The 144,179-nt window shown below is 32.3% G+C and overlaps 2 protein-coding genes and 1 long non-coding RNA gene across 5 annotated transcripts in view; all 3 read left to right on the top strand.

The window, feature by feature from the left end:
- Positions 1-3,968: 3,968 nt before the first annotated feature.
- LOC127714440 (toll-like receptor 13) lies at positions 3,969-9,232 on the top strand. The gene is made up of 2 exons (XM_052220495.1): positions 3,969-4,009; positions 5,822-9,232. The coding sequence occupies exon 2, from the start codon at positions 5,844-5,846 to the stop codon at positions 7,989-7,991; it is 2,148 nt and encodes a 715-aa protein (XP_052076455.1). The 5' UTR covers positions 3,969-4,009; positions 5,822-5,843; the 3' UTR covers positions 7,992-9,232.
- A 78,282-nt stretch (positions 9,233-87,514) lies between these two features.
- LOC127714904 (deleted in malignant brain tumors 1 protein-like) lies at positions 87,515-133,127 on the top strand. Of its 3 annotated transcripts, none has more exons than XM_052220929.1 (7): positions 87,515-87,720; positions 92,054-92,153; positions 93,503-93,630; positions 96,632-96,829; positions 105,456-105,492; positions 131,978-132,072; positions 132,299-133,127. In XM_052220929.1, the coding sequence occupies exons 1-7, from the start codon at positions 87,648-87,650 to the stop codon at positions 132,316-132,318; spliced, it is 651 nt and encodes a 216-aa protein (XP_052076889.1). In that variant the 5' UTR covers positions 87,515-87,647; the 3' UTR covers positions 132,319-133,127. The 3 variants fall into 3 exon arrangements, 2 of the variants coding, with proteins under 2 accessions (XP_052076889.1, XP_052076890.1); XM_052220930.1 differs by lacking the exons at positions 131,978-132,072; positions 132,299-133,127 and adding exons at positions 107,178-107,272; positions 107,835-107,910; XR_007987993.1 differs by lacking the exons at positions 105,456-105,492; positions 131,978-132,072; positions 132,299-133,127 and adding exons at positions 107,178-107,272; positions 107,835-107,910.
- A 9,169-nt stretch (positions 133,128-142,296) lies between these two features.
- LOC127714541 (uncharacterized) overlaps positions 142,297-144,179 on the top strand; it is a 3,330-nt gene continuing 1,447 nt past the window's right edge. The window contains exon 1 of the long non-coding RNA XR_007987776.1: positions 142,297-142,346. This is a non-coding gene — a long non-coding RNA (uncharacterized LOC127714541). The remainder of the gene's footprint in view (positions 142,347-144,179) is intronic.

Below are 144,179 nucleotides of genomic sequence, written 5' to 3'. Positions count from 1 at the left end.
AGGTGAGCGACACAGGCTCTTGAGAGCCTCTAGTTTGTACATAAATTAGGCCGATAGATTTCTCGTTTGAATTGTTTTACTATTGTCATTTCGGGGCCTTTTATAACAGACTATGCGGTATGGGCTTTGCTTATTGTTGTTAATTTCTGTGTCATTCGGTCTCTTGTGAAGTGTTGTCTCATTTGCAATTATACCACATCTTCTTTATTATAAATGAATTTAAAAAACAAGAACATTTGTCCATGATGATTTGCTCGCACAATCATTTTCCATATTCAGTCAAACTTGTGTCAAAATGCTAATTTTGGCATATAATTTAGAAAGATCACATTATTATGAACATGTATACTAAGTTTCAAATTGATCTTAATACAACTTCATCTTCAACTACAATCACCAATCACCAATAACGTTAATATTATGCAGTATGAATGGACGAACGGACGGATAAAGGAACGGACGAAAGAATGAACGAACGGAGAAACGAACATACAGACCAGATAATATCATGCGCTTTACTATCGTACCAGAAAAATATAGATATTCAATGAGTTAAACTGGTTCCTTAGTACAATGTATATGCTTTTTAATAAACGAAATAAGAAAAATACTATGTGCGATAGAATTACTATATACATGTACTGACATTCCATACACTCGGTATCCTCAAATATCATGTATTTTTTAGAAAAGGAACTTTCAATATCTATTTCTTATACTAAAAATGAAAACATATGGAAGAACAAGCTGTACGAGTGTATTTAATGCGATAATAAGTACTTTCAAGTAAAATTATACGTGCACTATTTTATACGGCATGCACCCTTACTTGAAAGAAATGTATCGACAGCAAAACAGACTTCTGATTTAAAAAACCAATACCGTACACTTTGAACAGCAAATTTTTAACACCTACAATATTAATTCCCGAAAGGGCCTAACTCCTGAAAACATTTCAGTGGCCATGCCCTTAGTTATTACCTTTCATTTGAGCCATGTCCGGTAAAGAACTTTGCCGTACGGAGCTGGCGGGGCTTACCGAAAGAGGGTTAGGTGGACACGTAATATTTGATTTTAACGGCAACTTTGAACTCCAACAATTCCTTAAAAGGCCGACCCCCCCCCCCCCCCCCCCCCCCCCCCCAAAAAAAAAAAAAAACCTTTTCAGTGAGCCCTACCCTAAGTTATTACCTTTCATTTGAGCCAATTCATTTCATTTGAAATCCACGCATCTGAAATCCTACAACTGGCGCCATATTCTGTACTATCGAAACGCAATCCTATCACAGTCTGTTGTACCGCATTGCAAAAAAGTAAAATAACATAAAATAAATACCGAACTCCGAGGAAAATCAAAAACGAAAAGTCCCTAATCAAATAGCAAAATTAAAAGCTCAAACACATCAAGCGAATGGACAACAACTGTCATATTCCTGACTTGATACAGGCATTTTCTTATGTAGCAAAAGATGGATTAACCCTGATTTTTATAGCTAGCTTAACCTCTCACTTGTATAACAGTCGCATAAATGGCCACACCTACGATCCTAAGTCCTGTATCCAAAAGATCCAAATTATTATATTGACTCCCTCGACACAAACAAAATATAGATCAGGATTTGCGTCCAAAGTAAATTATATCATTTTGAAAATGTTAAAATTAGGGGAAAAAATGGACCAGAATCGATGGGACAAATAAATAATGCATAATTAAGTGGTCTTTTCTAAGGTATTTTTATATGTGATGTGGCAAAAAGAAGTTATTTGTATTGATAGTTTTATCACAACTACTTCTATGCAAAATTTGTAGTAATTTAAAACGTTAAAATATTAAGGCCAATTTAAGCCCTGCATGAACTTACTCTTTTCTTTTTCTTGATTCTAAAACTTAATAGAAGTGAAATATTTACCACTTAACGCATTATGGAAATCTTCCATTTATTCAATGCATTTATATGTCCATGGAACTAATTCGTATTTGAACAGTAGCAAACGTATGTATTCGTGTAAGGATTGCTTTTATGTAACAGTTGTGACTGAACCAAACACACTTATAAAGACAATACTTTTACTAATGATTTCAATTGTTTCTTTAATGCTAAGTTAAGATTTCGTTATAGTTGGCAATTCTTTTCTGAATCTATTGTGAGCTTAGTATTACAATACATTTGCCTTTAATTTGTTGATTATATGCAGTTCGATTTTTGTATATTTTTGTATAATTTTTATTTCCACTGAACGACTGTCATTTGTTTGAGATGTTTTATGCACCTTTTATTAGTATGAATTAAAAAGAATTGGCATAGGCCCTGATAAAGAAGAGAACACAAACGATAGAAGAATATACAATATACATTATACTTAATTAGAAATGTTCCGGACCATATTAGTATTTGAACCATTTGCGTATGGTCATGACCATATGTGTATATACTCATATGGTCCAACCATACGCGTATGGTCCGGGTAATTAAAAGATCAGTGTCAACGTTGAAAAAGTGTCGCAAAATTATGAGTTCCTTAAAATGAAATTTCGACGTATTCAATCAAATGGTAATCAGTGTTACATGATTAATCAAGCAAAGTGAATTTTACTTTAAAGTAAGAATTATGGTGTTTATTAAAAGTAAAAATTATGGTGTTTATTAAATTAAAATTTCTTGATTATTTTTGAATAACATTGAGATCGTATATATATAGCTGCAACAAGACATGATCGTACAAGTGAAATAAAGTCGAAATTGAAATAAATATGTTTCTGGAATAATTTAATAAAAAAAAAAAAAAAAAAAAAAACGGTACATGTCTCAAACGCTGTGGTTTTACTTACGGACGAAAAAGTCGACAGCCAGGAGAAAGTCACATTCAATTGACGCTAGCGAAGATAAAATAACAAATATACAAACATTCCGATAATATATGAAAAGAAATAAAGTAATTCGATGAGTAACTTGAGCCGTTTTTTGTTCGGGCATGAGCTGTGTGTTCCTACGAAAGCTAGAATTTATTCGAAAAATACCTTTATGGTATAAATACTCATATAGTCCGACCCGTTAATATCCAAACGAGTATAATACTTATAAGGTCCGAGCATACGCGTATGGTCGGACCATATGAGTATACAGATATGGTTATGACCATACGCGTACGGTTCAAATACTCATATGTTCCGAAACAGAAATATTATAATGCAAGTCATACGTATAAAACGTTAGTTGAAACCGTCAGTTTAACATATATGGAAAACGACGTTATGTTGAATAACAGTAGAAATTAAATTGACCTTTTACCTTTCCACCAATGGCTCATTAAAGAATTGGTGCAAGGGTTTTTTTTAGAGACTCCAAACCATCAGCTGTAGCTACTGCAGGCAGTCTACTGCATTTAATGTCATTGTTCAAATAAGTGGGTTTCCTGTTGGCAGTTTTCGACTGGCCAAAAATAGTGAAGGAGCTATACAGGTTTTTATTCTCATCTAAAAATCAATCGACGGTTCTTGGTTTATAATTTAGCACGGCAAATCGATCAACTCGAATTTCGCATACCGAAGGCCCAACAGTGGTTCTAGAATCAAAACTGTGACAATTGAATGGTCGAATCAATTTTGTAGATGAATGTATTGAATGTATTGAAAACCAAACAATTAAAAAAGTTTTGAATGAGGCCATATATAATAAACTCTTGGTGGTGGAAAAACCCGAGTGTTTCGAATAATTTTAACATTTTAAGAATGGGCATTTACAGGAAATCTGTTGATTTAATGAAAAAAAAGTGATCAACAAATCAATCGTTTTCTATCTTTCACAAAAAGTTATAAGTGTTTTATTTTTAAACAAATGTTATATCATTTAAATGAGGAAGTATTTCTCTAAATTTTAAGCGTTTTTTTTTATTTCCTATTGCCTTTAGTTAAAATGTATATTAAGTCCGTGAATTCGTCAGAACACTATTCAGTTTTGATTTCAGTTTTTAACAGATAAAAAGAGGAACGTTATATTAAGAACCAACCGTACGTATTTTCAACTTTTTATCATATCAGAAAAAAACAACCATCTAAGTTGTTAGTTGTAAAAATATCTTTTTGTAATATTATCAAAAGATTTTCCACATTCTCTGTGATGCTTAGGGCATAAATCAATCAGTAATTTCTTTGGCTATTTTCACGAAAGCTGTAACAGCAATGCGTTTGTGTCATTGGATGTCAAATAAACAACAATTAATTAATTGGGTTACCAGAATTTGATTATGATAAGAAGACGATCTCTGCATCAACAAATTGCCCTAATAATTTGGCATTGTTCTTATCACGGGAAAAGGGGTTTGATTCAGACCGCTGGTAGTCTCTGTACTCGATACAAACATTTGATTTAAGGTAGGAAAACCTTTTACCTCGACCAGTCTCCAAAATCAGTTCATAGTTACGGAAAATGTGTTATATATATAAAATTATAAAAAAAAACGGGACCATGTGTACAGCTAACAAAAAAAAACCACGAACTTTTGCTGCCGATTTTAATTATTTATCTGTGTTATATTGTGAAAACCGCACATTTTCAGTAACATGAATATTATTTGAGAAATATTTAAAAAACAAGTTCTGAGAATTCTCACTTGAAGACAATATATATATATAAATGAACAATTCATTTTGCACACGTTAAAATTATGCATTGTCAATATAAAAATACAAAGATGTATTATTGCCAATGAGACAACTCTCTACTAGACTAAATAACGTAAACGTTAACAACTATAGATCATCGTACAGCCTTTGACAATGAGCAAAACCCATATTGCATAGTAAGCTATAAAAGGACCCCGAATGATGTATGTAAATTATTTCACACAAGAAATTAACGGCCTGATTTATGTACAAACCAATGAAAAATATTATATACAGCAACAAACGACATATGGGAATAACAGTATATTTTCAGGCTCCAGACTTGGGACAGTCACATACATAATGTGGTGGGGTTAATCATTGAAATCAGAAACGCCGCTACAGACACGGGCATAGCAAACAAGTTGGGATACATAAACGCAGTAAGACGGTGCTTCGTTTTATCTCCGTTTATTCATAATCTATATAAAAAATAAGTGAAAATACTATCTTCTTTGATCACTGGCATTATTTTGTCTTCTAAATTATTTAAATGTCAGTGATGCATAAATATAAATAATAAAAGAAAACTTATTTTATATCGTCTTCATGTTAATCCTATACTGCTATTTTAACTTTATTTTTCACTCCATGATGTATACCAATAAATAAATTCAATTACCTTATAATGTGAATCATTATTTAAACGAAAATATTCAATAAATGTAGTTTTCAAACAAGATTATTTCGCTAATTGTTCGTGAAATTGCAGTTGAAAGTGCAATTATAGAATATCTATCGTATTTTTACGTGCATTCTATTTATTTATGCATAAATAAAAAAAAAAGGATTTTATTTCTCTGGGAGTAAATGTATAAATCGCCCAAATTTTTTCGATTTTCAAATGCAGTTCAACTAGTCATAAATGCATACAAAATTCTATAAAATCACATACCATCTACTAATGTTTAGTCCAGTTCCGTCTTGGCACTTTCATCAATTATTCATTTCAAAAACAATTTGTTCAGTTATTTCAGGTACATGTGGAATAGCTGCGCGCACAGGGCACTAGGTTTCTAATGAATTACTAATATACTATGATGTGTGTGATTGTTTTCTTACTTTGTAAAATCTTTTTTGCCTTTGATTTGATGGCAACAGCTTAACATACTTTAGATATCAATTGGTACAGATATTTATGAACATGTTTGTTTTCAGATTGTTATGAGAACACGTGAACATGAGGCAAATTCATTTGATGTGTTTGTTTGGATCAGTTCTGCAGACAGTGAATACACGAATTCACAAAACAGAAAACTTTTGTTTCAAACCGCACTGTACGTGTAACAAGAAACAGCAAAGTGCGATTTGTACAGGACTCGATTATGTTCCACACGTCCCAAAATTTGTTAAAAAATTAGAATTAAGCCATAACAATTTCAGTGATGTCAATATTTCTAGATGGTTTTTATCAAATATTACTAAAAATGATATCCAAGAATTCCAATTGATCGGAAATTCTATAAAAGATGTTGAAAATGACGTCTTTGTGGATTTTGTTTCTTTAAAATCACTGACAATTTCAGATGAAAAACAGTTGAATGTTACTAGTTTGTGTAGTGCATTGGTCTTCGTAAATACAACACATCTCAAGCGAATTCATTTGTTTAGCAACTATTGGAAAGATATTCCCTTTAATATTTTTAAGGCAAACAGCCTACGACAATTGACTTCCATATCGCTTGAAGAAAATCAGCTGGCTACATTCGTGTTTTCTAATTGGTATACTGAATTAAAAAACCTAAAAACGATCAACCTATCAGAAAATAATATCATATATTTAATTCTTGAGGATAATGTGAAATTATTGGTTGAAAAACTTGATCTCTCAAGGAATGATTTCGTTCGCATTCCAACTTTTTGTGATCCAATGAACAAAAGCAAAGTTCCGAAGCTTCGAAATCTGATTTTGAACGGCAATGCTATACGTTATTTATATCCAAAATGTTTCAGCTGTATGCCATCATTGCAGAACATAAGTCTACATGCCAATAGGTTAATGGTTTTAAGGAATAATACCTTTTCAGAACTACCTCAATTAAAACATGTTTTCTTTCAACTTAATTATCAGCTGAAATCAATAGAGCCTACAGCTTTCAACAGCACGTCGTTGATCAGTATACATTTTGGATACAACAATTTCCGATTCGACAAGACTAATAACAATAATTCTAGGTTTAATGCAGAACAAATATTTAAACACTCGCCGTCATTACAATTTTTAGATTTAACGAATAACTATCTTCCGTCTGACAAGAATACACTGGGTCTGATGTTTGGTCATTTGGATGAGTTGAAATATTTGATTCTACAATCGGTCGGTTTAAAAGAACTTCATCCTACCTTTTTTAGAAATTTGACATCCTTAGAGAAAATAATTCTTCAAGGAAATTATATAAATTCTTGGCCGACAGAAACTTTTGATAATATGCGCAGCATAAAGTATATAAACTTCAGAAGTAATTTGATACATGCACTGAACAAATCATCTTTATCTAAAAACATTTTGCACCAACTAGAAAAATTGGACCTTGCAAAGAATCCATTTACTTGTACATGTGACCTCATGTGGTTTCGAAACTGGGTTCGAACAACAAAAGTAAACTTGTCTTTAGATTTTCCACGAGGGTACATATGTAATTTTCCTGCTGAAATGCGAGGTCGTTTAGTTATTAAATACAACCCAACGCCAGAGAGTTGCGAACCAACTAATCCGATTATAGTAATCGCAATAATTTTGTCTTCATTTGCAATGACGGTAATAATTGTAATATTAGTAGCTTACAAATGTCACACCTATATAAAGAACTATTGCTATATTATGAGACTGCATCGACTTCGTAAACAGGGATATTTACGTCTAAACAATAGTGATGATTTTGAATTCCATGCATTTGTAGTGTACTGCGATGCTGATAGGGAATGGGTTCATAATGAGTTCATCAAACGACTGGAAAATGAACAAATTAAGTTATGTGTTCATCATCGTGAATTTGATCTAGGTGTCCCAATTACAGAAAATATAGACAAGTATATGAACAAATCGTGGAAAGTTGTGATCATAATGAGTAATGATTTTGCTAGAAGCGATTGGTGCCAATGGGAATGTGATTATGTTCAAGAAAGAAGACGTCGGCAAGGAAAAGATGCATGTGTTCTAATCATGCTGAAGGCGATTGATGCATATCATATGACCAGTGGTATAAGGTCCTTGTTACATACAACACCGTACCTACGCTATAAGAAAGGCATAGGGGAAGCCTTGTTTTGGCAGGCAGTGTTAAATACTCTTAGAAGACCACTAAGTGTTCCACCCATGGCCATCTAAAATGTATATGGAAAATGTGAGGACTCAATTTTCCTATTATGTTGGTGATTGCCATTTCCTTGAATGTGATGTTCCGTTGACTCCTTAAAGCAGTGTACATTTTCTAAATTATTCAATATTCGGATGTTTGCAGTGACTTGTCAGATTTCAATGAACGTAATATTGTTTTTTGTAAAACAGTTTATCCAGGGAAAATTGTATCATAAATTGCTCAAAACGTTTACTAGATTTTTAAACAAATGTAGGGTTTTATGGTTAAAGTATGATTTCACAATGTTCAGGATGTTAATAGAATTTGATAGAAGTATTAAAAAGTAGAATTCCACAAATAGTAAAATACGGTTGACAGCAAGCTTTGCAACTAATTTTTAAGTTCGTGTTTTTCACATAATTATTTAATTGATACAGTTTATAATTATACTGTTGTCATTCAGTATTGAGTCTGGTATTTTGTAGGCTAAATACCAACTCATTGATTTTTTTTACAGTTTAAAATAAAACTACAATGTTTCATTTAAATTTAACATTTGAATTCGGGAAAAAATAATTGTTGGCATTGAATAAGATTCTGTCAACCATCACGAGTACTGTTTACGAAATTTCGGTATGAAATAAACCCCGAGGCGCAGCTTAACGGATATTACGGTGTAGGTGTCAGACCACCAATTCACTCACTGCGATTAAGAACATAGAACTAGCAATACTCTGACAAAAAATAGTGCTTTTGGTGTCATTGTTTGTGTGAACTAACTAACAAATTTGCAAAATGAAAATTTTGGTGAAAAGAATATATTTAGACAATTTTAAACCAAAATTTACTCGGCTATGATTTTGCACTAAAAATTGAGAACTAATGCAATTCATAGTGTACTTATTAAACATGTTAAAGATTTCCATGAAACCAGGGATTATTTTAGTAGTAGTTGTACTCATAACGGTTGTTTTTTACTACAAGACTTTAAACATTAGTTGCTATAGTAAGGCAATACATGTACAATTTAGAATATACCTGATTTCTATGAGGTTAAACTTACTATAAAGGTAAAATATTAGAAAGCTTTGAAAATTGAAGAAACAATAAGCATGTTTCCGAAACTATGAGCATTCTTTGATATATATGCTATTATTTATTGATTTTGTGTTTATACTTTGTGTTTTATTGTCTGTTATACCGGTATCGTATAGATAAAGAGCAAAGTTTGTTTCCTGTATTGATTTTCATTATAATTGTATAACATTTATCCGTGTATCTTTTGTTTTCCAACTGATCAATATTCAGAAAATGAGAGGGGGTTGTTCGATCTATATAAATAAAAACATAGTTTTACCCCGCCACATGTTCATTTTTCGTGTGCTTCTCGCAAGTCAGAAACAGTATCTGTGATTGTTTTTTTTATATATATCTTAATGTTGTTTCGTGATTTGTTAATTTGGTATTAGTGTCAGGTCTTTGATAGTTTCTGTTAATATAAAAAAAGAAGATGTGGTATGATTGCCAATGAGACAACTCTTCACAAGAGACCAAAAAATGACACAAAAATTAACAACTATAGATCACCGTACGGCCTTCAACAATGAGCAAAGCCCATACCGCATAGTCAGCTATAAAAGGTCCTGAAATGAAAAATGTAAAACAATTCAAACGAGAAAACTAACGGCCTAATTTATGTACAAAATAATAAACATAAATCAAATATGTAACACAACAACAGACGTCAACCACTGAATGACAGGCTCCGTACTTGGGACAGGCACACCTAGAATGTGGCTGGGTTGAACATGTTAGCTGGAGCCCAACCCTGAATAAAATTTATGTACGAATGTTTATAACTCGGTTGGATTTAGATCTTGAAACTTTGTATAGGTAAGTACATGTTTATTGTTGAAGATAGTTTGTTGACATATGGAAGGCTTTTGGCTTTTTGTGTTTTGTGTTGCGGTCTTATATATTGTATTTGTGTACCCCACAGCGTCTTCTTTTTAATGTATCGATGTTTGAAAGACCTACGTTATTAATCAACTTTTTTAAAATTCAAAATAAAAGTGTTTACATGTATATTAACAAGATAATACTATATATTAACTCACTACTGTGATTGAACGTCCAAATTGAAAAATTCAAATCCCTATTTTTCAGGGAAATTGAAAGAGATTTTGGTGTAAACTCAGTTTGCTGATTTGATTGCTTCCTCGAGCTCTTTACCCATGTAATGCGTAATACTAGGTGCAGGTCTGGTTTTCTCCCAATCACTTGCTGATGTACTAGTCTTAATTAAAAAAAATTAGGAGATGTTGTATGATTGCCAATAAGACAACGTCTATCTACCAGAGTTTAAATAAAGTCGATGTTAGCAATTATAGCCATCTGTACAACCTTCAACAATGAGAAAATCCCACAATGTATAGTCGGCTTTAAATGGCCCCGATATGAAAAATGTCAAACAATTCAAACAAGAAAACCAACAGCCTAATTTATAAACATTTTACGAAAAACAAATTTAACAGACATGAACCAACCAAAATTATAGAACTACAGGCTCCTGACTTGGGACACCCACATAAAAAATGGTGGGAAGGGGTGGGGGTAAACATGTTTGTGAGTGCTCAACCCTTTCCTAACATGGGGCAGTGGTGTAACAGCACAACATAAGAACAAACTATAAAAATCAGTAGCAATTGGATTAACTCAAACGATCGGTACGATGCATCAAAACAACCATCATAAAACAATAGAAACAAAGCACAGAAACAAAAGTAATCGCAATAAATGAAAGCTAGTTCAAAGCCAATTACAACTGATAGATAAATCATGTTCTTCCATACAAAAGTATCAATAAGTACATACATAACGGATTTAGTGTAAAAAAGTCATGAAAAATCTGAGAAATGCATGATCTTGTGCAAGACTAAATATAAGTGGACAATATTGACAGGATGAAGGATAATGAGTTCTCATAACTGTACATATATAGCAATATATATTTAGTATGTTTTAATTTTTCAAAAATAAAATCAATGTAAGTACCAATAAAACAATATTTCAAGAGTATACAACGGTGTTGAATGGATAACCTTTAGGAATACGTTTATTCGAATGATCAATTAGTTTACATGGATCGTATCTACATTTACGGGCTTTATAAACAACATCACCGTAAAATTCCTTTTTGATAAGAATTCTACAGGTACAGCCAAAATTTCTAACCAAATTTTTGTATCTATGAAAGAATTTGGTAAAGGTTTTAATAAATGTGTTGTAACGAATTCAGTTATACTTTAATTACGATCAGTGAATCTAATAATAACTAAAGATTCGGACATAGCTAACAAAATGTAAAATATACAAACAGTAATAAGTGGACAAAGGTACATCACCGTCCAAAAAGTGAAAATTATTCATCGGGAACGAAAAATCGGCCCTTTTGTCGTACATTTTTGTATAGCGTTTTCATGTGAAACTGAAATATCTAAATCTAGAAAAAGACACTATTATTGCTGTCTGAATTAGATTTATTCAAATTAGTTCCATTGAGTAAATTTCCAGAGTAAAATTCGAAAACTCTTGTTTATCTAAAGCAGAAATGTCACCAAGGTAACGGGACGGTCTTTAAAGTTAATCATTAAATGTAATTTAGGCGGACCTTTACTGAGTTATGCCATAAACTGTGATTCATAACAATACAGAAACAAGTCTGCTAATAAAGCGGCGCAATTGGTGCCCATAGAGGAATACCTACAACCTGTCGATTAACTTTATTGCCCTAATGTACATAAATGTTGTCAAGAAGAAACTTTCAAATTTTAATCATCTCATCACAGTTCCAGTAAGGATATCGATCATAATACCCTTTCAGGACAGAGGAAGGCTTTATATAAGTTACAGCAAATAAATCTACATGTATATGTTTCAAAGGACAATTTTATTAAACTTCTGTTTGCTAAGTTAGTGTGGTAGTTTAGTGTACAGAGTCGAAAAATCATAGCTGTCAACTGAATCAATTGAACGGACAATCATGCAATTTATCCAAAACATCAAAAAAGTTTTGACACTCTAAAAACTATTTTATTCCATTATTTCATATTCTTTATTTCAAATATTAATAACTAATAGAAAAACAAACTTTAAGGTTATGTGAGGTATCCATCAATGACACAAAACCAGTACATGTACAGGAAAAAACAAACAAAAAGCTGAAGAACAACGATTTAATTGCTGTGATTTATCTCAAAGTCACAGTGAGGTCTTCAACTCGGAGCCAAAAAACTCTAACCTCACTGCAAGTTAAAAGCGGCCCCTAGCACCGGATTGAGTGGAATTCTTTGCAAACTAAAATAATTCGGGAAGATTTTGAAAGATGTTACTAAAATCGGGCCCGGTCAAAAAGATGAATAAGAGAAGTGCAGTGAGGGAACTAGTTAAAAGTACAAAAAGATTAGTCGTAGAACACTTAATAGAAGCTGAGATGAAACGAAATTTAAACAGGTTTTTAAATTTGAAGAGTTCATTTTTATTGGTGGAAATATAAACAAAATTATTCACATTCGAAATCAACCCTTTTACTATTTTTAGAAGAAAAAAATAGTTTCATATTTGACATCTTATACTTGTGTCAGAATCTCGGTTCTGTATGGTACCGGGAGTCGGACCCCCCTTTTCCCCTTTTTTTTTAATTCTAAAATTTAAAATGTGAGTTTGTTTGTTGGATACAATGTATGTGAACGTTTAATTGTGTTTCGTGTGTTGGAACCCCCCTTTTCAAAATGGTTGAATCCGCGCATAGGTACTGTATGATAATGACATATCCTTTTTAACATATTGGACCAGCCACAGATTATTTCTGTCCCTTTCAATAGATGCGAAAACTTTGTAGAATTTTGAATTTTTTAGCAACACTGAAGAGTATTGCAGATTTTCAATCACGGCCTGGTATCAATAATATGGATAAGCGCTACACATTTGAATTTTAAGCTTGAATCATTCAATTTGAAATCTCGCCTGCCTCACAGGTTGTTCGGAGAAATCTTTCATTCAAGAAACACAATCTTTGGAAAGAAAACAAATACTTTAATAAAGTGCATGATGCGAGTTCGTCTTTACAGGAAGCAAACCGAGTTTTTTGGACTACATGTATGTCTAGAAAAAAAGTTTCGACACAATTTATTTTTACTTTTTCGAAAAACTTTCACTGAAATGTTTTTAGTCCGATTATCAAACTGTTTTTACTCAACAACTTTTTTAAAAGTCTTCGACGTTGCATTATCAAACAATTTAAGCCACGTAATTTTATAAAAAAACTATCTTTGTATTATTTACTACTAGTACTCTAGTACTCTATATTTGTCACTTGGGAAACCAATTAAAACAATGATATAAGTACTCATCTATGGGGAACAAAAAACAAATTATGATATATTTTCATATAAGGTTAGTTAGCATTTTGATTGATAGCAAAGACTTCGGTTGATTTAAAACATACATAAGAAGTTCAGAAATAGTATAAAAGAAACAATGATGGCAATCTAATTTTTAAGTCACACAGTACAAAAGGTATTCATCAAAAACGGTTTTTTCTCTCTATATATATTTTAAAATTAAATTGCAAATATGTTAACAACTTTTCATTTTATCTGTGGTTATACATTATAACAGCTCGCCTAACTGTCCCAAATTGTTAGTTAAATTTTTACTTATTGAAAGCATTAGGAGTTTCAATAGTTAATATAATGTCAAAAAGTCGAATTTGTTGAATATAACAACCTGTTAACTTTCCACCTTATATGTCATTTATTGAATACTAATCACCATATACAGAGGAAGCTATTATAATATATCAATTTTAAAATTCTTTGAACGTGGTTAAAATAAATTAACTGATCATTGACTTTAACTGCGATTTCATCATAAAAGAAAATATTTCTTGCTCTTTATTGGCAGATATTTGCAATGCAAATTTGTTACTGTATATTTTTTTAGTGTATAACGGTAATAACCTTCATGCTTGTATTTAAATTTATAAAATTGCTAATAGCCAAAACCAAACTTTCATCACGTCGTTCTTTGGTTTAGCTATGATTCAAGGTTAATATTTTTGACGAACTTCACGGCTCGCGAAGTAATCTTTGTAAGTGATGAAAATTAAGGATATCTGTAATGGCGGTACATATAAAGAGCAGAAAGGTAACTTGTGCGTCAGATACTTGTTGCTGAAATGTCCATATTTGATGCATACTTTTTTCTCCTTTCATAACAATTAACATGCACAGCTTAAAAAGGAGTTAGCCGACAAATTCATATTTGCCGATTTGACTCAAATGATTATATTTGATTTATAACATCCTTAACCATATAACCAAATAGCAAAAAGTCTAAAAGCAACATTTATGCATGAACTCGTTATAATTATATATCATTCATTTGCATCTTATCATCAAAGACATATTCCTTGTTTTGTTAATTTGTTCATGTATATAGGATATAATTTACCACTCAAAGAATGATACAGGACTCATCCGCAAAATGTCTTCGCAGAATAAGACTTCAACGTACAATTTCATCTCGTTTCATCATGTTTCTTTATGAATGCCTGATGGATTTTTTTAATCTTTTACATGTAAAATGATCACTTACCCTAGTAAAATAGAAAAACAAAGAATATGGGGTTTCCTTCGATGACACAAAATCAGTACACGCACAGCAAAAAAAAAAAAAAAAAAAAAAAAAACACACAAAACTCTATGTTCTTGAACGAAGTGTCAGACAGTTTTACATGTGCAAAATAATTTATTAAAGGATGAATAATCTGAATTTTTATGAGTGTTCAGCTATAATTTAAGTCTAAAAATTTGCTACATTTAATATATAATTATAATAGGTAAATGATATTCATGTTAGATCACTATTATTTGTAGACTCTATTTTCTTGCGCGAAGTGTCTGACAATGTTTTTCTTAAATTTGCAAATAATTATATAACTGAACAATTTATTTAGTGATGAGGATTTTTATTTTTTATAAGTGCTCAGCTATATCTAAATATATTATATTAAAGCCGGAAAATTTAGAATTAAAAAGTTAATCACATAAGTGCTCAGCTATATTTAAATATATTATATTAAAGCCGGAAAGATTTGAAATAAAAAGTTAATTATACTGATAGTAGATATACAGTAATGTAAGATTAATTGTTTTTTTTTTATTATTTCATCGCAAGCGAAATCTAGGAATCAGTATATTAAAAACTAAATGTATGAAACCCTTTCCTTTACACAAAGCAATGGGTTAATCAGATTTTTTTTTAATTTTATTACAAAAATAAAAATTACTGCGTAAACAAACATTTAGAAGTATTTTATGCACAGTTTTAATTCAACAAAACACAAGATAACTCAGTTAAAACGAAGAAGTTTGGATGATGCTGCTGCGTAATTTATTGCATTGATGAGTACTTGTTTGTAACTTTCTTTCATTAGCTGAAGCATGGTTTCTGCCACTTTGTATTTGAGCTCTTTAACTGGGAAAGCTCGTCAGGCAACGTACTGGATGATGGTGATTTATAGTTTCATATAGTCGATGAAAATTGTACTGGGGACAGTAGCAGCTTCTCCGAAGTCAAGAACATAGTCCGCATTTCTTTGTCTTTTGCCAAATATATCGTGTAAAATAGAAAAATCAACATTAAAAACGGTAATCCAAGAGAAGACATTACATGATGCATTGTTGTTTTCTGTCTCGTATTCGAAAATGTTGCTCGGTGTTAACTTCAGATGGTGTTGTTGACAGATGTACCGGATCTTGCTTATAGTATTATCAAATATCTTAAAACTTAAATATGAAGGTTAACCATTATAAGTTTGTTGTTTTTGTTACAAAATGAATAAAGAAAAGAATATGTGGTGTACACTATGATACTGCGATACAAACAACAAAAAATAACCAAAAGGACATCCAGAACAAATTAGGTTTCAAAACTTGAAAAAATCATATTTGTATTTCATTGATTTCTTTTATAAAAAAATAACAAGATGTGGTATTATTGCCACGAGACAGCTCCCCATCAGATACTGAATAACGTCTTCATTTAGATGTGTTATCATTTATCGTTTGAACATACATAATATAGATTAGACCGTTGGTTTTCCTGTTTGAATTGGTTTGCACTAGTCATTTTGGGGCCCTTTATATTTCGCTGTTCGGTGTGAGCCAAGGCTCCGTGTTGAAGGCCGTACTTTGACCTTAAATTGTTTACTTTTTATATACATTGTGACTTGGATAGAGAGTTGTCTCATTGGCACTCTCATACCACATCTTCTTATTTATATTGTATTCCATTGCGAAGATACTGTTTTATGAATTATAGCATCATTTATTGTTCCCTGTACTTAAAAGTTACTGTATATTTGTTCGCTTATCTCGTTGCATTTAATCTGTCTCGTATGTTTTGTACCTGTTTTTCTCTTTCTCTTTTGATTTTTGATTATTCTTTCTTTTTTATAGAAAGGTTTTCCCCGTTAGAAGTCTTCATATTTGGTCTTGGTTTTGTTTGATGGAGTATTTGGTATCTTTACCCTTGATTAAGATGTTAAGTACTTTGTCACTTTAAACTGTCCTCATTTTTGCTTAATATTGCCAAATTCCATTGCTACGAAAGGGATACAAGGAGTTCCATTCCCAACGATATATCTTTAGGTGTTTCATATCACGGGGACACTATACACAACATTTAGACACCCCATGGTTCTTATGCTACTTATAAGACCTTTGCACTTAAAGATCGATGTCGATTCATGTAATAAGCCCTCTTCACTTCGAGATTGATATCGATTTATGTTAGAAGCCCTCTGCATTGAGTTTTATTTTTTGTAGTGATGGAATGCAAGGTTTTCTACAACAACATTTCAGTTGAACGATCTTAAATTAATACCACAAAACTCTTCAAGATGAGATTGAAAAAAAAAGTTTTAGAAGAGACTTTCGTATGATCCTTTTCTCAATTAAATTCACAAAAAATATATTTTAAATGAATATTTATGTATGAAAAAGAATTTTCATCTTTCGTTGATTTTTTTTTGCCAAAAGACATTACCAGTGACAGTGCAGAAACTGTTTCTACACAAACATACACCTTCTATTAAATTATGGCATTACAATTGATGGATGTTTTTATTTGCAGTATTTGTATGAAATGATTTTTAAAAATGTACCTTCGTTTTATATGTAATAATGACGACTCGGCGTTGCTATTGAATATTAGGTACGCAGTTCGAATAGAATAAATTATAACGGTAAAGCATATAATTAACTGAATCGTATAATAAAATTGAGAAGGGAAATGGGGAATGTGTCAAAGAGAACAACCCGACCAAAGAGCAGAAAACAGCCGTATAATGTTTGCAGCGGTCGGATAGAAATACACGTTTTTTTAATGTTAAATATCTTAGAATAAACGTTTTTAGAGACAAGGAATTTATTTTATAAAAAACAGTACCGACATTTCTCTCTATATATACTTGCAGGAAAAAAAATTACCAGCCGTATCAATTCTTGTTAATATACGCCCGATCTTGCTCATTAAAGCACAAAACATAAGCCGCCTAATAAATCGCTTCGTCTTCCTCACAAATTTTGATTGGACACTATAAAAAAAAATAATATCACGCATGGAAGAGCAGTCACCATGAAAGCTAATGGTTGGATTGAAATTTCCTACTATATAAGTATAGTTATTATTTGTTAAAATACAGGCTCAGTGTTCAAAGTTGGGATGTAGTACATATTTTATTTTGCTTTATTTTCATTGTTTTATATAATTGATGGAAGCCCGGGACCGGGTAAGATTTTTTACATAATTAAGAAAAGAATATTTACTTTTTAAATTAGCATTTCTTAATTATTTGCACAAGACGCATGAAAAACAAAGAAACAGTTACAATAAAATTGAGAATGTAAATGGGGAATATGTCAAAGAGTCAACAACTCGGCCAAAGAGCAGATAACAGCCGAAGGCCACCAATGGGTCTTCAACGCAGCGAGAAAATCCCGCACCCGGAGGTGGTCCTCAGCTGGCCCCTAAATAAATATGTGTTGTAGTTCAGTGAAAATGGACGTCATACTAAACTCCAAAACATATAAATAAACTAAAATTAAAAAACATACAAGACTAACAAAGGACAGGGGCAAAAATGCGGCGGGGTTAAACATGTTTTGTGAGATCTCAACCCTCCCCCTATACCTCTAGCCAATGTAGAATAAAGAAACACACAGCGATACGCACAATAAAACTCAGATTAAAAGAAGTCCGAGTCCAATGTCAGAATAGGTAACAAAAGAAACTAAGCAAAAAGACAATGATCCATAAATTAACAAAGGACTACTAGCAGTTACTGATATGCCAGCTCCAGACCTCAATTAAACTGATTGAAAGATTTTGTCTTCATCATATGAAAATCAAGTACAATCCCTCCCGTTAGGGGTTTAGTATCATACTATCATAAAATATATGAGAAGAACATAACCCGTATCATGCCAACAACTGGTTTTAGAATAAATGTGTTTATTTCCGATGCAAAGACCCTATGAGTGAATCAATATTAATACCAAAATATGTAATCCTTAATGACTTGAAAACAGTATCGTAACTATATCCCTTCCGAATAAGTCTGTTTAAAGGTTTGGTTAGCTTTTGAGGTGTATTCCGACATTTTTGTGCTTTGTAAAGAATATTACCATAAACGATTTGATGTGAAATACCTGAACGTATAAGATGTCTGCATGTTAATTTATAATTACGAATGATGTCCGTGTACCGATGATAAAATTTAGTAAATGTTTTGACTAGTTTGTGATATCGAAACCCCTGGTGTAATAATTTTTCAGTAAGACAGGGATTTCTTTCGTTAAAATCAAATACGTTGTTACATACACGAGCGAATCGAACAAGTTAAGATATATAAACACCATAAGATGGTGACAAGGGAACGTCACCATCTAAAAATGGATAATTAACAATAGGAAATGAAAAATCATCTCTTTTGTCATAAATTTTGGTATTAAGCTTCCCGTTAAAGATATAGATATCAAGATCCAGGAAAGGGCAGTGTTCATTGTTAATATTAGCTTTATTTAAGGTCAGTTCGGCAGGATAACTCTCTTTAGTGTACATATTAAAGTCGTCATTATTGAGAGCCAATATATCATCTAAATATCTTAAAGTGTTAATAAATTTTTGAATCAGATGTTGTTTCGATGGGTCTTTGCTGATTTTAGTCATAAATTGTAACTCATAACAATACAGAAACAGGTCCGCAATAAATGGTGCACAGTTAGTCCCCATGGGAATTCCAATAACTTGACGATATACAGAATCTCCATAGCGAACAAAAATGTTATCTAGTAAAAATTCAAGGGCAGTTATAGTATCAAAGCAGGTCCAATTGACATAGTGCTTTTGTTTGTTGTTACTAAAAAATAACCTAAAAGAGTTTGAACATACATATTTGCATTCTGACTGTTTAAATGCCCATTTAATCAGGTGTGTGAATTTTTTCTTAATAAGATTATGAGGCAAAGTGGTATTTTGGGTAGAAAAATTTAAACTTTGAACAGATTCGAAATCACCAATATAAGCATGCAATTTATCAAGTACTTCCAACGAATTTTTGACACTCCAAAAGTAACTAATTCCACTATTTTCAAAGGCCTTATTTGAACAATTTATTACCAGGTTTTTGATTGTATCAAGTGTACTAGGAAGTATAATAGATAGTTTAGTAGTGGAACAATGGCTTGAAGACGAAATAAATCTATATTTGTAAGGAGTTTTGTGCAGCTTCGGAAGCCAGTACATAGTTGGAACTTTCATTGTATTTGGTTCTGCTTGTAAAGAGGTAGCTAAAAGTTTATGTTTGTTACAGATGTCATTTTTTGAAAATGAAGTCAGTTGGAATGTTGGTAAATTCGTGATTTCGTTTTTCAGAACCTCAATGTAAAATTTACGTCAAACAATAATGATATTGTTAGCAGCCTTATCAGCCGGGACAAAAACAAATTCCTTGGCTAGTTCTTTTAGTTTATGTTTGATACGAGAAATAGGGCTATTATGGTTGTTGTTAGGGGTCAAATGTTCTTTAAAATGTTGAATACGTATATCAACTATGTTCATTATCGAATTAAAAAAAGAATCTAATGATTTCTTGTCAGCTTTTTCGTATATTTCGGAATTTTAATTCACATATTTTAAATTTTACTTGTCTAATCACTATTTGTCTACATTCCTTGCAATAATACAAGTCTTAATATCTTTTCTGAGAACATTTCCTTTTTTTATCATACGTATTGTTCTAAAACGAATGTATGTTCAAGTAATAGATAATTAGCATGAATAAACGCTGTGAATGCTTATGAATCATGTAATCTGTTGTACTGTCCAGTATTTTGCTTTATGAATTCTGGTATTTTTTAAAATGTTTTATTGTTTTATCAAAGCTCCAATGTGTATTATATCGATGGCTGTGTAAAACGCTTCCCTTTTATTATAAATTTGAAATAGAATTGAATCCAATGACTTTCAAGACGTTTACAAAAACACTCGCATTTAGTTAAGCGCACAGATGTGTCAAATGAGCTTCAAATTCTAGAGCACCTGAGATCACCCCCGGTTTTTGATGGGGGTCGTGTTGCTTAGTCTTTAACTTTCTATAAAGAGTTTTGTAAATTGTGTTTTGTCCCTTCGTCGTTTTTGTTTTTTTATATATGTTTTTTTTTTTCGGAATCTCTTTGACTTTTGAGTTTTGATTCATCCTATAAAGTTTCCGCCTTTTTTGCAAAAGTGCCAAGCCAAAGGTTTTAATTTTGTTTTTAAAGACAATGACGTTTCGCAAAATTCATAACATTCACGCTACCAATTTAACTGCTTCAAATGTGCATTTCGACAATTAATATCTCACATTATGATACACGAAGCCAAATATTTGAGATTCAGAAACCTAATACAAGCTAAGAAAAGCTGATAAAACCAAAATGTTTTCTGGATATTCATTAAATAAATTCATTTCGTTATTTAGCAAATCAACACTAACAGATTAAATATTTTTCAATAAAGCAATCCGCAATTAGATATAAGAAGATGTAGTATGAGTGCCAATGAGACAACTCTCCATCCAAGTCACAATTTGTAAAAGTAAACCAACAAGTCAATCAATTAATTATAAATACTACAAAATTTCGATCACAATCGGGTTTTATATTTTAATTACAATAAATACGTTCCCATCATCAATTTAGATAACAGGAAAACCTCCCCATAGACAACCTTAACCCTATGTGGCGCATGCGTGCCCTTTACCTTCATCACTTTTGCGGTTGGTGTTTCAGCAATCACACGGGAAACAAAAAGGGGGAAATTTTGAATTCGAATCGTGGAAAGATTAACAGAATTTTGTACAATTGCATAAGTATTATGATAAGGCAATACATTTAAAGTTATTATGGAATTGGAAGAGAAGAAGACTTAGGTCTTTCTTCCTGGCGTTCAGCCACAACTTCAGATGAGTTTTGGGATAGGGGTTTAATTGACAATTATCCATATCTGTTGCTGCGGCAGCAGATGAAACTGAATGGTTCCGGACAGTTCCTGGCACCTGCTGTTACCAGTCAAATTAATCTCCCCCTCACTGGCTCCAAAAACTCATTTGGGTCTCAACTGAGATTAGATCGTCTCCGGACCACTCAAATCTTTAGTAGCCATGTAGACAGCATTGTGGCAAGTAGTTGTGCAGCCCCTTCAGGTTTGGGGAGCGATGCGTTTAACAGGCCTAGGTGACCGTATACATGTAACTATTCCTATCCACCTAACCAAGTCATGTCTCCTGTTTACCCTTATAGCACACCACCTTATTGCGAAAGGGGACAAGGCTTTTTCAGTCAAGTAAATCCTTTAAAATCTTATATTAATTTCAGGCAACTGATAAATCACAATACCTGGAATTGAGTAATTGTCGTTCTCTGATTGAAAAGAAAGACCATCATCCCATTGTAAGCACCAGAACATGTGAAGTTTGCAATAATAGGGAAACTGAAGATGAGGATGATATCCCTCTTGCACCTAGAAGCCAAGAGGTTATTTATTTTTTATCTCATGACGAAGATTGCTCTCCAGCTTCAATTAAAAGGCGCATTCCTTCTAGTGCTTTGGTTGTTCCATCCTCTTTTTTGAATGTTAGATCTTCTGTTCAGGGAGATAACGATGGCTCTATGTTGAGCTATCGGGAGTAGGGTTTACTTTATTATACGTGAATCTCTGAAGTTCCTATGTCCTTTCATAGGCCACCTCGCAATGTACTTGCCCCTTCTGACTTTATGGCTAGGTGAGGTTTGGAAAAGGAGAAATCCAAAGGGTATAAATCCTTTCCAGAGTCTGGTCATACCAAATCAGCCCTTGATTTTGTGGATGATAGCATTTGTGAGTTCCATTCCACTATGGGAACAAGTACAATGGTTTTGGTCCTACCACGTTCCCATCTAAGATTAAGTCTATGGATTATCATATTCACGAGTCTTCTCTAGGGAAAGGGTACCCGTTCTGTGATAAGGTTTATTCTACCTTATAAGGGACAAAACCTGTAGACCTGGGCTAAATCCGACAGTTATCTTCGACTTGTGTCTGGAGTACTTGGTACAGCAGAGCATTTTTTAGCTGGATCTTTATTAAAAGACGAAGGAGAGGAGTTCAATGAACTCAATTCATTCAATTTACTGCAAGGTGGGCCACAGTCTTGGGGTTTCACAACTTCTGTTTTGGGCACCTTGGTAAACCTTACTCAAAGCGACAGGAGTTGTTGGATAAGGCACTCATTTCAGAGCCTCTTAAGTTTTCGCCATGAGTGAATGATAAGTAATTTAGCTTTCCTTTGGGAAAACTTCAAGAAGAAGTTAGTAAAATTCTTCCTGTTGTGAAGTTAGCAGTATCCTTTAACTTCACTTTCCGCTATAAAGATGATGTTCTCTCTCTAAATAATTCAAAATTTGGTGACTATGTTGAACGCATCTATCCCATCGAACTTGAGATAAAGGATACAAAAGTTACAGTTAATTCAGCCTTATATCTTGACTTACATCTAAAAATTGACAACGAGGGTCGGTTGAAAACAAAACTTTACGACAAAAGAGATGATTTCAGCTTTCCAAATCGTGAACATTCCATTTCTATGTAGCAACATTCCAGAAGCGCCTGCATACGGAGTATATATCTCCCAGTTGATATGATATGCCAGGGCTTGTGTTTCCTATCATGATTTCCTTGATAGAGGGTTGCTGCTCACAAGGAAACTATTAAACCAAGAGTTCCAAGTGGTGAAGTTAAAATCATCCGTTCGTAAATTTTATAGACGCCATCACGAGTTGGTTGACTGTTATGGAATATCTGTTTCACAGATGACGATGGATATGGTCCAATTGTCGTAACTACAATTTCGTCCCCTTTCCCCGAATGTGACCTACCGAAATAGACATATCACCGGGTTTGTACATGAGCAACACGACGGGTGCAACATGTGAAACAAGATCTGCTTACCCTTCCGGAGCAGCTGAGATCACCCCCAGTTTTTGGTTGGGTCCGTGTTGCTCAGTCTTTGGTTTTCTATGTTGTTATGTGTACTTTTGTTTTTCTGTTTGTCTTTGTCTTTTTTTTTTAGCCGTGGCGTTGTAAGTTTTGAATTTATTTTCGACTTATGAGTTTGAATGTCCCTTCGGTTTCCTTCGCCTCTCTTTTTCATTCAAATGAATCAGTGTTTTCAGGTATCAGCAGTACCAGCTCGCCAATTTTTATGAACTGATTTCCTTAATTGACGTTATTTCCCTGGGTCAACTTCATATTCGTCCAATTCAGTGTTACCTCATGGAATTCTGGCAACCAGTGTCACAAATGCAGGATGCATCTATACCAGTTCTTCCTAGATTATAACCTCACTATGCTACAGTGGTGGTCACACAGGAAGAATCTTCAAAAGGGTGTCTCTAGATCCTCTAAAATATACAATGACGATTTACACAGACGCCTCCACTGGATGGGGGCTTTCTTTGAGGGAAGGACAGTGTGGAAACCTTCACAGTTGCAAGAACACATAAATCTCCTAGAAAATGGGGCAGTGCTTCTGTCATTGAGACACTTCAAACAGGTGATTCAAGGACAGGGACTGCTGATAGCTACAGACAACTCAACAGTAGTAGCTTATCTTTAGAATCAAGGTGAGACCCTTTCCTTTTCGTTTTATCTCCTGTGCAGATAAATTATTTTGTTCTGCAACAGTCTCCAGATCATTAGGTCAATGAGACATGGCCAAGGCAATCAGAACATAATAGCGGATGCCTCACCTCGATCCCGTGTTCCAGTGAAATTGGGAGTGGGAGTTACATTCTGTAGTTTCTCAGGCTATCACTCTGATTGCTCCCTGATAGATCTGTTTGCAACCAAATTGAATCACAAACTGGACACGTACGTATCACAATCCCAGATCAAAAGGCATTGGCTGTGGATGAATTGACTCTCTCTTGGAAAAGGATGCTCAATAACATCTCCCATTCATTTCTTTTTCTCAACAAGATTATGTACAAGATAAGAGAGGATTGTTACAAGACCATTCTTATTGTTCCGGCTTGCCCAAGACTAGCTTGGTTTCCGGATCTTATTCAATTGTCGACCGCACGACCGCTTCATCTCCCCTTGCGAGAAGTCATATTGACTCAATGCAAGGTAAATAAGCTGCATCTGGGGTTGTAGAAACTACATCTCCACACTAGGTTGCTGCCAGGTCTTTCTTTAGACAGAAAAGATTTTCTGAAAAAGCAACCAAGCGTATCACAGAAGCAGGCCGGATATCTATTCCTGCTTTACCCAGTTCAGGTATTCAGGCCGGCACTCCTGGGTCCTGTCAGAAAATTAGACTTTTATTTGTTTAAGTCATCTGCTTTCAGGAAGCAAGGGTCGAATAGGCTTTTTGTTCCTTTAAAAAAGGGTTTTAAAGATCTGTCGGCAAAAACGATTTCTACTTGGATTTGCAATACAGTTATCATGGCTTATAGCTATGCCGATTTGACATTAACTAAGAATCAAGTTAAAGCTCGTAAATTCAGAGCAATAGCTTCTTCTTGGATATTTTCAATACAGCTTCCATTTCTGATATTTTATCAGCTGGATTTTGGAGGTCAGAGTATACTTTTTATTCTCACTACCTTCGTTCTTTGCCTGTCCATTCAGATAGCATCTATTCACTGGGGCCTGTAGTGTCAGCGCAAAAAATAATTTTCCCTCCGAATTTTCAAGGGGATTCAACGCTACACTAAATTCTGTTATTTAAATTCATGACAGTAACGTATTCATTATAATAAAAACTTAATTTTTAGTTTAAAATTTAATTTTGTAAAATAAATATCTACCATCATAAATCAGAGGTCCCACCGACCTCCCCTTTATCCCCTTTTTATTCTATTTTGTCGTAAAAATGATGAAGGTAAAAGGCATGCATGGGCCACATAGGGTTGGGGTGGTCTATGGGGAGGTTTTCTTTGTGTTGTGTCTCTTTCCGGTTAATTTGAGCGGCAAATGACTGTTATTTACATGTACATTTTTGATGGTAAATATTTATTTTACAAAACCAACTTTGAACACCAAAAATTTAGTTTTACTGCCAATTATTGGTGAAGAAAACACTTGTCGTTTGCTTTTAATCTAGGTTAAAGAATGAAACTGACATCGATTGAGAATTTTTCCACAACCAGACATTGACTGGAAACCATTTTAATCTCGTTGATTTTTATAAATTGAATAAGAAAACATATTTTCTCCAGGTCACAGTGGCTTTAAAAGACTTAATGTTTTTTCGATGACATTGTTTATATGTTACCTTGTTTAAATGTGTTTACATGTTTTTGTTTAACTGTACTTCAATCACTATTATCATTCTAATCATTTACCTTATTTTTCTGTGAAATTATTCATTTGATTGTATTGCTCAAAAATTTTGGCACCATGATTGGTTCTGAAAAAGAAATTATCTTATCGTTGATTAAATTAGTTGAAAAATAATCAAATTAAATACAAATTGAAAAAAAGACAATTTTACAGTTTTACAATTTTTCTTAGAAGAACGAATCAATACATGTACAATGTACTTCTATCAATATGTTTTTTGACGATATTTATAGAACTTATGACTTTTGGACAGTTCCAAAAATATTTATGAAATTAAATCAAACTTTCTTACTTAAAACGAGCTAATTTCAGCAATACAGTCATATAAAAAATTTCTCAATAGTTCCAGGTCCATGTTTTGGCATGCCATGCACAAACGGTGGCTGTTGTTCGAACCGACATCATCGACATACACGTGTTCATGTGCTTCATATACCGGTACCAATTGTGAAACAGGTAAGATAATATATACTTTTATTATTTTGCTTGAAAAGTACCTTTAGTAATTTTCTTCATGTATCATGATTACTGGTTGTTTCCGTTGTTGAAATGACATGTTAAGTTTTGCAAAAGAATTTAAGATACAAAAATTGACGGAGGAAAATTAGGAATAACATCTAGTCTGAGTTCCTGACACAAAATTTAAATGCCGTAAGCGGACTTCCGGCTCGAATGAAGTGAAGTGAAGCTTGTGAAATCGAAAATGTTTTACTATTTAGAATACCACTGTAAAATATATTGGAAAACTAAAGGATGATCTCTTGTCGTGAAGTTTTGTTGTCAAATGGCGTTTACTTTCAGTTTTATGTTTAAATAGACGTTGTTGTATTCTTTCAAGCTGACAGAGTTTGATGCAGTTAAACTGTCAATTATTGAATAAAAAGAAGTTCTCAATAGCGAAATGGGATGAAATTTTGCTATTTAAGAAACAAAAGCATTTGATTAATTGAGTGTTGTTTGTTTAACGTCTAGTTGCAAGTATCTAAAGCATTTGAAAATCGTATACAATAAATACTATGACTGGTTTAGAACTTCCTAAACAAACTCTAGATAGTTCTTGATAAATACAACAAAGGCTACTATTTTGTGCAGAAACAGCCAAATGATTTAAGAGTGCTTGATTGATTGTTGTTTGCTTTACGTCTAGAGAAAAAAGTATTATGCATGTTCAGGACAAGATCAATTTAACAATTAATACAACTGGTGGGTCCGGAAAGGTAGGGTTCGACCGGGCTGAATTGCAGGTAGATTTGAACTGCCACTGGAAAATGAGGATGATTTATGGTGGACCGGCACAAAAATTTTGCCTTCCAACAGGTCAACTACGGACCCCTCTGAGAGTTGTTAATGGTTATTGCTAAACGTGCAGACGAACGCCTCACTACAGCAAAGGTTTTACTGCGGAACGGGAGAGTTCCAAGGGATGGCAATATTTCTATACCCTAGTTAACCCTTTGGGTGTAAATAATTTTTGGTCAAAGAACAGTAAATGAGCTATGTCACAGTCTTTGGTAAAATTTTGAATACAACTTTGGCACGTTGATGTCTTAATAAGACATATCATCGAATTTGTACTAATGTGATCAACACGACGGGTGCAACATGCAGAGCAGGATCTGACCACCTCTCCACAGCACCTTAAATCGTGTTGATCAGTATTTAGTTTTCTATGTTGTGTTTTGTGTACTGTTGTTTGTATTTGGTTTTTGCTAGGAAATGACCAGCATACGAGTGGTATATATTGACAAGCCTTTAGTTTCCATTTGAAGAGAAATAGCTGGAATTGTCGTTGGATGTATTGCTGGCGTTGCTTTAATTGCAGTTGTCAGTGTTATAGTTATTTGGAAATGCTATTCCAAAAATGAAGGTATAAACAATTTCTGCATAAATGATAGAACAAATTATTTTACTTTTACTTTTTCAGAATTTTTTCAAGTGGTCTGAGAAAAAAACCTTTGTAAAATTCGTTTTTATCTAACAAAGCACACAGTCACGTAAATTTAGTTTAAACATATTTTATTTGTTCAAGTACAAATTGGATAAGACACAAGTCAAACAGACTTATGAAGTCTTCTCCATTCAACATTTATAGCAACATAATACAAAATATATGTATGAGCATGCATGTATAGAATGGTATATCTATTTAATATATATATATATATGGATTTATGTCAAAAGACAGAAAAGTGAAGACAGAAAGAAAACAATAATACAGAAAAAATAAATATATAAAATAAATAAATGAATATTTAGAAAACAAAAACAAAAAATAAAATACAAATTAAACAAACAAAAATCCCCTCCCTCCCCCCAAAAAAAGGAAGACTTTTACTTAGATGATGATGTGTGTGCGATCATGGTTTGCTATCTAGACAATTAGAAATCTTTCCGAACTTTTAATAAACTCGAAGACATTTTTGAAAATGGTTTGGTTTTGCTCTAGAGAAAGAAGACAACTACCCGAGGTTAGTAGTTCTATGTCACGAAGAATAATAAATCGGCTAAATGTTATCCATACTTGCAAAGTAACGACGCAGTACCCAAGTAACACAAGTCACCACGATCGGAAATATTTTAAAACTGTCAAAATACTTTAGCATCAACACATGTTTATGCATTTGTGAAAAACAGTGCACAAATGCATTACAAAGAGCAAAACAATAAACATCAACTTTAAACAGTGAGTAAAGTTAAACTATTTTTATTTCTTTTCTTCAGCAACAAAAGAACCAGCTTAAAAAGTTTATGATGCATGTTACACAGCAATCAACTAAAGAGAACAAAGATCGACAGAGGAAATAAAATTACAACTTGTAAAAATTGTTTTGGTTTAATTATTCATACGTTTATTAATTGACCTTTATTATTAAAATCAGTACGATGATAACAAGTAAAACGATCCAAATTTAAACTTTACCATAACACAGCCTTCATTTTGAAATTTACAGTAGACTAATCAACGTGGATTAGTTATACATGTAGTTATAGGTCGTTGCAGTGTACTAAAGTACTGATTATTTTTAACTTTAAAATATTACACTTCTTATGCAATCGTTAACATGTTAAAGTACTATAATATATATTACTGTATCAGTTTGTAGAAAATGTTTTAATAAAACTGGTATATTTGATGTCTTACTTTTGAGTTGTTGGGCTGCTGTCTCTTTATTGACATATACCTCGAATCTCACGTTTTACTATACAGGAAACATATCAGATCCAGAGTAACAGCAAAATATTTCTACAGCTAGCGTTACATGTATCCTTTAACTTCACTTTCACTTTTTACATACACTACTCAAAAGGTAAAGCTACAACTTCTGAAAATTAAATTAAAATAAAATCTCGATTTGTCTTTCAAGTTTGTGTTTTCTTTATTTTCAATCATTTTATGTATTCAAAAGTACAAAAATCTCACTACTTGCTTTGAAGTTATTGCCCCTGAAATATAGTTTTCCCATTTTTAGCAGCTGTTTGCTGTTATCGTTCAAACTGTAGGAGCTAGTTTAAAAGTTAAAATTGCAAAACGGATCAGCACAACAAGATGTGTCTACCCTTAAACTTGAAATACGAATATGTCATCCTGTTTTGGAGTTATTGTACCTTTAGTATCAATTTTTTTCGCAGTTTTGGGCTGTTATTTTGAAAACTATAGGAGCTAGGTTAAAAGTGTAAAATGCAGAAATGATCCGCATGACAAGATTTGTCCACTCCGAAAATTTTACGACCTGTTTTGGAGTTATAGCAAATTATCGCTGATTTTTATCTCAAGTTGCACAAGGCGCTAGTGTTAACTTTTCTCCTCACTCTGTCATCTGTCGTCGTCCTCGTCAATTAACTTTCCCCACATAATGGGAAAATGTTATAAATGATGAGATCTACCTACTGTTTATTTATAGAAAAAATGTCAGACGACTTCTTATTGGAGTTGTTGTCCTTAAATTCCCCCCTTGAAAATAATAATAGATAGACCGAAACTTCAAACAGCAAAAATGACCAGCAAGACAAGATCTACAATTTAATTGATATTGCAAAAATTGTCGATTGACGCCTTATAGGAGTTATTGCCATTAAATGACTAGTTTTACCCCCACCCCTAATTTTGCCTATTATCTTGAACATTATAAAAGATACATAGAAAATTTTAAAAAGCAAAACAGATCAGCAAGACAATATCCGAAAATAGCTCAGCATAGATGAAATTGTCAGTTGTCTTCTTATAGGAGTTATATACTATGTATTAAAAAGTAAAACAACAAAAATACCGAACAGCATTCGTCGGCATTGGAAAACAGTTGAAAAGAATTCCAAACTATCAAAGATTTTTCCCGAGCCCCCCATGATAGCTTTTAGGCAACCCAATAGTAACAATAATAATAGTAAATAATAAAATTCTTTATTTAACGAAGGCTTAAAATTTGAATAAGTACATATGCATTCAATAGATAAAAAAATACATTAGATTCAGGTATCTTCATTCTGTACAGTTAAAAAATAGTTTGAACATTTGATCTTAAATGTATTTAATTATTTATTTCTTTAATATTATTTGGCAAATTATTCCAGGTAATAAGACCAGAATATTTAAATGTTCTTTTAAAAAATTCAGAATTAGGTCTTGGTACATGAAGAAGTCCTGATGTTATCGACCTGAGACATTAATTATAAAGATCAGTACAAGCAGTAAATTCAATAGATAGATAATCAGGTGATAGACCATTCATACATTTAAACATTAACACAGCTTGAAAATATTGTATCCTCATAAATACAGTCATCCATTCAAGCTTTTTAAACATTAAAGTTGATGGAAAATCAAAAGAAACAGATAAAACTAATCTTGCAGCACGTTTTTGGAGCTTATGTATCCTTTCCAGATTACAGTTTGTGGTAAAACCCCATACTGTACAACAGTAGTCAATAATGGGTTATATATAGTATTGTAAAAAAGAATAAGACCCTTTAATGGTAAATAACGTTTCAACCTTTTTAACAGGTATATTCTGGTTGAGATAGTTTCACATATTTAATCAATTTGATTTGACCATGATAGATTTGTATCAATATGAATTCCAAGAAGTTTTTCAACTTCAACATTATCTAAAGCGATATTATCTTGTGATAAAACACATAAGCATTCATTGCAGCTTTCCAGTATTCTGTCTGATCCAACAAGCATACATTTTGATTTCTTGCTATTTATCGTCATATCATTTTCTTTACACCATTTTATAACATTTTCTAAGTCTTTATTCAAACATATATTTAAATTTACTATAGATTTAGATGACAAATGCAAAGTTGTATCATCAGCATATAGATCAGATTCTGTATATTCTAAAGTTAATGGTAAGTCATTGATATAAACAAGGAACAATAAAGGTCCAAGTATAGAACCTTGGGGAACTCCAAAAGTTACAATTATATATTCCGATTCAGTGGTTCCTAACTTAACTTTTTGCATTCTCTGCGAGAGGTATGATGAAAACCATTTTACAGAGTGGTCATTACATTTGTATAATTTCAGTTTTGATAAAAGGATATTGTGATTTACTGTATCAAATGCCTTCTTAAAATCTAAAAAAAGAATAGCGGTAAAATTTCCATTGTCCAATTCTTCTAACAATTTATCAATTATTTTAATGAGTGCTGTATGACAAGAATGTTTTTCTCTAAATCCAGACTGCTGTGTATTAATAATTTGTGTGTGGTTAAGAATAAATATAGTTGTTTAAAGACAGTTTTTTCAAATAACGTGGAAACAGTGGGTAAAATTGAAATGGGTCGAAAATTGTTTGGATCTGTTTTATCCCCTCCTTTAAATATGGGAGCAACTTTAGCAAATTTTAATATATTAGGAAATATTCCTGTACATAAACTAAGGTTTATTATGTGAGTAAGGGGGCCTGCTACAATCGATCTTGATAATTTTAAAATTCTTGGTCCAACTCCATCAGTTCCAGTTGATTTAGTTATGTCTAGATTTTTTTTAGACCTTGTAAAATCTCATCATTTGTGACAGTATATAATTCATTTATTTTTGATTTGACATAGTTATTAATTTGCATCCATAAAATATTTAGCTTTTGCTGAACGAATTAATTGAATAGTTTTATTCCTATATTCTTTTATAATTCTCAGTGTCTTTCTTTTTGTGAAAATAATCTCTTTGGAATTTTGATTTACCAATTTCATTAGTATACCATTCTGGTTGATATTTATTTTTTACACGTCTAGTAACAACAGGTGCACGTTTGTCTAAAACTTTGACAAGTAAGTAATACCACATGTTCATTGCTTCGTTTGGATCATTTATTTTATGTGTTATATCGAATGGTCGATTGGACAAATCTTGTAAAAACATTAAATTTTCATCATTAAATGTTTTGAAGTTTCTGTATTTGATCTCAAAATGCAAATCTAATTTGACTTTAATAAGCTTTGCAAATTTGTTACAGTACAGGTAACAGGATATTGATCACCTGGGGCGTATGTTGGTACTGTCACATTGATAAGACTTGTAAGATTAGTACTGTTATATGATCAGTTAAAGTGACACTAGTAGAAGTTACTCTAGTAGGGTCAACTACAATTTGATGAAGACCATATGTTGTTATAAAAGTTGACGAGTTTGAAGGTAGAGGCTTCAAAAAATCAATATTAAAGTCGCCCATCAACAAAATATTATCATTTATAGATAAGCCATTTACAACTTCATTTTCAAAATTATTATACCAGGAGGTCCGTATACAAAACATAATAAAAATGATTCTTTGTGTTTTGGAAAAATCTTAAACCAGATAGTTGCAATGTTTTCACTCTCTAATAATGCCATCTTTTCATATTTAATATTATTATCAAAGTAAACTATCCATCCCCCACCTTTTTTATTTTTCCAACTTTTCTTTCATTGCTATACCCTGGGATATTAATCTCATTAGAATCCCGCTTACATTTTTTAGTATTCAAAAATGTTTCACGCATGCCATAGTCTGCAGAACCTGCTGGTGCGGGCTGAAGTGTCTGATCCGAGAAGGACTTCTGGAGAATGTCGTTCGTGTGATGAAAAACGCTGCAAATGCTGCCTACAGATGCATCACTCATCAACCGAAATTACTATAGGATATTTTGCAATGTGACCTGCAAAAGTATGAATGTTATTTACATTCTAGAATGTTCGGTTAGTAGCCTCCAATATGTTGGTGAGTCAAAGCAGCCTTTCCACAAATGCCTCAATGGCCATAGGAGTGATATCTCTAAGAAGCCACTTCTCCCAGTTAGTCAGCATTTCAGACAGTCGGGTCATAAACTTGATGACTTTAACCGCATGAAAATCCTAGTGATTGAACAGAACATTCACTGGAGTGATGCCATGCGACAGGTTCGGGAAAGCTTTTGGATAAAGGAACTAAATGTACATCATCCAAACGGCATAAATAAGAAATACTAGCAGTTTTATTTTACACTCATTTTGGGATGTATATATACACAGTCATAAAATTGAGAATGGAAATGGGGAATATGTCAAAGAGACAACAACCCGACCAAAGAGCAGATAACAGCCGAAGGCCACCAATGGGTCTTCAACGCAGCGAGAAAATCCCGCACCCGGAGGTGGTCCTCAGCTGGCCCCCAAATAAAATTGTGTGTTGGTTCAGTAAAAATGGACGTCACACTAAACTCCAAAACATATAAAGGAACTAAAATTAAAAAAACATACAAGACTAACAAAGGCCACAGGCTCCACAGTCATGTCTATTAAGTATCGAGTTTTGTTTTATATTATGATGTTCAGGATTTGGAATTAAATCAATAGACCAAAACTTACCTGTATTATTGAGCTATTATACACATACAATAAGTATTGTTAAAATTATTGACACTAACGAAGGATATTTGTTAAGCCGAAATATTTGTCAACGAGATTTCATAACATCATCTTCGTTTCTTACCATCTTATATATTAGTATCGTTGTACAAATCTTATGGCTACTACTGTATATTTACAGCGCTATTTAAGTTTAATCTATATGTCAACGATTTTGGACAATCAATCACAGTCTCGTGCATTCATATACGTTGTTACAACATCTGGCCTGTTAACGGGCAACATCGCTCAGATGTTCTCTGAACTCTAGTAATAGTGAATTATACAATGCAAATATGAAATTCTTAAAAGATACAAAAATTATCAGCAAGCACAAAATTAAAATTGAAAACTTTTATTATATATGGGACAATCAAATTTATAATGGCAATTGTGACTTTCCTTTATACCCAATATGGATCTTATGTTTATTTAGGTTATGCTATCTTAATATCTGGATACTACAATTGTATAACCGTTTTTCTATTTATGACGTATATATTTGTAAACATTATATTAAATGTACTAGCTTTCTATATACACTTTTATGATCTGTAATGCAGTACGACACATATCGGTTTACTTTAAGTTTACATCCAGTGCAAGGGCTCCTCTTGTCCAGGGAAAACATTAGTGCGTTAAACATGTAGAAACAAAAGAAATCTTAAAGATGATTTTTGTCATTCCATCAATATAACATTTGACTATTTTTACAGTTTTTCAAGAATATACAAATATTACAACACTCCCGCGAACTACCCAGCCACGAAAAACTTATATTTTTGATCGAAGTAACTCAATTTTAGAGAAGCAAATTCCAGAATAATTTTCTACCTACATTGTTTATAGAATTTTTTAGGGTTAAAATAAAAAAAATAAGAATATGCTAAAAATAAAATTAACAAATGCAAAACCCCACTAGTATCGTGCGTTACCGTATACCAAAAGTACATTGTTTTTATTGCGCGATTTTGTCAGTTATGGTGTGTTTTGTGATAAGTTAATTTAGTTATAGAATCATCGAAAGGTATTTATTCCGGTCGAATAGGTTCACCTGCCACTAACCTTATTTCATAGATCTGGATTAAATTTACGTTTTCTTGATTAAGATACAAGATCAAGTATATTTAATGAATGAAATCATTGTTTGTTGCATATGTCTGTCTTGTCATCTGACCTTGACCTCATTGTCATGGTTCATTAATCAACATTATGTTTTCGTGGTTAGGTAAGTTTCACCGATATTATTATCAAAAGCTATGTATAGGCCAATTAAAGTTGGATTTTTGAATGATTATGAGCTATACATGTAATTACTTTGTCTCATATCGTTCAGGACCTAGAGGTTGTAAACTTTTTGAAAATAGGACCAAAGTATCCCCTTGCATCCAAAATAAATTGAAAGGATGGTCGTCATGTCAATAAAGACGCTCTTGTGAAATATGGCGTAAACGGTGAAAATCTGACAAAAAACCTAGATTTCTATTTGAATAAATGTTTTAATATTGGGGATAATCGCATTTGGCATTTCGATAATAATTCAAAAAGTAAAAGAAAGTCATTTAATACTCTCATTTCAAGAAAAATAAACAAAGTTCAACAACATACACAGCACTGTGTCATCATAAATTTTACTACATTCAGGGCCGTGTGCTCTACAGAGAGTCACATAGTAAGCAACAATCATGTCACTACCACATCTTAGCTTAAGATGTAACTGTATATTTTCAATTTGATAACATTAATGTATGTTTCTTAAGTAAAGTTTATCGATAGGTTGTAGGTTTCCCTATAAACACCAATTGCACTCCTTTAAAAGAAACCTTGTATCTAAATTTTTATGAATCACATTTTATAGCAAAAATCAACAAGATTCGATTAACTCCATATAGTTGAATAATCTAATAACAACTACTATTACCCTGATGATTGTTTTGCTCTAAATAATCATGAATTCTATAATTATACTGCAGATATTCACCCAAGTAAACTTAGTTTCACATGGAAAAAAACCAAATCGTTCCCTAATGTTAATTTTCCTTTTTTTGGACGATGATGTTCTTTTGGCCACTTCTTACGGTTTGTATATTTTCATTACTTGTTCGTTATGCTAGTACATGACGATTAGATTGCAATGAACGTATTCTACCTATATCTGGTAAGTCATGATTTCGTTCCATAAAGCACTTTCATAAATACAAAAAAATCATTTGAACTTTGACTGTACCTGTAGAATGTTTTAAAAGGGGATATCAAATCTTTATTTCTACGGTAATTTTGTTAATAATCCCTTAAATATAAATACGATCCATGTAAACTCATTGGTCCTTTGAATAAACGTTTTCTTAAAGGTTATAAATCTAACACCGTAGTAAGATATTTAAATACAGTTTAAATCGGTACTAATATTGATTTTATATTTGATGAATTAAAACATTACTACATATGTAAATATGTATTGCTATACATTTATGAAACCTTTTGGCCGATATTATTTATTTATGTGTTGGCATTGTATAAGGTCATGCTTTTCGTAGACCGTTAATGAAGTCTTTACAATAAATCCGATGGATATGTACTGATTGATTCTTTAGTCTGTAGAACACGATTTATTCATTAGTTATTAGTTTTTTGATTGAATTCTTAACTATCTTTCAATGACTGCATGTACTCTTATATTGGTGCTTTCGGTGTATTGTTTGTAGTCGTTTTTTTGCTTTGTTTTTACCGATCTTTTGAGTAAAATCATTTTCAACTGATTATTTACAATTTGTTCTTATGATTTCCAACAACACTTCTGTCATAGGTTAGGGATGGGTTGAGCCTTACAAAGATGTGTTACCCCGCCTTATTTTTTTTGTCTGTCCCAAGTAAGTAGCATGAATTAAATCGTTTTGACGATTTGCTCTCCCGTAATGAAAAGTATAATTATTGACTAAATGAAGACAGATAAATACGATTTACGATTTGTTAAAGAACAATATATATTGAAAAATTATTTGAATTTAATTTGAACTTGTCATTACATATACGTGTTTGATAACGTCTTTTGAATGGTTAACAGAATCGGAAAGATTAGGTTACAAAGCAAAAACATACGACAAAACGAATGTGTTTTTGTGAAATGTTGAGACGTTAAGGACAATTAAATCTTTTATACTGTTAAATTTTGTACAATAATTAAATTTTGATGAGAGGAAAAGACAAGGTTACGTATTACATATAATTTATAGAAAAGACTGGTATCACTAGATTTATATCTCTATAATATATTAAACAAATTACCTGATAGAAATTGGTAGGATTCATCCAAAGCTTAGGGAGGTAGCTCTAAAGTACAGAACACAAAAAGTTTGAAGTTTGAAAAAAACTTTGCAAAAACATAATTATTGATTAAAAAAAATAAGGTGTACTGTTTCCGTACTGTGAGTGGAACACCGTTAGCTCGTCTTGGTTTCTGGGGTATTCAATCGTACAGGATCGTTTTCTTATAGCTCAGGGTATGCTGAACTACGTACAAGCTAAATTAAAGCAAAATGATTACTTATGTAATTCTTTATTAATATTCTTGTAATTGTTAGAAAATACATCAAATAACACCATTACAAACTTAATCCCGATTTTTTTACCTGTGACGTCACTTTATGTGGCGTTGATGCATTCGTGTGACGCACAAATCATAATTCTATTATGCTGTATTTGTGTACAGTCGTAAATTAATTTTAGGTGTTCGTTGTTATTCTGTAGTTTACATGTCGAAATGTACTATTATATTATTTATTTATGTATTTCTCTGTCCTGACTGTTCTTGCATTTATTTGTACTGTATTCCTGTCACGTAATGTTGTCATTTTAACGGTATTTTTAACATTGCCATATAAGCGGGAGGTTTGGCTAGTCATAAAATCAGGTTCAACCTTTCATTTTTTCTTAAAATGTCCTGTACCAAGTCAGGGAAGTTGTTATCAAATATTTCGTTTCTATGTATGTTGAATTGGCGTTTGTTTTTGTTGCACTTCAGTGTTCCTGTTGTTCCGTTGTTTTCTTCTTATAGTTGATGTGTTTCCCTCGGTTTTAGTTTGTAACCCGGATTTGTTTTCTCTAAATCGATTTAGGGCTTTTGAATAGCGATATACTACTGTTGCCTTTATATACTTACATCAGCTAAAGAATATAATGACAGATTGACTGAATGCCTTCTTAGATAAAGATACATTGAAATTGCTAATAGAGTTAAATATTGAAAATATGTAGTTTTGGAGAAGGAAACCAATAATATGGTGTCCATAGATCAATTTGTTCCAATGGTGAGTAGACCCTTAATCAATAACACCGATTTTTCAAAAGTATCTTCTACTTTCAAAGTCAATATCATATGGAAATTCGGGAATATTGTGTATATAATGCACACGTTACATACTCACAAAAAGATAGGGATAAGTGTTGATTGTAAAAAGGGTCTGTAGAATAAACTTGCATAATGTTTAAAATCATCTTTTCAAAATTTCAGACGGTTAAATTGCACAGAATTTCGTGACTTTGAAGGTACAAAGACGGTTATGTGGCAGCATATATTTGAAGTCAATAAACGATATATTGATACATAAAAGGTCATGTTTAAGTATTGAAGGAGTGCTCAACAAAAAAAAAAAAACATTATTTGGGATTTGCCCTAATTTTAACATGTTAATTTCCTTTTCACAGTCAATAACATACCTTCATAGACAGGGTTGGATGCTGGATATTCATTTTTCATAACCAAATTTTAAACATTACACTGGCCATTGAACTAATTTTCACAGTATTAAAAATACTTCTTTTGGTGTGCCTTGTCGTTTGTTGTTATATATATTATATTTGTTTTTTCTTTATTGTTCTATGCCCAAATCAGGGCTGTTATTAGGTTTTTCGTTTGAATTGTTTTCCATTTGTCGTTTTAGGGCCATTAGTAGCTTGCTAAGCGGTATGGGTTTTGTTCCTTGTTGAAGACCTATAGTTGCTCATTTCTACGTCACTTGGGCTCTAGTGGAGATCTGTCACATTGGCAATCATACTACATCTTATTGTTATCTATAATATTGACTAATATGTGTAATGTTGTTTAAAAGGTAATTTTTTAAAGCCTAACGGATACATAAAATCGTTTGAAAGGAATGAATAATGAATCCTTCATTTTTTAAATAATAGGTTTGTATTGTGACTGATCTACTAATGAAACTTGAAATACAACCGATCTGAACATGTAAACATTTAATAATTTAAAAACAAACATTCTGTTTACCTAATAAAGTGTAGTGAGACATAAATGAAAATTAAAGGTAATACATGATCAACAGTTCAACAATACAAAAAATCTTCAGTAAATCTTCAAAATTCTTTGTAGGTGTAAGTTAATTTGTCGATTGTGAAGATAGCTTACTGTGCAAAGCTGGGATGTATTACATGTACATATTATATTTTGCCTTATGTTCAGTGCCTTTGATAATTGATGGAGGCGGTGCACCCGGTAAGATTTTTATTCATTTGGAAAACAAAATATTTTTTTAAATCATTTGCACATATAAAATGGTGTACAAGTGAAGAATAAATGTACGGAATTACAAAGGTTTAGAATTTAAATACACATTTGTTTTTAATAATTTGACTTGTCCATTCTATTTGTCAAGTTTTGTTTTACAAATTTTCCTAACAATAGTACAAGGTAAATGTATGTTCTGAGAACTCGTTTCTTGATTTGGTTCATGATCATACGCTATTGATACAGTATTGAAACACACGTGTAAAGAGCGAGAAATTACAGTATAAATTATAAAATCGTTATAAAATAAATCAAAATGTCCCAAAGGAGCACAAATCAGTCATCTTGAAAACAGTATTTTATACTGATCTACGTATGAATAAATTTCCAATGGTCATTTAGCCCAGTTCTAATCAGGCATACAAATTATAATGGTCAATACCTTGATTTGTAAATCTCAATTTTGCTGTTGACTATATCTGTCGATCCCTGATTATGTGTTAGAGAATTTAGAAGAAGTAGTGGATGTTGTTTTTCATTCGTTTGATGTGTTTGAGCTTTTGATTTTGCCATTTGATAAGGGACTTTCCGATTTGAATTTTCCTTGGAGTTCGTCATCTTTGTTATTTTACTTTTTTCGTAAAAGATTACCAATGCGCATCGAAATGAGTTAATTAACAAGATAACATCCGAAAACACAAGAATAAAAAAATCATCTTTTATAAATCCAATAAATTTCCAACTTTCCTTGCATTTTCCATATCAATACATAAGACAATTATTTGCTTTTTCTCTTTGATTTATGTCAGTATGATTGTTATGCTGGTTGACAAATCATTATGCAATAAACAAACTAAATGATAATTCATATCAAGTTCGACTAAAATTGGTTAAGTAGTCAATATCTTTGAGACAAAAATTAAAAAAACCCAGAAAAATATTGTCAATTTAGGACATAAACACCAATAAAACAGTCAGTTGATAGTTGTTGAATGGAAGACGATATGATTAATAGGCAGCCCAAGTCCTTTCAGTTGCTTTCGGTAATAGCGATTATTCTATTCTACGAACTAATGTTTTTTCTACCTGTTATATTGTTTTTAAGAGCTTAGTTACTTCATTGTAAGTTCTTTTATGTACGTTTTGTTAGTCCCTCAAAAATATGAAAAAGGAGAGAGTTACGATCTCAAAAGACAAGTTTAGCTCCGACCCCATAATCATACGCCTTGTTCAAGCGAACAATTTTCCACTTGGGAGTCATCTCTCCGTGTTCAGTTTTTCTTCTTATTGCTACTTGTTTTTCATACATAACAAGATCGTTAAATTTATGTTTGACAAACTGGTTACCCAGAGTGCGTATCATTATTCAAAGTACACTGAGAAAAGTACACGAGTGCTTATTTTTTTCCAAAATAGGATATTTAGAAACCACCAGCGATAATAAACGCCACGGAAAAACTATCCAAAATAAGCCTGACAAAACTGAATCCATAATATATCCATTACGAATGATTGTACTTTGTAAATAAATGCAATAGTAGTATACCGGTGTTCAATAGTCATAATTCGATTAAGCAAAAAAAAAAAAACCCGGGTAACAAACTAAAACCGAGGGAAACACATCAACTATAAGAGGGGAACAACAGAAACATATAACTACAACTAAAGCAAACGCCAACATACATAGAAACGTAAAACATACCATACATTTCTAATTTTTGAAGCCTTACAGATTTTTAATTTCAGTAATATGTCTAAATCTATACCTTTATATTGGTTAGATGCTTATATCGACAGTGACTAATATACGTGTTTTCGTGCATCGTTCGTATAAAATATCTATTCAGGAAAGACTAGTAGACTGTTATTTTGTATCAAATACGTAAAGCAAACATCCGAATGTATGCCGTGTTTCGTTTATATCACCGTGTTATTACTATTATAGATTGCGTGACAAGTCTAAGTAATAGATTATCTGTAAACACTACCACTGGAACGACAATTAGGCATTGTTAGCTGACTATTTATATGATATTTTCCATTTTATTACACTTCAAGTACAATACAAAAATGATTTTGATAAAGAGTGAAACTGGTGTAAACAGTATGTAGATCTTATTACTTCTTGTTATCATAAAACATGGTTCGGTTGATAGCGTTTTCATATGTTCAAGTGTCATTTCTTAACAATAAAATTATACAAGTAATAGCTTTTCTGATGAAAGTAGAAAATGTTTTCGCTTTGTAGTTTAATTCATTCAGAATAGCCTTGTATATAAATTGTAGTGGATTACAAAACTTATAAAGGGCTTATACAATTTTTTAGATTTACCAACATCTTTTTCGGGGGAATGTATTAACACTGGAAACGGAGGGGTAATGTCTTAATCATCTGCGTTTGTAGCAAACTTTTGAAAATATTTTTTTTTTATTTTCAGTTTTTTCTGACAGTTGGACTTAGTTTGTTACAGTTAATATTTTACAGACAGTATTAAACATTTTTTTGACATGTTTAAACCTTCATGGATTGTTATGAAACTTGGACATAAGCTAATCTTCAACCAGGAAAAAGCATCTAAAGAAAAAGTTTGAATTTTTTTTTAAATTCTTTATACTGATAAATGGATTCACTTTTTAAGTCAACATTACACTTTACACTGATAGCAGCAATCTCAGGCGAGACTCAGGGTTTCGTGGAACCCCTTACGAATTTTTTGCTATTAAGATATTTTTTTACATGTAGTCACAACTATGCTACATATTATAGCTAGACTTGGGAGGATAAAGAACTTAAAATATCATAATGACATGTCCATTGTAAAACGATATAAGAAGATGTGGTATGAGTGCCAATGAGACAACTCTCCATCCAAGTTACAATTTGTAAAAATAAACCATTATAGATCAAAGTAAAAGACCGTATGTTGAACTTTAGAAGTAAATTGTTTTGTTTGTTGTTTAATTGGGTTGCTTTCTAAATACATTATATATACTTCACATCTCCTTTTAAATCATGCATACATATAAAATATTGCTTAAAATATGCTAGCATACATGTATATTTGCTTTTATCGTCTGAGAGTAGTTTTGTTTTATTCTACTTATATTCCCCTTTGGTGTTTTTTTTAGTCTTCTGTTCTTCAACGTCTGCTATCTTGATAGGAAGAGCTAGGGAGATCTAGACAAAGTCCAACCCAGCCCACACCTGGATCCCCTAAAGATCTTGGGGGTATGTGGAAGGGAGCACTTAATTTTATTATAACGAGTGGAAGGGATTAGCCGCTGGTCGAGAAATTTAGGTGAAATTTATAACAAGGTGGATGATTGTGAATCTGAAACTAATCAGCTGTCGATATATTTTTACAGATGCAATTAAAATTACTGTCGTAAATGCTTAAGACATTTGCCAAAACTATTCATCTCCCTTTGAAATAGCGAAACAATGATAGCTATATGTAGGTATAATTATCGTAAAAAAAATATGATAGCTAGTAGGGTATGTTCTTTTGTTATTCAAGATATATGAATGGGTGGAGTATTGGATGTCTCAGCTAGTCGGCCCTACCATTACAAGGTCGAAGTGCCGCCGCCCCCCTGAGATGAGATAAAGATTCCACTGTAAACTAATATTAATTAAAAATAAATGATTTGGATATCTCCGTTTTCAATGTTTTTTCTGCTTTTTGATTATTTTACGAAGAAGTAATATCTATAACCTAAGAAAAAAGCATGCGCGGTGTTTTCCTATGTTTTCATGTATAAAATGTACGTTACTTGGCTGTGAGCGACAGGATTGAATGTGAAATAATCACGTGTGTGTTTACAAAATTTTAGGAGTTTCGGCTATTTAAAGATAAGTGTTACCTGTGTACCGATATGCATGATTGATAACCAGGCAAAATCTAATTGCTAAAATAAAGAGTTCAAATCCGACACTCTACGGGATTAACAGACATTTACTAGGTTATGATTGTCAACCAATCAACGAACTTCATTATTATAGAGTCAGTAATTATCTTCCAATCAGATAGTTAGAAGCATTCAGCCCGCAGACTGTGCATCGTTCAACTCTTAATTATTGTATTGGAGCGTTAGTGAAGTTCATATTTCGATCATCAGAATTTTAAAGACACATTTCATTAATATTCAGGCAATACGAGCTTGTCAATCGCTTAAACAAATGCCAATGGATTAAGAGATAACAAAACAAAGACTCGTGAATTAATATTGAACTGAATTATTTCACAACATACATGTATAAATCTACATAAAACAAAATAAGCCTTTAAAAAACATAGTTCAAATAAAATGGGAAATGTGAAAGCTTTTGATATTTTGGGCCAAGCGATTAGAGAAGTGTTCACGTTGTATATTCAGAACGCTTGCTTTCCGATTTAAGTGACGGTAACGCTTGCTTTCCGATTCCGGAAACGCTTACTTTCCGATTTTGTAAAAGAAAATTACAGAGAGGGTAGAAAGGTAGGTTGCTACAATATTAAAAAAAATAAAGAAATACAAATTTTCTTGAATGAAATTGAAGTTTACGGAACAAAACAAATAATCAGGTATCCAGTTTCATAATTTATTGTTTCTTCGAATGATAAATGAATGTGACTTCATTTACAACAGAACTGCTTTGTCTTGTAAAATAGACTTTACAGCCAAATATATCCAAATTTTAAAACTTTCATCTACATTTACTAAACTTTCTCAACGAAGTATTATTTCAATAGGGTTGATATATCATTTTTATACAAACTATAAGATTGCAAATGATGTTATTGGGTTTATTCACCTTTTTTGTGAAAATCAATGTGTAACGCTTACTTTGGGATTCAGGAAACGCTTCTTTAAGATTTGAGAGGTGCAAGTTCAGTCAAATATAGTACTAGTAATTCAACATGCCCAAACATGTTTCATTGTAGAAAATCTTCCCATTACCATGGTTACTTAATGTTTCTAGCTATGGAACCATAACTCTAATTATCCTTATTATATTTTCTGATTTGTGCGGACCATCTACGGTCCACAAATTGTCAAAAAAATATCACAAGGACATAAGAGCTACGGTTCCGTAGCTAGTAATGTTTCATAACTACCGACATATCTGTGTTATCTAAGGCGAGAGGAGGGCGCTTCAATACTTTTGTAGACGAAACGCGCGTCTGGCTCAAATACAAAATTTCAATCCTGATATCTATGATGAGTTTATTCACGGTAAGGGTGTCATATTTTTCATATGAATTTCTCGACCTTAACATGTCATGATTATATCAGGGAGCTAGAAATAGTGATCTATTTCAACGGCTCATTCCTATCACTAGTTAATAGTAAGTGTCCTCCCTCCCCGAGATGTAAGGACCTGTTTATCTATATATATATAAAGAAGATGTGGTATGATTGCCAATGAGACTACTCTCCACAAGAGACCTAATGACACAGAAATTAACAACTATAGGTCACCGTACGGCCTTCAACGATGAGCAAAGCCCATACCGCATAGTCAGCTATAAAAGGCCCCGAAATGACAAATGTAAAACAATTCAAACGAGAAAACTAACGGCCTAATTTATGTACAAAATAATGAACGAAAATCAAGTATGTTACACAGCAACAAACCACAACCACTGAATTACAGGCTCTTGACTTGGGACAGGCACATACAGATGTTGCGGGGTTGAAATAGTTAGATGGCGCCAAACCCTCCCCTATAGTCTATATAATATTCTTAGTTTTTTTCTCTATTAAATCAACATGTTATTCAGCGCTACATGTTGCCGTTACCAGCATTTTCAAAACAAATTTGAAAGCTTTACATGTTTTTTGTCGAATTTTGCATCGATTGATTGATTGATTGTTGGTTGCTTAACGTCCAATGGCAAATAGTTCATGCATGTCCATGACGCAATTGTGCATCAAAAACGTCGATAACCAGAAAGTGTCAAAAAGAGAATACATAGCTTTACGTTCAATATAATTGAGGTTATGGTTAACCTTCTTATATGTTTTTGGTATAGATACTCAAAACTTCTGGATTATATCCCCTGGTTTATAATTAGGTAATCTCTTTATGAAATAAGCAAGTACACACATAAGCTGTGATACTGTGATTAAACCATTACAGGTTGATTTTTTCAAAGCTTTGGTCAGATCACAGTTATTTAGTGTTTTAATCCATTAATCTTTTGCGGATATATTTAATATCTTTTTTCGTGTACTCTTATGTGGATAGAGCCATAGTCCTTTCTTTTCCTTTTATGTTTTTATCTTTCTTTCTTTCGGCAGGCAAAAGTATTAATTAAATCTTGTAATTCAAACACGGAAGTAGCAGAAATTATTTACCCTTTCGGAAAGGGTGCCGATTTGAACATTTTAATCTTTACGATATACTTTATTGGAGTGAAATATCCGGTTACCGATCAAGTCAGGCGCCAAAGTCAATAGAGAATTTGAAACCTGTTAAATTTGGCATATGTTTTAAACAGTTTCAAACGAAAGAAATGCATTTTTGTGTTCAATCGTTTACAGTGTTGCGTTTGTGGGACCGTTTACGACTTGATTACAAACTTTTATGATGACATGCATTTCATTTTTATCAAGAAAATATCTCTAGTGTTCCTCCGTGAGATACAAGAGAGAACACCACATACCATCTAATTGAAGTATCGTCCATCCTCATTTCGTGTTTCCTGCTTCTTCGTCAACAAAAATCTGAAAGCAAGCGTTACGCGTATCGGAAAGGAAACGTTCTGAATATACACTGTGGTGTTGGTATTCTTTTATACCGAAAAGCATGACAGAAAGTATTATATTGTGAATAGAAAAAAAACCTACAAACGATGTACAATAAATATTATATGGCAGAGACGACATTTCACGTAAGATGTGACGTAAGCACGGCTTTCGTTCGGTATATCGAGAGAAATGATAGTGAAGGAATAAGTAACGTTGGTCAAGTATTGCGATTGGATCGTGAAAGATCTGGTATAGGATTGTGAAGGAAATCTTATCGAGAAGACACATGCAACGTCAGTAAGCAATCTACAATGTAATTTAATCCTATTTAAAATAAAGTGTTGTTGTTGTTGTTATTGTTAATCAATTATACTGAAAAATATTGGAAAAATAAAACTGTCTGAAAAATATTGGAAAAATAAAACTGTCTGTCAAAATGGTTCAACATTATGATATGTATCCAAAACAAATCAAGGCTTAAAAGTACACCGCTTTTACAAAATTGCAAAAGGCAGAATGCTCCTCGAAGTTTCAGAGAAGTAAAAATGTAAACAAACATGACTTTTTTCAAGTTTTTAATGCATAAACTACTTTTCTCTTAAAAATATCGTTCAATATTACTAATTAAAATAGTTCTCACAGTTATTTTTTATTAAGTTTAATCAGAAACTGCAAAAATGGTAATATTTGTAAACATTTGATATTTCGGATCGTGAAAGATCATGTACCGCATTTTGATGATCGTGAAAATGATCGTGAAAGATCTGTGATGATAATGAGAAATGATAATTTATATGTGTAATTGGTACAACAAAAGATTGGATTTGCATGACTTATTCGGCTTCACATTTGTTTGTAAATAGGGCTATGATGGTTCAATGCTATTGGATCTGATTATTTGATACTAGTAATACCACACCGACTAGTTCGCTCATAACAATATAAGATGTCTGTCCGTTCTGCATATGTTTTATGTCGTTTGAAAAGTTAAGATGGTCTCATCTGATTACCATTAATTTTGTGCACAGTCATATGTATAAAACAAAGATTCTTGTTGAGTTTGGTAAAAGTTGGGGGGAAAAAACTTCAAAATGATGCGCACAACTTTCAAACACGTGCTCACGACTTTCAAAAATGGTGCGCACGGCATTTAAAATGGCCTTTTAAATAGTTTCAGGGCCTTTTAAATAGTTTCATATTTGACATCTTATACTTGTGTCAGAATTTCGGGCCTGTATGGTACCAGGGGAGGGGTTCGGGGACGGGAACCCCCATTTTCCGTTTTTTTTATATTAAAATTTAAAATATGTGTTTGTTTGTTGGCTACAATGTATGTGAACGTTTCATTGTGTTTAAAGAGATGCTAAAATTTTGTAGAATTTTGAAATTTTTAGCAACATTGAAGAGTTATGCATATTTTCAATCACGGCTTGATATCAATAATATGGATAAGTCCTACACATTTGAATTTTGAGCTTGAATAATTCAATTTGAAAACTCTTCTGCCTCACAAGCTGTTCGGAGAAATCTCTCATTCAGGAAACACACTCTTTGGAAAGAAAACAAATACTTTAATAATATGCATGATGTAAGTTTTTTTCTTTACAGGAAGCAAACCGAGTTCTTTGGATTACATGTATATCTAGAAAAAAGTTTCGACACAATCTATTTTTACTTTTTCGAAAAAGTTTTACTGAAATGTTTTTAGTCCAGTTCTACTCAATGTTTTTTTTTCAAAGTCTGGTCTGTTGCTTTATCAATCAATTTTAACCATGTAAGTTTATAAAAAAAATTATTATGTATAATTTACAACTAGTACTCTATATATCAGGCATGGGGCGAATTACATTGCAATGTAATGCATTATATTACAATTACTTTGACAAAACCATGCATTAAATTACAATTACAATTACATTTATTTATCAAAGTAATGCATTACATTACAATTACTTTTGCAAAGTAATGCATTGAATTACACATCACATTTGTAAATTTCATTATTAGGTGAATAGAAAAATCAAACATTTTGAAAAACAACACGAAGTCACAAAAGATTCTAGCATATGCAGTAACTGTTCCATGCATTGAATTTAAGTATACATGTAAACAGACTATTTAATTCGGCTATTACTTTTTTGATTATTTAAACTTAATGTTGACTTTACTTTTAAAAATATATTTTTTGTTTTTTTTAATTTCAATCAAAATATTTAATTACTTAGAATTTCTTTCCTAATTATATAATAAACATAGAGCTTAATTAATGAACAATTGTCCAAATAATGTAAATATTGATTGTAAAACAAACTTATTAGTGTTTTATAACAAACTTCAATAATCTTTTATTTAATCAAGACAAGGTATTCTTTGATCTTATGACAACAATATAGTAATGCTTTTCAAATATCAATCTTTTTATGCAGGAAAATGTATGAAATAAAATGAAATAAAGAATATATTCAAATAATTAATATATTCTTAGTTAATCAAGAAATCTTAAATTCTGCTTTAGTTAAATCTCCAACAATATTTTAAAGATGTAGTATGTGAAAAAAGTAATGTCATGTAATGCAATGTAATGCATGAAATTACACAATTTTTTGCTAAAGTAATGCATTATATTACAATCACATGTAATGCAAAAATTGCTGCATTACACATTACATGCAATTACTTGGAAAAGTGTAATGCATTACCATGCATTACAATTACAAATTTGCATTACCCAATGGCTGTTATATATGTCACAACCGAATAAAACAATGATATAATTACTCTTCTATGGGGAACAAAAAACAAATTATGATATATTTTCATATAAGGTTAGTTAGCATTTTGATTGTTAGCAAAGACTTCGGTTGATTGAAAACATACATAGTAATTCAGAAGAGAATAAAGGAAACAAGTGGGCAATCAAAATTTTAAGTCATACAGTATAAAATATAAGGTATTCACCAAAAACAGTTTTTCCTCTCTCGATATATACTTTAAAATTGAATTACATATATTTTAATAACTTTTTGATATGTCAATTAAATAGTGGCGTGGAAATGCCAAATTTTATTCGATGTTTATTTGCCCTCAAATCCGAAAAAAAACGTGTAGTTTCAAAGGACGTTGTGATAAAAAGGAAACATTTCCTAATACCAATTATGAAGGTAATTGAAATCTTCTTTCATTCCCAAGAACTGGGAAAAGGTCGGTTAATTGATTGCAATGGTAGTGTGTTGCATGCGTGTTAGGTCCAGGGACAAATGTTTGAAGCATGAGCAATACACGGAAATAGACCTTTATAAAATAAAGAACATTACTAAACATAAAGTGCCATATATTTTAGACAATAATTAATTTCGACACAATAAAACAGGTATCCCAGCAAAATAACTGTAGGAAAATGTATAGTCATTTCTATTTCATTTTGCTTTAATCTTTCATTAATTACTACCTCAAAGAGGCGGAGCCAGGATATGCATTAACAACTTTTGAGATTGAAGTTAATGCACTGGTTTAAGCTCCATCCATTCTTTGCTATTCAAACGAGAAGCCATCAACGGCGGGATTGGACAGTGAAATAACTAAAAAATTATTCAGTTTACGCACTTCTCTAGAAATAACTGAAGTTAACTCGCTAGAAGATCAAATGAAAAATTACCATTCATGTAACAATTAATTTATAACTGCTCGCACAACTGTCCCATATTGTTATTTAAATTTTTACTTACTATTGAAAGCAGTAGGTGTTTCAATAGTTAATATAATGTCGAAAGGTCGAATTTAAGGAATGTAAAATCATGTAAAATTTTCACCTTATATGTCATTTATTGAATACTTATCACCATATACAGAGGGAACTATATCAATTTTAAAATTCATTCAACGTGGTTAAAATGAATTAATTGTTCATTGACTTTAAGAATGTTGGCTCCTCTTGTGTTTGAATTTTTTGCCAGATATTCGGAATCCTCTGATTTTATCCATGTAGTGCCATTAAAAAAATTTCCCACTAACCCCTAGTTTTCTTTTCATAATTTGATAACATATATTTTAAATTGTCATCTTTGAAAATCTTATAAAATCATTGTTATTTCTTCATCGTTTTTGAAAGAAAAAAGGTGCCAATGTTAAATGTATGAAAAATCTAGAGAGAATTATTTCCCGCCAAATTTTCAATGGCTTATATCTCGAAAACAAGCACACTGACCCTTATTTTTTTTCTGCTTTTTTAGTTTCTTTATTTATATACTATCAATTTATAACAGTCTTTTAAAAAGCTTGTTATTTTGAAACAGAGTAGCGAACATCCTTAACTGCCATTTTAAAAAATGTATATGTATTATATTTGTTCCACTGGTATTAGGAACTTATCTTATATGTTGATTAGTATAACACATGTTCCTATTATGCTGATGATTTGTTTACACCTGATTGATTATAATCTAAATCAAAACAGCGTTTTACATGCTGATTATATAATTATTATGTAATTTGAAAAGTGTAAATGAGTTAGATATATTCACCTATACACAATACATGTATTTACAAACAAATATGGAGGCTAATGAATATGAAAAAATATTTATGTTCCTTAATGAAGGATCATATGTTGAAAGTAAGTAAACATGTTAACAAGTTCAGCTGTGAAATATAAATGTAAATTCTAATGAGACAAATATCATTATATGAAAAATATGCATGCCAGTAATTGTGGATAATTTGAAATGATTATATTTAATGTCAACACTATTGGCAACAATTATTTCCCATATTCACGATACCTGTTCTTTTACTAGTATTCTTTCTACTAGTTATATCAGAAAAATAATTGTACATACCAACTTACCATTCCGGCATTCGTAATAGATAGAACATAATAATATTTTCGGGTCGGAATAGATATTACATAATACTTTTTCCATTCGGAATAGATATTTCATAATATTTATTCCTTTTGAAATAGATATTACATAATATTTTTTCCATTCGGAATAGATATTACATACTACTTTTTCCTTTTGGAATAGATATTACATAATACTTTTTCCTTTTGGAATGAATGACATGTCAAATTGTCAAAAGGATGAAAGTCAAAATGTTATACCAGTTATAAAGATACTTTATTATGTAACAAAACTTCCTATTGGAATTTATTTTATGTGATAAAAATTCTGAGGCATCGGTCATTGTATTATGCTTATGGAATATGTATCACATACCATTAATTCCAATTGGAATTTTTGTTACATAATAAATTATCTTTGGAATAAATGTTATAGTGGAACTTCTATCCTGTGACAGTTGACAGATGTACCGGATCTTGCTTAAATACTATTATTAAACATCTTAAAATTTAGAAATTAAGGTTTAGAAATACAAACTTTTTGTTTTTGTTACGAAATGAATAAAGAAAAGGAAATATGGTGTCACGAAGACACTATACACCACATTTAGACGGTCAATTTTCTTATGTCAATCATAAGCTTTGCACTTAAAGATCTCGATTTATGTGATAGGCCTTCTGCACTAGGAGATCGATATCGATATCATATTTTTTAGTGATGGAATTCAAGGTTTTCTGCAACAACATTTCAGTTGAACGAACTTAAATTCAATACAATACCACAGACCACTTCAAGATGAGATTTTTTAAAAAAATTTAAAAGAGACTTTCGTATCATCCTCTGTTCAATTAAATTCACAAAAAATGTTTGTATGAATATTTTTGTATAAAAAAGAATTTTATTCTTTCGTTGTTTTTTTTTTGCCAAAAGACATTGTCAATGACAAAGTAGAACACTGTTTCTATACAAACATACACCTTTTATCAAAATGTTGCATTACAACTGATCGATGTTTGATTTGTAGTATTTGTATGAAATGATTATAAAATATGTACCTTCTTTTTATATGTGATAGTGACGACGCGTCATTGCTATTGAATCTTAGGTACGCAGTTCGAATAGAATAAATTAGTATTGTAAAACATATAACTAACTAAAATTACTAAATCGTACGATGTATGCAGCGTTCGGATAAAAATAAACGTTTTTTAATGTTCAAAAATTAGAATAAACGTTTTAGAGACAATGAATATATTTCATAAAAAATTGTACTGACATTTCCCTCATGACAATAAAATACCAGTCATATCAATTCTTGTCAATAAGCGCACGATCTTGCTCTTTAAAGCTCATAACATAACCCGCTTAATAGAAGATCGCTTCGTCTACCTCACAGATTTTGGTTGGACATTATAAAAAAACTAATATCACGCATGGAAGACCAGTTACCATAAAAGCTAATGGTTGGAATGACATATCCTACTTTATAAGTCTATGTGTTAAGTGCTTAAATACAGACCCAGTGTTCAAAGTTGGGATGCAGTACATATTTTATTTTGCTTTATTTTCATTGTTTTATATAATTGATGGAGGCATAGTATCGGGTAAGATTTTTACATAAGTAAGAGAAGAATATTTACTTTTCGAATTACCACTTCTTAATTATTTCATATGATACACGACTAACAAAGAAATATCGTACTTGTCTAATCACTATTTGTCTACATTCCTTGCAGTAATAAGAGTCTTAATATCCTTTCCGAGACATTTCAGCGTGTGCACTATTGATATTACAATACATATATATTCAAAAGTATCATTTATCAACACCTTAATGAAGCACAATCATCCTATCAAATATTTAGCAGTTCAACCTTTAGAAGTAGTAAATAAGCAGCCTGGTGAATCTCATTCAAAATTTGTACGATCGCGGAAAATAATTGAATTAAATTGGATTAAAAAATTACAGACAGTCTACCCTCTCGGTCTTAATGATAATATCATGGGAATTGGTAATATATCAAGAACCGATTCTGTTAACATTTTGGATATAGTTTCTAAAACTGTTCGTAAAAACCGTTCTCATGGTCGTAGAAAAAATCGCAATCAAAGAAAATTTCGGACCAATCATACCAATATTTCGGACCTAATTTCTATTTCAAAAAACAACGGCAGACATTATCTGTTAACAAAGCTCTGTTCATTACCGGTTAATAAGTTAAATAAAATTTTAGAGGATTGCAACACAATTTCATATAGCAGTCCTAAGTATGAAATCGTTCAAATTATAATGGCATATTGTTATTCTAAACTGTTTCCCAAAATTGATCGCCCTGAAGATCATAAAAAACAGTTTATTAAAATAAAGTATGTCAATAAAGGTTTTGATTTTGTAAATATTGCCGGTATTTTTAACGACCATTCTGTTAAAGAACAAATTCCGGGATATTTTGATAATACTGAGCTCCCTCTTATTTGTTATATTTACAAGAAATCTACCCGGCAATTTGTGTTTAATTATAGCCAATTGTGTAAAGATGTTAATATCAGTGAAAATACACCTACTTTATGTAATTGCATTAATTCCGAATACATTTATGGACCCATTTCCCATGTTATAACAGGAGATCTTAACATCGTTCAAGACCGAGAGTTAAAATCATTCCTCAGTAAAGGACCTAAATATCGTCCCCCGTCAATTATTAATTGGAATGAGTGTCGTAATATCATCCACGACTCACTCCATACTTACTGTTTGAAATGGATAAAACGGGAAAACGCTGACAAAAAATCTTTGGACTCTTTTTTTAAATCAGTAGTGAACATATACGTATTCAACATTTCAAAGAACATTTTACTCTAAACAATAACCACAATAAACCTATTTCTCGTATCAAACATAAACTAAAAGAACTAGCCAAGGAATTTGTTTTTGTCCTGGCCGATAAAGCTGCTAATAATATTATTATTGTTTGACGTAAATTTTACATTGAGGTTCTGAAAAAAGAAATCACCAATTCACCAACATTCCAACTGACTCCATTTTCAGAAAACGACATCTGTAACAAGCATAAACTTTAAGCTACCGCTCTACAAGCAGAACCAAATACAATGAAAGTCCCAACTATGTATTGGCTTCCTAAGCTACACAAAACACCTTACAAATATAGATTCATTTCGTCTTCAAGCCATTGTTCCACTACTAAATTGTCTATTCTTCTTACCAGTACACTTGGTACAATCAAAAACCTGATAATAAATTGTTCAAATAAGGCCTTCGAAAATAGTGCAATTAATTACTTTTGGAGTGTCAAGAACTCGTTGGAAGTACTTGATAAATTGCATGCATATATTGGTGATTTTGAATCTGTTCAAAGTTTTGATTTTTCTACCCTATATACCACATTGCCTCACATTCTCATTAAGAAAAAATTCACACACCTAATTAAATGGGCATTTAAAAAGTCAGAATGTGAATATACATGTTCAAACTCTTTTAGGTCATTTTTTAGTAGCAATAAACAAAAAAACTATGTCAATTGGACATGCTTTGATACTATATATGCCCTTGAATTTTTACTAGATAACATTTTTGTTCGCTTTGGAGATTCCGTATATCGTCAGGTTATCGGAATTCCAATGGGGACTAACTGTGCACCACTTATTGCGGACCTTTTTTTGTATTGCTATGAGTTACAATTTATGACAAAAATCAGCAAAGACCCATCGAAACAACATCTGATACACAAATTTAATAATACTTTTAGATATTTGGATGATATTTTGGCTCTCAATAATGACGACTTCAGTATGTATACTAAAGAAATTTATCCTGTTGAACTTACTTTAAATAAAGCTAATACTAACAATGACCACTGCCCTTTCCTCGATCTTAATATCTATATCATTAACGGAAAGCCTTATACTAAAATATATGATAAAAGAGATGATTTTTCATTTCCTATCGTTAATTATCCATTTTTAGATGGTGACGTTCCCATGTCACCATCTTACGGTGTTTATATATCTCAACTTGTACGATTCGCTCGTGTATGTAACAATGTTTTAGATTTTAACGAGAGAAATTTATGTATTACTGAAAAAATATTACACCAGGGTTTTCGATATCACAAACTAGTCAAAACATTTACTAAATTTTATCATCGGTATAAGGACATCATTCGTTAATATAGCTCAACATGCAGACTTCTTATACGTTCAGGTATTTCACATCCAATTTTTTATGGAAATATTCTTTATAAAGCACAAAAATGTCAGTATTCACCTCTGAAGCTAACAAAACCTTTAAATAGACTTATCAAGAAGGGATATAGTTACGATACTGTTGTCAGGTCATTAAAGATTGCATATTGTGGCGTTAATATTGATTCACTTATAGGGTCTTTGCATCGGCACTAAACACATTTATTTAAAAACCAGTTGTTGGCATGACATGGGTTATGTTCTTCTCATATATGTTATGATGGTATGATACTAAACCCCTAACGGGAAGGATTGTGCCTGATATTCATATGATGAAGACATAATCTTTCAATCAGTTTAATTGAAGTCTGGATCTGGCATGTCAGTTAACTTCTAGTAGTCTGTTGTTATTTATGTATTATTGTCATTTTGTTTATTTTCTTTGGTTACATCTTTTGACATCAGACTCGGACTTCTCTTGAACTGAATTTTAATGTGCATATTGTTATGCGTTTACTTTTCTACATTGGCTAGAGGTATAGGGGGAGGGTTGAGATCTCATAAACATGTTTAACCCCGCCGCATTTTTGCGCCTGTCCCAAGTCAGGAGCCTCTAGCCTTTGTTAGTCTTGTATTATTTTTAATTTTAGTTTCTTGTGTACAATTTGGAGTTTAGTATGGCGTTCATTATCACTGAACTAGTATATATATTTGTTTAGGGGCCAGCTGAAGGACGCCTCCGGGTGTGGGAATTTCTCGCTGCATTGAAGACCTGTTGGTGACCTTCTGCTGTTGTCTGTTCTATGGTCGGGTTGTTGTCTCTTTGACACATTCCCCATTTCCATTCTCAATTTTATTTTTTACAGAGTTTGTCTTTAGTGCCGTGTGGAGACAGTAGAGTGCCTCCCCGTGCTTCAGGTTTATGCTCTTATAATATACTAGAGTATGGAGTGTGTGTCCGAGCGAGAACTTCTCTAGTTCATTACTTTAGGAATATTTATCAAAAAGTAGTATTTCAATATTCAGCCCCATTCTACTATTTAGTCAGACGTCAGTCGCTACCCTGATATACATAATTTAATTCATTGTATGCTGGTTCATATTCTGGACGCCAGTCTTTGCTCCTTTCTAATATAATTCACAAACAAAAAACAAATATGAAGCTTAGAAATGGAAAAATATTAAATACTAAACTCGTTCAAAGGGTATCTACACGTCTCAATCTTCAAAATCGCTTATCTAAGAATACTACCATCGCTAACATTTTTAACAATAAAAATCGTGGTTACCCTTCTATCGATAAGTGTCATGCCAAAAAATGACTTACATGTCCCCGTCTTTCCACCAACAATACGGTAAGGTCCACGTTTAATGGTCGCACATTTTCTTTAAATTTTGAAACTGATATAACTTGAAAAACAAACAGTATAATTTATTTACTCTCATGAAACAAACCGGGATGCGGTATTCAGTACGTAGGTGAAACTGGACGATATTTATCTAAACGCACTCAAGAACATCTGTATCGTTTTAAAAGACCCAATAAATTCAAAAGTATCATTTATCAACACCTTAAGAAGCACAATCATCCTATTAAATATTTAGCAGTTCAACCTTTAGAAGTAGTAAATAAGCAGCCTGGTGAATCTCATTCAAAGTTTGTACGATCGCGGAAAATAATTGAATTAAATTGGATTAAAAAATTACAGACAGTCTACCCTCTCGTTCTTAATGATAATATCATGGGAATTGGTAATGTATCAAGAACCGATTCTGTTAACATTTTGGATATAGTTTCTAAAACTGTTCGTAAAAACCGTTCTCATGGTCGTAGAAAAAATCGCAATCAAAGAAAATTTCGGACCAATCATACCAATATTTCGGACCTAATTTCTATTTCAAAAAACAACGGCAGACATTATCTGTTAACAAAGCTCTGTTCATTACCGGGTAATAAGTTAAATAAAATTTTAGAGGATTGCAACACAATTTCATATAGCAGTCCTAAGTATGAAATCGTTCAAATTATAATGGCATATTGTTATTCTAAACTGTTTCCCAAAATTGATCGCCCTGAAGATCATAAAAAACAGTTTATTAAAATAAAGTATGTCAATAAAGGTTTTGATTTTGTAAATATTGCCGGTATTTTTAACGACCATTCTGTTAAAGAACAAATTCCGGGATATTTTGATAATACTGAGCTCCCTCTTATTTGTTATATTTACAAGAATTCTACCCGGAAATGTGTGTTTAATTATAGCCAATTGTGTAAAGATGTTGATATCAGTGAAAATACACCTACTTTATGTAATTGCAGTAATTCCGAATACATTTATGGACCCATTTCCCATGTTATAACAGGAGATCTTAACATCGTTCAAGACCGAGAGTTAAAATCATTCCTCAGTAAAGGACCTAAATATCGTCCCCCGTCAATTATTAATTGGAATGAGTGTCGTAATATCATCCACGACTCACTCCATACTTGCTGTTTGAAATGGATAAAACGGGAAAAAGCTGACAAACAATCTTTGGACTCTTTTTTTTAAATCAGTAATGAACATAGTTGATATACGTATTCAACATTTTAAAGAACATTTTACTCTTAACAATAACCACAATAAATCTATTTCTCGTATCAAACATTAACTAAAAGAACTAGCCAGGGAATTTGTTTTTGTCCTGGCCGATAAAGCTGCTAATAATATTATTATTGTTTTAGGTAAATTTTACATTGAGGTTCTGAAAAAAGAAATGACCAATTCACCAACATTCCAACTGACTCCATTTTCAGAAAACGACATCTGTAACAAACATAAACTTTTAGCTACCGCTCTACAAGCAGAACCAAATACAATGAAAGTCCCAACTATGTATTGGCTTCCTAAGCTACACAAAACACCTTACAAATATAGATTCATTTCGTCTTCAAGCCATTGTTCCACTACTAAATTGTCTATTCTTCTTACCAGTACACTTGGTACAATCAAAAACCTGATAATAAATTGTTCAAATAAGGCCTTCGAAAATAGTGGATTTCATTACTTTTGGAGTGTCAAGAACTCGTTGGAAGTACTTGATAAATTGCATGCATATATTGGTGATTTTGAATCTGTTCAAAGTTTTGATTTTCTACCCTATATACCACATTGCCTCACATTCTCATTAAGAAAAAATTCACACACCTAATTAAATGGGCATTTAAAAAGTCAGAATGTGAATATATATGTTCAAACTGTTTTAGGTCATTTTTTAGTAGCAATAAACAAAAAAACTATGTCAATTGGACATGCTTTGATACTATTTATGCCCTTGAATTTTTACTAGATAACATTTTTGTTCGCTTTGGAGATTCCGTATATCGTCAGGTTATCGGAATTCCAATGGGGACTAACTGTGCACCACTTATTGCGGACCTTTTTTGTATTGCTATGAGTTACAATTTATGACAAAAATCAGCAAAGACCCATCGAAACAACATCTGATACACAAATTTAATAATACTTTTAGATATTTGGATGATATTTTGGCTCTCAATAATGACGACTTCAGTATGTATACTAAAGAAATTTATCCTGTTGAACTTACTTTAAATAAAGCTAATACTAACAATGACCACTGCCCTTTCCTCGATCTTGATATCTATATCATTAACGGAAAGCTTAATACTAAAATATATGATAAAAGAGATGATTTTTCATTTCCTATCGTTAATTATCCATTTTTAGATGGTGACGTTCCCTTGTCACCATCTTACGGTGTTTATATATCTCAACTTGTACGATTCGCTCGTGTATGTAACAATGTTTTAGATTATAACGAGAGAAATTTATGTATTACTGAAAAATTATTACACCAGGGTTTTCGATATCACAAACTAGTCAAAACATTTACTAAATTTTATCATCGGTATAAGGACATCATTCGTAAATATAGCTCAGCATGCAGACTTCTTATACGTTCAGGTATTTCACATCCAATTTTTTATGGAAATATTCTTTATAAAGCACAAAAATGTCAGTATTCACCTCTGAAGCTAATAAAACCTTTAAATAGACTTATTAAGAAGGGATATAGTTACGATACTGTTGTCAGGTCATTAAAGATTGTATATTTTGGCGTTAATATTGATTCACTTATAGGGTCTTTGCATCGGCACTAAACACATTTATTTAAAAACCAGTTGTTGGCATGACACGGGTTATGTTCTTCTCATATATGTTATGATGGTATGATACTAAACCCCTAACGGGAAGGATTGTGCCTGATATTCATATGATGAAGACATAATCTTTCAATCAGTTTAATTGAAGTCTGGAGCTGGCATGTCAGTTAACTGCTAGTAGTCTGTTGTTATTTATGTATTATTGTCATTTTGTTTATTTTCTTTGGTTACATCTTCTGACATCAGACTCGGACTTCTCTTGAACTGAATTTTAATGTGCGTATTGTTATGCGTTTACTTTTCTACATTGGCTAGAGGTATAGGGGGAGGGTTGAGATCTCATAAACATGTTTAACCTCGCCGCATTTTTGCGCCTGTCCCAAGTCAGGAGCCTCTAGCCTTTGTTAGTCTTGTATTATTTTTAATTTTAGTTTCTTGTGTACAATTTGGAGTTTAGTATGGCGTTCATTATCACTGAACTAGTTTATATATTTGTTTAGGGGCCAGCTGAAGGACGCCTCCGGGTGTGGGAATTTCTCGCTGCATTGAAGACCTGTTGGTGACCTTCTGCTGTTGTCTGTTCTATGGTCGGGTTGTTGTCTCTTTGACACATTCCCCATTTCCATTCTCAATTTTATATGTTCCCATCATCAATTTAGATAACAAGAACAAGAGCTAAAATAGTATAGTAATAGTTTTATTCAAAAGAGACTTTTGATAATAACTTTAAAACACAGTTTTTGATTGCATAATAAAAACATATTCCTCCGATATCAGTCATCGTAACCAAAATGAAAGCACTATACACTATACAAGTTCTCAATAAGAGACTTTTCATTATAATGTTGAATATAAACATACGAGATCATAAAACATAAAAGAAAGTACTATACACTGAAGTAAAACCAAAAGTTTGTTCTGACACATGACTTGTAAGCAACGCCTGGGATGTACTCATGTACACAAACAAAATCTTATTCACGATGTAGCAATGAGTATTTTAAACTTTTCCGTTTTATGTTACCTGTAAAATGGTGCAAATGTACTTTTATTTTTATTGCGCAAATGAAATATAACCTTGTGGCGCATATGAAAAATTGTATTTTGCAAAAATTGGCGAAAATGCAATGCGCCCCAGCCAACCATTGACTGGAAACCCTGTTGAATCTCGTTGATTTTTACAAATGAATAAGAAAAACCCTTTCTTTTTCTAGGTCACAGTGGTAATAACAGTTTTGTCGATGACATTGTTCATATATATATGTTACTTTGTTTAAATGTGTTTTTCTATTTTTGTTTAAATGTACTTTAATCAAATCATTTTAATCATTTACCTTATTTTTCTGTAAAATTATTCATATGATTGAATTGGTCAAATTTTGGGCACCATAATTAGTTTATACAGATTCAGATTCAGTATTTTATCAAAGTCTCACCACTTGTATAACATAACACATTCAAATACACATATAAAACATAGCGTATAACATAAAACATTCCAATACATATATATATAAAACATATTGTATATTAAAAATAACAGTAACAAGTATACATGTAATATTAAAAAAATATTAAAAAAATCTTATCATTGAATAAACGAGTTGAAAAATAATCAAATTGAATACATATTGAAAAAACTGGAATTTTCCAGAATTTACAATTTCTTAGAAGAACCAATCAATACATGTACAATGTTTTTCTATTAATATGTTATTTGACGATTGACTTTTGGACAGTTAAAACATATTTATAAAATTAAATCTAACTTAACACCGGGTAATTTCAGTAATACAGGCATATTAAAAATCTCTCAATTGGTCAAGGCCCATGTTTCGCCTGGCCCTGCCAAAACGGTGGCTTGTTTTCCGAACCGACACCAACGACATACACGTGTTTATGTGCTTCAGGGTATACCGGTACAGATTGTGAAACGGGTAAGCTATATATATTTTCAATTTTTTTTTTTTCATGTATCGTGATTACTTGTTGTTTCCGTTGTTGAAATGACATGTTTTGCAACCGAATTTAAGATACAAAAATTGACGTAAGAAAATTCTGAATAGCCCAACACAATATTCTCAATACCGTATGCGGACTTTCAGTTCGAATGTAGTGAAGTGAAGCTGGTGAAATCGAAAATGTTTTATCATTTAGAATACCACTGTCAAATATATTAAAACTAAAGAATGTTTTCTCTTGTCGTGAAATTTTGTCGTCAAATGGCGTTTACTATAACTTTTTTTTTAAATAGACAATGCTTTATTCTTTCAAGCTGACAGATTGTGATGCAGTTCAAGTATCAATCATTGAATAAATAGAATTCTATATATATCTTTATTCTGTCAAACCCACAGGCACTTGTTTCTATCCATAGGAAAGTCGACTATCCGTATTCTATTACATATGGATAGTCGACCTTCCCATGGATAGAAACAAGTGCCTTTTGTCAAACCTTTGCAATTAAAATGGTATACAGCCACTACATGACATCAATAAATACAGATATAAATTCATGAATACACAGAAAAAAATATGTACACTATTTATAATTATACTGATTGTATTTAGCCAATAGCGGAATGTTGTGAAATGTCGCTATTTAAGAAACAAAAACATTTGATTGATTAAGTGTTGTTTGCTTTTAAAACGTGTAGTTGCAAAATCTAAAGCATATGAAAATCGTATACAATAAGTACTATATGGCTGCATGGTTAAGAACTTCCTATACAAACAAAATAAAGTCCGGGCGGAGCACATTTTTTTTTTATTTTACTATGCAAACAATGAAATAAAATGTACCGATAGTTATTAAGATTCTCAAACGGTGAAAAAACGAATCGATGTATTTTAATCCAAGAAGACATTTTAACAAAAACATGATGTAAATAAGGATCATTTAATTAAAGGATTGTGTGATGTACGTCAAGTAAGAAAACAACAAATAAAACTTAGAGAAATCTAAAGAAAAATATACGTTGTTCAATACAAAAAAAAGTTTTTTTAACTAGTCAGACTAAGTTAACAATCTTTAAATCCCCAAACTCTAGATAAGTTGTTGATAAAGACATCAAAGACTACTAACACATAGTAAAATACTTTGTCCTGAAACGGCCAAATAATCTAAGAGTTCTTGATTGATTGTTGTTTGCTTTACGCCCATAGGCAAAAGTATTATGCATGTTCAGGACTGTCATCGGAAAATGAGGATAACTTATAGGGGACAGAGACAGATATTTTGCCGTGTAACAGGTCGCGTTCAGACCTCTCTGAGAGTTGTTCAATGTTATTTTCAAATGTTTAGAGGGCGTGGAACTCTCTCTATACGACAGTTTGGAACGGAACGTGGCTGCGTATTTATGCATCTAGCACGCCCCACTTCAGCAAGGGTTTTACTGCCGGAACGGGAGAGGTCAAAGGGATGGCAATATTTCTATACCCTAGTCAACTATTAGGGTGTAAATGATTTATGGTCAAAGAACTGTTGATTGTTTTTTTTATCGTTTTTCGTTTTTTGCCATGACATTGTCAGTTTAATTTGTTTTCGACTTATGAGTTTGAATATCCCTTTGGTATCTTTCGACTGTCTTTTACTTTAACTTGACCTTAAGAAGTACCATATAGGTATTCAAACTAAGTAAAAAAAAAAAAGCAGAAAAGAGTAGCAATATGGTGTTTAATAATAGCTATCATCATCAACAATACAAAATACCTATTCAAACCGTATCATTCCTTCCCTTTAATGAGATTTTGAAAATGTAATGTCATTCTTTGTTGTTATTTTTTTTCTATTTTAGTTTCCAGTATAAAAGAACACAGCGACGATAGTCGTAAACAATACCTATTCAACGCCATGGCTAAAAAAGTAAAAGACCAACAGACAAGCAACAGTACACAAAACACAACACAAAAACTAAAGACAGCACCAAGAACCCACCAAAAGCTAGGGCAGATCTCTGCAGGTGCTCTGGAAGGGTAAGCAGATCCTGCTCTACATGTTTTAAATACCTCATACTGATAAAAACACACACAAATATAAAATTATCGTCGCCTGAACCTGCCTAAATATATACATTGTTTGCTACATAATGCAAGATTAAACATTGGGACTGCTTCTTTTTGTGAGCCGTAACGAAAAATGCTTAGAATTTATACCAAACACAGTCACGCACATCTCAAAGAAATTAGATACACATATTATAGATGCTTTAATTAGACATTATCGTTTTCCAAGAAAGCTGAAAAATTAACGTGGTTTGTATCACATCACATCTGGCTAAATGTAAAATAGTTTTGTTTACTATATAACTATTTGACGTATGTCGATAATTGTCAATGCAACATCAACCACGGCTTTCAAAAATGATCCTTCAAACCCCATACCTTATAGTAAACTTTAAACGACATAGGGGTAACTAAATGTCAAACAAATCAAAAGTGGAAGAGCATCAAACTAAATTAAATAATGAAATTAAAAAATTATAACAATTATGACTGACGACAACGAACGATAACTATTTTTTCTGATAGACGGGAGATAATCCAATTTGATTCATTGTCCAACTCAGGTTGCAACTCCCTCAGGCAATGTTAACCTTAGATGGATTTAACTATTATTTTAGGTCTTTTTTTAATATAAAACTTTTCACATGTTTTGGGTCTTATACATCCTTGGCTTTGAGCCTTCCTTTTGAGGGAAATTCCAGAAAAGCGTTTCGGACACTTACAATTTATAGTTTTATTGTCATTTTCCTTACAAATGATTTATATATGTATATATGAGTATGCCTACTAGGCATGATCCGTTTGAAAAGTATGACATATTGTCGAATGCACAAACACCTTTTATAAGAAAGAAGAATTCTGATGCTCGATACGAGGCGCACTAAAGAGGTAGAAGACACTAAAGAACAATCACATTTCATAAGTTAAAGAAACCTCTACAATAAAAAATGACGAAAAGAAACAACAGCTCACAAAACACAGCAGAGAAAGACTGATCAACCCCACCCCCCCTAAAAAAACGGAGGTTATTTCATGTTTTTCGGAAAGGGTAGGAAGATCGAACTGCGCATATGCACAAATTCTGTAAAAAAATCTTATTCACGGGAGATATCTCAATTGAGCGGGATTATGGCTAAGACAATTGAAAGTTATAAGTTGTCATCTATGACACATCTTTTTCCATAACGGTCAACCTTATCCTGGTGTCGTCCTCAAAACTTTAACACTAGTCTATGTTTAAAAGGGCGCATAAAATTTGCACGCTTTTGGGAATTACTTTTTTTATATTTACGCGCATTCATTATGTCGATAGTTATTATCTTGAACATATTTATCATTTTAAATTATATATTTTTCATTTTGAATTCTCAAAATATACATATATTATTTAGTGATCATGAAAAATCACCTTATCATTTAAGGCTCAAGGTTCATCATAACCTTTTGGCTAATATAGCCGTATTTACACCACAAATTTGACTCTGAGTACAGACAAACCTGTGCTAGTGGGAAAAATTTTAAGGCATGACAGGAATTAGATAATTAAATTTTAAATGTATTTTATGTTTCAGAAAATTATAAACTTTTCTGGATTTTGCTATTCGTTTTTTTTCATTCCTGCATGCAGAGGGTGCCAAAATAAACTAAGTTTGGAAAGAGATTTGAGAAGCTCTCCTCATAGAATACATGTTGTGAGTAGTTTTGATTTAAATGAACAATATATTGACAATAGACATCTGCAAACAATAGGTGATTTAAACTGTGTAACAGAGTGGATCGTATCAAATGAAACTCATGTGTTTGTTAATTTTGCTATCTTCTGCAGACTGGAAAAAAATGCACATCAAAATCCAGGTAAGTTTTTAATTTTCTTAAACATAGACTACTTATAACTTAGGTCCTGCCATGCCTTAAAACTTTCCTATGTAAATATCAGTTTGTCTGTACTGATAGTAGATGTTGTGGTGTAAAAGCGGCCATATTTTTCAATTCCTTATGATGAACCTTAAATAAAACTTCTCCTTGATGAGAAAGGGACTTAGACTAACGGAAAGGGATATTTTATAAGTATACCTTACCATGTTTTTACCTTTCAAATACATACGTGCAAATGTATTCAAAAGCTGCACGCATACGGAACGATTTTCACGCGAACATGGTATTGTGCGCAAATGTCATGCACCGGTTAAAAAGAGACAAAGATGGAACTAAGAATAAATAGACTCGGACTTAAATCAGGTGTGTCGATAGTTAAGCGTCTCTCGATATGCATGCATTACCTGTCCCACTTTCCGAAGTCACATATAGCAGTGCAAGGAACATGAAAAATGCGGTACCAAAATAAAGCCAACAATAGATAACCGGTGTTCAAATGTGAGAATGCCATTTTGAATATACGAGGAAAGACAAAAAAAACCTTCAAGGGAATAACGTGAAGTCCTAACGATTCGAGATTTCTGTATTTTAACCTTAAATCAAAGAACATGTGTGCTTTCTTAATCTTCTATCATTTATGTATTCAAAAGTACGACAGTTGTGTCGGTCAAATTTTAGACAGCTACACTGTTTGCAAACTTTGAGGGAAAGTGTAAAAATTGAAAGTCACAATTTTAACAATTTTTTTGCACATGGTCTAGTAAAACAATGCATATAACGCACAATAGTGTCCGAAGTGGTGAATCTGACGACACAATTGATTTTATATGACAAGGAACTGTAAGATGTTGTTTTGTGTGTGCTTTAAGATGATCAGCCATTTGTTAACTGATTTTTATAGTTTGTTCTAATATCTGCTGTCACATAACTGTCCCAGGTTAGGGGGAGGGTTTGGTGCTCTCAAACATGTTTAAGTCCGATTGAATTGTTTTACATTAGTCATGTCGGGGCCTTTTATAGCTGGCTATGCGATATGGTTTTTGTTCTTTGCTGAAGTATTGTCAGCCCTACAACACAAAAACCATAAAACATCAAATGTATCCGTTTTATTAATACAATTTCTACAAACTGATACAGTGATACATATCATAGTATTATTACATGTTTTCTATTGCATAAGAAGTGTAATCTATTAAAGTATTAGCACTTTAGTAAAATTCACTACAATGATCTACAACTAATATACAGTAAAATTTCAAAATCAGGACTGTGTTATGGTTAATTCTGAATTTGTATCGTTTTACTTGATAGAATCGTACTGATTTTAATAATAAATGTCAATTAGTAAACTTATAAATAAGCAAACCAATACAGTTTTAACAATTTGTGATTTTTCTACTTTTTTCGATCTTTGGTGTACTCTTCAATTGATTGCTGTGTAACGTACATCATGAATTATTTTAAGCCGGTTCTTTTGTTGCTGGAGAAAAGAAATCAAATTAATTTTAAATTTGATTTTTATTGTTTTGGTATTTGTAATGCATGTGTGCACTGGTTCTCACAAATAATATGTAATATATAGTATGTTTTTAATTAACTGATAACAAAATGAATACTTATACCAATAAAAACAATATTTTAAAGGTAAAATGGAAATTAATTTTGCAATTGTATACCGTTTTTGATTTTAGTGCAGTATTTGCAGAAATTGTTCATACCTTCAATTTTTGGAAGAGCATTTCCAAATAACTATAACGCTGACAACTGCAATCAGAGCAACGCCAGGAACACATTCAACGACAATTCCAGCTTATTCTCTACAAATAGAAGCTAAAGGCTTATGAATGTAAATCACTCTCATACTTATCATGTCCTAACAAGTGAGACACGTACTAGTATTGCAGGAGACATTTTGAAACAGTAAAAACTGATATCGTTTAAGTTGACAGTATAAAAAAAAACTAAGAAACTAAACAAAAAATGCCTGTTAATGTCTATCTTTTAGCGAATGAGTTGGCATCTGGATTTCAATTTTCTTATTTATTGTCGGTCTTGTAGATCTGTAAAACATTCCAGAACAATTTAGAGGTGTGTTATGTAGTCTTACAAACCATACGAACCCCAAACAGAGTTGTTGCTTTCTTGTGTGATTTTAATTCCCTTTCCATGTATCTATACATTTCACACAAACAGCCAGATGCCAGATCGCATGAATCGTGCTTCCATGGAAGAGGTTCCTACCCAGGTTTACCTTTAGATTCTAGACTTGTACTATAATATGTTTTCCTCGTGAATTTAATTTGTCGACAAGTTGTTTTGAACCTATAGGGTATATTTGATGGGTACCATATACAAAGATTTCATTAAAAAACTATAATTCTTTCTTAAAATTACCTTATAAACACTGATTATAAAATTATTTACGTCTATATCAATTATTCTTACCCTTTTGACAGACCTTGGTCTTTCTCTTCAACTTTAACTGTTAATGATTTAATAAATGTAATTGAACATTTTATAAAGCTATCATAGTAGACTTACAAATTCATGATTTTTTGGTTTCAATAAACAGTGTTATTTGAATTAATAAACAAGTACAATTAACCGCTCAAAATATCACCTACAAAATATGATAGCAGAGGCTGGAAATAAACGGAGCGCGATCGGGTGCGTCAAGAAGGTAAGCGCCTCAGGCTATGCATTCATCCCTAATCACGTGAATCACTTGCAATGACACCATTAGAAATAGGACACAATCGGTAAACAGGTCAGATAACTATTCTGGTATATATAGACCTAATACCACGAAAACATGTGTCTTATATTTTGTGTTAAATACAGAAATCTCGAATCGTTTGGACTTCACGTTATCCCCCTGAAGGTTGTTTTTTGTATTTGCTCGTATATTCAAAATGGCATTCTAACATTTGAACACCGGTTATCTACTGTTGGCTTTATTTTGGTACCGCATTTTTCATGTTCCTGGCACTGCAATATGTGACTTTGGAAAGACGGACAGGTAATGCATGCATATCGAGAGACGCTTAACTATCGACACACCTGATTTAAGTCCGATTCTGGTTATTCTTAGTTCCATCGTTGTCTCTTTTCAACCGGTGCATGACATTTGCGCACAATACCATAACATGTTCGCGTGAAAATCTTTGCGTTTGCGCGCAGCTTTTGAATACATTTGCACATTGTATTTGAAAGGTAGAATCTGGTAAGGAACATTTATAAAATATCCCTTTCTCATCAAGGAGAAGTTTTATTTAAGGTTCATCATAAGGAATTGAAAAAAATGGCGTTTACACCACAACATCTACTATCAGTACAGACAAACTGATATATACCTAGGAAAGTTTTAAGGCATGGCAGGACCTAGACATCTAAAAGTTATATGTAGTCTATGTTTGAGAAAATTCAAAAATTTACCTCGATTTTGATGTGCATTTTTTTCCAGTTTGCAGAAGATAGCAAAATGAACAAACACATGAGTTTCATTTGATACGCTCCACTCAGTTACACAGTCACAATAAATCACCTATTGTTTGCAGATGTCTATTGTCCATCTATTGTCCATTTAAATCAAAACTACTCACAACATGTATTCTATGAGGGGAGCTTCTCAAACCTCTTTCCCAACTTAGTTTATTTTGGCACCTTCTTCATGCAGGAATGAAAAAAAAAAAACGAAAAGCAAAATCCAGAAAAGTTAATTTTCTGAAACATAAAAGACATTTAATTATCTAATTCCTGCTATGCCTTAAAACTTTTCCAGGTGCACAGGTTTGTCTGTACTCAGAGTAAAATTTGTGGTGGAAATACAGCCATATAAGCCAAAAAGTTATGATGGACCTTAAGCCTTAAATGATTAGGTGATTTCTCATGATCACTAAATAATATATGTATAATTTGAGAATTCAAAATGAAAAATATATACTTTAAAATGATAAATATGTTCAAGATAATAACTATCGACATAATGAATGCGCGTAAATATAAAGAACGTACTTCCCAAAAGCGTGCAAATTTTATGCGCCCTTTTAAACATAGACTAGTGTTAAAGTTTTCGGACACCTCCCGGATATGGTTGATCGTTATGGAAAAAGATGTTTGACAGATGACAACTTATAACTTTCTATTGTCTTAGCCATAATCCCGCTCAATTGAGATATCTCCCGTGAATAAGATTTTTTTCACAGAATTTGTGCATATGCGCAGTTGGATCTTCCTACCCTTTCCGAAAAGCATGAAATAAAATCCGTTTTTTTTTAGGGGGGTGGGGGGGTTGATCAGTCTTTAGTTTTCTCTGCTGTGTTTTGTCAGCTGTTGTTCTTTTCATCATTTTTCTTTTCTTCCGGATTTATTGTAGAGGTTTCTTTAACTTATGAAATGTGATTGTTCTTTAGTGTCTTCTACCTCTTTAGTGCGCCTCGTATCGAGCATCACAATTCTTCTTTCTTATAAGCGATGTCAGTGCATTCGACAATATGCCATACTTTTCAAACGGATCGTGCCTAGTAGGCATACTTATATATACATATATAAATCATTTGTAAGGAAAATGACAATAAAACTATAAATTGTAAGTGTCCGAAACGCTTTTCTGGAATTTCCCTCAACAGGAAGGCTCAAAGCCAAAGATGTATAAGACCCGAAACATGTGAAAAGTTTTATATTAAAAAAAGACCTAAAATAATAGTTAAATCCATCTAAGGTTAACATTGCCTGAGGGAGTTGCAACCTGAGTTTGATGATGAATCAAATTAGATTATCTTCCGTCTATCAGAAAAAATAGTTATCAATCGTTGTCGTCAGTCATAATTGTTATAATTATTTAATTTCATTATTTAATTAAGTTTGATGGTCTTCCGCTTTTGATTTGTTTGACATTTAGTTACCCCTATGTCTTTTAAAGTTTACTATGAGGTATGGGGTTTGAAGGATCATTTTTGAAGGCCGTGTTTGTTGTTGCATTGACAATTATCGACATACGTCAAATAGTTATATAGTAAACAAAACTATTTTGCATTTAGCCAAATGTGATGTGATACAAACCACGTTAATTTTTTCAGCTTTCTTGGAAAATTGATAATGCCCAATTAAAGCATCTATGATATGTGTATCTATCTTCTTTGAGATGTGCGTGACTGTGTTTGGTATAAATTCTAAATATTTTTCATTGCTGCTCACTAAAAGAAGCAGTCCCAATGTTTAATCTTGCATTATGTAGCAAACAACTTATATATTTAGGCAGTTTGAGGCGACGAAAATTTTATATTTGTGTGTGTTTTTATCAGCATGAGGTATTTAAAACATGTAGAGCAGGATCTGCTTACCCTTCCGGAGCACCTGAGATCAGCCCTAGCTTATGGTGGCTTCTTGTTGCTAAGTCTTTAGTTTTTTGTGTTGTGTTTTGTGTACTGTTGCTTGTCTGTTGGCCTTTTACTTTTTTAGCCATGGCGTTGTCAATATAAATAAGAAGATGTGGTATGAATGCTAATGAGACAACTCTCCATCCAAGTCACAATGTGTAAAAAGTAAACAATTATAGGTCAAGTTACGGCCTTCAACACGGAGCCTTGGCTCACACCGAACAGCAAGCTATAAAGAGTCCCAAAATGACTAGTGTAAAACAATTCAAACAGGAACACCAACGGTCTTATCTGTATAAAAAACGAGAAACGAGAAACACTTATGAACCACACAAACAAACGACAACCACTGAACAACAGGCTCCTGATCAGTTTGTTTTCGACTTATAAGTTTTAATGTCCTTGTGGTATCTTTTGCCTCTCTTTTAATGTTTGTTGGACAGAGTTGCACAGCCTGGACGATAGTTAGTAAACACTGTTTGTTTACGACTATCGTCGCTGTGTTCTTTTATACTGGAAACTAAAATAGAAAAAAAATAACAACAAAGAATGACATTACATTTTCAAAATCTCATTAAAGGGAAGGAATGATACGGTTTGAATAGGTATTTTGTATTGTTGATGATGATAGCTGTTATTAAACACCATATTGCTATTCTTTTCTGAATTTTTTTGACTTAGTTGGAATACCTATATGGTACTTCTTAAGGTCAAGTTAAAGTAAAAGACAGTCGAAAGATACCAAAGGGATATTCAAACTCATAAGTCGAAAACAAATTAAACTGACAATGTCATGGCAAAAAACGAAAAACGATCAAAAAACAATCAACAGTTCTTTGACCATAAATCATTTACACCCTAATAGTTGACTAGGGTACAGAAGTATTGCCATTCCTTTGACCTCTCCCGTTTCGGCAGTAAAACCCTTGCTGAAGTGGGCGGTGCTAGATGCATAAATACGCAGCCACGTTCCGTTCCAAACTGTCGTATAGAGAGAATTCCACGCCCTCTGTACATTTGAAAATAACTCTCAGAGAGGTCTGAAGGTGACCTGTCAAGGCAAAATATCTGTCTCTGTCCCTAATAAGTAATCCTCATTTTCCAATGACAGTCCTGAACATGCATAATACTTGTGCCTATGGGCGTAAAGCAAACAACAATCAATCAAGAACTCTTAGATTATTTGTCCGTTTCAGGACAAAGTATTTTACTATGTGTTAGTAGTCTTTGATGTCTTTATCAACAACTTATCTAGAGTTTGGGGATTTAAAGATTGTTAACTTAGTCTGACTAGTTAAAAAAAACTTTTTTTGGTATTGAACAACGTATATTTTCCTTTAGATTTCTCTAAGTTTTATTTGTTGTTTTCTTACTTGACGTACACCACACAATCCTTTAATTAAATGATCCTTATTTACATCATGTTTTTGTTTAAATGTCTTCTTGGATTAAAATACATCGATTCGTTTTTTCACCGTTTGAGAATCTTAATAACTATCGGTACATTTTATTTCATTGTTTGCATAGTAAAATAAAAAAAAAAATGTGCTCCACGCGGACTTTATTTTGTTTGTATAGGAAGTTCTTAACCATGCAGCCATATAGTACTTATTGTATACGATTTTCATATGCTTTAGATTTTACAACTAGACGTTTTAAAAGCAAACAGCACTCAATCAATTAAATGCTTTTGTTTCTTAAATAGCGACATTTCACAACGCTGTTTACTAAATACAATCAGTATAATTATAAATAGTGTACATACTTTTTCTGTGTATTCATGTATTTATGTCTGTATCTATTGATGTCATGTAGTGTCTGTATACCATTTTAATTGTAAAGGTGTGACCAAAGGCACTTGTTTCTATCCATAGGAAGGTCGACTATCCATATGTAATAGAATATGGATAGTCGACCTTCCTATGGATAGAAACAAGTGCCTGTGGGTTTGACAGAATAAAGATATAAATAGAATTCTATTTATTCAATAATTGACAGTTGAACTGCATCACAATCTGTCAGCTTGAAAGAATATAGCATCGTCTATTTAAATAAAAAAGTAAAAGTAAACGCCATTTGACGACAAATTTTCACGACAAGAGAAAACATCCTTTAGTTGTTAATATATTTGACAGTGGATTTTCTAAATGGTAAAGCATTTTCGATTTCACCAGCTTCATTTCACTACATTCGAACTGAAAGTCCGCTTACGGTATTGAGGATATTGTGTCGGGGGTATTCAGAATTTTCTTACGCCAATTTTCGTATCTTAAATTCTGTTGCAAAACATGTCATTTCAACAACAAAGTCAACAAGTAATTACGATACATGAAAAAAAAAAGCAAAATAATGAAAATATATTTAGCTAACCCGTTTCACAATCTGTACTGGTATACCCCGAAGCACATAAACACGTGTATGTCGTTGGTGTCGGTTCGGAAAACAAGCCACCGTTTTGGCAGGGCCAGGCGAAATATGGGTCTTGACATATTGAGAGATTTTTAATATGACTGTATTACTGAAATTACGCGGTGTTAAGTTAGAAAGTTAGACTTAATTTTATAAATATTTTTTAACTGTCCAAAAGTCAATCGTCAAATAACAAATTAATAGAATTACATTGTACATGTATTGATTCGTTCTTCTAAAAAATTGTAAATTCTGTAAAATTCGAGTTTTTTTTTCAAAAACGTCTAATCTAATTTTTTAACATTAAAAAACGTTTATTTTTATCCGAACGTTGCATACATCGTACGATTTAGTAAGTTTAGTTGGTTATATGTTTTACAATACTAATTTATTCTACTCGAACTGCGTACCTAAGATTCAATAGCAATGACGCGTCGTCACTATCACATATAAAAAGAAGGTACATATGTTATAATCATTTCATACAAACATCGATCAATTGTAATGCAACATTTTGATAAAAGGTGTATGTTTGTATAGAAACAGTGCTCTACTTTGTCATTGGCAATGTTTTTTGGCAAAAAAAAAAATCAACGAAAGAATAAAGTTCCTTTTCATACAAAAATATTCATAAAAACATTTTTTTGTGAATTTAATTGAACAGAGGATCATTAGAAAGTCTCTTTTAAACTATTTTTTAAAAATCTCATCTTGAAGTGGTCTGTGGTATTGTATTGAATTTAAGTTTGTTGAACTGAAATGTTGTTGAAGAAAACCTTGTATTCCATCACTAAAAAATATGATATCGATATCGATCTCCAAGTGCAGAAGGCCTATCACATGAATCGAGATCTTTAAGTGCAAAGCTTATGATTAACATAAGAACATTGACCGTCTAAATGTGGTGTATAGTGTCTTTGTGACACCTAATGATATATCAATTGGAAATGGAACTCCTTGTACCCCTGTCGTAGCAATGCAATATAACGCAAAAATTAGTATCAAAGGGTTTACACCATATTTTCTTTTCTTTATTCATTTCGTAACAAAAACAAAAAACTTATATTTGTAAACCTTTATTTCTAAATTTTAAGATGTTTAATAATACTATTTAAGCAAGATCCGGTACATCTGTCAACAACACCATCTACAGTTGCCATCAGACAACACATTTTGATAACGAGACAGAAAACAGCAATGCATCATGTAAATTTCTTCTCTTGGATTTCCGTTTTTAAATGTTTTTTTTTTTCCATTTTACACGGCCTATTTGGCAAAAGACAAATAAATGCGGACTAGGATCTTGAAGACTCATGAGAAGATACTATTGTCCTCGGTACAATTTCATCGAATATCTGAAACTAAAAACCATCATCATCCAGTACGCTGCCTGGAGAGCTTGCACGGCTAAAAAGCTCGAATTCAAAGTGTCAGAAACCATGTTTCAACTTATGAAAGTCCGTTGTAAGCACTCTGTTAGGTTTAATTTTGTCAAAATAACCTCATCAACATCGATTATGTTTTATGTCTTGCAAGTTAGTAACTCAACATCATTTAAGTCCGTATCCATGCGACCTTTTATTTGACCCTTAGCTGGAGATGGGTTAACGCGTGTGCTTAGCATGATGAGTTATCAAAAAGAAAAGAATGTTTCAACCTTGAAAAGTGAGACAAGTAGGCCAACTGGAAGAAATATTTTGTTGACTGATTCGTCCCCCAAAAAATCATTATTATATAGGTAAAAAGGGGATTTTCTTTTTTTTTAAACTATGAAATGAAATCAAACAGACCTAGATTGCACGTGCTTGTCTGTCTATTTATATTTATATTTATGTTAGATATCGGATCATTTGACCATTGACAGTCTTCTTCTTCTTTTAGGTCAACAAGGCTTCAATACTGAAGAATACATGTTGTTGCGCATGCATGATTGACAAAAAATTTATATAAATTAATAAAAATATTTACTAACAATTGAAGTGTTTGTATATACAGATTTATGTACATGTTTTGGTATGGATTTGTTTATTTGAGGCTAGAGAGAACAGCTGGTGTTAGCTGATCTCTAAAGCTGTCAACAGTGGCGGTTTCAATAACAGTTTGTGGTAGCAAGTTCCATTGAATAATTGTTCGCGGGAATACGACCATTTGTATGTGTCCTTGGAAGTTTGGATGTGTCTGTATGTCTGAGTATAGTTTTGTCTTCTTCTGCTGTCTGTTTGTTCAAGGATATGCAATGGAATGGCTACAAGACAGTGTATTACTTTATAAAATAAAATAAGTCTGGTTTTTAGGCGTCTCTCAGCTAGTGGAGGCCATTTCAACTGATTTAGCATGTTTGTGACACTGCTCGTGTAATCGTAGTTGTTGTGTACATAACGAGCAGCTCGTCTCTGGACATTTTCTAATTTTATTTGTTGTTCTTTCATATGGGGGTCCCAGACACTACAACTATATTCTAGTTTGGGTCTTACTAGTGCCTGGTATGCCCTTGATTTTATCCTGTGTTTGTAACTTTTAAATTTCTTTTTAAAAAACCAAGTGATCTGTTCCCATTTGATACTATACTGTCTATGTGCTTGTTCTACTTAAGATTGGATTGTAAGGTGATGCCGAGGTATTTTGCAGATGTTACTGATTCGAGAATGTGATTGTGGAGGATGTAATTATGCCGGTAGTTATTTTTCTTTTGTGAGATGGTAAGGTTGGTACATTTATCAGGGTGAATTGCCATGAGCCAATCTGACTCCCATCGTGCTGCTGAGTCTAGATCTAGTTGCAGTTTTTGACAATCATCCTGTGTTTCATTCTGATGTCATCTCAGTTAAAATTATAAGTCAAAAGAGCATTAGTTAAGAAACAAAACAAGCTAAAAAAATATAGATAGTAATTTTAAAAAAAATGGCAGTTAAAGTCAATGAACAGTTAATTTATTTTAAAATTGATACTAGTGAGTAGATTTACAAATATGGTGATTAGTATTCAATAAATGACATATAAGGTGAAAATTTTACAGGTTTTTACATTTCATAAATTCGACCTTTCGACATTATATTAACTATTGAAACACCTACTGCTTTCAATAAGTAAAAAATTTAAATAACAACAGGGACAGTTATGCGAGCAGTTATAAATTAATTGTTACATGAATGGTAATTTTTCCTTTCATCTTCTAGTGAGTAAACTTCAGTTATTTCTAGAGAAGTGCGTAAACTGAATATTTTTTTAGTTATTTCACTCTCCAATCCCGCCGTTGATGGCTTCTCGTTTGAATAGCAAAGAATGGGAGGAGCTTAAACCAGTGCATTAACTTCAATCTCAAAAGTTGTTAATGCATAATCTGGCTCCGCCTCCTTGGGGTAGTAATTAATGAAAGATTAGAGCAAAGTGAAATAGAAATGACTATACATTTTCCTACAGTTATTTTGCTTGGATACCTGTTTTATCGTGTCGAAATTAATAATAGTCTAACAAAATATATGGCACTTAATGTTTAGTAATTTTCTTTGTTTTATAAAGGTCTATTTCCGTGTATTGATCATGCTTCAAATATTTGTCCCTGGACCTTACATGCATGCAACACGCTACCATTGCAATCAATTAACCGATCTTTTCCCAGTATTTGGGAATGAAAGAAGATTTTAATTACCTTCATAATTGGTATTAGGAAATATTTCTTTTTTATCACAACGTCCTCTGAAACTACACGTCTTTTTCCGGATTTGAGGGCAAATAAACATCGAAAAAAATTGGGCATTACCACGCCACTATTTAATTGACATATCAAAAAGTTATTAAAATATATGTAATTCAATTTTAAAGTATATATCGAGAGAGGAATACCGTTTTTGGTGAATACCTTATATTTTATACTGTATGACTTGAAATTTTGATTGCCCACTTGTTTCCTTTATTCTCCTCTGAATTACTATGTATGTTTTTAATCAACCGAAGTCTTTGCTAACAATCAAAATGCCAACTAACCTTTTATGAAAATATATCATAATTTGTTTTTTGTTCCCCATAGAAGAGTAATTAAATCATTGTTTTATTCGGTTTCCCAAGTGACATATATAGAGTACTAGTAGTAATAAATACATAATATTTTTTTTATAAACTAACATGGTTAAAATTGTTTGAAAAAGCAACAGACCAGACTTTAAAAAAAAACATTGAGTAGACTTGGACTAAAAACATTTCAGTGAAACTTTTTCGAAAAAGTAAAAATAAATTGTGTCGAAACTTTTTTCTAGATATACATGTAATCCAAAGAACTCGGTTTGCTTCAGGTAAAGAAAAAAAACTTGCATCATGCATTTTATTAAAGCATTTTGTTTCTTTCCAAAGAGTGTGTTTCCTGAATGAGAGATTTCTCCGAACAGCTTGTGAGACAGAAGAGCTTTCAAAATGAATTATTCAAGCTCAAAATTCAAATGTGTAGGACTTATCCATATTATTGATATCAAGCCGTGATTGAAAATATGCATAACTCTTCAATGTTGCTAAAAATTTCAAAATTCTACGAAAGTTTAGCATCTTTTTAAAGAAACAGAAATTAAGTTACTTATTGTAACACATTTTCCGTTAATCTGTGGCTTGTCCAATATGTTAGAAATGATATTGTCATATCAGCTCCATTATCATACAGCACCCATGCGCATATTCAGCCATTTTGAAATGGGATTCTGCCACCCGAAACACAATGAAACGTTCACATACATTGTAGCCAACAAACAAACAAATATTTTAAACTTTAATATAAAAAACGGAAAACGGGGGTGTCCGTCCCCGGTACCCCTCCCCTGGTACCATATAGGCCCGAAATTCTGACACAAGTATAAAATGTCAAATATGAAACTTTTTTTTTCTTCTAAAAATAGTTAAAGAGTTGATTTCGAATGTGAATAAATTTGTTTATATTTCAACCAATAAACACGAACTCTTCCAATTAAAAAAACCGGTTTTAATTTCGTTTCATCTCAGCTTCAATTTAGAATTCTACGACTAATATTTCAGAAATTAACAACTATAGGTCACCGTACGTCATTCAACAATGAGCAAACCCGTACTGCAGAGTCAGCTATAAAAGGCCCCGAAATGACAAATTTAAAACATTTCAAACGAGAAAAACTAACGGCCAAATTTATGTACAAAATAGTGAACGAAAAACAAATATGTAACACATCAACAAACGACAACCACTGAATAACTGGCGCCTGACTTGGGACAGGCACATATATAATGTGGCGGGGCTAAACATGTTAGCAGGTACCAACCCCCCTTTCCCAACCTGGGACAGTGGTGTAACAGTACAACATAAGAACAAACTATAAACAAATCTGTTGAAAAAGGCTTAACTCATCAGATGGATACAAATAGAAATACATCTAACAAAAACACAGAGTGGACGTGGCCAGGTACTTGTAGATCCCAACAACAAAAAGACACTAAGTATAGATCTGAGAGTACTTGCAGTTACTGACAGCTAGTTCAAAGCCAAAAACAACTAATAAAGAAACCATGCATCTAAGACTAAATTATCAATCAGTACACATCCAAAATCCAATGGACTGATTCTTTTAAACGGTGATGTTCCTTTGTCCACTTATTACGATTTGTATATTTTACATCTTGTTAGCTATGTCCGTGTCTTTAGTTGCGTTCTAGATTTCACTGATCGTAATTAATGTATAACTGATGAAGTATATATTAAGTCAGGGACTTCGTTACAACAAATTAATTAAAACCTTTACCAAATTCTTCCAAGATACAAAAATTTGGTTAGAAACTTTGGATTTACCTGTAGAATTCGTATCAAAAAAGAATTTTACGGTGATATTGTTTATAAAGTCCGTAAATGTAGATAATATCCATGTAAACTAATTGATCATTCTAATACACGTATTGCTAAAGGTTATCTATCTAAAACAGTTGTATACTTTTTAAAATATTGTTTTATTAGTACTTACATTGATTTTGTTTTTGAAAAATTGAAACATACTAAATATATATTGCTATATATGTACAGGTATGAGAACTCATTATCCTTCATCATGTCAATAGTGTCCACTTATATTTAGCCTTGCACAAGATCATGCATTTATCAGATTGTTTATGACTTCTTTACACTAAATCCTTTAGGTCTGTACTGATTGATACTTTGGGAGAACATTATTTATTTATTAATTGTAATTGGCTTTGAACTAACTTTTATTTATTGCGAGTACTGTTATTTCTATGCTTTGTTTCTATTGTTTTATTTTGTTTGTTTTGATGCATTGTACCGATATTTTGAGTTAATCCAATTGCAACTGATTCTCAAAGTTTATTCTTGTTGGGCTGTTACACCACGGCCCCGGCCATGCTAGATAAGGGTTGGGCACTCACTAACATGACACGAAGTCAACTACAGGTAAATATAATCCCTGGTTTTCTGAAACTCAGAAATAAGTGTACTATGGAGTACATTTATTCTCAATTTTAATGCAAAATCAGAGACAAAAAAATTTGTGTTCAAAATGGTCTAAATAATTTTGTTCTCCAAATGTTTTATTTCTGCAAACTTGTTTGTTAGTTCAAGTAAATAATGACATAAAAAGCTATAATTTTTGCCAGACTAGGGCTACTTTTATGTTCTTAATCGGAGTGAGTCTGACACCTATACCGTAATATCTGTTGTTGCACCTCGGTGTTTATATTATACAGAAATTTCATGAACAGCACCAGTGCTGGTAGACAGAATCTTGTTCAATGCTTACAGTTATTTTGTTCTCGAAATTTAAATGTAAAAGTTAAATAAAACATTGTACTTTTATTATGAACTGTAAAATCAGACAATTGGTATTAAGCCTACAAAATACCAGTTTCAATACTGAATGACAACAGTATGATAATTATAAACATTATCAATAAAACTATTATGTTTAAAAAACGAATTTATAGAATGTTTCAATGCTTGATTTGTACCGTATTTTACTATAAGTTAATAAGTAAGTATTTATTTGCTATAGTAACATGTGTAATAACAGTTTAACAAAATACAAATAAATGACATAAACAATAAAATACACCCGACTGATTGGGTCTAAAAGTCAATTTTTAAATCATAAAATGTATTTCATTAATCCATGATTTCAAACTTTTAGCTAAACTATATGTGGAATTCTACTTTTAAATACCTCTATCAAATTCAATTAAAATCATGAACATTGTGAAATCATACTTTCACCATAAAGACCCTATATTTGTATAAAGATCTGGTAAACTTTTTGAGCAATTAATGATATCTTTTTCCCTGGATAAACTTTTAATAAAAAAAAATATTACGTTCATTGAAATCAGAGAAGTCACTGCAAACATGCGAATGTCGTATAATTTAGAAAATATACACTGCTTTAAGGAGTTAACGGAACATCGCATTCAAGGAAATGACAATTACCAGCATAATAGGAAAATTAAGTCGTCATATTTTCCATGGACATTTTTTAGATGGCTAGTGGTCTTCTAAGAGTATGCTAGTAATATTACAACTATCACCAAAAATGTAAATGAAGACAAAATTATTACGATTACTATAAACGGATTAGCTGGTTTGCAACTCTCTTGGGTTGGATTGTATTTAATAACTAATCGACCTCGCATTTCAGCAGGAAAATTACATTAGTACTCTCGTGGAAAATCTACAGACAAGTTACCTTTTGTTGTTCGAAACCAGTTTAGGAACCACACGAGGTCACATGTACAAGTAAATGGATTCTTTGCAAGATCCAATTTTTCTAGTTGGTGCAAAATATTTTCAGATGAAGATGATTTGTTCAGTGCATGTATTAAATTATTTCTTAAGTTTATACACTTTATGCTGCTCATATTATCAAAAGTTTCTGGTGCCCAAGAATTTATAAAATTTCCTTGAAGAATTATTTTTTCTAAGGATATCAAATTTCTAAAAAAGTTAGGATGAAGTTCTTTCAAACCTACCGTTTGTAGAATCAAATATTTCATCTCATCCAAGTGGGCAAACATCAGACCTAGTGTAGTTTTGTCAGACGGCAGATAGTTATTCGTTAAATCTAAAAATTGTAATGACGGCGAGTGATTAAATACATTTTCTGCATTAAACCTAGAATTATTGTTATTGGTCTTGTCAAATCGAAAATTGTTGTATCCAAAATGTATACTGATCAATGACGTGCTGTTGAAAGCAGTAGGCTCTATTGTTTTCAGCTGATAATTAAGTTGAAAAAAAAACATTTTTTACTTATGGTAGTTCTGAAAAGGTATTATTCCTTAAAACTGTTTATCTATTGGCATGTAGACGTATGTTCAGTCAGTCAGCTGATTTTCTTCAAGCGATATGGATGTCACTTTTCGTAGGCTGATTGCCTGAAAAAGACATCATTTTCAACATCTTTTATAGAATTACCGATCAATTGGAATTCTTGGATATTTTTTTGGTAATATTTGATAAAAACCATCGAGAAAAATTGACATCACTGAAATTGTTATGGCTTAATTCTAATTTTTTAACAAATCTTGGGACGTGTGGAACATAGTCAAGTCCTGTGCAGGTCGCGCTTTTCTGTTTCTTGTTACACGTGCAGTGTGATTTGAAACAATTTTCGTCCGTTGTGGTAATTCGTGTATTCACTGTCTGCAGAACCGATCCAAACAAACACATCAAATGAATTTGCCCCATGATCACGTGTTCTCATAACAATCTGAAAGCAAACATGTTCATATATATCTGTAGCAATTGAAATCTAAATAATGTTAAGCTGTTGCCATCAAATCAAAAACAAAAAAGGTTTTACAGAGTTATAAGACAATCACACACATCATAGTATAATTCATTAGAAACCTAGTGTGCTGTGCGCACAGCAATTGCACATGTATCTGGAATAACTGAACGAACTGTTTTTGAAATTAATAATTGATGAAAGTGCCAAGACGGAACTGGACTATACGTTAGTCGATGGTATATGTGATTTAATGAAATTTTGTATGAATTGAAGACTGTTGAACTGCATTTGAAAATCGAAAAAATGTAGCCGATTACTGTAATCCAACTTATTTTCGAGATCGATTTATTTTCGAGACTTTGGCGAGTTGAAATATAACGCATATATAAATCTTCACGAATTTGTTAAACTTTTATCTTCCTTTATATAAATACGTCAAAATAATTTAAAAATCGCGAAAATAAATCGCGGCAAAGTCGGCTAAAAAGGGCTAAACACGAAATAAAGTATCCTCGAAAATAAGTTGGTTTACAGTATTACATTTACATCCAGAGAAATAAAATCCATTTTTTTTTAATTAATGCATAAATAAATAGAATGCACGTAAAAATACGATAGATATTCTATAATTGCACTTTCAATTGCAATTTCTCGAAAAATTATCGAAATAATCTTGTTTGAAAATGAAATTTTCTAAAATTTTCGTTTTAATGATGATAAACATTATAAAGGTAATTAAATTTATTTATTAGTATACATCATGTTGTGTCGATATATGGAATGAAAAAAACAGTTAAAAAGACGATGTCACGGTATAAATTAGTTTCTTGTATTATTTGTATTCATCAGTACTGAAATTTAAATAATTTAGAAAAACAAAAACAATGCCAGTGATCAAAGAAAATAGCATTTTCACTTATTTATTATGTTATGATATTGTAACTATCATATTTATTTAGTTGGCCTTATTTGTTTTGTGTGGCCTTATAATATGTTTACATAATATAAATCATATTGTAACTGTGCAGTTTAGAAATGACTTGAACAATCATAGATACTGATGGAATGATTAGAACTTTCTATTTGACTTGCATAACGATTCCAGAATGATCATAATAAACGATGTGTAATTTAAACTTCTTACTTTGTTCTAGAAATTTCCGTTCTACAGTTTTCTAGGAGTTTCCTTTCTACACTGTTCTAGAGATTTCCGTGACAACTATATATATATACCGACACTAATCCTAAACTTTCAGACATAGACATCGATAGACATTATAATTCTCAGCAGTAGAATTGACACTTTTATTTACGAACAACATCATGCTAGATTGTGACCTATTGGACGTAATATCCTGGTTGGATTCCCGAGAAGATTTCCGGATTTCCGGATTTGACACTTTTGAGAAGAACTCACTGACCTGTACTTATTGTAAGAAGAATTGTCACCTTATGGCTGATTGCTTTAGACTCCAGAAGAAGAATGAAAGAGATAATAAGCACAAGACCAGTGCTTGTACGACACCCCTGGTTACCAATACGTTGGAATGTGCTGTAAGTCAGTCTTTTAAGTCCAGTGTTTGTGATTACATGGCGGATTATAAACCCTTTATGTCTGATGGGTTTGTTTCTATTGTTGATAATACCACTCCTCAGCCTATGCAGATTTTACGGGACACTGAAGCTTCTCAGACTTTATTGTTAGAAGGTGTGTTGCCTTTGTCCGAGGAGACTTCTGTTGGTGCCTCCGTTTTGTTACAAGGTGTGGAATTAGGTTGTATAGATGTTCCCCTCCATCGTATATATCTGAAGTCAGATTTGATAACTTGACCAGTTGTTGTGGGTGTTCGTCCTAATCTCCCTGTTGAGGGTGTTTCATAGGAACAAAGTGGTTGCTGAACCAATTGTTACCAGTGAACCGGTTGTGGATGTTAAATCACCGGAAGATGATGCTGAACTGTATGCAGCTTGTGTTGTTACTAGGGGGATGGCAATAAAACAACAAAATAGGATTTGCAATAAGACCAGTTTGATTACATGGACCTTTCTGACACTTTCTTTGCCGACATTGAAGGTCCCAGTAGCTTAGAGAAGGCCGTAGTAAGACCATCCATTACTAACAAGAATGTAATTATGCCATGGTCAGATGTGAACAGCCATTCATTAGACCGAAGTAAATTTATTAAAGAACAAAATAAAGACCAGGTTCTTCAGCTCCGCAAGAGGGCTCAACCACAGGAAGAAGTAGTCAAAGTGACCGAACGCTATTACCATCAAGACAGCATTTTAATGAGGAATTGGAGGCCCCTTGATGCTATCCAAGAGGAGGAATGGAGAGTGGTATACCAAGTGGTGGTGCCTAAAGTCTATAGGCAAATACTTATCGGTCTTGCACATGACACCCCATTGGCTGGACACTTAGGTATAAGGAAGACTTGCCTTAAGATCTTGCAGCATTTCTACTGGCCCAGACTTAGAAATGATGTCGCAGAATACTGAAAATCATGCCATATATGCCAGGTTGTTGGTAAGCCTAACCAGAAAATACCACCAGCACCACTTCTGCCAATTCCAGCCTTTGAAGAACCTGTCAGTCGAGTACTCGTTGATTGCGTTGGACCTTTACCGAAGACCAAGACTGGAAATGCGTATTTATTGACGATCATGTGTACATCCACTCGATTTCCTGATGCTTTTCCGTTAAGGAATATCAAGACACCAACTATTGTCAAAGCTCTTATCAAATTTTTCACGTTAGTAGGACTTCCGAAGTCTATACAGTCCGACCAGGGTTCAAATTTCATGTCAGGTTTATTTCAGCAGGTTGTTTACCAGTTAGGGATTGCTCAGTATAGGTCAAGTGCTAATCAATCAGAATCTCAAGGTGCCTTAGAACGTTTTTATCAAACATTGAAGAACATGATTATAACTTTTTGTCTTCAATTTGACAGAGACTGGGATGATGATGTTCACTTTCTACTTTTTGCGGTCCGAAAGGCTGTTCAAGAATATCTTGTTTTAGTCCCTTTGAGTTGGTATTTGGTTATACTGTAAGGGGACCTTTAAAATTGATTAAGGAAAAATGGCTTAATGAATACACTGACTTGAATCTTCTAGACTATACATCTAGATTTAAAGAAAAGTTGTATACTGCTTGTCAAATGGCTCAGAACAATTTAAAAACTGTTCAGAATAAGATGAAAATATGGTATGATAAAGATGCCAGGGACAGAATTTTTTAGCCTGGTGATAAAGTACATGTATTTTTCCAGTCCCTGGACATCCTTTACAGGCTAAATAGTGTGTTCCTTATACCATAGAGAGTAAAATTAATGATTTAAATTATATTGTAAAAAGACCAGGTCGGCGTAAACAAAATAGAGTGTGTCCCGTTGCCCCTTTAGCCATGGTTAAATTGGAGAAAAATCATGAGCATTTGATTTTGCCATTTGATTAGGGACTTTCCTTTTAAATTTTCGTCGGAGTTCAGTATTTTTGTGATTTTACTTTTTTCATTTAAGCGAAATGTTGTCCAACATGCTCATAATCAAACACTAAAGAAATAAAGTTTTATTACTGTTATTAATTCAACTCCGTTTACAATTTTCAGGACATCTTAGATTTTTTCAAATAAAAAAGACGTGTTATGAGTGCGTTTTGAGTTGTTCATAATGCCGATACTCTAAGAATCAAATATTTTACATATGTATAGGTTTGAATTATAGTTGAATCGTTTTCTTGTATACAAAACACAGCACAACCTGCAGAAATCTTTTACGTTCAGGTATTTCACATCCAATGTTCTATGGTAATATTCTATACAAAGCACAAAAATGTCGTCATTCACCTCAAAAGTTAATCATACATTTAAACAGACTTATTAAGATGGGATTTAGTTACGATACTGTTGTCAGGTCATTAAAGATGGCATAATTTGGAATTAATATTGATTGACTCATAGGGTCTTTGCATCGGAAATAAACACATTAATTATAATCTAAAACCACTTGTTGGCATGATACAGGTTATGCTGTTCCCATATATTTTATGATGGTATGATACTTAACCCCTAACGGGAGAGATTGTGCTTGAATTTCATATGATGAAGACATAATCTTTTAATCAGTTTTATTGAGGTCTGGAGCAGGCATGCTAGTGACTGCTGGTAGTCCTTTGTTAATTTATGTATCATTGTCAGTTTTTTCAGTTTCTTCTGCTATCTATTCTGGCATCAGACCCGGACTTCATTTTAACTGAGTTTTACTGTGCGTATTGCTGTGTGTTTGTTTATTCTACATTGACTAGAGGTATAGTGGGCGGGTTGAGATCTCACAGAACATGTTTAAACAATTCATTTACATATGTGTCTGCAGAAATTAAATTTTCATGATTGTTGAAGCCAAAACGTTATGTTACTACGGTACAGCTTATAAAAGACAGCTTTACGAACACAGGTCTAAATAATTTTGACAAAATGATTTACTGACTTTGTCCGGTCGCTTCATGCCAAATTATTTATAAGAAATGAACAACTGATTTTTATAGATTGTTTTCATGTTGTGATGTTATATTGTTTTTATTTTGTGTTGTTATACCACTGGCCTAATGACGAGGTAGGGCGCCCGCAGTCATGTTAAACCCCGCCACAGTCTACATTTGAATGTCCAAACTGACAAGACTGATGAAGGACTTTCCGTTTTGAATTTTACTCGTTGTTCGGTATTTTTGTTATCTAACTTTTCATTCATTGCTATTTTGTCTTGAGTTGAAATGAAGTGATATGCATATCAGGTCAACACTATACCTTAACCTGACTGGTGATGACAAAATCAATATACCTATAATTGTATAATTATAAGAGTGCAGAGGTTACCGGTTGTTGGGTAGTACAAACACAGGTACTGCTGATCTGGGCAACAAGGCAAATCTGTCCTTTTATTCTAATTTCAATTTTTTTTATTATTATTTAAAAAAATCTTTAAACAAGGGTTCTATAGTAATCTAAAGACATTAAGCTTTCATTTGATACCAACCGTGCCAAAATATATAGTTATTGACAAAGTTACAATTATGCAGAGGAAATAACCCCGCAACTTTATGAACGTGCTTGTCCCAAGTCAGAAGCCTGTAATTCAATGGTTGTCCTTTGTTACTGTATGTCATATTTGTTTTTCGTTTATTGTATTTAATCAGGCCGTTAGTTTTCTCTCGTTTGAATTGTTTGATATTTAACATTTCATGGTCTTTTATAGCTGACTATGCGGTGTGGGTTTTGTTCATTGTTGACGGCTGTACGGTGACTATAGTTGTAAACTTCTATGTCATTTTGTTCTCCGGCAGAGAGTTGTCTAATTGTCAATCATACCACATGTTATTTAAAATATCTTCTTCTTTCTTGGATGTTCTCTCTGACCGGACCGAATTAGTAGTGATATACCTTGATAGCTTGCTATAGGTATACGGTTTGCTCATTGTTGAAGAACGTATCATTTCCTATAGTTCTACGCCATTTGGTCACATTGGCAATCATACATTGTACCACATCTTCTTATTCTTTTTTTTAATATTTCTTTTATAATTGATCCCTATTACGTGTAAATATGTTTACATCCGACTATCTTTACCAATTGTACGCTATTCAAAATGTTTTAACATTAACATATAAATATAATCGTTTGTATGGAAAGAACAATGAATACTTTATTTTTGAAATATGAATGACTATTTGATATGTGGAATCGAATTGCGAATAAATCTAAATACATTTACACAATTTATCTTTTAAAATCGGTTTTCTTTTCTCACAGAATGTAGTATACACCTTTGAAAATTAAAGGTTATGCGTGAGTAGTCAATTCCAAAATACCTAGCAGAGTGTACTTAAATATCTAGTTAGTTGTAAACGTGAAAGTAAATTTGTCAATGGTTCAAAGAGATAACTGTGCAAAGTTGGGATGTCTTATGTGTACATATATGTGTTTGCCTTTTGTTCAGTGCCTTTTATAATAGATGGAGCTAATTTTCCCGGTAAGTTTGTTACGTTATTATAAAAAAAAATGTTAACTATTGCGAAGAATTTGTTAAATTATTCGGATATCATGATATACAAGTGAAGAATATGTGAAAGTACAACAGAAGTTTTAAATTTGAATATTATATTGTTTTTAATAGTTCGACTTGCCCAAATTATTTGTCAAGTTTTTTTTTACAAATTTTCTTGACAGTGGTTCTAGGTTTAATGCATGTTATAAGAACACGTTTAATTATTTCGTTGATGATCATATACTATTGATATACACTTTTAAAAGTAATGTATAATACAGTTAACGGCTAGAAGCGAAAAGAAATGACTGAATTCTAACTCGTCATAAAATAATTCAAAATGTCTTTTTAGATAGCAAACACAACTATAAATAACAGATTCAATAGTCTTATTGAAACTCGCCATGTTAAAAACATACTTCACAGTCCAAAAGAAGCCTGAATCGGTCATTTTGAAAGAATATTAAAGTCATGATTGTAATGTTGGTTGACGAATCCTTTTTCAATACGCAAAGTAGAGGATAATTGATATCAAGTTCAGTTAAAACTGGTTAAGTTGCGAAAATGTATGAAACAAAAAACCAAATAATCAGAAAAAAATATTAAATATTGAAAGTTTATGTCTTTAACACCAAACAGTCAATTGATAGTTTATGGATTGAGAAAGGCATGATTTATCATTAGGTTAATTCTTTTGTGTTGTTGCTTTAGTAATAGCGCGCATTCTATGTAAGTTAGTAAGTTTAGACACAGACATATCGTATAAATCAACCAAAAGAGTATATAAAAATACAAACAATAAAAAGATAAGCTCTTCAATAACAATATAACAAACTTGAATTTATTCTACCTGTTATATTGTTATTGAAGAGCTTATCTTTTTATTGTTTGTATTTTTATATACTCTTTTGGTTGATTTATACGATATGTCTGTGTCTAAACTTACTAACGACATGTTTACCACGTCTTAGATTGTGGTTTACCATCTACGTCGTCTAGTCTGCTAAGTACCGAACGTGACCTATTTCCGAATATGGCTGGGAGGTTTGGCTAGCCATACAACCAGGTTCAACCAACATTTTTTTTTAAATGTCCTGTACCAAATCAGGAATATGGCAGTTGTTATCAAATAGTCCGTTTCTCTGTTTGTTTTTGTAGTAGTTCAGTGTTTCAGTTATTCCGTTGTTTTTGTCTTATAGTTGATGTGTTTCCCTCGGTTTTGGTTTGTGACCCGGATTGGTTTTCCCTTAATCGATGCATGACTATTGAACAGCGGTATACTACTGTTGCCTTTATTTTTCAGTCCATCAATAATAACAAAAAGGGGAAATTAAAAGATTAGTTTAACTCTGACCGACATATTCATATGCTTATCCTCGTCAATGTATGTTTAATTTCATATTGTAATGGAGCTTTTACGGTTTTTATTTTGTGGATTTGGTTTTTGATTCATGATAAGTTAGGTCTGTGGATAGAATTTTTGATTTTGTATTGATAATTGTTTTTTTTTCTTCAGCCACTTTTGGTTTTATAATGTTGATTTTGTTTCGCAGCATGACAATAAGATAGTTGGTATATGATTTCAAACACTCATTGCGCTTTTTAAATTTACCCGTCTCAAACATCCATGTCCAGTGCACATTGTAAAAACAATATTGTCGACATCGCAATATTTACAATGTTAACACGATATCGTGGCAACATTGATTACATTATATGAACTCTTTTATACTGTTTACATCGTTGACATCGTTAACATCGCGATGTATACAATGTTGTAAAGATATCGTGTTTACATCGTTAACATCGTGATATCAACAACGTTAAAACGATATTGTGTCAACATCTTGTACATTGTAACAACTGTTATATACTGTTTACATCGTTTACATTGTATACATCGCGATGTATACAATGTAGTAACGATGTAGTGTTAACATCGTTCACATTGCGATATTAACAATGTTCACACGATATCGTGTCAACAACGTTTACCTTGTAACAACTCTTATATATTGTTTACATCGTTGACATCGTTTCCACCGCAATGTATACAATGTATTATCAATATCGTGTTAACATTGTATGTATTGTAGGGTTCACGATATCGTGTCAACATTATTTACTGTAAACCAACTTACTTTCGCGGATATTTTATTTCGCGTTTAGCCCTTTGTATCCTATTTTGCGGCGATTTTTTTTCGCGATTTTTAAATTATTTTGACGTAGTTATATAAAAGAAGATAAAAGTTTACCAACTTCGCGAAAGTCGCGAAAATAAATCGATCGCGAAAATTAGTTGGTTTATAGTAAATTGTTTCAACTGTTATATAATGTTTACATTGTTTACATTTTGATATAACAATGTATTATCGATATATTGTATACAACGTTTACATTTATGACTAATTGTAGGAGTTATTGCCTTTAGCGACTTTACTCGTTAAATTTCGATCATTGTTTATCAAATTTTGATACTGTAAAATAAAATCAATCACTTATTGCACTATTAATGCGATAAAGATGACTAAAGAGCATTACGATGTAAACGATGCGAACGATGTAAGAACAAAGGTATACAACATAAATACGATGTTGACGATGTGAACTATATAAGCACAATATTGTCAACATCACGATGTAAACGATATAAACGATGTACGATGTGAGCGATGTAAACACAAAGGTATAGACTTGGTATACAACATAAACACGATGTTGAGGATGTGAACAATGTAAACACAATAGTGTCAACATCGCAATGTCTACAATGTGAACGATGTAAACACAAATGTATAGACTTTGTATACAATATAAACACGATGTTGACAAGATATTGTCAACATTACGATGTAAACAATGTGCACGATCTAAACACAAAGGTATATATTTGTTACACAGAATTAATACGATGTTGACGATGTGAACGATGTAAATACAATATTGTCATTATCACGATGTATACAATGTGAACAATGTAAACACACAGATATATAGACTCGATATACAATATAAACACGATGTTAATATGATATTGTCAACATTGCGATGTAAACGATGTAAACGATGTGAACACAAAGGTAAACTGAGCTTACAATAGGAACACAATGTTGACTCGCTATTGTCAACATCGCGATGTCTACGATGTCAACAATGCAAAACTAAAATACTTTTTCTTAAAGTCAAACTCTAAAATAAGGGATAGGCGTCGACAAAATTTTGAACATGCAGTTAACGTTGTTGCGGATGAAACGTATAAATAATCATTCGTGTATATTCTTTATTTCATATTAAATTTGAAAAAAAATGGGAAATAGAAAAAAAGTTTCCAGGATCCGTTCCAGTGTCTTTTTTTTTTTTTTTTTTTTTTATTTGTGAAATTTGAAAACAAGTTATGAAATTTTTTATTGTTTGTTTTTTGTTTTTGTTTTTTTTTGTAATGATGAATCAAATGATAAGACACTTGTTGTTGCGCTAGGATAGCTATGACAATTGTTATATCGGCACGGTTTACGAGAACATTTATTGAACTTGAACGGACTGAAAACAGATTGGTAGTTACGCGCCGATATTGTCGGCAAGTCTTTCATCTGTGTGCACGTGTCATAATTTCTCGACCAAGCGTGACGAGCGTGTGATAGTAAAGGAGGTCGTGGGTTCGAACCCCGGCTGGATCAAAACAGAAACTTTAAAAGTGGTATTTGCTGCGTCTCTGCTGCGCAAGCATCATTAAAGAGTAAGAGCAAAGACTGGTCTGCTCGGATTCAGAATAACGTGTCCGTCAATCTATTTATTTTCTATAATTAAACAATTTAGAATAACTCACATAAACAATATATTGGAGAAGTCTGCATAGTTTTTGCAGTATAAATGTTCATATATTTATTTAACCGATGCTATTGAGAATGTGGAGTGTACTGGTTGACCTCGTTCTGTTTGCCCGTCCGTCCGTTTGTCCCATGAAATTATATCGCACTTTTGTTCATAACTACAAATCAGACCTTCCTGAAAAGTCTTACCAATCGTCATAAGAACATGCTATACCGACTTTACCGTGTGATTCGGTTTTCGATTCATCGAACTTCAACCCACTGTTTACCAAATACTAAGGGAAATGTAAGAAACATTTGAAACATTTTCTTTGGAACTACAAATAAGAGCTTCCTGACATTTTTGTCAGTTCTAATGGGTACATGCTTTACAGTGTGAAATGTTTTTAGTTTTATGACCTTGCATTGTTTACTTGATTCTTAATGCGGTATATCATTAGTGGGCAAAAGCTCAAAGTTTTACTTCGTTTGTTTTTAATTTCTTACAGCACTATACAGCAGTAGCTTGATTACAATGACAGCAACACCTCTGATTCAAACATTTGTCTCGCATCCGGGCTATGATGGGCATATCCGATATCCTGACGGGTATGCAATATACATTTATGTTTAGTATCTAAGTTTAGTACTTTGAATTTTTTTAAAAGTGAAAATATGAAAACTGATTTCTTGTATACATTTGCATAAAACTGAAGAGAATAAGTTAATGAACATGCAGTATGAATGATCCAGTTTCTTATCAAATGATGTTTTACGTTATGGTTTATATGTCGACTGCAATAATCTTCTACACTAATTCTAACAACAAATATATTAAATGCGATGTCAGCATAACGCTGAACTTTTTAAACAGTAACAATATATGTGGTTCTATTTTATAATTGTAATTTGTGCACTTTTGAAAGTAAAATATTGTTGAAACTAACATATGTGTTGAATTTTGTTTGGTTGATTCATTACCGTTTACCAATTGGTACTTATTTTGTACTTTTACCGAATGCCTTGTATTTAATATTATTTTTTTGACCTATTAAAAACCCTTCACAAAGACAGAAAGAAAAGGCACCTTGCCTTTTTTTTTTAATATCACTTTCAGATATATTGATGGTGTCATGTCAATCAATAACCCTCATTTCAATGAGTGCTTACATCTCTCATATCCAAGAGAAGTTGACAATAGGTGTATTGTAGAAACTAAAAGGTCTACATCATATCTAGATCTTATTATATTATTAATACGGTATTAACATTATCGCAATATATTACGTGCGTGCATGTCCATTGAATTCCTACTTTACAGGGTTTATTAAAGGTAACAAAAGCAAAAACTGCTCCAACAAGTTTATGAGGTAGAATGCTCAAAAACGCAAAGAGTTGTTCCAACGGATTTATTGTTCCCATTCTAGCCGTTCATTTCTATGAATTTTTACCCAATTGTAGTATCGACTCCTTATAGCATTGGATTTAACGTCTCCATGATTCCAGCTGTTCTTAACTGTGTAACTATACTCAATTATATAGACGCCTTCCTCTAGCAACGGATGTATTGTTCGCAATCTTGTAGCTCTTTTCTGTGTATTTATACTCGTTTGTAGGAGCGCCTTCCTCTAGCAACGGATGTATCTTTCCCATTTTGGCCGTGCTTTGCTGCGTATTTATACACAACCATAGGGGTGCATCCCTATTGCAACGAATTTTCGGTCAGAAAGGAGAATTCAAGGGGACCTGACTTCTATACCCTTGTCAAACCTTTGAATACATCACTTTCCATTGAAGTACTGGATTTTTTTCAGAAAGTGTTTGTTTATTTTATAAAATGTTTTTTAAAACTATGTCGCATTGGACAGAAGAGTCCCTCTTTATTCTCAATAGCTTCACCAAAAGAAAAAAAAAAACGTTTATCAATTTACATGTAATTAAAATAATTTTGTTTGTAGGAACTATACACAGGACTGGTACATAAGAACAAACTGGATTAACCATACCATAAAAATAAACTTTGCTACTTGTTTCATAGAAAATTCAAAAGGAGTATGTTTGTTTGATTATCTTTTCGTGTTTGATGGTAAGTAATCTTTATTAATCAAATAATTTATTATACCGAATAAAAAAGACAAATATCCGGATCTATGACACATACCCGCAGTTGAAAATGAGGATGTTCGACGGGAAAATATATCTCTTGATTGATCTTCGGAAATGTATGGGTAAAAACTCATGAAAAATTGTATGACAAATGTTTTATAAATAACCAAAAAAGTTTTATCCAGAGGCTTTTGCAAAACTTGCGCTTTAAAAAGTCATACGTTGATTGCTGGTTATAAATTTGATGGCATAGTATTAGAAAATCCAGATGAACAAGAAAACTGAGTAATATAGTGGATATTTAGAGTTTTCCGACCAGTTTATATATTATAACATGCATACCAGAACGAGAACGTATTAATGTGGTGTGAATATGAACACTATCCTGAATTTTTAACGTGATACGATAGTCCCCATTGTAACTATCTGCAGAAAAACATTTTACCGGGACAGTTATTTAGACTTCGAGGCGACAATTTTTTGCTCATTCGCCTTAATACTATGTTCTGAGAGGAGAACCAGTCTAAACCTAGGTTTGAATCTTTGGTTTGACAAGACGGTTAAAAAATCTAAAGAAAAAAATCACAGCGTTAAAAATGATTATGTTTCTGTACCCTGTTCATTAGTTTTATTTATATTCAGATAATCTCACTGGACAAAGAATGGTGTATAATAAAAGCCATTATTTTGCCCCTGAAAAAGTGGAGTTATGTAAGACTTTTAAATTGATGTAAATATTTAATTAATAAATTACATTGATCCTGGTTTTTCGAAAGCATCTAACATGTACAATGATATAGGACACGTCTTAAGATATTATGAGGACATATCTTAGTCCTATATGATGTTTTGAAAGTGTCTTCAGTTACGATAAATCATAAAACTAATCGGGGAAAAAGGACATCAAAATACATGTCTCAAAATAGTCTCAAGATGGTCAAAAAAGTTGTTCCTTTAAACATGTTAAAGTTATAGTGATATCACATTCACTTCGCTAATAGCAGCCCAGGTTTTGATGTAACTATACAAGATCATACATGCTTAGAATTGAGAATAAGAATTTGAATATTGTCAAAGAAAGTTTATGAAATTATACATTGCATGTTCAATGTATTCCTTTCAAATTATCGTGATAGGAGTACATGTCTTCTATGAATTCATATATTAGTTCAAGTCTAAAGTTGGGTATATGCACATGCATGAATGAAATAAAGAGTTGTTAGTATTAATCATGAAATTAGGAGCAAATATAATAATTGATAATGATGCATGTATATATGCATATGTACGATGTGCAAAAATTATACCCTTACTTTCATAATCCTTAGAGCCTCAAAATATGAATAAAGGGTATAAATATCTAGCTCAAATAACTAATTACAAACATGACTGTTCTTAGTATGCTTGTCTTAAGCCAGGGATTTCAGTAATTCAGTAGTTGTCGTTGGTTGCTGTCTGTCATATTGATTATTGTCTATTGTTTTAGCATTAATCAGACCGTTGTTTCATCTTTTTTGTGTTCCACATTTTGTCATGCCAGTGTTCGTATGTCTTTATATTACTATACGTTAAGTGTTTTTATTAGGTTGGCCGTGGGGAAAATTTGTAACAGGGATTGTGTTCCTATTGTCGGAGCCACAATCTTGTCCTCGTTCCCTCGTTTTTCACATTACAAAATGGGACTTTTCTAATCACTGATGGTTGCCACTTTAGTAATGCAAGAACTGTCTTTCCCTTCGGAACACTCGAATTCACGAACAGTTTTTGCCATATCATTCCTTTCATTCTTTAGTTCGAAAATGTTTGCACTTTCTCACAGCACGGTCCAAATAATAAATGCATGATGTTTCCATTGAATTACGGTAATACTAGTAGTTCACTTAAAGTAAAATAATAGTCAGTTTATACATGTACCAGAATTTACGGATTGTCTTAAAATATTCGAAAAATAACAATATGTACCTGTAATCACTGAATTCGAGTATTTGTATTTCAATAGATATAAAAAGATGTGGTATGAGTGCCAATGAGACAACTCTCCATCCAAGTCAAAATTTATAAAAGTAAACCTTTATAGGTCACAGTACGGTCTTCAACACGGAGCATTGGCTCACACCGAACAGTAAGCTATAAAGGGCCCCCAAAATTACAAGTGTAAAACCATTCAAACGGGAAAACCAACGGTCTAATCTATATAAAAAACGAGAAACGAGAAACACTTATGAACCACATTAACAAATGACAACTACTGAACATCAGATTCCTGACTTAGGACAGGTGCAAACAAATGCAGCGGGTTTAAACGGTTTAATGGTACCAAACCTTCACCCTTTTTCTGAAACAATAGTGTAACATCACAACATAGAAAGACACACTATAAAATATCAACTGAAATAGCTTAACTCAATCAAAGGACATATTAACACCATTGAACATACACTGAACAAATAAATTTGACCTATGATACAATGTAAATACAAAATAAATAAACTAAGGGAAGAATAATAAAAGTAACATGTTATATCGGTATGAAATATTTAACAATTAAAGAAAAACAATCTGCTCGAACAAAAATATCAGCCGTTAGCAATAACTTTAAACACAGGTAAATGAAAATAATTTTATTGTTAGGTATACGTAAACAGTTCCAATAGAGAAAGGAAATATTTTTACAAAATAAATAATTTTGATGTTCATAGTACGAAGTGAAAATTTAAAGTAATACCAAACACTTATAAAAGCTAGTATATAGACCAGATATAACCCTGAATAACATTAAATAACAAAAAAGCAATACAATTAGTATCAACAGGTCAAATAAACAAGAAAGTACGATTTGAGAGTACTCGCAGTTACTGACAGCTAGTTAAAAGCCAAAACAATTAATAATAAAAAATCATGCATCAGAGACAAGGCTGTTAGATAGGTAAATACAATTGTAAACTATACAAAGCACGGAAAGTTTTATTGTCTTTTTTTAGGGGCAAATTCCAGTAGTCCTGAAATGATGAAAACCTGTTGTGGAAAAACACACAGCGCAACTTTAGAAAGTTCCGCTGGAGAGATGTATATCTTGTTTGAGACTGACAACACTGTGGGGGATACTGGTTTTGAGATAGAATACTGGTCTAATGGCATCACAACGACAACTTCGACAACTACAGTGGCTCCTTTTACAGGTAAGTAAGTTAATAACCAAATACAAGTAACCTTACGGCTTGTTATTACATGCAGTCATATACTTGTCGACAAACGGCTAAGAAATAATAGGTCTGATGGTAAACGTAAAAATCGTAATCTATGTATTAAACATCGTATAAATTATACACTTGCTGATCTGTTATCTATAATACAAAAGAATGGTACACATCAATTATTATGCAAACTTGGTCATATACCAATAAGTAAACTATATGATATTTTTCTGGAGTGTGATAAAATTTCATTTTGTAGCCCGTTGTATGAATACATCCATATTATTACAGCCTTTTGTCATCACAGGCTGTTTCCTAGTATCGATAAACCTGAAAATCATAAACGGAATTATCTTAAATTAAAATATATAAATAGAGGTATTGATTGTATTAACTCATCTAGTTTATTCAATGACTCTACCATCCATAGCCAAATATCTCAATGATTTGATAATACAGAAACACCTATTTTTTTGTATTCTTATAAAAAAAAACAGCAGAAGTTTGATTTTTAATTATACGTCAGTTACATAAGACGTCAATATAGAAAATAATGCTCCTTCCAATTGAGACTGTGAAACATCTAGTTTTAGATATGTTCCCTATGGTCATGTCATTACAGGAAACCTCAACATCGTTGAAGACCGTGAGGTCGAAACTTTTCTTAGAAAGGACCTAAATATCGTCCTCCATCTATTATAGATTGAAAACAGTGTCGCCAGGTCATTGAAGACGCTCTGTCTGCCTACTGTAAAAATTGGTGTAAACGTGAAAAATCTGAAAAAAAAATCTCTGGACAGTTATTTGAATAAAACTATGAATACTGTTGATATTCGTATATCTCATTTTGAAAACAATTCTTGATATACCCATTTCTAGAATAAAAAATAAACTTCAAGTACCCGCAAAGCGGTTTGTGTTCGTACCGGCAAACAAAGCAGCAAATAATGTAGTGGTGGTGTGACGCATATACTACACGGAAGTTCTCCAAAACGAAATTATCAATTCTTCTACATTAAGGTACGTACGCTCCACAGAGAGTCAAAATGTAAACAAGCATATCACTGCCACTACCCAGCTTAAAGCCTCTTCCGAACATTTGAAGGTCCCGACTATGTACTAGTAACCTAAATTAAACAAACAACCATTTAAATTTCGTTTCATCTCCGTATCTAGTAAGTGTTCTACTACTAATCTGTCAATGCTTCTAACTACCTCCCTTACTACTACCAAAGAACTTGTTATTAACTTTTGAAATAAAGCTTATGCAAATAATGGTATTAATTATTTTTGTAGTATTAAAAATTCTTTAGAGGTTTTAGATAAAATACGTGTTTTTGATGGTCCTTCAAATTCTGTTGACAGTTATGATTTTTCTACTCTCTACACTACACTTCCACACAATCTTATCAAAAAAAGTTTCATATTTAATTAAATGGTCTTTTGAAAAATCTCATTGCAAATTTATTTTCTGAAACTTGTTTAAAGTCCTTTTCTGTAACGAAAAAGGTAAGTATGCTAGATATACTTACTGGAAATGTGAGGATATGATTGAAGCTTTAAATTTTCTCCTGGACAACTTATATGTACGTTTCGGTGATTAAGTGTATCGACAGATATAGTACGGTGACCAGACTCAATTTCAAAATTTTATCGTCAAACATACTATATGTCTATATTATATATCATTTGATTCGTCAAAATAAGTACTTTCGAAATATCAATTTCGTCAAAAAGGAATGTGGTAACAGTTTTGCATAAAATAAGGTCAAAGATCAAATACTATGTTAATCTTGTTCTTCTATATTTTCTAAATTTAAAGATAAATGTACATGTAGCAATTTATGTTAAATTTCAGATACAGACATCTTTTAAAATCAATTAACAATGAATTATCTATGAAACGTACAAAATACCTTTCAAAACGTCGATTTTTATGAATATTGACGTTTTTCAAACACTTGTTCTATTATCCAAGATCAACACATATTTCGTTAATGTTACAGTAGTCACCTTGCCTGGTGACATTTAAACTCTGGATTAAATGACGAATAATGTTTTTACTTGAAGCCTACTACCTTGAACGCGTATTTGGCAAAAGCTCAAGCCTGTAATTCATTAAAAGCAAAACCACTAAATACCTCCGGCGGCTCGCAAACAATTACAATTAATCCAATACCATCGAAGAGGTCCAAATAACAGAATTCAGCAAGGAGTTTACTATTTGAATTGTTTTATACTAGTCATTTTGGTGCCTTTTTTAGCTTGCTGTTCGGTTTGAGCCAAGGCTCCGTGCTGAAGGCCGTTTTTTTACCTATATATATTTAATTTTTACACATTGTGACTTGGATGGAGAGTTGTCTCATTGGCGCTCACACCACATTTTCTTATTTCTAATTATTCTGTTTCATCTGTCAATGAATATGATTGGGAATTTCTGCATAATTCTGAACCCTGACAGGTGCACAGCTCCGTACATGTAAGGTTTTATTGTGAACAAACACATGACTTTTTACATGGAGATTTCCTCTTACATGAACACAAAAGATCTGCAAGAATTCTGCAAGAATTGCTTTTCACGGGGTGAAATGTATTATCATCTTCTCGCCATTCGTACTCTAACGGTGATGGAATAGGGGGATTATCAATGTGTGATGCAAATTTTAGTTTGAAAAGAAACACTTAAAACATGCTGTTTCAGTGCCGTTCACAGGGAAGCAACCCGACTCGACTTACATCGTCACTGGTGGCGAACTTGACGCGCATTTTATTCATATCATGGTGAAATACTGTTTTTGTCTGATCATAAAGCTTTGTAACTAACTTCCTTACACATACACGGGCTTCATCTTTGTTGGGACTCCCGAAGCTCTGCAAACCACTGAAATCATTGGGCGTATCCTGTAGACTGATTTCTTACCTACTCCAAACAGAGACTAAGTCGTGTCGCATCCTGTAGGACCTTGAACAAAAGGCAGCTGTTTACAAATAGTAGGAAAAAGGCAGCCACATAGTTGGTAAATATATATATAGGCAAACAGATTATTTGCCTGTCCTTTACACATGTTACACTGTTAAGGTTCCCGATCTGTACCCACAACTCGTTTGTGCGTGTCATCTATTTGTAAAGTAGTGTTCACACAGAACAATCACATCCGTATCAGAGTCATTAACGGCAGTCATTAACAGTAGTGTCTGAAAAGACTTTGACAATTTCTGGATTTCCAAACGTTCTGGCTAAGTAAAGCTGACAATCAGTAGGAATCATAAGGGGGTTGTGAAATTTGAAAAAAACTACCAAAGAAATTACGGCGAGCCTGTTTGTTTTCTTTATCAGACAGGAATTTCTTCCGGTCAAGAATAATTCTGCCTTCTATAACCTGTCTTTGTGCGGCGTTCCCTTTCAGCAGGCTTTATAGAGGTTTTTGTATGTCGTAGCGGTCAAAAACGTCTGCTGCTGTGTGCGCTAGAGTAAAGCATATTTTTATAATAGTCAGCTGCAAGGTCACCGAATGTTTTATTTTTCTTAGCATCAATACATTGAACCAATGGAAGGTATAAACTTTAGATTTGAATTGCTTCACCAAATCAGACTTGCATGATTTTCTCATGGTGCCCTCATCGTGAAAAGGAGAAACTTGAAGGTGACCGACAGGTCGAGACAGCACATTTTCTATTGCAACACCATCCCTGCAGTTTGCCAAAACGAATGCACGTCTGAATACAAGTTCCGGATTTTTGTAACCTGAGATTATTTCCCCCGATTTACATTTTAATAAGGTTTGTTTTTGAGGTCATATTTTCAAACGTTTTTACCTTTGACTTTGATATTGGACTTTGACTTTGATTGACCTTCATAAACAGTACTAGTTATGAAATGTTTAGACATGTTAAAGCCTACCTCGACCACTATGCCAATGCATTCCGGATGAGATATTGATAAGACCTGGAGAATGGGATTCCACATCAAAAGGATCAGCCCTGATTTGATTCAGATGGTTCACAATGGCAATAAAATGTTCTTCGCCTCTTGTCATTTCTGTTGGTCTTGTTTCCGCATGTTAATTTGCATTATTTGCAGCAATACTTGCTCTTAGCATAGCACCACTAAGGGATGATAGGAAATGTCTGGTAAGTGTCAATTTAACTAGACTTTTGATTTGTTTATACCTACACTACCACCTGATCCGATTGAATCTTTTAAATGCTTTTTTCTAGCTGTTGCCATGTAAGTCCACATACCGTTAAAATGTCTCGGAGTCTGTATAAAAGCATAGTCGCCACCTGTAAATTCTGATCGAATCTTCTCTGGAAACTGAAGCATATCGAGTATGGAAACTGGCATCTACCTAGAGTAATTGGTACGGTTGGTTACAAAAAAATAATGTCACATTTGAGATGACGATCTAAAATGAAGCTACCAATTACTCTCTCGTTCTGCTCTAACATTTGACAGCAAAATTTGTACAGCTTCAGGAAACAGAATTTATACCAGTATTTGAATGTCGGTTATGTAGCACATTCCCCTTGCTTATATGTTTCTATAAGAGGAAGTATGTACACTTTAATTAACTCCATCAGAGTAGGCGTTAGGCCTTGTATCTGGCTTGAATAGTTGGCAATACCACTGTGTAACTCTAACAAAGCATTCCAAGAAGTAGAAATCATGTTTCTGCGATAAATTAATTTGTTGTTTAATTATGGTCAAAATATGATATTAATGTCGATTATTTTACATTTATTGTAAAAAACAATTATGAAATTGATTTGACATGTACTCTATTAAATGCAAAATATTAGTAGTGTCAAACTTTTACAAAAACTCTTCAAAAACGGATAAATGTGGTCAAACTTTATTAGAAATCGTTAAAATAAGGTGGATCAACAATGTATATAATAACAAAAAGCATATAACGAATGTTATTTTAGAATGCTAACCTAAAACCTTGTCAATGTCAATTTTTCTTTAAAGTAAGCTAACGTACTTTAAAGCCCATTTTACAAAAATTGCACCATACGATTTTTTTACGACAAGTCAAAATGTAAAGTTTAGTCTTTAAACTACTACTATTTTGATTTATAGCCATATAGTCCGAATGACAATTAAACTATGCGACTTTTCCTCACTCGGTCACCGTACTAGTAGTAGGTATTCCTATGGGCACTAATTGCGCCCCTTTAATATCAGATTTATTCCTGTATTGCTATGAATCTCAGTTTATGACCAAACTCAGTAAAGACACGTCACTGTTACATTTGGTTGACGCATTCGACAATACCTACCGTTATCTTGATGATATCTTTTCGTTAAATAATCCAGAGATCTCTATCTATACTTCCCAAATTTACCCAAAAGGAACTTACTTTAAATAAATCTAACATAAACAACAGTAGTTGTCCTTTTCTAGATTTAGACATTTCAATTTCTAAAGGGAAAGTCCATACTAAAATTTACGAAAAAAGAGACGATGTTTCATTCCCTATTGTTAATTTTCCTTTTTAAGACGGCGATGTTCCTTTGGCTCCATTATACGATGTATATATATCCCATCTCGTTCGTTATGCCATTGTGTGTAGTGATGTTATAGATTTTAACGAACATAATCAATTCATCACTGGTAAATTATTAAGTCAGGGATTTCGTTATAATAAATTACTTAAAACGTTTACTAAATTCTTTCATAGATACAAAGATTTGATTAGTAAATTTAGCTGTACCTCTAGAAAACTTAGTAAAAACAGTATTTCACATCCTAAATTTTACAGTAATATTATACTAAAAGCGCGGAAATCACTATGTGATCCGTGTAAACTCATCGAACCATTAAACAAACTTATTAGTAAGGGTTATCTTATTAATGTTGTTATAAGATCTTTGAATATTGTTGACATTGGCACAAATATCGATTTTGTCATCAACAAATTAAAACATAACTAAATTTGTATTCTTTTCGAATGGTTTTTTAGAATGTATAAATACACATCCATGTTTATTTTCTATATAGAGATTGCTTTATCTATATATAACATTATATATATTTATTTTAATGTTAAATCCTAACTATCCTTCTGCCTGTCGATAATTTTATTTTGGCATTGCACAAGTCATGTCTTCTTTGACTGTCCATGGCGTTAAAACACTAAATCATTGGGACGTGTTTTGATTTATTTTAGTCTCTGATGCATGATTGTTTTTATTATAATTGTTTTTTTTGGCTTTTAACTAGAATCCAGTAACTGCGAGTACTCTCAAATAGTACTTTCGTGTTATTGAACCTGTTGACACACTTTGTAATGCATTTTTGTTATTCAATGCTTGCTTGTTTTTGTGTTATATCTCGTCTCACCATTTTTTATATGTACCACCTTTCATAAGTGTTTAGTATTACGATAAATTTTCACTTCCTTTCTCGTACTATGAACAACAAAATTATTTTGTAAAAATTATTTCCGTACTCCTAACAACAAAATTATTTTGTTTATAGTTACCCGTGTACTATATTTTATTTAACGCCATTTTGTCCCAGGTTATTGTTATTATTTTGACATTGCTTTACATATTGTATTTATATTGTGTCATAGATCAAATTTATTCGTTCAGTGTATGTTTACTTGTTTTGTTAAAATTTCTTTTTGATCGAGTTAAGCCATTTCAATTGATATTTTATGGTGTTTCTTTCTGTGTTGTAGTGTTATACTGCTGTTTCAGGTTAGGATTAAGGTTGGCGCTTTTTAAAACGTTTAAACCCGCTGCATTTGTATGCACCTGTCTTAAGTCAGGAACCTGTTGTTCACTGATTGCCGTTTGTTGATGTGGTTCATAATTGTTTCTCGTTTCTCGTTTTTTATATAGATTAGACCGTTGGTTTTCCTGTTTGAATGGTTTAACACAAGTCATTTTTGGGGCCCTTTATAGCTTGATGTTCGGTTCGAGCCAAGGCTCCGTGTTGAAGGCCGTACTTTGACCTTTAATTGTTAACTTTTACTAATTGTGACTTGGATGGAGAGTTGTCTCATTGGCACTCATACCACATCTTCTTATATCTGTCTGCATACACATACTTTGGATTACATGTAAGTGTACAGTAGTTAAGTAACAAAAAGTGTGATAAAGCAAATTTGCGAAAACGTTTTCGAGATACATTAAAAGCAGTTTGCGTTCTCGTTATATGTTGGTTATACATTTATACAGTTTAATAATGATGATATTAATATTGTAAATGAAATAATTGAAATATGACGAAATTGTGTTCCCGGCCAAATGCCTGTTTGTATCGGCACGACTCGTGCTTCAGAAAATATGTAACTTTCATAAACTGTATCACTAACTTTTTGTACTTGTACATGTATAGGATTTATAACACGACCTATGACAGTTTACTTATTCTTATTTAATTAAATCAGGACTGCCAATCATTTTCCGGATTAATTCGGATGTGTTCCAATGTGGGTCTGTGTATATTTTGAGATGTCAAAAATAAAAAACAAAATACGAGTGTTTTCGTTTTTTGTTTTTGATTTCTCAAATCGAAAAACGAATAGACGCAAATGTACACGGACCAATGTGGTCTAAAATTAGTCTATTCGAAAATCTCAACAAGAATAAAAACACCCCAAAGTTATTTAACCTAAACAACTGTACAAAGTCAATAATCTAGACACAAACATTGATATAAATATATATTCTTATATACCAAAATTTAGAAAATGAACATTTAATTCATTGTGAAAAACACAGCAAATCATTAGTTAGGGGAAAATATGTAAAGGGCGTGCAACTTTACTTATTGAGGTGAAAATTGAATAATAAAACTCCTTTATAAGGAGTATTATAAAAACAAACTTGTAAAAGTTGATTTGTATGTTCTGTCAAACTTTGATATATTAGAACTTCTTAAGTATTGGTTGTTCCACTATTTCTTGTCCAAATCGACTACGGATGATGTATGAAAGAAATTTGATATACTTTAACAGACTGTAAGATTGTAAAAAAAGTCGCATGCAAATTAAATTCTTTCATTTCACTCCATATGTATTTTTATATGATATTTATTTTTTATATTAAAGGAAAGCTGATACATTACTCTTTTATTCTAAAGTAAATATTTGCTGATAACTTCATTCAGAAATTAATTAGAAGCTGTCCCGTGTTTGATAATGAAAAGAAGATTAATCGCTTTATCGCAATTTACAAAAAATCTATAACGTGGGAAAAACTCTACGACAGGGCTGAAATGATAGTATTATGTTTACTCTATCATTATTTGGATTTTCAGACCTACATTTTTTTTTTATTTGTCACTCCACTATAGTAATTCTGGAACATATCCATGATCATTCGTGACACTGATACTCATCAATGATCAACTAAACCTTATCACAAACTTACTGATATATCTGTTCTTACTTATACGTTTGTTTTCATTCCATTTAATATAATGGTTTTCATCTATTCACTAATATCATATTTTACAGATGTTTATAATAAATAACAGCATGGCATGTGTAACACGTTTAACATATGTAATGATAGGCATACAATCTTGTATAATATAAATCTATTTGCAATAACTATTATAAAATTATAGTAATTGTTTTCTCACTGTAACAGTTGACGTCAGTGACCAAGAAACAGGTCTGACTAAAGGGTAAGAATACTTGATATGATATTAAAGGTTACAATTTATTGTTCAAATGGTCATAATTAGTAAGTTTAAGTTATGAAAATTATTTTTTTATATATGGTTATGTTCTTCTAATATATTTTATGACGGTATGATACTCAACCCCTAACGGGAGGTATAGTGCTTGATTTTCATATGATGAAGACATAATCTTTCAATCAGTTTAATTGATGTCTGGAGCTGGCATGTCAGTAACTGCTAGTACTCCTGTGTTAATTTACGTATCATTGTCATTTTGCTTTGTTTCTTATGTTACCTATTCTGACATCGGACTCGGACTTCTTTTAAACTGCTTTTACTGTGCGTATTGCTGTGTGTTTGTTTATTCTATATTGGCTAGAGGTATAGGGGAGGGTTGATATATCACTAAACATGTTTAACCCCTCTGCACTTTAGCGCCTGTCCTAAGTCAGGAGCCTCTGCCCTTTGTAAGTTTTGTATGTTTTTTTTTAAGTTTAGTTCATTTATATCTTTCGGAGTCTAGTGTGACGTCCATTTTCACTGAACTAGTACACATCTGTGTTTAGGGGCCAGCTGAAGCCAACCTCCGGGTGCTGGATTTTCTCGCTGTGTTGAAGACCGATTGGTGGCCTTGGGCTGTATTCTGCTCTTTGGTCGGGTTGTTGTCTCTTTGACACATTCCCCATTTCCATTCTCAATTTTATTTACCACTATAAGCATAAAGTACCATTGAGATTAAAATGAACCTTTCAAGAATTGAAGATGCTATGCGATATAAATCAAGTACGATTTTACACTCTATTTGAACGTATAAACGTGACACCTTGACTCTCTCCGTGGTAGTACGATTCACACGAACGGCTATTAGTTCGGCTTTGCGAAATGTATGAATATGCACTAACGATCGATTGTAGACAGTCAATTAAAATCACGTGTAATATGTAAAGAATAAACATCTTTTCTTTTTATAAGGCTACATACTGTGGATTCATTTATTTTCGTTGGTACTAATTTTCGTTGATTGAGGAAAACTTGCACTTTCGTGGATATTTAATTTCGTGGTTTTGACAAAGTCTGCATATATTCCTTTAGGAAATTTGTAATTCGTTGAACATTTAAATTCGTGGTTCCCCTGTACCCACGAAATCCACGAAAATTGGTATCAAACGAATATTAATGAATCCACAGTATTTGATTCATTACATCACAATGCCCCTTTAACTGCGTCCAATTCTGTGACTACAAATTAGTATATTTGATCTGCAGATCCTATTGTTTAACATATTGTGAAATTGATCTAGACTCAAACTTGCCAGTAATATTTGCTTTCTATGATTGTGAAATTAATACATATACTCATTACATTTTAACAAAGCTACGTTCCAATAAGGACAAGATCAATAATCTATTTTTAGAAAAGTGGCTGAAATGTGTTTTAGTATTTAGGTTTTATTAACAACATTTGACTTTATTGTATGTTATACTGAATTGTGAGGCAACACTAAACAAGTCACAAAACTCTAAATTGGTCAGGAATATGCTCAAAATCATGTGCCGTACGTCATTTGGTCTGCGTATGGAAGTTGTGTCATTGGCAATCTTACCACATATTCTAATTTGTATATTTATAACAGAAGTTGTGTGTACAGAGTGACTCATGTTAACAAGCCTATAGTTTCTATTTGTAGAGAAATTGCTGGAATTGTTGTTGGATGCATTGCCAGTGTTGCGTTAATTGCAGTTATCTGCTGTATTGTTATTTTGAAATTCATTTTCAGCAAATGTAGGTATACGATAATGCTGCTAAAATGCTTTAATAAACATAAAGACGGTATTTATTTTATTTTAATTTTAAAATTGAATTAAATGCACTAAACGCTCTGCAGAAAAAAATATTACGACTTTATGTATACTTTAGCAAAGCATCCACGTTTTCAGGTTAAAGATTGATCAACGATTACATAAATAATTGAGAGAATTAAAGAAAAAAAAAATCGATAAAAATGCACACAAAAAAAAATCCTAACATTTTATGCAGCACAGAATAACAAAACTCGATTCGTTATTCTCCCTCTGACAGAACACATTCATTTACAATCACACACATGCATACATTGTCACGTTGATTAATAAGTTCATTACAAAGACATTACAGGTACACAATGTGTCATATTGTCACTGTAACCTGCCTTCTTTTGTGCTATAAGAAAAGCATTTCAAATAATGCAACATATCATTTATACAAAGAAATATCTATAAATTGTTAAAATTAGTGCTTAAATTGAATCCAAAAGTAAAAAATATGAATATATATATAAATATAACTCTTTTTTTCTTTATTTCAGAATCAACGAAACCAAATTAAAATGAACATCAATTAAATTTAAGATCGACTAAGGAAAGACAATCACAACATCATGTCATTTTTTATTTTTTTTTATTCTTTATAATTACTGACAATTATTATCAGTTGCATGATTCTGAAATGTTTCTAAAAATATTATAAAAGATACCACTATAATAATTTCGTATGCTAGAGCCGTGTATGTACAAGATTCAGGAAGCAAAAAACAGTAAGGAATTTAGTATCGCATTTTGGCCATAGTGAATTTTTTAAATATGAAAATGTTTGTGCATTTAAATTGAATTTTAGACAGTTGAAGAATAATATAGCCTTTCAAACGGGTTCTTGTGATTATCAATATATATTTATGCATGTTTTGTATGCTATTTTTCTGTTTGACAGTCCGTATGTCACATCCGTACCGCCCAAAGGTTCAGAAATTATTGTACTTTTTTAAAGAAGTTTGTATATAAATACTGGTGCATGGTCTAGCTCATTTACATTGTCGTAGCTTGAAGATAAGACACAGAACAGCTATATTCCAAGCATATCCAAGATTTATTTTCATAATAGAATTTAGTATATTGACGTTTGGTCAATACAAAATATTGAAGAGCTAAGCCGTTTTATGTAAATTATATAGTTGCTCTGGTAAGATGTAGTGAAGTTGTTCATGCGAAAACAAAACAAATAGGGGTGGTTCCCGGGCTTGTTCAGTTACTGTTCAATCTGAAAGAAAGTATCTTTTTGATGCTACGGATTATGAACTTACGCTTCTAATTGAGAAATTAAGCTGACATCATAATTGACTATTGAAAATACCTATTTTAACCAATGCAAAACTTACAGCTATCATCTCGGGAATTGTCTGTAACAAACTTTCAAATCAGTTTGCATTGGAAATTATGTACCGAATGAATAATGATTTTATTCGAAAATTTTAATTGACCAACAAAAATCATCAATTTGGGGAATATCTTCCATCATAAATCAGTTCAATCCAAAAGACTTTCCGAATTTGGAGATCAGTGTGTTCCTATCATTTCTCATAACTATAACCATATTCATATCGCGAATAAACTTTTGAAATATAAACACGTCTTGAGAATTTCTCATTATTGACAAATTCAAAACTAAACCTCATAATTGCCCTTGTGCTAGTTTGTCACTTATATATAACCGGCTGGCTTTGTTATTACTTTTAACCTGAATATTGTCATTAACGCTTCTCTCCGAAATGTTTTTACTAGAGGCCTGAAAGATCATGAACCTGAATTAATCGTCATTTGAGAACACAACATTAAAATACTGATAGATTCAGTCAATGTTTATGCTAAGCAATAGTCTAAACGTAAAAATGAATATTTTCATACCAATTGAATGAGTTTATACTGTTAAGTCGTTGATAATATAATTAAAAAAAGAAGATTGGGCTTATGAACCCTCATTCTACATCTATCGAAAAAGACCGAATTGTGGCTAAGCACCTGTCTTCCTCTGTGACACAATGTTGTTTTCGAAGCAGATAAAATTCCAACCAACACCGCTTTATGTGTTATCAAATTACATAAACTGCTTGATAACGGAATTAGGTATTGACATTTCACTTGGATACTCAACATATAATCCAACGTCACTTACAAAAGAGAAACTCCTGAATATCATACGTATGTTTTATATTTCTATGTAATTTCAACCAAGCATGAAGAACTGGATCACGCTTTACTGTACTGGGTATTACAAATTACTGAAACATACGTGTCCTTACAACTTTATATTGCTGAGTCTGCCAATTTGAAAATAAATGTCGTCAGCAACAAAAGTCAAGCTATATCGTTACTATGAAACTACTTAACCTAGGTGCGGAGTGAATCAGATGTTGATACTAAAAAATTCAAAGATCCAAAAAAAGTACATACATTCTTAGTCTCTTTCCTTTTGCAATGATATAAAATTACTTGACCTCTATCTTTTGCACTAATATTCTCTATTCTATTGTTAAAAAACATATTGAATGAAATAGTCTCACTTAGTTTCAGTAAATGAATAGGCAACGTAGATACAAATATCCTGTTAAAGGAAGAGATACAGTATACTTTATAAAAAGAACAACTTTGATTTAGACAACATATTTCATTTAAATTAACATCTTTATTATGCTTCATTTTATTATTGACAACCTATTTGTTACGTTTGGAGGATTTGTTTGTCAACAAACAATCGACGTTCCTATGGGAAACAACTTTGATTATCTTCCAGTCGCCTTATTCACATGATGCAGACTTCATACAGGAGCTTCTCGGGGGAATGAACAGCAGCTAGCCTTATCTTTATCGTATCGCCTTTACGATGATGTTCTCTCACTAATTAATCAAAAGTTAAGTAATTATGATGAATGGATCCAACCTAACGAACTTTAGGAGACCACATACATGTATACAGTGAAGTCGGTCTCATATCTTGACTTAAATGTAGAAATAAGATGTACACGACTAGTTCCATATTACTTTTTTTTTGAACGGTGATGCTATTATGGCTCCTTCTTACGGTGTGTGTATTTTTAAACTCGTTTGCTTTGCTATCGTCAACATAATTATTTCAATTTTTGAACAAATTACAATTACAAGATATCTACAAAATGAATCATTCTGATCAGAAACGGAATATTTTCTAATAGAAAATAGAATCAGAGATTTTCTTATAAATATTCCTAGGTTTTACTTCTAACATCAAATTCAGTATTTTATCAAAAATCCCCTAAATTGTCTATCAAATTGAGAAAAAATGTGTACATTTCTCGATTGATGAGTTGAATGTCTCTTTCGTACCTCTCGATTTTCTTTTACAAAAGAAAACACATTAGGCTTAGAATTGTTCTGTAACGTCCAAATAAAAAATTAAAAACCCCAGATTTGTGATCAATTCATTTACACAATTGTTGTTTTTTAGTGTTGTAATTAACACATTCAAAGATTGTAGCTTCATACATAACATACTTACGGATATAAAGGAACCGTGAGTAGCCCAGCCCTTACAAAAAAAGAAATTCTTGACTAATACGTTTAAAGACAAATTATATTTATGCATTTATTATGGCCTTTAATTGACATCTCAAAATTCAAAACCTAAACATATCCAGTATATCTTTACTCCAAGCACATATGAAATGGGAGATGTTTCAGAATAGTTGTAACTAGACTTGGGATTACTTGAATATATCATGATTTATTTGATATTTTTGTACCGTATTAACAGTAAATAGATATTGCATAAACACTTTATAATCAAAACAACATAAAACATTTCCTTACTGATTGTTACAGTTTGTTGTTAAATTGCATTGTAACATAGACAGCAATGTCGAAGGTTAAAAGGAGGGTTGACCGCTCACAAACACAATACACCATGCGTAATTCTTGATGTGCCAGTCATAGAATGTCCGTCGTATTTGTTTTTCATTCAGTATTGTTATATAAATCAGGCTGTAGGTTTTGTCCTTTAAATTGTTTCACATTTTCTCCCGCTAGGGACTTTTATCGCTTACTATACGGTATTGCTGACATCGTTGACAACTGTACACGTGGAAATACAATTTTTCATATTTTTGTATTTGTCTTTATAAATGGTTGTCTCAATTGCAACATAGCACAACTTACATATTCTTATATTTAAAGTTTGCTCTGTTTTAACACCATCAATACCCCGTTACGATATTTTTTTGTGTCGATCCTGTAGTTAAATGGTTGTCGTCTTATTGTTTTTGTTTTATGTTATAAATCTTAGATTAAGAATGTGGTTGGTTTGCTCTCTTGATTGTTTCACGTTTCATCATTCCTGTGTCTTAAAGTTATATTACTAAATATTTCGTGCATGTTTGAGAAATAGTTTACTGGGGCTTGAGCTTATACTGATTTTACCACGGGTTGGCCCTTTATGCTAAAAAGCTTACGACCACCGTTAGCAATAGGTAAAATATTGGCATAAACCCTTGGTAAAATCAGTATAAATTCAAACCCCCATGAATGAATTCTAATCTAATAAGACAAAAACGGCAATTATGCTGGATCTATGCGCTCTAGGTGAAGGCAAACAGTTGCCCTTCCCGTAATTATTACACTATTAATATTGACTTAAAGAACGACGAAAACTGAACAAGTGACATGTTTAAGCTATTTACAATAACATACATACATAGGGTTGAACGAAGTGTAATGATTATCTTACTTTTATATTCAAAAATTGGCTTTAGACAGTTTTTGACTGAAATTAATTTGAAGAATTTTACTTCAATTCAAGACCCGTTGTTTACCTCGTCACACAATGACATGTTGATTCACGCAAGAGATATTCAAAATACGTAAATTGACGAACGAATTATACAATTACCAGGATATTTACTTGTTCTTACGTATGTCTGTTCCCGTTAACATTACACATCCACCAGGTGAAAATGATATTATCAGTACTAATATTAAGTAATCACTATGAACAAAGAAACGATATCTGCGTGTATATTCGTAATGTATACACTAAAAATTTAATTCACTTTTCTTTAATCTAACTTTCTGTAGGGAGAGAGATAACTTTTAATCCCTTACGTATCAATCCTTATTCACTTATTACGTATAATGCCGATTCTTATGTCGCCTGTATGTTTTTCTCTATAAAGCATGTATCACATGTCACAATTCAAAATTGACATCAGCATTATCATGATCATTACTAAACCTGTAACAATTAGGTTTTAAGATAAAAGTGCATCAATTAGTTTAGATTTTATCTAATTTATAAAGTCTATCTACAGGTAATAAATCATGATAATGCACAGAAAAGAAAAATATCACCCAAGTGCTTGGAGGTAAATCTATAAACAAAAGAAAATGTGCCCAGTGAAAAAGTTACCGTTCACTGTATGATGTGTCGTTATAACATGATGTTCAAATGTCTCCTCATTCAGCAAAAAACGCCAGAACAAATTAAACAGAAGGATAAACAAATCCTGCACAACATGTGGCACCCGTCATGATGATAATGTGAAAAGTCTCATTCGGTTATATCACAATCGGGGTTGTGGCTACGACAGTGGGACATGTATGTGGTCATCTGTGACACATATATATCATAACTGTCAATAAAAGCTACTCTCAAACTTACTGATATACCTTCACTTACTTGTATTTTACTTTTCCATTTAATATAATGGTTTTCATATCTTAGTCGCGTTCAATCACATGTTGCAGTTGTTTTGTGTATTTGTATACTATATTGAATTAAATTGTATGAATCTGTAACTCTAATCATTAAATCTTGTAAAATATAAATCTACGTATAATAATTATCATTGTATTAAAAATATAGTACACTGTTTTCCCATCGAAGTGGCTGAAATGACTAAACAAGAAGATACAAGTAACGGGTAAGAATAATGGATATAGACAGGAGCACTTCTATAATTTATTGTTTTGATAAACATAGTAAGGAAAAGTAATTTGTAAAATAAATTATTTGTTTAGTGTACCACTGTACAGTACTGTATGTATACTGCGACATTGCGATTTAAAATTACCTACCGAGACATTTATGGTTTTGAGGTATGTAAATCAAATACAATTCTAAAATTTCAAAGTACAATGAGTTATAAACATGTTACCTTGACTTCATTCCATGAAGGTACGGCTTTGCAAAACTTCTTAATACGCACTAACCCACGTGTGATACGGCAAATCACTCCATTTTTAAAACTGATGTTCATAAGGCCAGTACATATGTTATCCTTCCTTAGCCGTCCTTATTTTCCTTAAATAATTTGCCTGTCAGTTGGTCTATCCGATGTTCAGATCCTTTTGCTGAAGTGATTTTTAAATTGGCGTCGCCCTAAATGTGCTTGTTATATTTGCCATTTAGCACTGAAGGTCTGATTTTGGGTCCTTCATTTCTTTATTCTTTAATTTTGTTGTCATTTACTCAAATCTTTACCTTTTTGCCCATTATTCTCTAATCTTTACCTTTTTGCCCATTATTCTCTAATCTTTACCTTTTTGCCCATTATTTTTGCCCATTATTCTCTAATCTTTACCTTTTTGCCCATTATTCTCTAATCTTTACCTTTTTGCCCATTATTCTCTAATCTTTACCTTTTTGCCCATCATTCTCTAATCTTTACCTTTTTGCCCATTATTCTCTAATCTTTACCTTTTTGCCCATTATTTTTGCCCATTATTCTCTAATCTTTACCTTTTTGCCCATTATTCTCTAATCTTGATAATTTTATACTCCATTATTCTCTATTCTTTATTTATTTATTTTTTTATTTTTTGCCTTTTTTTCTCTATTCCTTATTTATATTTGGAGCAATATAAAAAGAAGTTAGTAGGCATTTTAGTATTTATATTCTTGTGTTACATTATATTGTAAGCTACAGTAAACCATACATGTCATACAACGCTTTATTGTTCTAGAAAGTAAATTAATTACAGAAATACGACACCGCATACATTTCTTTAAACAAAAAGAAAAATCTCGAAATTTAGATACAAAATCGATAGGCACAAGTTATAAATCAGAAAATATATGTTTTGTTATTGTTATTTTTATGATTTACACTTTAACTACATCAATATTTCGCTCTAGCTGTTAGATATAAATTCTTCAATACATGAAGTACTTGTGGTGATTGTACCTGAGAAATGGTAAGTAACGAAGTGATACATGTTCACAAACCTCTAGTTTTGTTTTAGTAGAGAAATTGCTGGAATTGTATGTGGTTGCATCGCCGGTGTGGCGTTAGTAACAGATGTCAGCTGTATTGTTTTTTGGAAATGTGCTTCCAAAAAATGAAGATATAGGACATGCTTTGTCAAATACTTTATAGACTAAAAGTCGTCATACGTTTGCAAACTTCAGTTTACTTTTATGATCTTATCAAAAGAAGTATATGTAGTTCTTGCAAATGCCTAATTGGGAAAGAAACTTTTAGATCTTCATTTTACAAAACACAACAGTATTTTAGGAAAGGATGAAAGAACACTCAAAGATCTACTCACAAAAATTTAAAAACTATAGAAATATTGCAAATTTGCTGACCACCATTACAATATTCTAATATTTCGATATGATCATACATGAGATATTCACGTTGATTTGAAGATCAGTTTAGTTTACTATATGTTATGTATCAAAAAATATAAAAAGAAGATGTGGTATGATTGCCAATGAGACACCTCTCCAACAGAGACCAAATGAAATTGAAGTTCACAATTATAGGTCATTGTACGGCCTTCCACAATGGGCAACACCCATATCGCATAGTCAGCTACAAAAGGCCTCGAAATGACAATTTTAAAACAATTCAAACGGAAAAACTAACGACTTGATTCATGTACAAAACAATGAACGAAGAACAAATACGATATACAGCGACAAACGACGACCTGTATTTTATTATTTCAAGTTTGATACAAAAAAAAAACAATCATAATTTATCCATACAGAAACGATGTGCTACCTTTTTTTTATTAGATCTCTCGTTTTAATTGTCATGGACGAGGAAATTTCACATTGCATCGCAGAGAACAAATGTGTAAATATGTAAACATAAACCTAACACTGGAAACACATTTATTTTAGCATCAACAGGATCAAATAAAAATGGTTTATGCTCCATTTTACACAGACATTATCTGATGAAAGAAAATTTTTATCTTGTCTTTTCAATTTTTATCTTCTTTTTTCCTATCAAAATGATAACTGACTTAAAATGGCAATTTCATGCATGGTTTTTTTTTTACTAAATATATATGAGCCAATGCCGTACCTAAAATATATCTTTTAAACACATTAAAATCTTTGTAAAATACATTTTGAAGCAAGATATATTTGTTGGTTAAGGTCTTTCATATTCACACTATACGGACTTAAAAATTCTCTAACATTCATATGAGAAACAAATCTTAAATCAATACTACATTAGTTTTATGGTCACTCTCATGAATCGGTTGACGATACGATATGTCTGTGACTCAACTCAACTATCTGTACTTTTAACAATTCTGTTCTTTTTCTGATTGGAACATAGTGAGTTTTGATTTGCATGACGAGTGATGCATGTATAGCACGAGACGCTAACCTGTCAACACACCTGGTCTCGCTCCGTTTGGAGCTTATGCGATTTTCTCAGTTTTTGTTTGTTACTTTGATTTGTTATATCAATCGATTTATAAGATTTGCTGCCTTCATTCATATCTAAATATAAATGACAAGATCTTAAACTTAGGCTATGTTGGCAGTTATTGATGTTTTCATTTGTACTAAATGGCAAAACGTTTGAAGCACTAATGCCAATATGTTAGACGAAGGTGAAAAACGTAAATATCTTGTCCGACAGACAAATGTATAATGAACAAATAAATGGTGTTTTTTGTTAGATTTATAATACTTATAATAAGCCAAATAAAAACGTGGCCTTATCATACCTTAATCTCCTTTGTAAATTTCAAAGTATCAGTATCTTATCTCGGTCTTGTTTAGAAAACGATATAAAATGAATAAATGTTGGTTAATAGGGCAGACATGAGTCGCAATCAGAAAAACGTGTTGATATTTGAATTTAAGGAGCTAAAAAAAACGGGGTCTTATCATACCTTCTCCTTTGTTAATTAAGAAATACCAGTATCTTATCTCGGTCTTGTTTAGAAAACGATATAAAGGAATACATTTTGGTAGATAAGGCAGACTTGAGTTATAACCAGAAAAAGTCGCTAAATTTAGGAGTTTAACATGTTTAAAGGGCCGACTTAAATTGCATATAATGACGTAATGATTAATAACTTACACGGGGACGGATAAAATTAATTTCCTGATTTAATTTCAGCAATAAAATTAAACCAACCGAAACAACTGAATGATTTCTGAACGCGTATGCATGTGGCATTATTTGTCAATCTTACCCTCTAACAAAGTATTTCGAAGATCTTACACATTTCAAGCGTGAGTTTTTTCTTTAAAATATTGTTTATAACTAGTTTTACCGCTCAATATTTTCCCTCGGTAATTCACGATGCGCTCCATTCTCCTATTTTTCACGCCACCCATGGGTTGCTGAATTGACAATTAATCAAATTGTGTTTTTCTAGATTTTTGTATATAATGATATATATTTGTATCATTTGTTGTTTCTATATATATTTGACTGAGTACCGCTTGAAAGTACTCGCGTCTCACCTAAAAGGTCTAGGCTCAGGGATTGGGGGTGCACCCCCTTTATGTTGGTACAGGGTTGCAGTTTGCATACGAAAACATATCCCTATTGATATATTGACTCTGTGGAGAATAACATGATACTAACACTTTCACCGCAGGAATAATTATAGATTATAACATGCCCTTTTTCATATTGGCCCTGGTGCCATCCAGAGACTCCCATATCAGCCCGAGTCGAGGGCCAATATTGGTCGAGGGATAATACCGGGGCAAATATGGAAATGACATGTCATAATCTATTTATCATATATTTAAGTTCTGCAGAAAAGAGAAAAAAACGTTCAATTATAACCATTTAATCAACCACAACAGTTTTATTTCTACTTATTTTTGAATATGGTAATACACAAACGCGAGAATTTGCCATAACTGGGGCTAAATCGATAACAGTTGGTTGGACACTGTTACTAATGGCCATTGTATCAGAATTCTCATAATTTTCAATACAAGCAACCACTGAATTTAAATCTACATTTGCTAAATCATTATCTAATAATTGTTCAATATTTTTAGCGGATGTACTATTTTGATGAGAGCCATTTTCATGTTTATTTATTGTGGGTCCTCGGTTACCAGAAGAGATGTCACTTAAACTGTTTGACATGTCTTCTTGCTGCTCAAGAGAAGCAGAGCTGTATTGGTTTATTTACTGAACACTATGATGTCCAGTTAACTGCATTATCTGAGTAGCCTCAACTTTTGAATGTAATAATGAAGTTACAGTGGTTTTATGGCCTGTGGTTAACTTAACGACCTGTGGGACCAGCTTTAAGCCACATACTTTTCGCCAAGTCACCAAGCTTGTTTTGTCCTAGTGCTTGCTTACTTAACCACAATGCTCTAATATGAGAATGAGTGCTGTCAGGGGCAATATTGTGGATTGTTGACAGATACATCCTTCTCTCTGGTGTCAAAGTATCAACAGGCCGTCTTTTCATAAACTCTTTACATGCATTTACAGGGCATCTTGTGTCACCTACAAAGAAGACCACTGATTAAATATACAAAATAAAGGATGAAAATTTTATTTTTAAATATTAATACATATATCATTTTTTCAAGTATATATAAAATGTAAATCGCAGAGAATGTATGTTTTGTTAGGTATTAAGAATAAGATTTCGGCTTTTTTGTATTCTGTTCTGTTTGCTACAAATTAGATTTATTGTAAGTATATATGTATTAATATTAAAAATACATTTTCTTGTAATATTAAAATATCATGATATAATTATATACGGAATGTACCTGGGTTTTAGGTGCAAAAGACCTAGTATTTCCAGACTCTCCTTTTCTTGTTTTTGTCATTCTTTCAGGATATTCAAGATAGTGTTTCCCTTCAGATGTTGCTTTCATTGTCACATAACCAAATAACATATCTGTATGCTCTCATGCTAAAATGGAGACAGTGATTTAACCAGACTGTGTTTGTTAAGGCTTCAGGATTACCTAAAATAACATACATTGAAATTGAACATATGCGCAATTATATACATTTGAATATTGATTTATATTCAAATTTGCTTACCTTATACAAATACAATGACATTTCTTCTTTATAGATATTCAACGAAATTTTATTAATTGAGAAGACATTCTCTGGGAAAAACTTTGTAATTTATAATAAAAATTGTAGGCATAAATTAACAATACAACTATAGTTACTGTATATAACGCAAACTGCTGACGTCATTTACTATCACAGTATAAACGGGAACTGTGTTTTAACTTTAAAGTCAATACTTTATTACTACTTGAATAATAAAACTTACTTGTTCCTAGAAGATTGTTGTTGAACAAGGAATCAATTTCTTCAGAAGTGAAAGCGTCTGCACGTCTTCTTTTGTTGCCAAGTCCTTTCCATTTCAAAGCCTTCGCTTCGCCCATAGAACATCCTAAGCATGAGCAAATTCCTTGTCCTATAATACTGATGTTGCTTTTTTCATTTATATTTCTATTCATAGCTGCTTGAATGCACTTTAACGAATCCGTATGGAACGCCACAGCTGTGTTATGTGGAACTCTGATATTACTTTATGTTGTTTTATTATTACTTGATGATATTTTGTCTTTACTTAATATGGTTTTGACATTACGTAATGATGTTTTGATATAACTCAATAAGGAATAGTCATTACTTAATGATATTTCGATATTACACGATATGGTTTCGTATTGACTTGATATAGTTTTGTCATTACTCAATATGGTTTTGTCATTACTCGATGTGGTTTCACCATTATTTAATGTGGTTGTGTCATTAGTCAATGTGGTTTTAACATTACTTGATGTGAATGTGACTTAACGTTATGTAGTTGTTTCATTACATGATGTGGTTTTGTTATTTCGTAATGATGATTTGCCTATTCTTTATATGGTTTTAACATTACGTAATGATGTTTCAAAATTTGACGATTTTACACTACATGATGTGTTTGTTTCATTATTTGATGTGGTCCTGTTATTCTTTGATGTGGTTATCCCATTACTTGATGAGGTAAAACCACGTGACCAATTCGGAAAAAAATATGTTCTATTTTTAAACAGATTTAAATATATCGTTTGTTTAATGTGCTTTGGATGGGTATCGCTATCCATTGAGTTAAAGTTCAAATTAAAGTTCGAGTGGTTGTTCAGAGTTATTTGGTATGAAAAAGGGGAACGGCAGACAATAATAAGAAAAAAAGTATTAAAAAGTTTACAGTATTTCGGACATAATTAAGATATCCCCAAACCACTTGGTCCTGTTGTTTTTATCCTAAGTTCTCAAACGGAAGCAGTATTTGTAAAATATTCCACGGAACCCTGTGTCTCGGCTGATATTGCTGCTGTAAGTGTAAAAGCGTCATGTTGATCGGCTGTACATTTATCTATTATACATTTATCGGTAAAAAAAAAAATAAAAAAAAAATGTTTTCTGTAGATGCTTTTTCTTGAAATTGAGGAATAACTCCTATACAAGTTTTAAAACACTTCATGGAGGTTTACAAATTTATCATGTCAAAACAGTTTAATTCGGTTTAATTTAACTAAAACAAAACTGTATGGTTTTCAACAATGAGCAAAACCCATACCATATAGTAAGCTATAAAAGGTCCCGAAATGAAAAATGTAAAAAACTAGAAACCTAAAGATCTATAGATAGATAGATAGATACTTTATTCTCTAACAACTAAATACAAGTTTACAGAGAAACATACAGTATAAATACAGATACAATAGTCGAGGTAAACAAATACAGTATGATATTCTAAAAGCTCAAAATTATGATGGCATACATGTTTAGTAACATGTATAATGAAAGGTTAAACTCAATAGAAATTAAAAAAAAATGGAGATGGAGACGCCGACGCCACTATCGACGACGAAATTTAGGTTTGTTGTGTCTCACTGCCGCTACATTGATGTCGCAGGCTCGACACAAATCAAAAGACTTGAACTTTATTGTTAACAAATGAAACACTTCAAATCAACTCACACTAAAGTTACAGGGAAACGGGGGGAGGGGGGCTCGGACTAAGCGACAAAGCATCATCAATACTATAAAATAAGAATTCTCCGAATTATTTTTAGCGTAAATGATCATTTGAACTTATACGAATATCAATATTTTATTTGTAATCAATTGAATTCCCTGATCTACATCGCACTAATTAAAAAATAAACTTTTGGAATATCTGTTTCACATATGACGACGGACTTGTTCCAGTGGTCGTAACCATAATACCGTCATCTTTTCCTTGAATGTAAACTACCAAATAAAACCAAATCACTGGGTTTGTACTTTCTTGAATAACACGACGGGTGCCTTTCTGGAGCATCCGAGATCACCCCGATGGATTTATATTACCCAGTCATACCGATCTATTGAATCAGCCAAATGAAACTGTTTTGTATGCTACCGCAACTGAAAGTTGGGGGCATATTGTTTTACCCCTGTCCGTCCGTCCATCCGTCCGTCCGTCTGTCCGTCCGTCCGTCTGTCCGTCCCATTATGGGTATATAGTTATTCCGCATAACTCCTCCTACAGTTTGAATCCTAGGAAGTTTTCTCTTTACTGTCTGGTTGTACATATATTGAAAGTGTGCATGTGGTCAGGGTTTTTTTTTTTATTATCTTTTGCTCTTTTGGGAGATAGTCGAACTTGTTTTTGTCAATTTGGGGTATAAGCAGTTAAATGAGTTGAATGCGGGGGCATCACTTTGTCTAGTTTACATTTTTTTCTCGTGTTGTGCTGTTACACAACTGTAACAGTCCCATGTAAGGTTAGGATTTAGTGCTCACATACATGTTAATAAAACTCCGCAACGTGCACTTTCTTTATGTACCTGCCCCAAATCAGGAGCATGAAGTTCAATTGTTGTTGTTGTATAAATGTGTGTCTTTTTTTTTGTAGATTGTTTATTTATAAATAAGACTGTTTGTTTTTTCGTTTGAATTTTTTCACATCGTGCATGGTGGCCTTTTGTAGCTGACTTTACGCTGTGTTGAAGGCTGTACGGTTGCCTATATATGATTTCTTACATCCACTGCATTAAAACTCTGGTGGATAGTTGTCTCATTGTCAATCATACCACATCTAACTTTATTTCAACTTCTATGTTGCGTTTTGTATACTGTATCATTGTTTATCTTTTGTACGCATACCCCGAAGCCCTCTTTTCGGAAGCCCGAGCAAATGTCCTTGTTTGGCGATAAAAAATTTAATTACGAACTCATATAAGATAGCTCGAATTTCAACTCAAAATTTTAATTAATCTAAATGAGACTTAAATTCGAATCTTACTCAAACTCTACCTCAAAAAGTGACTCAAATTTAATGTTGTAACTAGAACTCTACCTTTAAATGTGATTCAAACTCGAAGTCCAACTCGAAACTCAATGCTAACTAAAACTTTAATTCTAATAATGACTTGAATTCGAAATCGAAAACTAACTCAAAGTTTAACTCAAACAGTAACCAGAACTTTAATTTGAACTCTAATTCGATGGATAGCCACACTCATCCAAGGCACATACAACATGAAAATCTATCTAAAAATAGAACAGGTTTTTCCGAATTGGTCACGTGATTACAACTGAAATATCTGGATAACGAAGCTCTCCAGCACTTTGTAACCACTCCTTTAGAATTGTAATGTCACATTCAGTTTTAATCCTTGTGTTAGCGTTTATCATTTGCTCTACAAAGTCTGCCGTGTCGCTTTCATCCACTGCGATGAAGCGAGCACCGTCATTGTTCGCCATTTTCGTAAAGGACCCAATGACGTCACGTTATTTGGAGTCAGGACACAATAACCAATAACAATTTTTTTGCGTAATAAGAGTAGGACAATTCTGCGGTAATTGCATATGCAAAACCCAATGTTTTCGTAACAAATATGTGATAAATATACAATGTATTTATAAATTATATTCATAAACATAGTTTGACTCATTGATTTATTGTATTATTAAATTGCCACCCATTGACATATGATAGGCTGAAACTTTTATCCATTCATATATTTAACATCCTTGAAAACGGACATCGGTATATAACTTATCTATAGTAATTGGCCCTGTGGTTGCAACAAAACTCATTACACAGGGCATTGTACTTGCTTAATATTTAGATACACGTTATAAAGTGCATGCCAAACACAATTCTATTTGATGAGATTAAATTTTAATTTAGTTTTTTTTCAACTAATAGGCATTTTCGCATTTATATTTCATGGCGTCATATAGTCATATGTTTAATTGATTTGTAATTCCATTTTCTTGCGGGTCAAATGTGAAATGGAACAGATATGCGGCCATTGTACGGAGACAGCACAAAAATACCGAATTCAACATGCAAACAAGACATCAATTGATTGCATTATATCCAATGCGATGGTACCCTTCCTACAATAAGCAGTCATCTGCGGGCGGTCCCGAAAAATATATAAAGAAATCATATTCATTACGACCTACTACAGAAAATCCTTTAACACATACCACGGGCTCACGGAGGAGAATGGATGTAATCATTACATCAGACTATGCTTCATATATATAAGTATAAGCACAACAATGTTAAATCTGCAAATTTGCAGAAGCAAATTTTTGTTATATGTGTTTTCAGCCGTGTATCACCTTCAATGGTGATTCAATGGATGGATCTGTCGTAACGTTGTCACTTGTTTAGACGTACTTACTATATATATATATATATATCATCTGATATAGAATGTGTAATCATACGATGATGGTGTGGTACCACAAAAATACTTAAAAGAAGGTTACTATCCTTAAATAGAGTTTTACTTTCCAACTGACGTCGCCGACGTTATTACAAGATCGATAGGGGAAATGAGCTTCTCGTCCTACAATAGGGAGAAATATTCCTCATCCTGATTGTCCCCATCGTAATGCGGAGGAAAAGATGGATCATGCCAATTTTTCCGATCCAGTTTTTCCCATCGGAAGAAATGGCATGGGGGAAAAATGGATATAGTACAGCAGGATTGTTACTTGACGTTATTACCTAAAATTTGTAAGTTCCCCGCCAAGTCCTTGATTTAAAATTATATAAGACAGTCAGTCGGATCAATTTGTTTGAGCGGATATACTCATGATACTAGATTGATGAGAGCCATTTTCATGTTTATTTGTTGTGGGTCCTCGGTTACCAGAAGAGATGTAACTCAAACTGTTTGACATGTTTTCTTGCTGCCCAAGAGAAGCAGAGCTGTATTGGAAAAATTTACAAATTGCCGAAAAACACATCTGTAATTGTTTGTTTGTTTTGTCTTAGTTATTGTGCTTTTGACATAGATTTTTATGTTCCATCTTCAACAAAATTGATTTGGATTTGTTTTTATTTGATTTTAAACATATTTTATTCATTAAGATATGAAAAGGATTGAGCAACAGGCATAGCCTATGAAAGCTCTCTCCATATTACATGTACAAGGTATAAATCAAATATTTACAACTGTATTTAAAATAATATGACATAGAGGAAAATGCATGTTACTTATGAGCACACAAAAGAAAATATATATTTACAGTATTAATTAATAAACGTATAGTATATTTAAGTATGTATGCAAATTAATCATCATTTATTCATGTGCCTTGATACATGTAGATATCCTTTATAAGTCATTAGAAATATATATTTATATATATAATATATATAAGGTTTAGAAGAGACACTAAGCATACTTAGGGGAATACATGAATTAATGTTGTAGAAAGGAGGAAAGAAATAAAGAAAAAAAACCTCTAAATAAAACATAAATTAAAAATAAACTTAACGTTGAGTGTCACTGATGTATTTCTGAACAGATCTAAAAATAGCAAAATTCATATCATACGAAAACAATCTGTTGAGGTCTCACAAAACATGTTTAACCCCGCCGCATTTTTGCGCCTGTCCCAAGTCAGAAGCCTCTGGCCTTTGGTAGTCTTGTATGTTTTTAATTTTAGTTCATTGATATGTTTTGGAGTTGAGTGTGACGTCCATTATCACTGAACTAGTACACAATATTTAGGGGCCAGCTGAGGACCACCTCCGGGTGCAGGATTTTCTCGCTGCGTTGAAGACCCATTGGTGGCCTTCGGCTGTTGTCTGCTGTTTGGTCGGGTTGTTGTCTCTTAGACATATTCCCCAATTCCATTCTCAATTTAATTCAAAAAAGTAATAAGTCAATATTTATGTCAACATTATCAAAAATTGAAATGGAATCAAGTAAGATCTGTCTTACATTATTGTACTTATGGCAGATAGAAAAGAAGGGCTGGTTATCCTCAATAGGTCGATTACAGTTTGAACAAATAGTATTCTCTGATAAAAACTGATTAAACAAATGAGATTTTAGGTTGCTAGCATTATTTCTAAGTTGACAATGGCTAATATTGTGTTTTTTGAATTATTGAAAGGTTTAAATATTCCATCAGTCTTATAAAGTTTGTCTAGTCTACCTCTAAATATACATAAACTCGGGGATTGTTGTATAATCAGAGGAAGACTGTTCCAGAGTCTTATAGTGGAAGGAATGAAACTATTAAAGTAAGAGCTAGTTCTAGCAAGTGGAGGTGAAAAGTATTATTTTCATTTCTCAAAGTATAAGGGATTTGTCTGGGAAAACATGGCTGGACTAAGTATGCAGTTGTCATCCCATTTAATATTTTATAAAAAGTATAAGCTTATGTTTATTTCGTCTATTCTCCAGAGTTTCTAATCCTAATTCAATATAAAGTTTTGTCTTGAGGAATTACGCCGTAGTCCAGTAACAATTCTAGCAGCTTCGATTTTATTTCTCATGCTATAGAACTACATCTTTTCATTTATCCCATTTGGTGCCAAAGTTGTTAACAGCAATGGGAACAAAGATGTCCCCGTCTTATGCCAATATTTTAATGAAGAAATTAGAACAGAGAATTCTCAATTCTTCTCTTTATCAACCCCTCTCTTGGTTCCGATTTATCGATGATATTGAGATGAAGTGGAATGATACTGAACAAGAACTAAATTTGTTCATTCAACATGCCAACGATGCCCATCCCTCAATAAAATTCACATATGAAATCTCTGACTCTAAGATAACATTTCTTGACACTACAACGCAAGTGAGGATGGAAACATATTTACAGATCTGTATTGCAAGCCCACAGACAAACATCAATATCTATCTCCTTTGAGTTGTCACCCTAAACATTGCACCAAGAGCATTCCCTTCAGCCAGGCCATACGAATAAAAAGGATTTGCTCCACCAACGATGTTGCAAAAACACGACTACAAGAACTTCGCGGTCACCTAAAACATCGAGGCTACAAAAGAAAAGACATTGATAAGGGTTTTTCTCGTGATAACAACATCAGCCGAGATGAACTTTTACAATATAAAGTCAAAAAGGTCAACAGGAGGGTGCCTTTTGTGTTGACTTACCATCCAAAATTTGACAACTTATCTCACCTAATCCGCGAAAATTGGAAAGATATCGAAAAAAATCCTAAACTATCCAAGATCTTTCCCGAGCCACCTGTACTGGCTTTCCGCAGGCCAAAAAGCATTAAAGACTTGCTGGTGAGAGCTGATTTATCCTCTCAAGCAGGCTCTTCGTCTGTGGGCTCTTGTAAGGGTTGCGGAAACAAACGATGTCTGACTTGCAAACAAATACTGGTTACCCAGACTTTTAACAGTCACTCCACTGGTACAAAATAAACCATATTTTGCAATGTTAATTGCAAGACTACAAATGTTGTGTATCTCCTACAGTGTAAATGTGGTAAACAGTATGTTGGCGAGTCAGAACAGCCGTTTCACAAATGAATGAACGGTCATCGTAGCGACTACCAATGCAAGCCAGACCTCCCTCTCAGTCGACATTTGAGATCCCCTGGCCACACTAAGGCAGATCTCAATCGACTGACCATTGCAATCATTGACCACAACTCTGCGTGGTCTAGGGAGGATAGACTCACTCGGGAAAGATTTTGGATAAGAAAATTAACAACTTTGGCACCAAATGGGATAAATGAAAAGATGTAGTTCGACTCCATGCAGTGCTTCACATTTGGGTTATATTACTTATTATTACAGTCTCTGTTTCTATTTCTTTACCTTACTCATCTCTAAAATAAATCTGTTGAATATACCAATTTAAATTGCTTAATTTTTTGAGGGATGTGAAAGTACCAAGCCACGTTCAACTAGTTAACCTTAGTCAAAATTTATTATTATATTTTAACGGCCGTTTGTTTGCGATGTTTAAATGTGCAGACTCTGTTGTAACTACTCTACCGTTGTCAAATTTGAAATGTTCAGTGCTGTTTATTTGGAATTCTTATTGACGCAATCGTTCTTGTAACATCATAACTGTCGTCACCGTTAAAGCTTAAGAATTGTGCTAGTTCATACCGCACATTATTATTTTTATTTAAAGCATATATTTGAACCCTCTGTTGTAATTAGCCATATAACCTATGTCGTGTTTAACACATATTTAGAATTGTGCAAGCGTCTTACCTGATGTTCGGTTTGACTTTTTTATTGTATAAATTTCAAGATTGTTAAAGTTTAATCTAAGTAGACTGATATATGATTCATTCAACATCAAAATCATATTTACTGATGAAGGATATCTGTTATCCGAAATATTTATAAATAATTACATTTCTCTAATTCTTTGACAACTTATACCTTTCTGCACTCATTGTATATAAAAAAAAAATAATCAACGTGTGGTTGCCGGTGATCTCAGAAGATGATTGGACGAGTTTAAGGGTCATAAACTTAATCAGCTAACTGAATGAATCAAAATATGCTAACAGGTGTTTATGAAATTGACAACCTTGCGAAATTTGGGAGGCACTCGAAGGGGATTTTTGTTTAACAAAAAATGAAAATTTATTTTTTAGGCATTAGAGAAACAGATTCTTACATAGTTACTCGGGGATTATCGGATTTATCCAATCTCGATAGTTAAATTATAAATTTTAAAGTCCTCGCCGAGGCTCGGACTTTAAAATTGATAATTTAACTATCTCAATTGGATAAATCCGATAACCCACTGGTATCAATGTAAGAATCTATATCTATAGTTTCTTTTTATTGTTATTGGTGTTGTTGTGTACACTTTTTAGACGTTTATATAATTTATTTATTGTGTACATGTATCGTTACTCGTAACGATCCAGCGCCCTCGTGGGAAAAATCGTTGACTATTTTTCAGACGTTTTATACATATATATATATGGCAATCGCCAATGGCAGTCAGCAGGGTTTAAGAACATCAGTTGTTCGACCTGTTAGTCAAATGCGTTTTGTTAAAACATACTTTTCACTTTTTGGTTTTTTGGAAAATGTTGTTTGTGCTGTATTTAATAGACCCCTCTACCAAGAAATTTGTTTTACAAGCACACGTATAAAAAATGCAGTTTTTGTCCAACGCAATCATAGGTTTGAACGTTGTTTTCAATTTAGACTTGTATATATATATATTCCATCTTCATGCCTTATATATCATGTACTGTATTACGACGCCAGATTAAAACTGACGAGGAAAGGTAACACCCGGCCACCGAAAGCTTTATTTTTGTGAAGCCTAGGTGGTCGAGTGGTCTAGCGCGTCAGATACAGTGCAGGCGAATTGGTGTCACGATATCTCAGTAGCATGAGTTCGAATCCCGTCGAGGGAAGAACTAAAAATTTGCGAAAGCAAATTTACAGATCTAACATTGTTGGGCTGATGTTTAGACGAGTTGTATATAGATATATATACAAGTCTAAATTGAAAACAACGTTCAAACCTATGATTGCGTTGGCTAAATATATATATATATATATATATATATACAAGTCTAAATTGAAAACAACGTTCAAACCTATAATTGCGTTGGATAAAAACCGCAATTTTTATACGTGTGCATGCAAAACAAATTTCTTGGTAGAGGGGTCTAAATACAGCACAAACAACATTTTCCAAAAGACCAAATGAGTGAATAAGTATATTTTAACAAAACGCATTTGACTAGCTATATAGCAGGTCGAACAACTGATGTTATTAAACCCTGCTGACTGCCATTGGCGATTGCCAAATAAACGGATCACAAGATGCAACAAAATAGATCTTATTATTAATTTATTACCAAACAGAAAACAATAAACTTGCGGAAAAGAAGGTATACCGCAAACATGAGATGCAAAAATTTGTACACCATATCCGGATTTCGACAATTAATGTCTCTTCAGTGATGTTAGGAATCGAAACGGTATTTGGAAGGCCATATAATTTACCTCAATTTAGGATAGACTCTTTAATTTTGAAAGAGTCAAAATAGGATGAACGGATCATATTAACGCGAAGGCAAATATAATACAAGCCCAAACGAAAAAATATAAACAAGTATAAATTGAAAACAATGTTCAAACCTATGATTACGTTGGATAAAAACCGCAATTTTTATACGTGTGCATACAAAACAAATTTCTTGGTAGAGGGGTCTAAATACAGCACAAACAACATTTTCCAAAAGACCAAATGAGTGAAAAAGTATATTTTAACAAAACGCATTTGACTAGCAGGTCGAACAACTGATGTTCTTAAACCCTGCTGACTGCCATTGGCGATTGCCAAATAAACGGATCACAAGATGTAACAAAATAGATCTTATTATTAATTTATTACCAAACAGAAAACAATAAACTTGCGGAAAAGATGGTATACCGCAAACATGAGGTGCAAAAATTTGTACACCATATCCGGATTTCGACAATTAATGTCTCTTCAGTGATGTTAGGAATCGAAACGGTATTTGGAAGGCCATATAATTTACCTCAATTTAGTATAGACTCTTGAATTTTGAAAGAGTCAAAATAGGATGAACGGATCATATAAACCCGAAGGCAAATATAATACAAGCCCAAACGAAAAAATATAAAAAAGTCTAAATTTGGAAACAACGGTCAAACATATGATGGCGTTGGATAAAAACCGCAATGTTTATACGTGTGCATGCAAAACAAATTTCTTGGTAGAGGGGTCTAGATACAACACAAACAACATTTTCCAAAAGACTAAATGAGTGAAAAAGTATACTTTAACAAAACGCATTTGACTAGCAGGTCGAACAACGGATGTTCTTAAACCCTGCTGACTGCCATTGGCGATTGTCAAATAAACGGATCACCAGATGTAACAAAATGGATCTTAACTATTAATTTATTATCAAACAGAAAACAATAAATTTGCGGAAAAGATGGTATACCGTAAACATGAGGTGCAAAAATTTGTACACCATATCCGGATTTCGACAATTAATGTCTCTTCAGTGATGTTAGGAATCGAAACGGTATTTGGAAGGCCATATAATTTACCTCAATTTAGAATAGACTCTTGAATTTTGAAAGAGTCAAAATAGGATGAACGGATCATATAAACCCGAAGGCAAATATAATACAAGCCCAAACGAAAAAATATAAACAAGTCTAAATTGAAAACAACGTTCAAACCTATGATTGCGTTGGATAAAAACCGCAATGTTTATACGTGTGCATGCAAAACAAATTTCTTGGTAGAGGGGTCTAAATACAGCACAAACAACATTTTCCAAAGACCAAATGAGTGAATAAGTATATTTTAACAAAACGCATTTGACTAGCTATATAGCAGGTCGAACAACTGATGTTATTAAACCCTGCTGACTGCCATTGGCGATTGCCAAATAAACGGATCACAAGATGTAACAAAATAGATCTGATTATTAATTTATTACCAAACAGAAAACAATAAACTTGCGGAAAAGATGGTATACCGCAAACAAAAGGTGCAAAAATTTGTACACCATATCCGGATTTCGACAATTAATGTCTCTTCGGTGATGTTAGGGATCGAAACGGTATTTGGAAGGCCATATAATTTACCTCAATTTAGGATAGACTATTGAATTTTGAAGAGTCGTAATAGGATGAACGGATCACATAAACCCGAAGGCAAATATAATACAAGCCCAAACGAAAAAATATAAACAAGTCTAAATTGAAAACAACGTTCAAACCTATGATTGCGTTGGATAAAAAGCCTAATGTTTATACGTGTGCATGCAAAACAAATTTCTTGGTAGAGAGGTCTAAATACAGCACAAACAACATTTTCCAAAAGACTAAAAAAAGTGAAAAAGTATACTTTAACAAAACGCATTTGACTAGCAGGTCGAGCAACGGATGTTCTTAAACCCTGCTGACTGCCATTGGCGATTGTCAAATAAACGGATCACCAGATGTAACAAAATGGATCTTAACTATTGATTTAATACCAAACAGAAAAATTATAAATTTGCGGAAAAGATTATGATATTAAAAATATGGTACATCGTGTTCTCATTTTAGTAGCTAAAGTGACAGAACAAGAAGATACAAGTCTGTCCAACGGGTAAGAATAACGGATATAGACACGAACGCTTTTACAATATATTTTTTAGATAAATAAAGTAGGCAAGTATAATTTTAAGATGAATTATTTATATAGAGAACCACTGTATACTTACTGCGACATTGCGATTTAAAGAAACCTACCGAGACATTACGGTGTTAAGGGGTGTTAATCAAGTACAATTCTAGACTCTTAAAGTACAATGTGGTATAACATGTTATCTTGACTTCTTTTATGGCAGTACGGTCATGCGAACGTCCTTTTTTTTTTTTTGGCTTTTCAATTTTATTAATACGCACTTACGACTGTTTCAAACAGTGAATACAAACCACGTGTGAAACGCCAAAAAACTCTATGATTTAAAGGGGGTGTTTATAGGGTTAGTACATATCTGATCCTTTCTTGGACGCCCTTTATTTCATAAAACTATTTGACTGTCAGTTCGTCTATCCGATGTTCAGATCATTTTGCTTAATTTATTTTTTAAATTGGCGTAGCACTGAATTTGCTTGTTATATTTGCGATTTAGAACTGTATTATTAATAACTATTATCATGACATGTGTAGCAAAATTTCATTCCAATTATGACATGGTTAATAATTTATAAAAAGAAATAGTACAAGGCGTTTTAGTATATCTATCTTTTTTGCTACATTATATTGGATAATACAACAAACTATATAAGTCAAAGTTAACAATGCTTTACTGTTCTGGAATGTAAATGTATAACAGAAATTCGACACCGCATATATTGCTTTAAAAAGAAAAGAAAATAGTCTCGAAATCTAGATACACAATCAAAAGTTAGAAATAAAAAAGAAAATATTTGTTTTGTTATTGTTGCTTTTATGATTTACACTTCGACTGAATTAGTATTTCGCTCTAGCTGTTAGGATAAATTCTCAAATACATGTTGTACTTGAGAAATGGTTAGTAACGGAGTGATGCATGTTCACAAACCTCTACTCTCTATTTGTAGAGAAATTGCTGGAATTGTAGTTGGATGCATTGCCGCTGTTGCGTTAATTGCAGTTGTCAGCTGTATTGTTATTTGGAAATGCGCTACCAAAAAATGTAGGTATAGGACATTAATTGATAAGTACTTTTGTATACTAAAAGACGGTATACATTTGCAATTAATAATAATAGAATTTATCCATACTCACCAAGAAATGATTCGTTTCATTTTTGTTATTAGATCTCCCATTTTAATTGTCATGGACGGACTAAGTTCGCCTTGCATCGCAGAGAACAAATATGTGAACATAAACCTAATACTCAAAACTCATATTTTTTTCAGCATCAACAGAAACAAATTAAAATGATGTATACTCCATTTTACACAGATATCAGCTGAAGAAAGAAAGACTTGAAATACTTTAAGATCTACAGATAATTTAAAGACTAATAACAATATGTTATCCTTTTCTTTTCTTTTCATTTTTATAATTATAACTACTGACCATTATCATTATTACTAGAAGTATGATTCTAGCAAATGGTCCGAAAACACAGTTATCTTCCTTTGATTTTCCTTGTCTACAAATATAGTCCCTTCTGTGAACAGTGTATTAGTTGCAATTTTTTTCATGCCCTTCCAAATTTACTTCTTCATGTTTTATGCCTCAAATAGCAAGTAGGGGGATGAAATTACACGGTAAAATAATTTGGGTCATGCATTTTAAGTAAAGTAGTGATTTGGTCCAGCTCAAAAAGGTTAGAAATTAGTATGTCTGAAACTGTCAAAAGAATTCAAGACCCCTTAACATAAAATTGTCCATATTTTGAGTTACAGCTGATGAAGTTTTCTATAATTTAGATATAATTTGTCACAAAAGTAGTACACCATACTGTAAAAAATCAGAGAAAGAGCAGGTGGGTTTTTAAATATTTTCATCAATTGTCTAAAAGAAATGCACTACAAAATAACTGTTCTCGGGCCAAGTCAAGACTACAAACTTCACTATAAAACTTCATAATTTAGTTATTTTACTGATAAATGATGTTTAATCATTTTCTGGATTATGGTATTTTATTGAAATATTTCATACTATATTGGTAATGATAAAACAGGTGATTAGACAATAGTCATTATTTGGACCATAAAATTGCAAACATAATAATTTATTCCAGCATTTTAAACTGATTTATATGTTTATTATATTTCTAAATTACAAGTAACGAAAGCCTATTAGGGTCACAAAAAAAATATTTATCTCGTAATTAGATAAATATCTCGTAATTACGAGAAAACTATCGCGTAATTACGAGATAATCATCGTGTGACTGTATGGTCTTTACCACATAGTAAGCTTAAAAAGGTCTCGAAATGAAAAATACAAAAACAATTCAAACTAGAAACCTAACAATCTAAATGAAGAAGACGCCGACGATACTACCGACGACGGCATATAGGTTTGTTGTATCTCACTGTCGCTACATTATTGTCGCAGATACGACACAAATCAAAAGACTTGTACTGTATTTTCAACAAATGAGACACTTTAAATCAACTCGCACTAAAGTTAAAGGGAAATGGGGTGGGGGTGGGGGGGGACTAAGCAACAAAGCATCAATTCTATAAAATAAGAATTCTCCGGGTTTTTTTTTAGCGTGTATGTTCATTTGAACATATAAATATTAAACTTTTTATTTATTAAATGCAGTTTCTGATATACCACGCACTAATTGAAAAAAAATGCTTTTTGAAATATCTGTTTCACTGTTTCACAGGTGACGACGGATAGGTTCCAGTTGTCGTAACTACAATCCCGTCATCTTTTCCTCGAATGTATACTACCAAATAAAACCAAATCACTGGGTTTGTACTTTCACGAATAACACGACGGGTGCCACAAGTTGAGCAGAATCCGCTTACCCTTCCAAAGCACCCGAGATCACGATGATGGATTAATGTTACCCAGTAATACTGATCTATTGAGTTGAGCCAATCAAAACTGTCTTTACATTTTCTTCCTATGCTGTGCTATTATACACTAGGTTAGGTTAGGGTTTAGCGCTTACATACATGTTAAACTCCAAAGCATCAATTCTATAAAATAAAAATTCTACGGTTTTTTTTTAGCGTGTATGTTCATTTGAACATATGAATATTAAGCATTTTTTTTATTAATTGCAGTTTCTGATATACCACGCACTAATTGAAAAAAAATACTTTTTGAAATATCTGTTTCACTGTTTCACAGGTGACGACGGATGGGTTCCAGTTGTCGTAACTACAATCCCGTCATCTTTTCCTCGAATGTATACTACCAAATAAAACCAAATCACTGGGTTTGTACTTTCACGAATAACACGACGGGTGCCACAAGTTGAGCAGAATCCGCTTACCCTTCCAAAGCACCCGAGATCACGATGATGGATTTATGTTACCCAGTAATACTGATCTATTGAGTTGAGCCAATTAAAACTGTCTTTACATTTTCTTCTTATGCTGTGCTAGTATACACTAGGTTAGGTTAGGATTTAGCGCTTACATACATGTTAAACTCCGCCGCGTGCACTTTCTTTAAATGCCTGCCCCAAGTCAGGAACCTATAGTTCAATGGTTGTCGTTGTTTCATGTGTTTCATGTGTGTCATATTTGTTTTTTGTAGATCGTTTAGCTATAAACTAGACCGTTAGTTTTCTCGTCTGTATTGCTTCACATTTTTACGTGGTGGTCTTTTGTGGTCAACTATACGATGTGTTGAAGGCTGTTAGGTTGCCTATGATTGCTTGCATCCACTGCATTTAAACTATGGTGGATAATTTTTTCATTGTCAATCACACCACATCTCACTTTATTTCAATTTCTATGTTGTGTTTTGTTTGCTGTAAAATTGTTTATCTTTTGTACGCATACCTACCTCTGAACCCTCTTTTCGGAAGCTCGAGCAAAAGCCCTTGATCCGCGATAAAAAAAAATAGAACTCATATTAGATAACTCGAATTTCAATTCTTAATCTTAATCTAAATGAGACTCAAATAAGAGTTTACCTCGAACTCTACGTCAAAAGGTGACTCAAATTTAAAGTTGATGTCCAATTGTAATTCGGAACTCTATCTTTAAATGTGACTCAAACTCGAATTTCAACTCGAAATTTGGTATGTGGTTGAGAGTTGTCTCATTGGCAATCATACCACATTTCTTTATTTCTATATAAGGTTTTTTTAATGAATTAAATATTACCGAATTTAACTGTTTTGACATGATAAATTTGTAAACCTCCATGAATTGTTATAAAACTTGTATAGGAATGATTCTTCAAGATCAAAATAAAAGCATCTACAGAACCCCCCCCCCCCTCCCGTTAAGTGTACTGGTTAATGTACAGTCAGTCAACATTACGCTTTTACACTGACAGCAGAATTATCCGGCGAGACACAGGGTTAATAAGAATCTTTAATTTATTTATTAATTTTCAGCTTCCATTTGAGAACTAAGGAAAAAATGGCAGGACCAAATGGTTTGGGATATGTCCGAATTACTGTTAATTTTTTAGAACTTTTTTTCTTATTTTTGTCTGTCGTTCCTCTTTTTCATACCAAATAACTCTGAACAACAACTTGAACTTTAATTTGAACTTTAACTTAATGGATAGCGGCACTCATCCAAAGCGCATTACACAGACGACATATGGAAGTCGGTCTAAAAATAAAACATATTTTTTCCAAAATGGTCACGTGGTTTTTTACCTCATCAAGTATGATGGGATAACCAAATTAGAGAATGACAGAACCACATCAAATACTGAAACAAACACATCATGTAGTGTAAAATCGTCAAATTTTGAAACATCATTACGTAATGTCAAAGCCATATAAAGAATTGGCAAATCAATATTACGAAATAACAAAACCACATCATGTAATGAAACAACTACATTACGTTAAGTCACATACACATCAAGTAATGTTTAAATCACACTGCCTAATAACACAACCACATTAAATAATGGTGAAACCACATCGAGTAATGACAAAACCATATTAAGTCATGACAAAACTATATCAAGTCAATACGAAACCATATCATGTTATATCGGAATATCATTAAGTAATGACTATTCCATATTGACTTATTATATCAAAACATCATTACGTAATGTCAAAATCATATTATGTAAAGACAAACTATCATCAAGTTATAATAGAACAACATAACGTAATATCAGAGTTCCACATAAAACAGCTGTGGCGTTCCATACTTTTCTATAAAAACAATTCATTGCAAAAGAAAATAATTTGGTCTGTGTGCTTTTTTTTTAAACTGATAACAAATATTAAATGGGGTTTTGAAATGCAGGAGATTTCGTTTCCCATTCTTACGTCGAGAAATATGTCATAAGTAACATCTTGAGCGGGCATTCACGACGTACATCATAACGGCATATGAAACACTTTCATATATTGACTAAACTCCGATGATGATATAAGAGTAACAAGTCTTCTTGTGGTTTCATTTTTATCCACCGCTTTATGTACGTGTGCTTCTATTAACTGCATACCCATAACTGCTGAAGCTAATTTCAAATATAAACTATATAAATGAATAGATGACGTCAGTGGATTGCATTTCTGTAAATATTTTGTTCCTACTATAACGAAAGGTCGCAAAAGCAACGCACCAAAATTGGGCGTTTAAATATCTGTCTTTCAAGCCGCTGTCATATTGTATGCATTTAACCAACATGAAGCCATTACTTGTGGCAATCTAAGTTCACTCCCTCTATCAGAATCGAAATACTTTGCAGAAACATTTGTTTTTTTGTTCACTGGTTCTAGTCCGGAATATAGAATATTTATACATGAAATATTTGCTATTGAAAATCATGCAAACATTTATCATTTATTTAATTTGCCGTTACTCAGGAGAACATTCGATGTTAAGGATATATCATAGACAGTATGACATTTGGCGTTGATCTGACAGAAATAAAACATACATTGAATTTCTCTTGATGTATTGTAGTTGCCACGTCTGATTTCAAGACGAAAAAATATTGATTTATAAAGCTGAGCCTGTTGTTCAGTGGTTGTCGTTTGTTGATGTGGTTCATAAGTGTTTCTCGTTTCTCGTTTTTTATATAGATTAGACCGTTGGTTTTCCTGTTTGAATTGTTTTACACTAGTCTTTTTGGGCCCTTTATAGTTTGCTAGTCGGTGTGAGTCAAGGCTCCGTGTTGAAGGCCGTACTTTGACATATAATTGTTTACTGTTTACACATTGTGACTTGGATGGAAAGTTGTCTCATTGGCACTCATACCACATCTTCTTATTTATATATACTGACTGATAAATATCTTAATATTTATCGTTTCAATCAAAAGTTTAAGACCTCATATTTGAAACTGAAAAAAAAAGTTAGTTTCTAGGTAAATTTGTACTCATAATTTATTTGCCATCATTGGTAGTTTATTTTTTTATATGGTTATCGAAATGGTCATTCTTTTGTATAAAGTGACACATTATTCAGTGGGTACCAGTTTATCCAAAGGGAAGACGCTGAAACTGATAAATCAAATTGATGAAATATTATGGTAACAAGTATTTGCTTTTTCAATGTTGAGATACTGGTAACTTATATAAATTAAGTATTGCGTATCCAACCTCCCCAGTGTTTTTGTTCATAACTTACTTGCCAAAATCTATGTGTATAAGAGAGGCCAAAACTACCAAAAGGATATTTAAACTCATAAGTCGAAGACAAACCGACAATGCCAAAGGACGGTTGTGCAGATCTTGCTCCACATGTAGCATATAAAGAGGACTGTTTATGTCAAATTAGTCAAAATCGACATGTTAATGAATCACAGTGACGTGACAACTGATAAAATTGAGAATGGAAATGGGGAATATGTCAAAGAGACTATGACTATTCTTAACTGGAGTATTGTTGTGAAGGTTTTTATGGTCCTTTTTGTTGTATACTTCACAGGGGAACACTTGTTAAGGTGGGACTATGATTGTGCTTTATGACTTCTATATTGATAAACATGATGGTGATTTCCCTTCTCTCGTTTGTTAAGTTCTTCTACGGTTCCTGTAGGTAGAAAGACGTCTGGGCATCTGGGGACTACATGTCGTTGTTATGGACTGGCTTGGCAGCGAGAGTGGGATTCGCGCCTTCCGAACCTTTTTAATGAAATAAATAAGACAACTCAATTTGCTGGTAGGAACAAGGATAGTTTTAATTATTCTTTTCTTTTCTTTTTGAACATAAGATATCACAGTGCATATATAATACAGATTAACAATAAATAACATTATCAGTTGACAATAACACATGTATTTCTATTTCAAATATTGCTTGAATTACCTTGTAAACTACGTTCATTCTATTTGTTATACATGAGTGAATAACCTCATGAAACGCAATGACTAAAATGTTATATCTGAATATATATATTTATATTTATATTTATTGAATTATATAGCAATCAATTTCTTTCTTTAAATAAGTTTAAGTAACAGTATATAACTTACCTTTTTAATGAAATAAATAAGACAACTCAATTTTCTGGTAGGAACAAGGATAGTACGGGCAGTAGACTTATATTTGCTTTTATAGTCACTATTGAATACCCGACATTCTTGTTCCCCAGCCGAAATTGAGATTCTTTTGCAAACGATGGAATTTGCTGCCAAAACATTTATTGCTTCATGATATGCAAAATGCATTTATTTGTTTTTGAAAAGCATCAGAATTATGTTTTCTAAAATTAAAAAGAATAATATTTTTGGAAGAATTTTAATTTCTGATCTTAATAATAAAAGATAATTGAAAATTTGTTAAAATCTTAATTATTATCTTGTATACATCAATCTTCGTATCTCAGCTGTTGATTGGTTGTTAATAACATTCTCGTGTGCCTTAATGTATTACTGAATATTCATGATTCTGAGAATATGGTTATAACCTTGGATGTAATAACAATTCGACATACATCTGTATGGCAACCAAATAACCTTCTTTATGCGTGCCAAATAACTTATTTAATGAGGTTCTTGACTTTGTACTATTACTGATTATCTTGCATCTAAGATAAAGTCCGTTATACTTAGGAATCTTGATCTTTTTAACTTATGTATTTTCTTCTTATATCAACGAATTATTTGAAATTTATATTCAATTTACTTTTTAACTATCTTAATAAACTAGAAACACATACTTTTGCTTTACTAAGATCTACTTTATTTCAATTTCCAATTATTTCTAAAAGCGTCCTAAATCCTTTCATAACAGTATCCATATTTTATTATGCTTTTCATTCATCTTTAAAATTAACATAATTTTGAAAGGATTGATGAATTTTACTATTTTTGCAATTTTAGAACACAAATACTTTCTCTATTGTTCAAAACTTTTTTCGACCCGAGGCGATTTAGACATGTGTATATATAGGTGGACAACTCTAAATGTACCTTGCTGACGACTTCATGTTATTTGAGTCTGTCGGTTGCTCTTGCATGGACGCATACCCAGGGGTCTATTTTTATTCATACTAGTTCTAAAACAATCTGGTAAATTTGAATAAAGTCATTCAAATTTAAAGAAATATTTTCTTAAACGAATATTAATTTAATGTTTTTTTTCATACTGGCTTATTGTTCGCTAGCTTGAGTCTGGTTACTGTTGCTATTGGGCCTTGAAATATTTCTTAACTATCTTAGTTTGCGTAATCGATTTTTTTTCAAAATCAAAAACGAATCTTTTTTTTCTCGACGAATTTACAGAAATAATTGCATCGGGATGTTTTTTTTCGACCAGCAATAAATGTTTCTATAATACATAGACTTAAAAAACAATATTGAAACTGAATTTGAATCAACATTAGTATTCTTTAAGCAAACATAATTTCCACCTGTGTTTTATGATGACTGATTAAAGTCCTTAATGATCCGATAATTTTCTAATTAGTCATTGTGACGCCGTTGTACGTACATATGTATGTATTATTTTGTTATTCCTTCAGTGCAGCTTAGATTATTGATACCAATGTTTAGCATTTAAAATCATAAACAGTGCATTTGCATGGCAATCGAGGCATTTTACTTACCAATCATTATAGTTGGTAATTTGTTACTTTCCTCCAGAGAGTAATCAATTTTTCAAATAATTTCATCTTCTTTCATGAAATATATAGTATGTAATCATACATATTTGATATTGTATCCTCGAAATTTTACGACTAGGAAAATATTGTATTACTAGTAATAGGTATTGTAGTCTTTCACAAATGATAAATGGAAAATTTTAATTAGCAAAAAGGCAGCATAAGCATTTAAAATCACAAGTATATGATAAAAGTATCCGAAAATAAAAACACATGCTTATAAATACTTGTGAAATAAAATACAAACTGTCGTTTTCTGTACAATTCACCCCCCCCCCCCCCCCAAATGTAACCAAAACAAAACAAAACCTGACGATAATTCATGATACTGCAAATCACTACATATTTTGGAAAGATTAGAATTGTTTTACCTGTTTCCATTCATTTGTCGTCTGTTATACACATACCATAATGCTAGGTTAGGTACATTACTGTACTGAATTGACTTGCTATACATTTTTGAGCTGATCATGATAACTGAAAATAATAAATAGATAAATAAATAACGCAAGTATAGTTGATGAAAAAATTAAATTGAAAAAAAAATTGAAAACAGAAACTCTTCTACAAGATAATGTGCCTATCCAGTGTCAGAAACACATGTATCCTATAAGCAACTTGTCTAGACTCAAAGCAATTGATGGTGTTCGATTTCTGTCTTAATTACGTAATTAAAGTCCAATATCCAACATTTCCTTTCATTCATATGTTTTAGAGTATCGTTTAATCACTAAAAAGGCAGAATATATATTTTTGAAACTATGTGGCATTAAAAAAAACAAAATGGTTGACGAAAAATAAACAACAACATGGCCAAAGAAAAACAACAGCCATAGACACCTAAAGATTGAGTAATTTGAACCCCGCATAAAACAGGGGTGGTCTGTGATTTGGCAGATCCTCTTCCACTTTTGGTTCCAATCGTGTTGTTTTAGCTAGTTACAACTATATTCTTGTAATGATTATTTTGCCCAAATCAAATGTAAGTATTAAAGTATTGTTGCTAAACCTGCATGCAATTGGCCTTTAATCTGTTAATGTTACGTGGAATTTGTGTGAATACTAAATACATTGGAAGCTATATGAGAATGTTTTAAACTGTACAAACAAGTAACAGCCAGTTCTAAATATGACTGCTTTGCTGACTATACCCTCTGAGACTAATATCTCACCAGCTGTGGTGTTATTTGTAAATTCTACAAATGTTAATAAACCGAAGATATACTCCAACATGGCCATAAAGAATAGGACGAAATTAGAAAAAAAACAACAAACAAATGGCAAAACATTGCACAGAAAACTAAAGATTGAGAAACACGATCCACACCAAAAAACGGTAATGAACTCAGTGCTCCAGAAAGGTAAGCAGTTAATGGCCAGATATGTGTAGTTTTCTTTCACGGTTTGTCATACCTCATTGCGGGTCTCCTTATTTCACTGTGAAGGTACAAAAATAATGCTGTTTCGTTGATATCTTAGTTGTTTTGGTATATAATTTGGGTATTAAAACATGAACATCGTTCTTACGTTTAGTCGTTTTTTTTTCAATTTATGACAGTTGTCTGAATCTTTTTTATGAAAGTTGTATAGAGTAGTAACACGAGTCCGATTATTTGAGTCACAAACTCTTTACTATTTTCTGGGTATGGAGTGTTCGTTTTGTTAATTCGTGAAATGTTCATGATTAATACACAACATCGTATTACATTTTATATCTGAAAAATAGTTTTGCTGGGTTTAGATAAAGAGCATTTCACGCCTTTATTCATTGTCCACTTTAACATTGTCTTCCTAAAGCAACATCCCCCTCTTTTCCAAAAAAAAAATAATGATGTCCTAATATTGTAGATTTTTTTTATCGTGACAATCAAAGTCTTCTGTCGGGCAACTAATGACGGAATTCATAGATTATTTCCTATTTTGTCAACGACTCGTTTCCCACATATCACATACTCATCCCTTGCCAACAGTAACTTATCTCAAAGTTCATCTGTAAAAATCGACAATTTAAATGAAACTTTTGCTTAAAGATCAATATAGTAAGTCATCAGTAACTATATTATTACATATTTGATGATGTTTCTTTGGAGTGTAGACAATGTTAAAATTGCCAATCGGATATACGATATATTTGTATGGTTTATTCATATAAATCAACGGTACATAGTAAATCTGTTAACACGAAGCGAAATCATTATCACATAACGACGAAAATCTTTGATAATGATGGTAAGTGTTTATACAATTACTATTGATAAACTAAATATAATTTTATACTGTATAGCCAGGGATACATACTGCGTTTACGATAATAATAAATAATAATTTATTTTATTAAAGTGTCACATACTTGTCTACAGATTTATATACAGATTATATAATATACATTGCACAATAATAAAGTAAGACAAATACCCAGCATAGATAGGCTTATGAGACAATATATAAACTATTTAACAAATACAAATTGTAAAACGTAGTAAAATGTCAAAAATGTTTTTAGAATTATCCGAATTTTTCACATAATAAAAAAATAAATAGATAAAACCAAAACTTTAAATAGAAATGACACAATTAAGTATGACGTAAAAGATAAATGATATGTGATAGAAAGAATATAAAGGAGGTTATATACACTGATTGCGAAGAATAAAATGACATGATCTTGTTTTTTAAAAAGCCTGTCAGTAAAAAAGTAAATAAATAAAACATGAATAAAATAAAATAATATAGAAAAATAAATAAATAAAATGTAACTTTGACTTTTACGGAAATATACAATCACGAAATTCAATGCAGATTGCTTTTCAGTGCGCGACGTCTTCTTATTATATTATATACTAAGGTAGATAACTCGTATGGTAATACAGCATTCTGTATTAAAAATACAAATTGATTAAAATCTGACTTTGTAAAAAAAGAATTATCCATAACCATAGCTCTGTGAGACAAATTAAACCTTAAGTCACTGTAAATGTCACGGTTAATCAAAAAGTATATCTCATTTTCTATAGCATTATTACAAAATGGACAAATTCTTTCATCTAACGGTAATGGTGGTTTCGTATAACGACCCGTCTCGACAGACAAAGGTAAAGTTCCACATCTGATATGCACCTTATATCCTTGCCGAAATCTTTAGAAAAATAATAAACAATACAGAATCATCGTGTATACTTAAATGGGTTTGGGTGAGATAATGATTACGCATTATGATATATTAAGAGTTAAATAAAAAATACATTTTAAACTTTGTCGTATTTGTATTTTTTAAAATGATAATTTTGTAGTTGCACTAAGTTCTGGGTTGCAGCTTCGTAGGAAAAGCCGTCTTTTTGGCTGCTGTTTAAGTCCTGTTGTTTGAATGGTCCAGAGTTTTCTATGTAGTGTTCGAACTTTTAAAGAGGGGCAAAAGATACCAAAGGAATATTCAAACTCATAAACCGAAAACAAACTGACAATGCCATGGCAATAAATGAAGTACGACGGAAAGATAAACAACAGTACACAAAAACACAACATAGAAAAGACTTTGCAACACAACCCCCCTAAAAAAACAAAAAAAAAACTGAGGGTGATCTCAGTTGATCCGGAAGGGTAGCAGATCTTGCTCCACATTTGACCGGTTTAATACGTTTGTATTGAAATCTACAATATCACATGGTTTATTCAGACTGCTGTACTGAATATGAAATGTCAGTCTCGTATATGAATTCTTGGACTGTATAAATCGACTCTGTTTTTTTTTTATTAAGGTTTGATCACCTATATAAATTGTAACGAAAATAATATTCCAAATTTGGGTAAATGTGACACGTATTCTCATTATGGAAAGATTAGATAGGTACATTCCAACTAAAAGATGGGTAAACTATTGTTAAGGTAGACTAACTATATACCGCCATCTTGAATTATAAATAGAAGTTCTCAAGAGATCTAGTTTTTTTTCTTAAATCTGCAATTTTTTAGACAGATTGGCAATTAATGGGTTAGACTGTTTATTTGAATAAAGATTAATAAGTGATTTATTGCATTATTCAGACTGATTTATCAAATACCAAA

Source organism: Mytilus californianus, unplaced genomic scaffold (genome assembly GCF_021869535.1).
Source record: "Mytilus californianus isolate M0D057914Y unplaced genomic scaffold, xbMytCali1.0.p SCAF_9, whole genome shotgun sequence".
In the NCBI taxonomy this organism is placed as follows: domain Eukaryota; kingdom Metazoa; phylum Mollusca; class Bivalvia; order Mytilida; family Mytilidae; genus Mytilus; species Mytilus californianus.
This window is presented reverse-complemented; position numbering and strand designations above follow the sequence as displayed.

Bases quoted from the DNA above. Each gene is read 5' to 3' on its own strand.
- LOC127714440 (XM_052220495.1), top strand. From the start codon at position 5,844: ATGAGGCAAATTCATTTGATGTGTTTGTTTGGATCAGTTCTGCAGACA.
- LOC127714904 (XM_052220929.1), top strand. From the start codon at position 87,648: ATGTCTTATGTGTACATATATGTGTTTGCCTTTTGTTCAGTGCCTTTT. The intron at 93,631-96,631 runs GTAAGTAATCTT...GTCTTTTTTTAG, and splicing joins TTATCTTTTCGTGTTTGATG to GGGCAAATTCCAGTAGTCCT. The intron at 96,830-105,455 runs GTAAGTAAGTTA...TCACTGTAACAG, and splicing joins TACAGTGGCTCCTTTTACAG to TTGACGTCAGTGACCAAGAA.